The sequence below is a fragment of the Apis cerana genome, linkage group LG3, assembly GCF_029169275.1.
Source record: "Apis cerana isolate GH-2021 linkage group LG3, AcerK_1.0, whole genome shotgun sequence".
Classification (NCBI taxonomy): domain Eukaryota; kingdom Metazoa; phylum Arthropoda; class Insecta; order Hymenoptera; family Apidae; genus Apis; species Apis cerana.
This window is the reverse complement of record NC_083854.1, coordinates 229123-349615: the sequence shown is the minus strand read 5'-3', so window position 1 is coordinate 349615 and position 120493 is coordinate 229123. Positions and strand designations below refer to the sequence as shown.

General features: G+C 22.5%; 10 protein-coding genes across 25 annotated transcripts; 5 read left to right on the top strand and 5 right to left on the bottom strand.

Moving 5' to 3' along the window:
• Window positions 1-18490: 18490 nt before the first annotated feature.
• Window positions 18491-23973, bottom strand: LOC108004084 (protein-associating with the carboxyl-terminal domain of ezrin). Its single transcript, XM_017066747.3, has 5 exons — window positions 20810-23973; window positions 20224-20668; window positions 19959-20148; window positions 19737-19873; window positions 18491-19670 (listed from the first exon to the last, which is right to left on the bottom strand). Exons 1-5 carry the CDS (start codon window positions 21002-21004, stop codon window positions 18736-18738), a joined length of 1902 nt encoding a protein of 633 aa, XP_016922236.1. The 5' UTR covers window positions 21005-23973; the 3' UTR covers window positions 18491-18735.
• A 769-nt stretch (window positions 23974-24742) lies between these two features.
• On the bottom strand, window positions 24743-58054 carry LOC108002707 (protein PRRC2C-like). 5 transcript variants are annotated; one of them, XM_062073238.1, is made up of 19 exons: window positions 57912-58054; window positions 56134-56281; window positions 55231-55482; window positions 54781-54934; window positions 54071-54178; window positions 53651-53946; window positions 53024-53567; window positions 52236-52898; window positions 42110-42435; window positions 40192-41913; window positions 31199-33178; window positions 30276-30470; window positions 29750-30061; window positions 28285-28470; window positions 28021-28156; window positions 27563-27913; window positions 27366-27490; window positions 25975-26239; window positions 24743-25873 (listed from the first exon to the last, which is right to left on the bottom strand). In XM_062073238.1, exons 2-19 carry the CDS (start codon window positions 56224-56226, stop codon window positions 25725-25727), a joined length of 7857 nt encoding a protein of 2618 aa, XP_061929222.1. In that variant the 5' UTR covers window positions 56227-56281; window positions 57912-58054; the 3' UTR covers window positions 24743-25724. The 5 variants fall into 5 exon arrangements, with proteins under 5 accessions (XP_061929222.1, XP_061929224.1, XP_061929225.1 ...); XM_062073240.1 differs by having other exon boundaries at window positions 30276-30455; XM_062073241.1 differs by having other exon boundaries at window positions 53060-53567.
• A 312-nt stretch (window positions 58055-58366) lies between these two features.
• LOC108004070 (peptidyl-prolyl cis-trans isomerase-like 3) lies at window positions 58367-59635 on the top strand. Its single transcript, XM_062073243.1, has 4 exons — window positions 58367-58715; window positions 58884-58958; window positions 59024-59304; window positions 59411-59635. Exons 1-4 carry the CDS (start codon window positions 58698-58700, stop codon window positions 59535-59537), a joined length of 501 nt encoding a protein of 166 aa, XP_061929227.1. The 5' UTR covers window positions 58367-58697; the 3' UTR covers window positions 59538-59635.
• A 4761-nt stretch (window positions 59636-64396) lies between these two features.
• LOC108004082 (E3 ubiquitin-protein ligase HERC2) lies at window positions 64397-85799 on the bottom strand. 4 transcript variants are annotated; one of them, XM_017066743.3, is made up of 13 exons: window positions 85661-85799; window positions 84952-85205; window positions 84687-84887; window positions 84394-84604; window positions 83881-84138; window positions 71939-83802; window positions 71519-71842; window positions 71109-71418; window positions 70132-70853; window positions 69573-70011; window positions 65222-65445; window positions 65001-65155; window positions 64397-64926 (listed from the first exon to the last, which is right to left on the bottom strand). In XM_017066743.3, exons 2-13 carry the CDS (start codon window positions 85142-85144, stop codon window positions 64693-64695), a joined length of 15135 nt encoding a protein of 5044 aa, XP_016922232.2. In that variant the 5' UTR covers window positions 85145-85205; window positions 85661-85799; the 3' UTR covers window positions 64397-64692. The 4 variants fall into 4 exon arrangements, 3 of the variants coding, with proteins under 3 accessions (XP_016922232.2, XP_016922233.2, XP_016922235.2); XM_017066744.3 differs by having other exon boundaries at window positions 84952-85667; XR_009829297.1 differs by lacking the exons at window positions 64397-64926; window positions 65001-65155 and adding an exon at window positions 66021-66079 and having other exon boundaries at window positions 65367-65445; window positions 84952-85667.
• Window positions 85800-85906: 107 nt separating this feature from the next.
• LOC108004085 (xaa-Pro aminopeptidase 3) lies at window positions 85907-88838 on the top strand. 2 transcript variants are annotated; one of them, XM_017066748.3, is made up of 5 exons: window positions 85907-86047; window positions 86155-87096; window positions 87172-87534; window positions 87610-87810; window positions 87907-88838. In XM_017066748.3, the coding sequence occupies exons 1-4, from the start codon at window positions 85999-86001 to the stop codon at window positions 87768-87770; spliced, it is 1515 nt and encodes a 504-aa protein (XP_016922237.1). In that variant the 5' UTR covers window positions 85907-85998; the 3' UTR covers window positions 87771-87810; window positions 87907-88838. The 2 variants fall into 2 exon arrangements, with proteins under 2 accessions (XP_016922237.1, XP_028525684.1); XM_028669883.2 differs by lacking the exon at window positions 87907-88838 and having other exon boundaries at window positions 87610-87875.
• On the bottom strand, window positions 88201-92058 carry LOC108004086 (bifunctional phosphoribosylaminoimidazole carboxylase/phosphoribosylaminoimidazole succinocarboxamide synthetase). The gene is made up of 6 exons (XM_062073235.1): window positions 91903-92058; window positions 90742-91065; window positions 90247-90590; window positions 89876-90151; window positions 88626-88767; window positions 88201-88546 (listed from the first exon to the last, which is right to left on the bottom strand). The coding sequence occupies exons 1-6, from the start codon at window positions 91907-91909 to the stop codon at window positions 88380-88382; spliced, it is 1260 nt and encodes a 419-aa protein (XP_061929219.1). The 5' UTR covers window positions 91910-92058; the 3' UTR covers window positions 88201-88379.
• Window positions 92059-92685: 627 nt separating this feature from the next.
• LOC108004066 (amidophosphoribosyltransferase) lies at window positions 92686-97600 on the top strand. 5 transcript variants are annotated; one of them, XM_062073234.1, is made up of 8 exons: window positions 92686-92843; window positions 93912-94074; window positions 94316-94608; window positions 94680-94929; window positions 95149-95382; window positions 95473-95600; window positions 96932-97153; window positions 97236-97600. In XM_062073234.1, exons 2-8 carry the CDS (start codon window positions 93936-93938, stop codon window positions 97506-97508), a joined length of 1539 nt encoding a protein of 512 aa, XP_061929218.1. In that variant the 5' UTR covers window positions 92686-92843; window positions 93912-93935; the 3' UTR covers window positions 97509-97600. The 5 variants fall into 5 exon arrangements, with proteins under 5 accessions (XP_061929218.1, XP_061929214.1, XP_061929217.1 ...); XM_062073230.1 differs by having other exon boundaries at window positions 93912-94119; XM_062073233.1 differs by lacking the exon at window positions 92686-92843 and adding an exon at window positions 92887-93036 and having other exon boundaries at window positions 93912-94119.
• Window positions 97601-98473: 873 nt separating this feature from the next.
• Window positions 98474-100642, bottom strand: LOC108004088 (general transcription factor 3C polypeptide 6). Of its 3 annotated transcripts, none has more exons than XM_062073236.1 (5): window positions 99748-100642; window positions 99515-99565; window positions 99227-99423; window positions 98903-99161; window positions 98474-98789 (listed from the first exon to the last, which is right to left on the bottom strand). In XM_062073236.1, the coding sequence occupies exons 3-5, from the start codon at window positions 99389-99391 to the stop codon at window positions 98557-98559; spliced, it is 657 nt and encodes a 218-aa protein (XP_061929220.1). In that variant the 5' UTR covers window positions 99392-99423; window positions 99515-99565; window positions 99748-100642; the 3' UTR covers window positions 98474-98556. The 3 variants fall into 3 exon arrangements, with proteins under 3 accessions (XP_061929220.1, XP_061929221.1, XP_016922239.1); XM_062073237.1 differs by having other exon boundaries at window positions 99973-100642; XM_017066750.3 differs by having other exon boundaries at window positions 99515-100642.
• A 3-nt stretch (window positions 100643-100645) lies between these two features.
• LOC108004071 (protein SDA1 homolog) lies at window positions 100646-110337 on the top strand. 2 transcript variants are annotated; one of them, XM_062073229.1, is made up of 11 exons: window positions 100646-101085; window positions 101511-101605; window positions 101666-101770; window positions 103520-103618; window positions 103708-104223; window positions 104328-104562; window positions 104665-104800; window positions 104971-105292; window positions 105383-106339; window positions 107532-107755; window positions 109440-110337. In XM_062073229.1, the coding sequence occupies exons 2-10, from the start codon at window positions 101519-101521 to the stop codon at window positions 107730-107732; spliced, it is 2658 nt and encodes an 885-aa protein (XP_061929213.1). In that variant the 5' UTR covers window positions 100646-101085; window positions 101511-101518; the 3' UTR covers window positions 107733-107755; window positions 109440-110337. The 2 variants fall into 2 exon arrangements, with proteins under 2 accessions (XP_061929213.1, XP_061929212.1); XM_062073228.1 differs by lacking the exon at window positions 109440-110337 and having other exon boundaries at window positions 107532-107801.
• Window positions 101666-103315, top strand: LOC114578295 (origin recognition complex subunit 5). Its single transcript, XM_028669885.2, has 2 exons — window positions 101666-101770; window positions 101900-103315. The coding sequence occupies exon 2, from the start codon at window positions 101918-101920 to the stop codon at window positions 103274-103276; it is 1359 nt and encodes a 452-aa protein (XP_028525686.1). The 5' UTR covers window positions 101666-101770; window positions 101900-101917; the 3' UTR covers window positions 103277-103315.
• Window positions 110338-120493: the final 10156 nt, after the last annotated feature.

Sequence of the window (120493 nt, the reverse complement as noted above, 5' to 3'; positions counted from 1 at the left end):
TGTAAGTACGTGAGTGTGCGCGCAAATAATAATTTCACACAACTAGTTTATACCAAAAATATATGAAACAAAAAATTTCATGATTCAATTTTGAACAACAATAATTTTTTCATAATTGTGACATTATTCTTTTCCAATCCTCATTCTCTTTTTTTTTATACGATTAGAGAAAAAAAAGAAAGAAAAAAAATATAATATCACTAATATTAAATTTTTTATAATAATTTGTAACTATATAGTTACTTACAACTTATAATTATATAAGCAAAGAAAATAGCGGGAATAAGATTAGCAACAAATTTATAAAATAAAAATTGTAATAAAATTAATAAAATTCAAGAGAGAGAGAGAGAGAAAGAGAGAGAGAGAAATCAAGGAGAGAAAAAAAAAGAAAAAGAAAATAGAAATTAAAAAAAATAGAATTTAAAAAAATAATACATTCAAAAATAACAATGGATTAACTAATTTAAAAAATTAAAATATATATATATATATACATATATTTCAAATCAAATCTAATAGAAATGTATTGGTAAATTTTTGATAGCGAAGTTAAGTAAATATTTTGTTAATGATAAGAACTTCTGATTGCTTTTCAACACTGCATACTGAATATTACTGACGAATATTCGCTTGATTATATCTGGTTATATCCGGCTCGAAGAATCAAATGTTAAAGTTTAAAATGATTTTGAGTATTGTAAAAAAGTTGAATACTGTTTTTCAAAGGACCATGTTATATTGTTACACTGTTATAGGATTGTATAATCGTTTATATTGTGAATCTTTAATGATGATTGATTTTTAATTGTTTTCTATGATGGCTGATTGACAATTAATTGAAATTTCTAATAATGATTATGTTTTAATCAATTTTTGATTAAATTCTCTAAGGATTGACTATTCTAACTTTTGCGGCTTCTAAGATCTGATTGAATTTTTTTTAGAAATTATCACGAGCATTGATTTTTCTTCTAGTAATTATTTTCAGTAAAAATATAATTAAGAAGAAAAAAAATCAATGGTCGCATAGAAGAATAGTTTCTAAGAATGTATCTAGCGAAGTTGCATTGCAATGTATACATATAAACTGGATTTTCGTGACTCGTTTCCGGTGATCGATCGCAATAACTTAACTGTGACTTATTGATATAAGTTTTATCGAATAATTATTATTGAAAGATTAAAATAATATGAACAATCTGTATTCGCTCGTAAGAAATTAGAAACTTAAACTATTGAGATTGAAACTATTGAAAAATTATTAAAATTTAATATCATTTATTATCATTTTATTCAAATTTATTATCATGGCTATTTCAGAAGTCAGCTCTGATTTTTATTCTTAATATTATTCACAGTGGCTATTACAAAAGTCAGCTCTGACTTTTATTCTTAATACTATTTACAGTGTAATATTTAATTCTAAAATCCACAAAATTAGATGAATTATATAAGAGATTTTGAAAATTCTTAAGGAATTCAAGGAGATATTCAGGTCGAAACAAAATATTAAATGAAAATTCATCAAATTATAAATATATAAAATGAGATTTATAATATTTATAAGATCATAATAATTATTGTTAATGATCAAATTGTCGATGCGATATTAAAAAAGAAAAAGAAATAGGATATTTCGAATAGGATGTTTTGGATAATATATTAAACAACTTTAATAATAATTCGTTGAATTAGTTTTAAAATAAATAATATCATAAATATAGAAAAATTACAGCATATCAAAAAAATATTATCAATTATGATGACTTTGAGTTATCCTCAAAATATATTTATACCACTTATATAAAATATATATAAAATTCAATTTAAAAAAATCATTTTCATTTCGATAAAAACGCAAAATATAAATTAAAAAAATAATTGATTACAACACTATATATATATATATATATATATATATATATATATATAATATATATAATATATATATATATATATATAAACTTGTATATAATATACTTATAATATATATATAATATATAATAATATATTTATAAGTATTATGATATGAGAATGAGATAATTTTTTTGTGATTTTTTCATACGATGCGATATTAAAAAAGAATGTTTCGCATTGGAGTCAAATATGGATATTGGAGTCAAAGAATTACGAACTTTTTTTTATCATTTTATACATCATATTGAATGTTGGAATAACAAAGAAATAAGTTTAGAAAAGTGTCTAGCATTCAAAGCATGACAGCAATTTGAAAACTAGTAGTATCACAACTATTATGCTATTTGTATATCAGTACGTATAAGTTATTAAGTTATTATTATTATTATTAAGTTATTATTATTAAGTTATTAAACCATTGAAATTCATTCATTTTTTAGATTATATAGCTTATATTTGAAGTTGGTATTTGTTAATTTAATTATATGGTTATAGTGATGGTTTTTAACTTTTGGTTTTTCAAATTTAGTATAAATAATAATCGCTTTTTGTAATTGAGTTGATTAGAAATACACAATATATGATATTTTCATTCATGTGGTTTGATGATACTAGAATATAGAACATAGACTTTGCAATTGTATTTTTAATTGATGAAATACATCCTCCATGATGTTTCTCTTTGCAAATAATTATCACAGATTGTAACAAGATCTATTGGTTGTTTCTTATTATTATTCTATTATTCTATTATCTTATTATATATTTCGATTTCAATTTTAATAATTTTTATTTTATGATTCAGAGTATTGAATATGGATTATTTTATCAGCAATACAATAAAGCTGTATTTATTAAAAAAAAATTATTATTCAATTTTTTTATATTATCTAAATATATTGTCTATTTTGAATTTAATGCTTTTTTTCGAAAACATTTAATTAAAATAGAAACAATAATTCAAATATGAATATAAAAAATTATATACATGACATAACATAATTAATCAATTGATTTTCAATTCGATTCATTTTCGATAAATATATATTCGGTATAAAAAAATTTAATAATGATAAAATTAATAATGAATAAAGAAAATTATATTCAAAACAAAAATAAGTATCATTATTCAAATCATTTATCATTTGCATAACAATAACTATTTTTATAATAAGAGTAGCAGCATGAAATTTTGTAGAAAAAGTTTTTTTTAAGAAATCTAAAAAATTCATCATTGTATTTATATGATCTGATGAGACTAAAATAAATCGTTTCAAATCAAATTGGACATATTTTGGACTTAATTTGAACTTGACTTAATTTGAGAAAAATAAATAATTTATCTAAAATTAAACAAAAAATTTAGAGCTGAATAGATTATGTACAAAAGTTTTATATAAGGGAAATAGATTTTTTTATAAATTATTAAATTTTTTAATTTTAACGCGTCAATATCAAATCAATGGCAATAATATCTAAGTATTCTATAAGAAAATTAATATAATCTAAAAGAAAAGAAATGATATTTCAGCAGGACAAAAATAAAAAACATATATAAAAAACTATCAAATGAGTAAAAAAATTAATTTATATAATAAAAATTATATTATTAATCGTAAAAAAATCAATTGTAAAAATGAGATTAAGAAAATTCAAATACACCAAAAAGATTACAACAGATAATAAAAAAGAAAAATGAACAAAATATTATATTATATTAATTGTATGTATACTATGTATAGATGAAATCTATATTTAGATAAAAAAAATTATTATCATATAAAATTATATACATAATAAAATCTATCTATTTCTATTATTCTATATAAATGTATATATAATGTATGTAATAAATGTGTATATAATATAAAATAAAATTTGAAATAAAGTATTTGATTTTATATGAAATAGTCAATTAAAAATTTTAGTCTTTTGTATCTTATTGTTTAGTATATAATATAATAATATCCATCTAGCCTTGTGTATTTATATTTTTACTTGTCTATATATGAGTCTATATATGTTTTTTTTTTAAAATTGCTATAAATCTAATTTTGAAAAAATAAATTAAAGTTAATTTTATTATTTAGTTAGTTAGTTAGATATAGATGTCTTCTTTTATAATAATAAATGCTTAATGTTATATCTTGCAATAATACAATATCTTTATCTTTATAAATTCATCAGAAAAATATTATAAAATATTTTTTTTAAAGTGGGATAAATTTATTTGTAATAAAAAATAAATTTTTAAAAAATTAAAAAAAATTTTTCTAATCATATTAATTATTAATTATTACAAATCCGCGGAAGAGCCAGAATAAAAAACAAACATTTATTTTCATACGCATTTTTGTTTCTAGCGTACTATTTATCTATATGAGCACACATTAATTCAATTGTGAAACAGAAAAAGACAGTAAGATCTGAAATCATAAGATGTAATTTCTAAAAAAATTTCATAATTAAAAATAATTACGTTTTATTTGTATAATATTTTTATTCACAATTGTGAATATTGCAAAGAAAAATTTATTTGTACCATATATCAGGAGACTAAACGTATCATAAGAGCATCAATAATAGAAATAAACGATTCCAACTAAAAAATTCTTTTCAGCAATGAACACTATATATCGTTGAAAGAATATATTGCACTTGAAGAAGATTTGAAAGAGAAGCCCAAAATAAAGATTACAAAAAATAAAAAAGACAGATTTCTGCAAACTTATCGCAAATATAAACAAAAAAATCTGAAACAAATTTAAATTATTACAAAATAGCATCCAGTTACAAATTCAATAATAATAATGCTACGAATGCCAAAGTATAAAACATCAAAAATTAAAAAAATAAATTTTGCTAAGAATAATAATAAAATAATAAAACAATGCATATAATCATTGGAATAGATTAGGATCAAAGCTTATAATCTGTATAGAATATATAAAGAATGTCTCAAAATTCACGCAAGAAGTAATTTTGATAGAAAACATAAGGTTATAATTAAAAATTGTAAATTTTTTATTGATTTATAAATATATATACAATATAGGATTATATGTGGAATAATATAATGGCGGGTAAAAATAAAATGGTCTCCACGGCTTTGATCCGATGATATCTTCAGCCTAAAATCAGTGACACGTTGTGGATGCATTTGTTTCTCAACAATCACTCGTAGATTTTCTGAAATGCGATCAATCCATCAAAATGAAAATGAATCATCGCTGAAGATTTTGTTTGAAAAACTTTCATAATTTTTAAAATATTGATCAACAATGAAAATGTTATCTATCAAATGAATTATCGCAGAAATTTTTCTAATAATTGAGAGATAAAATCAACTGAATTATTTGAACTATATTTTTACTTCAATTTGAATATCTTCTGTGTTAGAATTTTCAATCAATGAAGAATAACAAATTCAATATATGAAATCGGCTAAATAAAATTTACAACGCTTATTGGATGACCATAAATATATTAACAATAATGTTCTACATAATTTTTTAACTGTAGAATGATTATGATTTTATTGATACTATTTTGGATCATGCTATCAAATTAAATTGATTTGATCAGATGCATCGATAAAATGAAAATAAATGCATATTCCGTATTGTTTTCTCACTAACATCATAGAAATTCAATTTTTATTGCTAATTTAATTATGATGTTCCGTTGAAAAATAAATGACATAGATAGAAACATAGATAGTATATTGATCCACGCATAATAAAAATTTACAGATAAATGTAAATTTGTCTCAGTTAATTTTTATAATTCATATTTTTTGAAACATTTTTGCGAATATAGTCAGAAAAGAGTCATAAATTTTTGCAATTTCGAAATTTAAGGTTTTTTTGTGATATATGAAGTGGAAACTATTATTTTTATTGTGTAAAGGATAGAGTTTGTTAAATTCCACAATATTTCGAAAGTTTTTAAAATAGTAGATTTAGTAAATTTACTGAGATACTACTATTGATACTTTGTATTAACAATTAACTTAAACAGAAAACTTTTAGTTTCTTATTAGACTTTCATTGCTAAATATTCAGGCTAGCTAATTTAAAAAATTGCATTAACTTTTTCTATAATGCTGTCTTTATTGAAGCTTAACATAATATTAATAATTTTTATAGAAGTTATACAGAAGAATATGGAGAAATCGGTATTTATCATTTATCAATTTGTAAAGTAACAAATTATAAAAATAAAATATTGTTAATAATAGTATTTAATATTTTAACGGTAAGTTTTTATTTATCTATTGTATTATATTATACGATTTTCCGAATAATATATTTTTATGATATAAGAATTATAAGAACATATTAATCGGAGAAAATATTAATTCGAAATCGAAGAAAAATGTACAAAAGATTTTCTTGTGTTTTTTTTGAATCTTTATAGAAAATAAATTTTCGAGATATTTTATGCAAAAAAAAAAATCAAATTATTTGTTGAAAATTATTTAATTTTGTTGTCTGACTCATATTGACTATTCCATGATAAATAATAGTTATCATGATAGAAAAATGTCGAATATGTATCCAAGATCGAAATATTCCAGCATTACTTTTTAATATTTTTGATACAGATTTTCAACTGCACTATAATTTCATTGAAATACAAATGAGTAAAATGTTGATTTGTTTAATTAATTAATTTGTTTAATTTTTCAATTATGAAATTAATTGTTGTGTTTGATAGATATTTAATAATGATACAATTTATTGTTGTTAATTTAGGCAGATGTTTATTAAATTAGTTGTTTAATAAATTAATAACAAACATATTTTTTGTTCTCTTCTTGATCGGAACCATTAGTATGATTATTGATTGAGACTTTTCGATTCGAAATGAGCTTGATCAAAGATTTTATTCTATCTTATATGATGTTATCTTATATATTAACTATATTTCTGATAATTAAAATACTATCAAGGCATTATTTGCATAATTTATAGAATAAATAAAATAAACATTAATTTTTCGATATATTATGATTACATGTACATAATTAAAAGATGAATTGCGCTTATCAAAGAATCCATCTATTCTATGAATTGTAAATTATTATATCTATTAATTTTTGAGCTCAAAAGATACAAGTTGCGTTATTATATTTTTTAATAAGTATATTTTTTTAATTATTTTTGTATTTTGTATACAACTATTAGTTTTCATAAAATCTTTTTTAATAGATTTGCTTATCGGATAATACAAACTTTAATTTTATATATTTCTTATATATTTCTTTTATTTATTAATATTTGAATTGATATATTTTTAAAATTCATGACACTATTGAAATATCTTGCTATTTTTGTTATTGAATACTCTTTTTAATATTTAATTTATTCTATTAAAAAAAATAATAAATTAGCAAGAGAATTCTACAAAAGAATACCTTAATATTTCTAATTTCTCTAAAAAGATAGATGAATAATTATCTATTAATTTCAGTATTTATAAAAATATTCTAAAATTATCCTTCGATGAGTCTAAATTGAACGATTTTGAATATTACATAAATATGATACTTGAACTAATATTATTATTCAAAGGACTATCTACTGTTGTATAGATATATATACTGTTGTATATACTATATACTGTTGTATACTGTATTATGTTATGAGTTTTGAATGAACGAATGATGAATTAATTGTTTGCGGCTAATTGATGACTGTAATGATTCTAACTGTACTTTGGTACGAATTATATCATCGCTATATTCTATTTCTATTTTAACTGATGCGATCTAAAAAATTATTATGACCTTTGGTTTTTCCTCCAATCATTATTTTTCATGAAAATGCAAAACCAATAAGAGAGAATTAGAGAGACAGTTGATAGTATAGAGAGATAATTGGAAAGCATTGGAAAGCAGTTCAGTTTCAAAGAAAACTCCTCACGAAGTTGCATCGCAACACATGAAGATCAGGATCTTTGCGCTTACTTTCCGTTGCAAGGCATGCAAGTGATTTGTAAAATGACTATTATCTTTATTTAAATTGATCTAGAAAGCGTTAGGGAATTGTACCCATAAATTATTTTTAGATTTAAAATTGAAAATATTTGAGCTATTGAAAATAAAATCCAAGCTGTCTGATTGTTTCACAAGTTTTGTCCTTAATATCCTCGTTATCTAATGCCAAAAGAAAATGAAAATCTCATTTTAATTATCTATATATTAATTAATTAAAAAAAATAAAAAAAATTAAAGAATAGAAGAAAAAATAATCCAGTACTAGTACTACTTTTTAATTTATATACTTCGAGTTTAATTATATATTTCAAGTTTTATATTAATTTAAAATAATTATTATGATATATAATATTAATTATTTTATTATTTTATTTTGATATTTATTAATACTATTAATTTATAAATAAAATATTTTTTCTTATTTTTTATTCTTTCTTTCTTTTTATTTATTTAAGAAATTATCTGGCACTAGGAAAATTTTCTTATGTACAAATCAATGTTGTTAATTTTAATCAGTGATATTATAAAAATATCTTTCTCCGAAACAAACAGACCAATGTAACTCGATTCACTTATTGATTCACTCATATTTTTGCAAAGAATATGGATAGTCCTTTATAAATAAGATATAACATGATGAGATTGTTAAAAATGCGTGGTAGAGCATTGGTTTGTGCGATGAGAAATTTTCAGTAAGATGTATAATAATCGATATTTTTGTTGATTTGATTTGTCAGATCTGTAAGTCTTTTCAAATTTTGTTGATCTGTAAATCCTTTAAAAAAATGTTATAAGAGCACAATAGTTCTCCTCTCTAAAATTTTCAAAAGATGTTCATATATTAACTTTTATTTTTCAAGATTAACTCTTATTGCTATGTCGACATCTTTAAAAGTTACAAATAATCCATGATAAAACCGATTTTCAAATTTCACAATATATGAAGATGCTAAGTATAATACTACTAAATCTCTTAAAATTTCGTCTAGTTAAATCGGTAGTATAAATAATTTGATGCAGCGGATTAATGTTAATTCAAAGTATTAGAATTTTTATACAGGAATTAAATTTTGGATTAATCATCGACGAAAATCATAATATTTATTTTTGATAAAAATGAAAATGCATTTTCGAAAGCTTAATGGCCATCATGACTGAAATGACATGGATGATACCAATAAATATCTTTAAATGTTGATTTTTTTTAAGCTTGTTAAGTTGTTGTATCTCAATGTAATGTACATTTTGTATCTCGTATCGCCATGCCTTCTAAATTTCTTGAATTCTGATTTCAAACTGAATATTATTGCTTTTAAATCTCAAATGATTGATCTATAATATTACTAAATGTTTTTGTCGTAGACAGCTAAAATTGATACCATAAAAAATAAATTAAGAATAGAAGGATTGATTAGTTGATTACAAAAATTACCAGATATATTATTTACATTATTTACATTAGAGAAAACTATTCTAATGATTTTGATCTCTTTGATTAATTTTGATATATTATTAAAGATATTCTTTCGAATAACTTTCACAAAATTTTAAAATTTTAAGACTTAAAAAATTATTGATTATTAAAATTAGAATATTTTTCAAAAATATCTTAGTATCGATTGACTGAAATAAGATTAAATTAGATTTAGATTAAATTAGGTTAGCTTATTTATGAAACAATATGATATCACTGTATATTTCAATTTTTTGTAATGTTGCATCATTTCTAATCATTGATATGATAATATCTAAATTAAAAACAATATAGTTAAGATTAAAAATAATATAAATATTAATCAAACAAACATTTTTCTTTTTCTTAATATATAAACATCTGCGTGATGTATAAGTGCTATTAAAAATTCATATGGAAAATATTCGATTAATAATTTAATAATTAATAATTTTTTAATAAATAACAAATGAAAAAGTTAAAATCTCTTAAAGATATTACTCGGAATGTCTTTGATAATGTCAAAATCATCAGAATAGCTTCTTTTAATGTAAATTATTTACTATTATCTATTATTTTGTTTTGAATAACTCACCATATGTTGAGTATTATATATAAATCTAATTCCTTGGAAGTGAGTGAAGCTTGATTTGATGCTTATTTGTGGAATAGATATGAAATGATTATGTCGATTCAATATGAGAATGTTTGTTATTCATTCTATTAAGAATAAATCTAAGATTTGTGAAGTGGTCAGACAGCTTGGATTTTATTTTCAATAGTTCGAGTATATTTAATAATCTAACAATAATTTATGAACGGGTATAATTCTCTAACACTTTTTAGATCCTCACTAGCAATCGAAACAGAAATATAATAGCAATGGTCAGTTCATAAGTTACACTTGCACATTTAATGCCTTGCAACAAACCATAATGAAAACGATCGCGATTGCATTGTGATTCTCCTACATTGCGATGCGATCTCACGAGGATCCATCCTTCCAAACCGCTTTCCAACGCGACAAATTCTCTTAGTTTGTATTTTCACGGAAAATAATAATTGGAGAAAAAGCCAAGGCCTGCAACAGTCTTTTAGATCAGATCAGTTAGATCAGATAGAATTTAGCAGTGATGCAGTTCATATCAAAAAATCATTAGAATAAGTCGTCAATCAGCCACAAACAATTAAAGTATTAAATCATCATTTATTCACTCAAATATAAATGATCCTGCAACAATAAATGGTCCTTCGAATAATTATAATAATGTCAGGCACATTTGATTAATATTTAATCATTCAATTCAGATTTTAACATATTGTTTCATTAAATATTTGAATTTCTTTATAAGTTACTGGATTTGATTGAGTAACGAAAAATCAAAAAGGTTTAAATATTTTAATGTGATTGTGGTGAGAATACTTCACATTTAATATATATAAATAGCAATTAGCTAATAGCAAATAGCAAATAATTAATTGATTTATATTGATGAATAAACTCTAATTTTAATTAATATTTCACTAATTATATATATTAAAATATACAATTATGTGTATTTGTGGATTGTGAGCATTTAAAAATATAAAATTAAATGTTTGATGACAAAAATTTGATAGAAGAATACGAAAATATTGTAAATAAATGTTTGTGTTTTAATTAATGTATTTTTCGAATTCATAGTGATTTGTGAAAAATGGACAAAAAAAACAAGTGAACAAAAATGTTTAAAAATGAGAAAAAAATTTCCAGAAAAATTGATCTTGAGCATTGCATCATGTTTTACTCATTATGAAGATAAGAAGTCTCAAAAAAATTATGGCTTGTAGATTACTTAAACAATTATTATTTAATTGCATTTTTAAAATTTCTTCACATTTTGAAGTTAAATATGGATTAACTATCATGTAAATTTTTATTTATTTTAAAATTCTAGTGTAATGAGAGCAAAAAAAACTCCCTTTTTTGTTCACTGTTTTGTTTATTATTTACAATAGTGTTGATGGTAGATTCAAACTTATTAAATGCATGTATGTGTGTATTGAATTCATTTTTGAATTTTGATTGAAATGGATTTGTATATATTGAATGCTAGTCTTTGCATCCGGTAATATATTTTCTTAACAATAAATGTTATTTATTTGTACACTATATTACAAATGTGATATATTTGTCTGTATAATATTTGAGTCTCTTACACAATATCACAATAGGTATTCGATCGGTCAGAATTATAACATGTAATTATAAAAAAGAAATTTATCTATTTGTTATATTGTTAACAATTAAAATATGATAACAAACTTTTAATTAGATCTAATTTAGATTAAATTTTTTTCTTAATTTTTGATAAATCTATGAAAATAGTTAGAAATCCCTTCCAACAAGAACATTTCTAGTGGAATACGATAGCCAATAAAATTGCGCCAATTTCCTTATTTATGTTAAATAAAAAAATTTCTCAAACAAAATCGATGATCAATATTGCACAAAGATCTGATAAATATTAATTAAAAGCTAATAGGCTTATCTAAATTTTCTTAATCAGGATGATACTCGCCATTGAATTAACCATATTTGGAATATGTCATTTTTAGACTTAGAATTATATTACATTCTTGTTAGGTTAGAATATTTAAAATATATACTTAAATATCATTTAAATATTTTCTCAAAAATAACAGTAATCTTAAGCAGTATCATTCTAACTCTTTATTTAGTTTTAGATTCAGTTGATCGCATGGAATTTTAGAGATAAAAAATTTATTTTATTTAAATTCCATAAGTTTTTAGAAAGACCTAGAAAGACCAATCAATCTCATATATATTTTTATAAAGAAAAACAGATAATTGCAACGTTCATATCTATTCATATCTATCATATCGTTCATATCTATCATAGATATATCGCACATAACATCATCCGAATACAGATAAGAAGCAAAATCTGTATCTTTAACATAAAAAGTTCAGATACTAAAAAATGATTAATGATTATGTTGTGTGTACCACAATAAATTTTTATTGCTAAATTGCAAAAAATTGATCTTTTCTTGAAAATGCTTTTCACAGATGAAAATAGCTTTTCAAATAAAAATTTTTAAAATAAATAAAATATTAGAATATTGTATTTGAAATCTTCATCCTATCATTTCTATGATACAACGCTTTAATCAAGGATGTTTCAATTCAATATATTAAGCATTTTCAAGAAAAAATTATTGTCTAATTTATTTGTTTAATATCTAACACAACAGAATATCTTCATTTTTTGCATTTACGTTTATTAAACGAATTTTAATAAATTATTTTACGAAAGAAACAACGATACATATATTTTATTCATAATGATGCATCATCATATTTCTATTAAACCATTTCAAAATCTTTTGAATTCATACTTCGGAGGATTGGCAAAAAATCTATATCACATTTATAAGATTTAATTTAAATCCATTAAATTTTTTTTTTTGGACACGATTAAAGATATGTATAAATTAGATCAATAAATAAGAAATATTAACCAAAATGATTTTATTTTTAGATGAACAAGACATAAAAGATAAAAATTTTAAATTCAAATATAAAAATATTTTGATTAAAATTTATTTAATTAATGACGAAATTTTAATATAATTTTTCAGAAGAATATAGTTTGTGATCCATAATTTTTTTGAAATTTTTTTATCTTTACAATAAAAAAAAATTTGATCTTGAAATTTAATCATGCTCAAGATCAATTTTGCGAAAACTTTTTTTATAAATCTTTACGGATTCAAGTAATGTTTGTAATAATTAAAATATAATATTTTCTCTATAAAGAAATGTAATATTTGAACATAATACATCTTAAAATCTCCAAAATTATTTTATAAATTTTAGAAACTTTTATGCATTTTTTTCATAAAATAGATTTAATTACATTTTGTAGGTCTCTTTCAATCAATTTTATTATTTTTGTTATTTACTTATATTTATATATCATTAAAAAAAGAATTTATACTATTTATAAATTAATAATTTATACACATTAATATTATTATTAATTTAATTAGATTTATTAATTAAATAATATTAAATATTAATTAGATAGAATAGAATAGATTAGAGATAATATAGATAGATTTAATTATATACATTAATATTATATTCTACAATTCATAGTCCATTTTTTTTTTGCTGCGTCCATCTCATACAAAACTATTTTTATTTAAACAAATATATAAATTTTTAAATAAAAAGAGAAAGTTATATAAAATAAAACTGTTAAATTTCATAAAAATATTTACAATATTTCAAACAATAATTATTTATTAATTATATTATATATTTATTTATTAATTATAAATATTATAATTGTAAATATTAAATTATTTCTTTTTTTTATAGTTAAAAACTTATCAAAATCGAATTTTATATCTATAAAAAATTTATTTTAAATAATTTTTTTTATTTATCATAATCAATTTTATTTTTAATTTCATTTATTCATTCTTTCAAAATGAAATATTTAAAAAATATTCAAAAAATGTGATATTTTAAAAATTTATTAATCTATTGCTGTTATTTTTTTATTATATATTTTTATATATGTATAAAATGTGAATTACAAGTCATTTAATTTATATAAATAAATTCAGTAATATTTTGTATTGGTTTGTTTTTTATTTTTGACGTAATAAATTGCTTTAATATCATTAGTAGATAAACATAAGAAGTATTGCATATCATCATATGCAGAATTCATTTTTTTGGAGTGTCAAAGAAAATTGTGAAATATCCAATAAAAAATATTAAAAATGATATTCAACATAAAAATATTGAAATACTATATATCTACTAGAAACATATTATCGAGCAAAAATGATGAAAATTTATTTTCTCTTTCATTTAACAGATATAATGACAAATTATATATAGAGATAAAAATGTTCATAGGCTCTTTTAAATCGAGTAACTTTTTTTAAAATTGAACCAAATTATTTGAATTTTTTTTATATGTTAAATAATTTACTTTATAACATGTAAAATATGTAAAAAAAAAATTTTAAATTATTAATCGGATTATGAAGAAAAACGAAAAAGTCATGATTTTTAACTCTTTTATTTGAATCTGTAATGATTTAAAATAAAATTTCATCAAAATCAATTGTTATGAGCTATAAACGATCAATAATACTTAAATTAACGATCTTTTCACGATTTTCGATTTATAATTGTAATAAATTTAAAAAATTTTATATTTTTCGATGCTTGTAATTTTTTTATGTCAATCAATTTCGATAAAACTTTGTGCATACATATATACATATATTTATTTAGATCTATAAAAAGTATCTTTTAAATCTTTATTATAAATTTAGATTTAAAAAATGCTAAAAATCATGATTTTTATTTTTTTCACAGCAATTTTTTAAAATTTTAATCAACAATTTTAAACTTTTCTTAAAATTTTTTTATCGAAAAAATTAAAATTATATTCGGTCGGCGACTTAAGAAATTCGAGTTTTTGTTAAAATCCAATTTAATGATTTTGAATATTGCACAAATAAGAAGTGAATTATGATATTATTCGAAGAACCACGTACTAATTAGAATAGAATAGAATAGAAAATTGTACGTTATAGAACTGTACAATTCGTAAATGATTTATTTTAACTGATTGAGGCTGATTAACAACTTACTGTGTTAATTCTAACTGTATTCTGATATGAATTGTTGCTGAATTCTCTTATTCTAATTGATCTGATTTAGAAGATTGTCATCACAGGCCTTGGTTTTTCTTTTAATTATTATTTTCTGTGAAAATGCAAATTAAGAGGGAGTTGGAGGAACTAATAGTCGCGTTGGAGGGTTATTATTCTAAGAATGAGTCTTCATATTTGCATAGAGGTTAATTATAATCGCTTTCATTTCAGTCTATTACAAGGCACTAAGCGCGTAAATATAATTTGTAAAATGACTATCGCAGTTATATTTCCATTTCGATTGCTAGTGAGGATCTGGAAAACGTCAGGGAATTCTATCCATAAATTATTGCTAATTACTAATACTGAAGATGGAACCGTTGAAAATAAAATTCAAATTGTCTGACCCTTTCTCAAGTGCAGTTTTATCTTTAATAAATTATATCCTAGAAAAAAATTAGAACTATCTTTGATTTTTTTTAATGAAATTAAATTTATAAAAAATTTAAGAAAGAAATATAATTATCTTTAATCTAAGAAAGAAATTTGGAATCTTAGATTTTTTAAAATTAAAACTGAATCATATTAATCATATTACTAATAATTGAAATATTTATAATATAATGTATTTGAATATAATTTTTATTATTGAATTTAAATCAAATTATACTTTTATATAGAATTATACTTTTATCCCATCTAATTATATATATAATTGAATATTATATAATTATATTATAAATATTTATCAACAATTATTAAAATTTATAAAATATAATTGTTGCATTTATTACAAAAAAGCTTAATTCAAAATCAATAGTAAAAAACATATTTTATACATTTTTTATGTATCCAAACATTTATATAATTTGGGAAAAATTTAAAGAATAGAAAATTTAGATTTATTAAATATAGTAATCAACTGAATATTGTAAAACTAATTATAAGTAATATAATTAAATCAAATTTATTAACTATTCTGTATTCAGTACATAAGAAAAATATAATTTCATGTATTTATAATATATATTATTAATTTTTTACTATTAAATGTCAAATTTATTATTGTCATTTAAATAAAAAAAATCAACTGAAAAAAGATAGCAAAACTTGATATATTTGATTATTATAAATTTTATATAATAATATATAATATAGATATATAAATTTTATATATGCATCATTATTTAATTTATTATAAAATAATTGTAATTAATTGTAATTAAAAATATTATTTGTTATAAAAATGTTGTATTTTGTTGTTTGTAGTGTGTTGTTATATATATTTGTCCTTTTAATGATGTATTCTTTCTTATAATTTTTTAATTATATTTTTCAAATTCAGTAATAAATGAAATAATTTTGTTGTTTTTTACAAAAAATAACAATTTTAATATTTTACATTATTTTTCAAATACATATTTATTTATTTATTCAATAAATATAAGATATAAGAATTAAGCTTTAAGTGCAATAAAAAAATGCAAAAAATCAAGATTTTCAGTTTATAAAAAGAGAAAAAATATTGAATTATTAATTTATAATTTATAATTTATAATTTTAATTTATATATTTAATTGATGTATTTGTTTAATTATAATGAAAATAGAAATAATAAAAGAAAAGAGATAATACATACACAACTTAATTATAGAGCCATTTATAACTTTTTACATATTATGTGGACATATGAAGCTGAAGTCAAATGAAGTTACATGATAATTGATAATATTTAATAATTAAATTCATGAAGTAAAATATGAATTGATTAGAATAGATTTTTTTCCCAGTAATATAGAATAAGTAATGATTAATATTTTGATACATTATTCTGGTTTTCATGCTGTTCAATTTTGACAAATAATTATTGCAATATATATTAATATTATTATTGTAATATTATCATAGTGTAAAATATAATCATACTTTATAAGATGTAATAAGATATAATAATATATATTAATATATAATATATTATTATTATATTATTATATTATTATGATATATTAATACATATTATATATTATATAGATCAATTAGAAAAACAAACATTTGCACAGTAAAATTTGACTTATCACTTCTAAATTTAAATCCAGATATTCATAATGATTTTTCTCATTGGAGAAAAAAAAATTGCAAATATGAATATGGTATTCTAATATATTTAAAATCATTAATTTTACATATGAATAATTTTTAAGTCAATGTATTTCTAAATTTAAAATTAATATTTTTGGACTCTACTATTAAAAAATTATTAATAATTTTTGATACTCCAAAATAATCTTAACTTAAACAATCCTTAATTTTTTTATATATTTTAAAACATTAAGTTTGTAATATATATATATATATATATATAAAAATATATAAAAATATAAAAAATATATATATATATAATTGTAAAATATTAAAATTGTAAAAATAACCATTGTCTAGATCAATAAAACTAATATATAATATATATTTATATTTGAATATTACATAATATAATATATTATAATATATTAATAATGTGTTCTTTATTTGCAGAATAAATTCATTATTGAACATAAGATTTCTAACTTCAAGATAGGTGTTATAAATATGAAGAATTTATATTTATGGTATACATAAATTACTATTTATCTTTTTACAATATTATTATTATTACAATATATTTCATTAATATTAATATATTTTACTTAATTTTTTTTTGTTTTTTATGATTTATCAATTCAGAAAAAGCAGATAAAGCAGAAAAAGTGAAATAAAATATCACTTCAAATATGCATATTCTTCCTGAATAAAATGGCTACACAAAATATTAAGGAATAAGAATAATATATAAAATACAAAAAATAATTTAAAAAAAATAAGACAACTTGTATTCAAGTCAAATTAAATCTAATTTTAATTTTTTATCTTGTATATATATATATTATAAATAATATATTATAAATATATTATAAATATTCTATACATTTCTAAAAAATATTTTTAAAATAAAATATGAAATATTAATTAAAATATTTAAAGAATTGATTTGATAATTTTGTATCTTATAATCAAATTGTCTGTTGAATATATATTATTTCTATTTACTATAATATTTATATATTATTTATATATATATAATTATCAAAAATAATATATATATTTAATTAAATCAATTTTTTTAGAAAAACAAATTAATTGTATTCTATTTTCATATTTATTTCTTATTTCATAATACCAATTGACTTCCGCTATTAACAAATACAATGTTGGCAACCATGACTTAATAATTAAAATTAGATGTGATTGCTGTGATACGATGTAATTTTGAATTAATTTTAAATTTTTATTATATAGTTTTATTTATTCCAGTGACTTATAAATTAATTATTATCAATATAATTCAATATAATTTCAAGTTCATATATTAAAAACTTTAAAAATTTAAATGATTAATTTAAACTATTTCATTTATTTATTATGAAATTTATATTACATAAATTAAAAATTATATATTTTTAAGAAAATTACAATATGCATTAATTTACTAACATTGTAATAATAAACAATATTAATGTATTTAGAAAATAAATCTTTTTAAAAATAAATTTTAAGAAAATAAATAAGTAATTTTGGCTAAATTACTTTAAAAATATAAGAAATATAATAAAAAAATAATATATATATATATATATTTTTAATTTTTTACTTCTTGAGAATCTTCAGTCTCCCAATCGCTTAAATCTTCTTCCCACCCATTATTTTCTTCAACTGTTCCTAATTCGTTTAATATTGTCACATCAAATACACTTTTTATTATTTGTGGTTGTTGTACATGCAAAATTTGTGTTTTTTTTATCACAGGCTCCATATCTGTGAAATAATTATATTCTTCTTTAATAGAGTCAATTAATTTTGAATTTTTAATATCAAGTTCTGAAATATCAGATAAAATAGACGATTTTTTTGTTAATTTTAATTCAGTAGTTTTATTTTTATTTTTATTTAATACCACATCTGTAGTAATTTTCAATGTTGAATTAGGAATTGAAATGTCATTAGATTTTGATTGGGATTGAGATATTTTCTTGGAAGGCTGTAAAATTTTAAGAATGTCTCCTGTTTCTTGTACATCCCAATCAGACCATGTATATTCTTCTTCAATAATTGAAGATGTAATATCTTTTTTATCTTCACCACCATCTGGAGATGGCCTTTCAGGTAAATCAATTTTTTGAATACTCATAGGAATAGTAAATTGAGTAATATTTATGCTATTATCAATTTCTTTGTTATCTTTTAATTTATTTGGTCTTCCATCTGTAAATAACTTTCCTCTTTTTCCGCCAATTACAGTTGCAGCACCTAGGATGGGAACTATATCGGCTAATGCTTTTAATGTTGCAGAGACAAGATGATCATTTGTATCTTTAATTCCAACAAGTAATTCAGGAAGTATTTGAGATTTTAATTCATCATCTTGAAATGTGTGAACAAATGAATTAAAATGTGATAAAAGCACTAAACGTATTGATACATCTCGTATACAAAACATCTGCAACAATTTGGGTACCAAATAGACTTTAAATGTAGAAATCGAAAATAAGTTACTACCTGTCTTGTCATTTCCATCTATAAATAAAATACATGAAATCTTTTGAATTACATTAAATATAATATATTATTATTTAGTTTTACCTTTTGGTTTTAAAATAAATGGCAAAAGCTGTTCTTGAGCTGTTATGTCTAATAAAACCATTCTTGAAAGTAATAAACGACCTAATTGTTCTGCAATAATATTTTCAGGAAATATCTTCAATTTTTTTATTAAGGTTCTGTAATATAATTAAAATTTTTAATTCAAATATAATTTTATAAAATCAATAATAATTTATTTATACTTTTATAAAAAATATTTACCTAAAAAATATTTCTTTTTCTTGGCTATTTTTTAAAGGTAATTCATCTAAAAATGCATATATTTTCATAAAATCATGGGTGAAAAATGGATGTTGAAGTACATGAGATAATTCAGTTCGTAAAGAAGGATCTGGATTTTGCAGATTTTCTTTGCAAAATTGTTTAAATTCTAAAAGACTAGGTACATCAGCTAAAATAAAATAAGATTTCCTATTTATAACTATTCTAGATAAATTACAATTTAAATTATTCGTATATCATTTACCTGGATCCTTTAATTTCAGTATATCTTCTGCTAAAACTCCAAATGCATATACATCAATTGTTCTAAAATTTTTTGAAATGAAAATTGTATCTTCATTAGAAGATATTGCTTTTTCATATCTATACTTTCTTATTCTTTGTAAATAAAAGGAAGTTAAATCTTTAAATTTACATAAACATTCTAATCCACCAAGTTTCCAACATCCTTCTAGTGTAACATAAATGGAACTTTCACAAAGATTATTGTGAGATATATATGCTTTTTCATGAAGGAAAACCAATGCACGTAAAATACTATATAGGCCCATGCATATTTGCAAAGTACTTTGATTTTCTATTGATTGAATTAAAGGTTTAACTTGTTCAGTAGCTAGAAAAAATTTACTACCTTTCGACCATGAAGAAACATACTTCAATATACAAGGATGTCTATATAACATTAAATTCTGAAACATATGTCTATTATTGTTGTAAACAATAGTTATTTATTTAATTAAAATAATATCATTTAAAAAATGAATGTATATAATATTTATATATATAAAATTCTATAATATATGCAAGGTAATTAATATATTAACGTTAACCTTTGCAGCTTTTTCTAAAGGCGATGGATTTCCAAAATTTGCATTATAATGCAAAGATGGTTCACTAATAAATACTGAAATATTTTGTATATTATAACCATTCATATAAGCCATATAATGTATCCAAAAATCTGTTATTTCCACAGGTTGTTCATCAATTTTAAGCCCATTAAGGGCACTTTTTTCATTCCCCATTAATTTTGTTGATTTCTTGAGAAAAGGAATTTATATGCACTAAACAATGATTAAAAGTAATAATTAAATAGTAAACATTTATTTTTTTTATTATAAAAAACTCTAAAAAATTTCCTTATGATCGTTTTAATTTTTAACTTTAAAATCCTTCACAGTGACGAATTATAATCAACTATTTTTGGTCTTTATGATACGATAGATGTCTCATATATGATGATTATAAGAAAATATATTTCATCGGTTTTCTCTTGCATTTTAAAAATATATACTTTTATTAAATTTATTATATTATTTATTATTATTTAATATTAAAAAATATTAAATAAAACATTTTTATTTGAAAATTATTAGGATAAATTATATTAATATAAAAATTTTTCAATTTTAAAAATATAAAAAAATTTAAATTAATTATCTTAAACATTGCTAAGTATTAAAAAATAATGGTTTATAATATTCGTTTTATTTTCATTTTTTAATTATTTATATAAATTATTATATATTAATTATTTATATAATTAAATTTTCAAATTAATTTTTCATATAAATGAATGAAAAATTATAAATACTCTATAAATTTAAAAATAGGTAACGAGAGTCCATCATGTTATATTATTATATTATATTTTTTTAATTTACATAAAGTGATTTATTGGAAGTATTTCATCAATTTTTTATAACATGCAAATATAATATTTAATAATATACATAATTTTGTTTAATAATTTAGTTTCAAATAGACTGTATAAAAATATACATGCAAATATTCAAAGTAACAAAAATTATTATTATAATCATATTTTAACATATATTGTTGTAATATTTGTATTATATAATATTGTACATTTTATATATGAACAAATGTTTATTCATCTTTTCTAATATTTCTTTCTAAAACTATAGCACTTCCACAAATTCTATTTAATTATAAATAATTATAAATATATATTAAAATACATATTTTTTTCTATTATTGAATATGATATATATTATTCGTTTATTATTATTATTTGATTATATTGTAACTGACAGACCCTTGCACCTGCATTTATTCATATAAAATCCAAAAAAAAAAAAAAACTACATTGCAAGAAATGACAAAAAAAAAAAAAATAAATAAATGACAATAGGCAAATTAAATAAATTATATGTAAATTTTTGAAATATTTCCAGATATTTGCATATAAACGATTTCTGTATAATCATTTTACTTACTTATACGTCCTTGATTTTCTTCGTTATTCTTGTGTTGTCTACTGCTAAATATTTACTTGTAAAAATATTATTTGATCATATAAAATGATAATATATATTTCATTATTAATGATTATTAATAATGTTAAAAATAAATATTAATAAAAATTATAATGATGATTGTGATTATGAAATCGCACGTTATTAATCAAGAAAATAGTGATATATCAAATTCATAATTAAGATGATAATGGATTTAATGAAAACGATTATAACAATGATGATGATTAGTGGTTTTTTCAAATAATATTAATATAAATATAAAAAATAATATAAATATGAAATATTATGAAAAATGATAAATAAAGGAAACGTACGTAATGTAACAAATAAAATATTGATATAAAATTAAATTAATAATGATATAATATGATTAACTGAAGCAATATTAATAAGAGAATATTATCATAATTAATAATACATTATAATAATATTAGCAGTAAGAGAAGTAATTAAAATAATATTATCTGTATGCTGATGTTATAAATCATTCTAATTTAATAATATTAATCTTATTAATTAATAACATAATGTTATATATCACATAATAAAAAATAGAAATATACTTATACTATTATCATTAAATTAGTATTATTGAATTATTAATTAATTTCAATGAATAATAATAATAAATTTGAAATAATAGAAAATAATATATCGTAAAATATAATTGTTTCTTTTAAATTATTTTTTTTTAAATATCTCAAACTCAATATTTAAAATTATTGAAAGAATACAAATTAAGTATATCAATTTATATAAATTTATAAATATAATATATATATAAATTTTCAAATATATGCCTTTTCACTGATAATACATTTAAATACATATCATTTAAATCGGACCATCAAATTTTGTATAAAAATATACAAATAAAGTAATTTAATTTATTAATTATTATATATTAAATATTCATAATATATTATATTTTAATTATTTAAACAATATCAATATATTTTAAAGGAAATGAAAATTTTTATTAATTTTTTATAGAGTTGTAAAAAAAAAAATAAAATGCAATAAGCATATGCTTATTATAATAGTGAAATAGATTTGGCAGTTTCGTTTTTTAGAGCTTTTTAGAGTTTCTTTAATATAATATTATATTTCAAATATTAAATATTAAATAGATTTTTAAAGAAATATCATTATTTTAAAAAAAGTAAATATTAATTTCTGTTATTTATTTAAAATACTATTATTTATTTAAAAGATTAATTTGTTTATTAGCTTTCTTTAATAATATCATTATTTTTAGGATAAAGATACCATATAATTATGATAGTCATGTCAACAAGGATAACAATGATAATGATAAAATTTAGGCAAGAGTTAATAAATGTAATACTAATGATAATGATGATAATGATGATGATGATGATGATAACGACGACGACGACGACGACGACGACGACGACGACGACGACGACGACGACGACGACGACGACGACGACGACGACGACGACGACGACGACGACGACGACGACGACGACGACGACGACGACGACGACGACGACGACGACGACATTAACAACAACAACAATGACAACAATACCACAACAATAATAATAACAATGATAACAATAATGATAATAATAATGGTAATGATAATAATGATAATCATAATGATTATAATAATGATAATAACGATAAAAATGAAATAAAATTAAAGGAAACTTCTCTGGGCATTCATATAGAATATGATAACAAAAATAATAATGTTAGTAATATTAATAATAATGATAGTGATGACAATAAGTACTACTACTACTACCACCACTACCACTACTACTACTAGTACTACTATTAATAATAATAATAATAATAATAATAATGGTATTAATAATAGAACTAGTGATGTTTAGTAGTAGTAGTAGTAGTAGTAGTAGTAGTAGTAGTAGTAGTAGCAGTAGCAGTAGCAGTAGCAGTAGCAGTAGCAGTAGCAGTAGCAGTAGCAGTAGCAGTAGTAGCAGTAGCAGTAGCAGTAGCAGTAGCAGTAGCAGTAGCAGTAGCAGTAATAGTAAAAGCAATAATTTTGAAAATAAATTTTTTACTATAATAATGATGGATTAGTGGTAATATGTGGTAATAAATAATAACAATAGCAGCGGTAATAGTAATAACGACGGCGATGGTGATGATCATATATTATATATGTTGCAGTATAGTAATACAATAGAAATAATGATGATGATAATGATGACAATAGTATTACAAATAAAATAAAATTAAAATAAAATAATAATAGTTATCATAATAGTGCTTGAACCGCAACGAAAGCAGAGAATATACAATTCTTTTTCTACATATGTACGTTGCGACAGACAGTATTGTGATCTAATGGAATTTTACTATACGCAAAAATTGGGCGCATTTCAAACTTCTGCAAGCGATACTTCTTGTAATTTCTTCATTTCTTCTAATAATTGATACTCTTTTTGAGAGTGGTTAGGTCATGACAATATATTCAGTACTACAAACGATTGTTGCACTATTTATTTTTCACAAGCTTCACCATGACCGCACAATATATCAATAAACGATTAATGTACACGAACTTTTTTAAATGTCACATTATATTATGGGCAGAATCATGCAGATCTATACGACCATCGCATGAATATCCTCTTTTTTTTTTTGTAATTTTGATATACACAACAGTCTTCTTTATCGATCTGATTTTTTTCTTGCTTTTTTCATTTTAATAATGCTCTACAAATAGTAGCAACGGTCGTGCAATATCTTTGTTGAACTATATTTCATAAAAATCTGGTTTTAATATTATCGTATACCACAGACCGCCGTCGTGTCCATACAACATAAGTCTTGTGCACGTATCTCATCTTCACAATTGATAATGTAATTAATTGGTTCGCATGATCGATTGACATCGAGTGAATATACGTTGTGCGCGTCAGTCTAATATTTAACTTTTTTAATTTATTTATTTATTTATTTTAACTGAACAACGTGTTTGTGTCCCTGATGAAAATAGTAATCCATTGGGACTTTTTTAGATGATAACTATCCTCGATGATATCGATCAAATTTTGTTTTATTCTGGATATTTATCTTAAATCCTTGACATTTGCTGTCGTTTTGCTATTTATAGTATTTTTTTCGAACAAAAACGAATGTTCGATAAAAGCGATTTGTTTGTTGAGAATTCATAAAATGTAATACATTTATGATAGTTAATTCGGAGCCTTGTATAATATTACCTATCTTTTCTTTTTCAATACATCACGATTAAATTATTTTAACTAAATATGATCAAGTTATTAATTACGAATTCTAAGCTCGCAAGCCGCTTTAAATCGACAAATATAACATCAGTTGGTATTCAATTTGCTCCACGCGTATAGTTAATCATTATCATTTACCTTTCAATCGACGTCACACCATAATGTATGATTGTAAATTGTATTTTTCAAATAGTAGATCGAATATTGTTTTTCACAATTCATTCATTTTGTTGATTTACTTCTTCCTTATTGTCATTTTCTTGTGAATTTACGTTTGGTTTAGCGCTTCCTTGTTGAGCAGAATTACCATCGTTGATTTTATCATTGTGCGAATCTGTTTTTTCATTTGTATCCATTTTGACATTTCCTAAAAAGCAAAAATAAAATATAAAAATTTGCAATTAATTTACTTTAATTTGATTATTACTTTGATTGTTTATATAATAAAACATTTTGATAAACGCGAACCTTGACCAGAATAATATTGCTGTTGCATCTTCATATTTCGTTGTTGCTGTTGTTGATGCAAATTCGATCTATGACGATTGATTTGAGATTGTTGTTGTTGTTGTTGCATGCAATTAGGTTGTTGCTGTTGTGTAGGATTATTCGGATTTGGACCCGGGGTAAATGGAACAACTGGTCTTTGAATAGGTGGTGGATATCTTTGTTGTGATGGTTGAATTCCAGCGCGAGGAGGCATACCCATACCACGTATATTTTGTTGTAAAATCTATAATAATTTTGTCAATTAGTCTTTTCTTTTCTAAATTTTTTCTTTTTTTAAAATGAATATTATATGTATATTATCTTTTTTTGATTATTTTCTGTGTAATTAATTATCTATTATTAATTTTACTAAAAATTTCTATTTTTTATGATGCTTTTTTCTTTTTAATTTATCATTATATGATGATTTATATTTGATTTATATGCATATTTATATTTGAGAAACTGATTTTATATAATAAATAAATAAAAAAAATGTCAAACATATGTATTCATATGTGATGAATTCAAAAAAGTTCTATGAAGAATATGAATCTAATTGATTGTTTCTAATAGAGCATAATATAATCATATAAATATATATGTATTTCAATATAAATACATTTATTAATAAAATATAATAGTCTCTAAGAAGATGTTATAAATTTCTCCATTGTTGCATTAAGTTAATTTTTAAGTTAATGATTTAAAAAATGCCACAATTTAATTTTTTAATTTTAACACATTAGATTTTTATTTTTTGAACCATTTAAAATATATTCAATGCAAATGAACGTGTACGATTTGTGAACAAAAAATGGATTTGAGATAAAAAAATATCTAGTACTTTTAAAACACGGAATTTAATATAATGACGTGGTCTATACATTATATAGTAATATGTATTGAAATATAATTTCAAATATTTCCTTTAAGATTTTGATTCGTGTCGAATATATAGAAATTGATATATAATTTTAATAATTACATAAAAATTATATAAAATACAATAAATTAATATAATGAATTATTTTAATATATTTTCTGATTCTCATAACAAAAAAGTCTTAATTTGAGTAAAATATTGAATAGTAAAAATAGTACACAAAATTTTTAGAGTTTAATCATTTATAATCGAAAATTAAGATATATGTATGTGTGTGTATGTTCATATTACAAATTTTATTTATTTTAAACTATATTCATCGCTTAAAGTATAGATATATATTTATGAATTATTCTGTTTTGTAACTTACTATATACTATGAAATAAAATTATTTTTCGTATAATGTAAGTATTATGAATACAAGAATAATAAATATATTTATTATTTATGATTATATTATTGATGAAAGGCACATTTTCTTACCAAAGTTGATTGATTAACACCTTGATACTGTTGATATTTATGATGTTGTGTTGGACTAGGTTGTGGTTGTTGAGATGAAGATTGTTGTTTACAATTTCTTGATTTTGGAGATGGTATTTGGGGTGCTATAAAATATTGTATATTATGTAAAATATTATTTAGAAATTGTTTGATAGAATAGATATGATTTGACTTACTAGAGCTGAAAACTGATGCAAGAACATCCTGCTGATTTCCCGATGGACTTTTCAATTGTCTAGGTTGTTCTTGTGGTTGATGTTTGCTAAGAAAAGTGGGACCTGCATTTGCTGGTCCAGGAAGTCCTCCTGTCGGATTACGAAATTGCTGAGCTGCTGCAGCTGCAGCAATTTGTAAACCTGAACTAGATAAAAAGCCTGAGCTGAAATTTTGAAGTCCAACAGGAGTAGCACTGCCAGTTGCCAAACTTTGACTGTGCTGTCCAAATCCTTGAAGTCCGTAATGAGTACCAGTTTGTTGTGTAGCACCTCCTGGCTGATAAAAACCTGTTTGTGATCCGGGAAATACATCTGAAATAAATATAATAATTATATTTATATAAGTAGCAAATGAAAATATAATAATGACAATTTATATTTAGGATTTATTAGGTAATATACTTACTACCATTACTTACCAGCTGAAGTTGCGCTATAATAACTATTAGCTGAGGCTTGTACATTTGGACCAGGTCTCTGTACCAATTGGGAATTGCCCATATAACTGCCACTCACGCCGAGTACTTGATTTGGATCATATGGTATGTACGTTAACTAAAAAAAAAGAAAAAAAAAAAGAAAAAAAATAAACATACACATCTTGCAAATAATCTAATAAATAACTTTGTGCAAAAAATTAAATAACTATTAATTATATATTATTTGATTAAAATAAAACGTACTGGGTTTGGTTGAGGAGCAGATGGTGCTTGAAAATGAGGAGCTTTAGTTCCAATAGCTCCAATTGGTTGAGAAGATGGCTTGACGCTGGCTGACATCAAGGAATTTGAAGAAGAGCTAATAAGAACTGTATTTGGATTGTTACTGAGTTGTTGACTTTGTCCAAAGGGAGGAGCAGCAGCTGCTGTCTGTAAAAAATGATTATCATTATAATCAAATATTTTAAGAAATTGTAAAATGTATTTTAAGAAATGAAAAGAGGCACCAGAACAAGCAAGTTATCAGTTCAATTGTATCTAAATATCATATTATGGTATAATTTTTTATTATACATTTGCTATAATTTGATAATACCTTATAATATCCTTATAATAACCTTATAATACCTTTTTGTATTCAGTTTAGATAGAAATAATTAATCAAACTATATTTCCTATGTATCTTTTTTCTATTTTTGAATATTATTTATATACAAGATATCTCAATATTTAATAAATATTTAACAAATTTTAAAATATCAATATATAATATTCCAGGATGAATAGTACAAGCGAATAATAATTGTAAATGCAAAAATAAATTAGAAAGAATGATATTTTAGTTTAAATTTCTTTTCTTTAAGTTTTATTTTTAAAAAAATCGAATTTAGAAACTTTTTCAAATATAAGTAAATTGATAGAAAATTATATCAATATGAAAATAATTAGAAAATAAAATTAGAATAAAAATTATTTAAGTTTTTCTTTTAATAAATAAAATCGAAATATATATATATATATATAATATTATATATAATTATATATATAAAATATATAATATAAATAATTATATTAGGCATTACAGAAATATAATATGGTTGTAACACTAATCAAGTGATAGAAAAACAAATTTCAATATTCTTAACTTAAAAGATCGAAGAGGAATTGGATGATAAATTCTAACTTTAGAACATTACGATTTTAAGAGCATGCTATATTTATAATATATTTAATAAATTTTTTTCGAAATCATGAAAACATGATTTTTTCGAAAATGATTTTTTATTAATTTTATAAAATAAGTATCTATTGATTTTATATTCATTCAGGAATATATCAAATTTATTATTAATTTATATATTTAATAAACTATAATATTTAATTAGTTATAATTAAATTAAATAAGTTATTAAATTAAACAGTTATTAAATTTCTAAATTAGATTTTTTTAAAAAAATATTATTTTTCTTTTTTATATATATTATATATTTTTGTATATATTACGACTTATTGTTCCATCTTAAAACATTTTATACACATTTTTGTTGTTAAATTAATTTCGCTATAATGATTTATTATATATAATTGTTCTTCTGTAATTTATTTATATAAATTATGATATAGAAGAATATTTTATATTCGATTTGCAATTATTAAGATAATTTCTTTAAATACAAAATAGAATACATCACATAAGATGCTTACTTACAATGCGATATTGTGAAAGATTGCTTTGATACATATCCGGAGTGGGTGCATTTGGCGCGTGCGGTGGAGGAGGTGGAGGTTGTTGCAAATAAACATTCTGTTGACTAAATGAATTTTGAAGAGATGGCGCATATGGTGGCGCATATTGTGTGAAAGGAGAACGGCTCTGATCTAATTGAAATGCTCCATAGAGACCTCCTGCTTGAGCTGGAAGTTGACCGGAACCAGTGTTAAATAATACAGCTGGCGGAGAAGGTATTGCAGACATGCTACCGTATTGTGCAGCTTGAGAGCCTGGATATTGAGGAAATTCCTGAAAAATAAAAATAAAAAATAAATAAAAAATAATATAATTAATAGAACAATGAAAACAAAAAAAAATCTAATATAACAAAACATATTAAATACATCGCTGAATAATTATCCATTTGTTTATATAATACAAAATTAATATTATATGAACTATAGATTCCCAAATATATATATATATATATACATATATATATTTCGAAAATAATTCTGATCACCTGATAATTGATATGAGAAGGTTGTCCCGTAGAATTGAATGGAGGTGGGCTCAATGGTCCTTGAAGACTAACAGGAGGATGTCCGATAGGACTTTGCCCTGCTCCGATAGAACTCGGTCCAGGAACTGTTGAACCAGACTGGCTACTACTGCTGCCCGAGGATTGTTGCTGCGGCTTCACCTGCGGGGGAACCAGCTGCGCATCAGGCAAAGAGTCAGCATCTTCCCACAGGGGACATGGTGTTTCGTTATTTTTAGTTTTCTATTTACATCACTATCAACTGCTATTTTAATCGATGCTGACAAAATAATGTGAATTTTGTGATATGATTTTCTCTTCCTTTTAAAAATTTTTTTCCGAAGTTTGGTGAAAATACTTAGGTTCATTGCTAATCGCATAAGTTTAATTAAGTAAAAAGAATCAATGATAAAAAAAATATTATTATTAATCGAGATTAATGAAAGATTATTATTTAAAATCAATGATAATATAAATAACATGGATAATCTAGGAAAGAGGAAAAAATCACAATGAAGATGATTAATGACATTGATTATGAAAATGAAATAATTGATATAAAAAATAAGTATTTGCTTGATATTTATATTCGGAAATTTACAAAAAAATATAAAAAAAAATAAGGAAAAAATGATTTTCTAGTAAATGAAACAAAATTAAAACGATGCGTGTTAGCCACTTACCTTTCTGATTTTCACCATGATAACTATTATAAGAAATATTTATTTCAAATATGAACAAAAAACATTCAAATCGATGAAAATAATAAAATGATCAAATTATAAAAAATTTTCTTAAATTTATAATAAATTTATAATTTAACATCGAGTCAATTTCTAGTGATGTAATAGTTTAAATATACATGCATGATAACATGATATAATGTTCGCGAAATGATTTCTCACCTTGCACACATTCGTCGAAGTAGTTATTTCATTTTTCATATTATTTTGATTATATTGTTGATGAGGACTGTAACTATCATCAACATCTGTACTTTCAAATGCTTGAGGAAAAGTATTAGCAGTACTAACAACATTGCCATCTTCGTGCTCAACCACGGTTGGCATAGGAGGTACATTTTCCCATACTTTTTTTACTGATGCAATTTTTAAATTAAGTTCTGCTGTAGAAGGTGAAATAGTATTTTGGCCAGTAGCCATGTGTATAGATCGAGTCATTCCTAAGCTTTTGTTTTTGTCTTCTGTTAATTGAGAAAGATCAGAATCAAAAGTGAAATCCAATTTCATATCTGCATTATCTTCATTTTTATTAAATGAAAGAGGCATTTGAATTGGCTCTTGATTTTTATCTTTTATTAAATCATTAGGTTTATTTGAAAATGCTACAGGTAAACTTTGCTGTTGTTGCTGTTGTATGGTAGTGGCAGTATTACTTTCTTCTTCCAAATCTGTACGTTTCTCAACGCGTTGCTGTTGAGTTTTCATATGATTCGGAAATTTAGTCTTTACTGCTAAATCGGAAGGACCAGCTTTGGTAGTTTTTGAATAATTTGTATTCTCAAAAATTAATGTTTGAACAGGAGGTGAAGATACGTCAGAAACTGAACTTTTTTCTAAAAGTTGATCTTTCAAACTTTTGCCAACATTTTTTTCACCACTTGGTGAATTTCGTTGACTACTATTACCAGAATTTGTTTGTTCGTTAACTTCATGACTATGAACGTGACCATGTTCATTTTGTGTTGACAAACCTGGTATCAATTGGATATCAGAAGAAACTGTTGATGGAGAATTTGATTGTAACTGACTCGTAGTAAATGGTTTATCCCAAGCATTCACAGATGGTGGAGGTGCAGGACCAGTTGATGAATCTTTACCGAAATTATTTGATGAATTGTTAATTTTGATTGTATCATTCGCATCGGATGTACACATTTGTTGTTGTTGTTGTTGTTGTTGCTGCTGCTGCTGCTGCTGCTGTTGTTGTTTAGCTAAACGCTGTTTTTGGAATCTAGGTGCAAGTTTTTGACTTCTCGAAGTTCTATCATATTGTTTTTGCAAAATATTTGTAGGTTGTGGAATGGTTTGACCAAGCAATGGCGGTATATTTTGTACTTGTTGCAAAGAAGTTTGCTGCGAGCCACCATTTGCTTTTGATTTTGAACGGTCGCGTTCTCTATCTTTTTCTTTTTCACGTTTTGCAGGTTTTGTCTCTTCTTTTGAACCATGTCTAGATTCTTTTACGTTTTTCTTTGAACGAACTTCCTGAAAGCCATCAGAATCAACTTTATCTTCAATAATGTTAGGAACATCTTCAATGCAATTATTTATTTCCATTTCACAATCGATCATTGGTTTTTTCTCTTTTCCTTGGGATCTTTTATTAATGTCATTAAGAGCTTGACTAACTAAATTAGAATCGTTTAATTTTATTTCATCTAAACGATTCACTGTAGTATCTTTTGTTATCGATTTATTTGAAATCGATAAACTATTTCCAGAAGTTTGATTTCTCGATCTTCCATTTTGTATTTGAGTGGTTTGTATCAACGGCGGAATATTGTTGGAATGATTCTTCTGATTTGCGAAACTGGAATTCTGTAGATTTCGTTTTTCTGCGCCAGGGGCTCGAGATGCTGTATTGGAAGACTTTACATTTTTTTCACGTTGTTCACGATTGTTTCCTGCCTGTTCATTTCTACGTGAATGCATATTTGACGCTACAACATTTTGATTATTACCCGTGTTTGAACGAGCAGAAAATTGTTTATTACGACTGTTACGTGATTCTTTATGATCCTCTGTATGATCTTCACTGTTCTCAGATGTAGTTTCCCAATCTTCATTTCCTAAATCTGAAGATGTTTGCTTCGATACATTACTACCACTGCCACGGTAACGTAATTCTCGATTATCTCTACCCTATAAACATAGAATAAAATCAAATATAATTCATGATTAATGAATAATATTATACAAATACAAATCAAATGTTTTAATAAAAAAAAATATTCAAATCATACGTAATCATTGATTTTGATAATATTTTTGAATAAGATAAATTTTGAAAGAATATTTAATTTTTATATTTTTTATCTGCAATCACATCTAACGCATGAAAATAGCTTTTAAAATACGACACATGCGCGCGCGCGTACACACACATGCATACACATATACTTAAAAAACTTTTTTTTAAATATAAGTTATGAATGCACTTCATTTTGTATAAACAATAGCATTCCTATAGTCTAATCTAAACAATAAAGCATTCGCTGTCACAGCGCGCGCGCGCGTGTATATAACAACAACAACAACAACAACATATTTAATATATAATCAAATAATAACTATTTCTTGGAAATTTCGAAAACTATAAGAGATCGCTAAAATTATAAAAAAAAAATATTTGGAATAACATTTTTAATATATATTAAGACCAAGATCACCGATATGGTATCGTTTTTAAAGTAATTATGTGACAAACAATTTAATATTAATTTAGACAAATGCTAAAAAATTTAGAATTTAAACATATATCTTACATATATGTAAAAAAAAAATGAAATTAAAATAACCTTCAAATGTTAAAAAAATTTAAGTTAAATTTAATTGTATTTTATTGCTAATTATTGTAAATATTTATTATCATTATTCAAATTTGTCAAAACTATTTCTCATTATTATAGCTATAAGAGTATTATTATTTTGTTTAATTAATAATAATTTATTAGAAGATAATTTATAATATAATAATATTTTTTATAATATTAGTTAGGTTAAATAAAAATAAGATTATGTTAAAACATACAATAAGAAATGTTTGCCTATAATAATTCAAAAATCGATCGTTTTTTATATATATAAAAGAAAAATTATTCAAATCAACAAATTAATCTAATTTTTTTTATCAATTCAGCTTCTTTGCATCGATGCATGAAATTGTGATGTCTATCGTGACATATTTCGGATGAAATATTTTGTAATAAAATATTTTTTATAAAATATTTATATAAAAAAAAAAAAAGAATTATTTTCTAAATCTAAAAAGAATTAGAAATGTTTTGCTTCTCTCAATTCATTTAATCTTTTCTATAATATGGATATCATTATTAATTAAATCCTATTCACATATTTCCTCATTATTATTTATTATTATTAATAATGTTGCTATTTTTATTAAATTATTATAACATAAAATTAAAATTTATGAAATTTTTGAATAATGAATTCTTTAGAATTTGAGAAAACTGTCGTAATGCGAAATTTATATGAAGAATTTTACAAGATATCTCGTTCAAAACATGTATTGACATTACATGGTCAGATATAATCCATCGATAAAATATTGAAAATAAATATTCAAGATCATCCGATTTATATTGTTTGATCTTATTTTTATTAGAAAAATCTTAAAACAATTTATTAATACACTTAGAAACCTAGAAGATGAAAGTTAAAAAATTAAATCTTGCAATTGAATTTTTCATTATAACGCAGCAATATATACAAGACAAGAAATATATAATATATATTTCTTTAAAAATGTTGGCTATTTAATATTACCGCACTTGATCGGCAACTGATCGGCAACTGATTTTAACATACATATGTATTCATAACTATTGTTCATCTCACAATACACAGCAGATTGACACAGGTATAGTAATTTTCAGATATGTTTATACATGAATAAAACATGATATGTTTTGTAATAATATGAAGTGAATAAATATTCATTGTCATCATAGGAACTAACAGACGATTGTATTTTAATCAGCAAAACATTCACGTTGCTAGAAAAGTGTAATGTCATTTCTGAATTATCATATTATTTTGAATTATTAGCATTAAGTGGATTTCTATTGAAATACATATAATTAATATATGAATATATTGATACCAATTAATTGCCGGTCATTTTGATATTTATCAAGTAAACTATTATTTTTAAAATGCGATATATCATTGCTTATCTATTATCTTTCGTATCTGTTTCTAAAATAAGAATGGAATAATTATATTTTTTTATAAACTGTTTTTATAAATTCGTTAGAACATGAAATAAATAAATTCTTATAAAAATAGTACATATATATTTTGTTTTTCAGATAAACAATTCATTGTTGTCAGAAGGTTAAATCTTAAAAAAATGATTTCACTATAATTGCAACTTAAAATTTCTTCAACATATTTCCCAAGAATAATACAGACTTCTGGCATATAGACATTTAAATGAACATTATATGTACAGAATATTCCAAAAATATTAGAAATTCCATAAGTAATTTCAAGCAACATTTTCCTTTGCAAAAACTTTCATTGTGTCTTTCTTAAATTATTGAGTTTATTGAGTTATTAACAAAAAATACTGGCTAATTATAGAATGCATAATTTAATCAAATCATGACAATAGCGTTGACTACATGCTGCTAAGCATAAGCAGTATGTATCGTAGAAAATATGTTGAATATGAGATATAACATATGAAAATATTTTATCGATTTATCGAAAATTATATCGAATTATATCACGAAAAAAGTTATAATTAAATTTTCTTTGATATGTTGTTTGGATTTGATTGTACTCGTTGCCGACATATCATGGTTCGACTTGGTTACGTGTTCTGTGATTAGTCAGTGTTTTTTGTTAATCATAAACAAAAAAGTTTTTGCAAAAAAAATTTTAAAATTAACTCAGGAATCAGTTTATGAATGTTCCAACATAGGAACTATTATTATATATTTATATATATAATATACAATATATATACTTATATATTAAGCAAATAAATACACGGTTTTAAAGAACACGATTTTTTCGCGATTTTTGATGTTGCTACAATATAATGGAATATAATGGAATAACAATATAATGGAAATAAAACTCTCTTTATTCATATAAAACAAATTTTAATTTTGTTTTTAATTTTAATTTATATACATACATATACATATATATATATATATATATATATATATATATATATATATATATATATATATATATATATATTATATATATACATATTTTTAATTATATTAATGAATTCCAGGAAAAAATTTTAAACACGTATTTTTTAAAAATTATGAAGAAATTTAATTATTTAAGAAGAATTTAATTATTCATTACCGTACCGAATATACCTGAACAAAATGTAATTCCTTCATTCTTCAAAATTATTTTCTAATTTTAAATTTAATAAATACAATGGAAGTTTATAAAAAAAAATTATAAATGATATTTTAATTCCACAATGAAATAATAAAATAATTCAATTAGTACATTAAAAAAAAATTTGTGTCTATTTCTAAAGATAAACAACGGAAGGCATGATTTCGAATTATTAGAAATGAAATGCTAAAAATATACAAATTTTAAATTTTTCGCAGTAAAAATAATTTTATTGTAAGTGTGTAAATCATAAATTTATATATCTTAAAATAAGAGATATATCTTAAATAGAGAAATATATAATCTGGAAATAAATACAATTGTCATAATATCATTATAACGATATATATGTATGATATTTCAATTATAATTGAAAGAAGACACAGAGAATTATTACCATAGTTTATTATTATCTAATTATTATTCTATAATGGAGACATTATCTTTGATCTCATATCTTTGATTATCAACTAGATTGAAAGCATATCGCAAGATCTTATGCATGTCTTATATGTAATATGCATATCTTGGTCAAACGAATTGAAATTTGAGAGAAAAGAGAAGAGAAAAAAGAAGATACAAAATTATGAATATAAAATTTTAACTTCAAATTTTTATTAGTTTTCAAGTTATTAATAAAAAAGTTTTGAAGCAATATATTGAATTTTGTCTATGTGTACATCTTTGATAATATATGTGATTAATCCGATACGACCGTTTATCTATTGTTTTCATAAACACACAGTGGCAGGCAAAGTCCAAAATATATATAAAAATGTCAAAAACTTATTTTTTTGTAATTGAAATTATAATGAATATCAATATCATTCTTGATATTTATGTGTCGCTCAGTTTTATATTTTATTTTTATATTTCATGGATCCGAAGAATTATCCTCGATATTAGGTTTAAGATATTTTAAATAATTTTAATTAATTCTCATCATAAACACATTTTAAATTATTTCTCATCATAATTCATAAAAAAATAGCTTTTTAATCGATCTATTTATTATAAATTTTAAACTGCAATATAAACTGCAATATAGAAATAATAAATAAACAATCGCAATATATTAACGTATACATTGCTAAAAAATACATGTATATATATTATATTATATTAAAACTTTTTTATTAATATCTCGGAAACTAATAAAAATCTAAAGCTAATTTTATATTGAAGATTCCTTTTTTTCTTCCTCTGTGTGTCTTTTAAAATTTTAGTTTGTTTAGTCAACAAACACATACCATTATTTATTTTTATTTTTATCATCATTTTTTAAAAATTCACTCATTCATAAAAATATTAGTAGAACAAATTTTATATTGTCTTCATTTTTGTGAACCATATTTATTTATTATTCATATTATAAATAATAAAAAACAAAACATTGTTAACTCGTTACAAAAATTCAATAATTACATAGCACATAGACGCTAGAAATGAGAACCAAAAATATTAATAAATTAATCATTTTTATAAGTAAATATTTTAATAAATATATATAATTTTTAATAAGTAAATATATATATATATATAACGAAAATATGTTTCTAATAAAAAATTTAATAAAAAAATGTTTTAAATAATTTCTTTAATTATAAAAAAAATACACATTGCATAATTTCACATAAATTGTTTAATAAATATATCTCAATTGATATTTTTGTATTTATTTTGATCTTCAAAATTGAAAATATATATTATATATAAAATATAAAATATAAATTTTTCTCAAACTACGCGAATTTCCACTTACGTGAATAATTGGCAGTTTTAATCTTTGCATTGTTAAAAATACTAATTATATTTTCGAGAACGGATTATATGTTAAAGAAAAATGTTAAAGAATAATCAAAATTTATATTTTATGAGCTTCAGCATCCATAAAATATTGATATATCAATTCTTAAAAAACTGTTATTCCGAACTCTTATATGGGAATTATTGATATTATGTATTATTATTAGTAATATTTATATTATATGATAATATTTCAAAAATAGTATTTATATTATATAATAATATTTTAAAAATAATATTTATATTACATGATAATATTAAAAAAATGAAATTGAAAGTTAATAAAACAAAAAATTGAAAAATTTTGATTTCAAATAATTATATAAACAAACGTATAAAAGACAAAAATTCAAAAATAAAAATCAATATTTACATTGCACATAATAAAAAATTTTAAAACTTAAAAATATTAATTAATATTCATAGAAGTCTTTAAATTGCTTTAATTTCATAAAAAATAATTATATATTAACATTTATGAAATTTAAAAAATTTCATTTAAAAAATTGAATCTTCTTTCATATCCTTAAGTTAAATTTCCTTGAAATTCATTTTACATTGAAAAAGTGAATAAAAAAATAAAGATGATTAAAAAAAAATTAAAAGGACTTTAAATGTTTAAAAAATATTTTACATAAATAAAACCATTATGAATTTAAAAATTGAAGCATTATCTTTATCAATTCTCTTAAAAATTGATATATGATTTTTTTTCGTTGTATTTTTTTTATTTTTCTTTAAATATTGTAAATATTTTAAATATCTTGTTGGGAACTATATTTATATATAGATGATATATTCTTATACAGTGCTTTTTATTCAAAATGAAATAATATGACAAAAAATATTATATATCAATTTTTTAAGAGATGGTTATAAAGATATAAAAGTATAATTTAATCTTTAAAATGTAAAGTTAGTACGAAAATGTAAGTTATTGTATGACTATTTTTCACAACGTTACAACAAAATTTAAAAATAAATTTTTTGATGATATTTAGAATTAACAGTAAATAAATTTCTGAATATTAATTAATATTTTTATTATCTACAATATACTTAATATTAACTTCTGTAAAATTTAATTTAAATTTTTGTTTTTCATATATTTATTATACATATATATAATTGCAGATTTACAATTCTTTACAATTTTTTATAATCTAAAAATTAATCCTTAATATTTTAAATGTTTATATCCTCGAAATTTAGATTATTTTTTAACATTCATTTTTTAACTTTTGTTATTAAATAATAATACAATTCTAATACAATGGATAGTTTCAGAGACATTGAAGGAGATGTTATTTTTCATCCTAACTTTGAGAACTATTTTCATTCTCTATATATGAGTGATTGTCAATAAAAAGAATATGAATCAATTTATATTATAATTATTCTTTTTTATCTTAAATTTATCTTAAATTTATCTTTTTTAACTTTTATAACCAGTGGGAATAAATATATCTTTAAGATCGTATTTTTATTATAATTTCGAAAGTAAATTTTTATACAATTTCACTACTTTATTATCTATTACATGTTCATTCTTAATTTAGAATGTAAAAAAATTTAATTAATTACTTTCTTTTTAAATTAAATATTAAAAAAAGAGAATCAAGCTTAGGCAATGTTTTTCTTATATAAGAAATAAAGATAAAAACTTGAAATATACATATAAAGTAATTAATATATATACAAAATTGTTAAAAAATATAATTTTTTTAAATATATTTGTATGATATATTTATAATATAATATATTTATTCTCTTATCTAATATTTTTTTGATAATAATTACAACAAAAAATATTGAATTTGAGTAATCTCTATTTATCTTTATTTTTAGTACTCTGTATTTCATTATAAAATGAAAAAGAATGAAGGAATAAAAGAAGAAAAAAAGAGAACGAAGAATAAAAAATTGAATCTTTTTTTATTATTTGAAAAACTTACCCTTCTGCTTCCACTGCGAGTTCTTTTTGAACGCGATTCATCTTTTCTTATAACTTGTATCTTTTGAGAAGAAATATTGTTGCTCGTATGATTTCCATCTTGTTTATTACAAGATTGTTGAGTTTGTTGAGATTGTTGATTCGGAGATTTTGCACGTTTTCCAGTTATTCCAGCAGTAAGTGCTTGTTGTTTCGCTATAATTTTATCATCAGTAGATTCATTTTGTGATGATATCAAAGAATTTATTTCTTTTTCTGGAGTAGGTGTTGAAGGATTTTGTCGCAATTTTTCAGAATTTTGTTTTTCATCAATATTACGTTCAGAAGAAAAAGGACTTTTACAAGATGGAGGTCCATATCCTTCCATACGATTACCAGTAGTAGTTGTGCTTCGAATTCGAAAACTGCCTCCTCGGCCACGACGAGATGGTTCACCTGAAGGTGCAAAACCTTCACGACTCACTTTATTATCATAAGTTCGTTTTTCATTACGTTGTGATTGACAATAATCAGTTCGTTTTTCATCTCGATTAGATATTATTGCTTCACGATTGCGTTCTTCTTTTTCTGTTTTTTGACTAGGTTTTGGTGATCTAACTGATTTCTTTTCTTCTTTACCAGATTCGGTCGAACCAGATATTTCATCGGCACTATTTTCTGAATCTGTATGTCCATAGGAACCACTTCTAGCAGAAGCTGGTCTAGCAGCAGTTCTAGGGCCACCTCTTCGTCCTCTTGTTTCTGGACCACGCCAACCTCGAGCATATACACTGTATGTACTTCCCCATTGACGACCACCTCGAGAATCTCGCACTCTCGAACTTGATCCGCCACTGCTAGTTCTATTTCGAATATTTTTTTCTCGTTTTTCTTCTTTCACTTGTTGTTCTATTATTACATCTTCACTCAATGTATCTTCTCTTTTATCTAAATTTAATTTATCAAAATTTTGCTTCAAATCTTCCGAGTCTTTATCGTTTTTAATAGATTCCAAAGTTTTTTCTTCTTCTTTTTCAAACGTCGGAGAAACAGCATCTGCCCATGCTTTTGGAGAATTATCACCTCTTTCTATTATTCTATTATTTTCGTTAACTCGATCAATTTTTCTATTCCAAACATCCATTTCTTTTTTTATCTCTAAAGAAGGTTCTTTAACTTGATCTTTTTTATCTTGATCAGAACTTGCTCGTTTTAATTGAGTTAAATTACGTTTCTCATTTTTTAATTCATCCGCTTCAATTCTTTCTTTAGTTACAGGCCCTAGTGGTTGCCTTCTTTCTTTTTCTCGTTCTTTTTCTCGAATATCTTCATGATACACATCACGTTTATTTTCTTCATAATCAGCAACTTCGTTTACCCAAGAAGTACAATCTCGTAATTTATGTGAATCTTCATCTCGTAAAGATGTTTTCGATTCTCGAGAAGCACGACTATCGCGAGAATCTGGTCTCTGTGGACGTTCATTGCGTTCTATTCGTTCCTCTCTCTGGGTATCTCGACGATTATCGATTATTCTGTCTTGAATGATACGTTCTTCGCGCCATTCTGAACTCTCCGATCTTTCTCTTTGATCACAATCTCGATCTCGATCTCGATCTCGATCTCGTTCACGTTCACGTTCACGTTCACGTTCGCGTTCGCGTTCACGTTCGCGTTCACGTTCGCGTTCACGTTCACGTTCACGATCACGATCACGATCACGATCACGATTATCAAAGGGATCCTATAAATAAATATAAAATATATTAAAAAAAAATTAAAACAAATATATAGACATTCATTATATTACTAATACATTGTCAAATAAACAAATGTTATAAATAACAAAATTTCGAAAATTTAATTAAATATCATTATATTTATTATATTATAATAATAAATTAACAAAATAATATAGAAAATAATAAAAAATTATATACCTTTAAATAATTATCGTAATCCTTTTTATCCTTATTATCTCTTTCTCTCACATCTCTAGAATTACGATTATCTCGAATCTCCCTGATATCTCTAGATTCTATGTTATCCTTTAACTCCCGATCCTTATTATCATCAAAGTATCTTTCGCGTTCCCAAGAATCACGAGAATGTCTATCATCATAATCGTGATCTCTACAATTGCGAGTATATTCATCATAATATCCGCCTGTTTTGCGTATGTCATAAGATCGATGTGTAGAATGACGATATCGATCATCTCGAAGTAGAGAGCCACGATAATCTCGAGATGGAGTTCGATCATCATCTATTGAAATAAAAATATTTGAATCTATTCTATTTCAATGTTATAATGCAGGATGTGATATTACCATATTGTTGTCTACAAGTTACATTGAATATAATAAAAGGAATTTTTTATATATAAATGGAAACAATGAAAAATATTATTTCAAACAATTCAAAATGAAAATATTAATTATAAATTTTTTAATCATTTCAATTTTATGAAAAGCTTAAATTTGTAAGCTTTTTTATATTTTCATAAATTTCAATATTTGGAATCTCACGTTGTGATAAGTCTTTATCATTTAATTATCAATGATTCAAAACATTTTATATTTTCATGCAAATTTTTTAGAATTTTTCTAATTACATCATATTTTCATCAAAATTTTTTGAAAGTAAAAACAACAATATGTGCTAAATTCAAATTGATTTCCGATAATGTAGACAAATTGAATTATATTATGATATAACTAATCATCTTATGATGACAGAAATTAAAATTTAACCTAATTTAAATTTTATTATGATTGAATTCGAGAATAATATCATGATAATAATTTTGCATATTTTTTATTTTTTTTTGTAAATATAAATTTATAATAATATATCTCTATTGAATAAATATTTATATAGTTTATATAATATAAATATTTATTGTTCTGTTATGTTAATAATAGATAGATTATGATTCATAAAAGTAAATTGAGAAGAGAAAAAAATTTGATTACCTAAGTTCTTGAGAAAATAGAAATTGAATATAATATATAATCAAGGAAATAATCGATAAATTTTAAAATTCTTCAAAATTTTTTCAAAAATTAATTTTTAAATGAAAAAAATTTATTTTATATTTTTTTTATATTATTCTATTTTGTAATTATTTTCAAATGTAAAATAAAATTTTATCGATAGTTCATTTATACAATTAGTCGCAAATTAGTCAAATTTTTATACTCAAAAAATTTTCAAAGATGAAAACAAAATCTTGAATGAAAAAAAATTTTTCTTTAAATTTATTTTTTCACGAAAAATCTATCTTTCATATTATGAATAATAGAGTATGTTGTATATTATAATGTTAATTTTATTATATAAATTTTTAATCAAGAATTTTTTAATTAAAAGTTAATTTGAATGATATGTTAATCCTTTAAATGTTTTAAGAATTGAAAAGTTAAATCAATTAAGAGTTCAATCAGTCATTAAAAAATTTCTAAAAATTATATATAGATTAATTTTGAATCATTGAATTTCATCAAGAGCTATTTTTGGATTGTATATGCTAAAATCTATAAATATATATAAGATTTAAAAAATTTGAATTCCTCAAATTATAATTCAACCTCTTGTAGTACAACAAATATTTGTAAATAATCCATATATTTTTCCAATGTAAGAATGTATATATATGTATAAATATATATAATATACTTATATTGAAAATTTATATATAGAATGTAAGATTTAAATATTTTGAAAATTGTTGTTAAAACTAAAAGATATAATTATTAAAAATAAGATACACCTCACTGATTTCAATGATATATGTTGTTAAGGTCAACATTTTAAACATCTTTTCCTTATATATAACTGCTGCTTGGTTTGAAGAACTTTTTTGAAATAATAGTAAGAATATTTTTAATATCATTTATAAGTAATTATATAGTTCAAGGGATCAATTCCAATGACTTTAATATATGTAGAGGCCATTCTCTCAATTAGGTTTTAGTCATCGTTCATTGTTTATTACTAAAAGATAATATTATATTTCATTAATATTATATATTTTTCTGACACTTTATAAATTAAAATATTAAATTTAAGTTAAATTATATTATAGTTTAGTTCTATAGCGAAGACAATCTCATAGTGATCACGATTTTTATCTAATTATTTTTATCTAAATACTATTTCATGGAAGATGAATCAGGACTTTCAAGACAAATTATAAGATTATCTTTTATTAAATTTTATTAAATTAAGTTTTGATTTAATTAAAATTTATAAATTTAATAGTTATACAAACATTAAAAATTTAATATATCTTAAGACTATTATAGTTAAAATATTTATATTTTTCATATATATAACAATAAATATAATAATCAATTTGTTGAAAAGTTCTGCTTCTCTCATTAATTGTAATCAAAACTTAAGCTAAATGTATCGATGTAATGTAAACCTTACTTCGCTAAATCGTAAATTGAATATTTCTCAGATTTTATAAACTCAAATTAATTTAAATTAATCCAAATCTAACTCAAATCCGAACATAAGCCCTAAAAAATATGTAATATTAAATAAATAGTGTCAAGAATACTTTTTTTCTGAAGATTCATGGGAGATTAAGAGAAAAACTGTTCAGAATATGATTTTGCCAACATATTTCAAGGTCACTGAAATCGATCAAATGCATTCTATTTCGATTAATTAATAATATTTCAAATAAAAATTTAATAATTTTAAAGAGTAATAATATAAAATATTTGTTATTATTATTAAAAATATTTAAATAAATTGATTTTAATTCACATCTTAATATACATCTTTTAATATACATCGTATACACAAGAGATATATCTTTAAAGGATCGATTCTAAACAATAAGTTGATATATAAAAATATTAAATGTTCATTTTTAAAATTATAAACAGTTTTATTTTACATACCTGTATGCAAATAACATAAATAAATCTTCAAGCAGTAAAAATTTATAATAGTAATAAAATTTTGTATTTTTTTAGACTATAATATTAGAAAAATATACTATACAAATGATAAAACTGAACTGCATATTAATGGTATAATGATATCATAATAATATAGTGTTCCATTAAATTTTTCATTAAAAAATTTCAAAAACTAATAAAATTAAAATTAATAGAATAAGAAAATTTTATTTTCGACTATTAACTCGAAAAATTCTATCTTTATCTCAACGAAATGAAAAAAAGATATAATTAAAAAAGATAAATATCAAATACTGATATTTAAAAAATGACATTTTAAAGGAAGGAAAGAAAATTACTTATTAATGAAATTATTTTAACGTTGTATTTGAATTTATTTTAATCGAAAGAATTAATGAAAGTTATAGAAATATTTTGTATCATCTTTTTTTAAAATCTTGATTGTTACTGTTGTATTCTCGCTTTTCTATTATACATATATAATCCCATTTTATTCAATAAATGAAATTATTTTTAGAATTATTCATTATAAAAAAAAATATTTCAAATAGAACTTGTGTGAAAGAAAAATAATTTAGTATAATTTGTCTATATGCAGATGCATGAAAGATATATAAAGATCATTATTATAATTTAAGAATTATAATTTTTTATGCATTAATTGATGCATCTTATTCTTTACAAAAAAATATTAACTTATTTATATCAAAAAAATATTAATTAAAAAATGTTAATTTGATATTATAATTTGAAATTTGTAAAATTTATTGTATGAAAAACAAACAAGTCAAATAATACTCTATTTAATTTTTCCTTGTTAAGAAAAAAATATTAATCTTTATATATTTTAAACATATCCATGTATAGATAAATTTACTAAATTATTTTTTGAAAACAAATAAGTTCTATTTAAAATATTTTCTTAAATAAGGAATAGCTTTAAAGTAAATAAATAAAATGGAATATTTATTATTTTACTTACAAAATCAAATCAGATAGAAAAAAACAGTAAGTATAAAAAAAAAATTTTATTAAAGTAATAAAAATATTATATCAATAATACAAATTGATATAATATATATATATTTATTTATTTATTCTTCAATTCTTTTTCAAACCTTTTTATTTATTTTTATGTGTTCGATTTGATTCTATTGTAGAAGAAATATAAAAATTGTCAAAACTTCTAAATCTTATAAAATTTAGAAATAATTAATAAGTAATTTCAAATTTTTTTCTTTTAATATTTAAATTAATCTATATTATCTTATTTTTATGATTGTATTGAAACTAGAAAACAGAAATTTAAACTTGCATTTCTCCCAAACTTCTTTTTAAAAATACGTAATTGAAATTTCTATGTATACATCAAATATAAATATATCGAGGAAATTATTCCGATATTTAGTTTTTACTACAGTTAATAATTTTTCTTAAAAAATTAAATGATATGATAGAATATTTTATGTTCTAAATAGTGATTGGATAATTTATGTATTAACCATACTTTCGTAATCAATGATCATTTTTAATTATTATTTTTAATTAATTATAACTAAAAATTGAAAATCTAAAATTTTTTGGACATAAAAATGCATACCATAGCTTGATCGAAAATATCGTTATGCTTTAAGGATAATATTTATAATCTGAATTGAAATTCATAGTTCTCGAAATAAAATTCTTGCTACTATTATATTAAATTTTATCTGTATATAAATCTATAATAAATCATATGCATCAATATATAATCGATACATTTCTATTTATATCAGTTACATCATGACAATCAGCATTCAAAATATACTAATATCACTAATATCACTATTTAGTTCTATAACAAATATCTATAGCATATTTATTCTATGAATTCTTCAAAGTCTTCAGAATCGAAATTATTTTGAATGAAGTTATGATAATAGTGATATAAATCTTGTATTTAATTTTTATTATTAACTTATTACTGTAACTTTGATTATAATTTCGATCTTTCAAAGCTTATTTTATTTGATCGTTATATTTTTATTTTATTATTGCATTTTGTGAATTTGTGCTCAAACTTATTATGGAAAATTTCATATCGTAATATAATTTGACAATATGACTTGCTCCATTAAACTTATATAATGGATATATAAGTTGATCATATATACAAATTTAATAGGATCTTTCAAACAATCACAATATTAATATATATTAATATTAGTATTTTCAATCGATCAGTTTTATATTTTATACATTCAAATAATCAATAAAATATACAACCTGTTTCTTTTTATTTCCTATTAAATGTTAGTTTTTTTTTTTAATTTTTAACATTTTAAAATAATGTAGCTTTTTAAGAATATATTAAATATTGTTTATTGAAAATTCATCAAAACAACATAAAACACAAAATATAAGATTTAAAAATTAGTTCTTAGAAATAATAATAACATATTATGATTGAAAATATTTTTTTTATTTACTTTCTGCATGATAATAAATAAGTTTTTATCAGATTTTATAGATTTTAATTTTGCATAAACAACTTTCTTTATATGCATATCATTTCAACAAAATAATAAAAAAATAATATCATTTATTTTATTCAAATTATTGCTAATTCTGGCTAATTAACTCTTTGTGGACAAGTATATTTTTAACAATTATTATTTTTATTATTTTAAATTAAATTTTCAAAAAATTTAAAATAAATATTAAAGATTTTAGTATACTATCGTTTATCTCATCAAATGTTTAAAAAATTCTATTTCATTCAGCTTTGAAAGCAATATCTAATCTTTATTTATCAGAAATAATTGTCACGCTGAAAGATATTTCATGATTAACAATCTGTTGTTTCAATAATTAAATCATGTTAAAGATTTTGATTTATCCTTATGAATATATTTTTATGAATAAACAAACTAAATGTAGTATAAAAATTTATCTACAATTTTTTATGAAGTATGGTATATTGAAGTAATTTAGTATAAAAGTATGATTAAGATATTGAATGTAATTCATTGAATTAAAAATTTTATAACTATATCAGAAAATACCGTAAATTTTTTTTTATAATAATATATATATATTATGCCTAATTTAAAAAAATCCTTTGAAAGAAATGCATTTGATTATTTTAAAACAAGTATTTTATAAAAATAATTATATATATTATTTGAGTGTCTAATATCAATAAATAAGATAACATAATGTAATCGAAGAAATAGATTACTTCTCTACAATATTATCCCAGAATGTTTGTGTTTAAACAATTTCTCAACAACATATAATTTTTTCGTTTAATTGTATAATTTTTTGCTTTTTATTAAAATATAGTTTTTATTAAAATAATCATTTCAAAAAATTTTAATTTAAGAATCTTACATAATTCTAGAATATATTATTAAATATTTTCTATCATTCTATCATTCGAATAGCTAAATCAGACATATATCTAAAAAATGTATTTAATGTAAAATTAAATTATTTAAAAAATAAATTTAAAAAATAACTTTATATAAAAATGTAATATTTTCTTTGCAAGCTAGATTTAAAAAAAAATAATAATAAGTTAAAAGTTTCATCATTATTTTTTATATGTAACGCAATGAATAGAATATATTTTTTAAATTTACAATAAAATTTAATAAAATAATAATGTTATAATTTTTTTTAAATTAATACTAATATTTCATAATATCGACTATCTTAACAGAATTCAGTGAATGATCACGACTCGTTATGTTAATTTCATGAAAATTGTTCTCAATTGATGATCAAAGTTTTCAAATATCGAAAATTCTTATAATTTATTCATTATTGAAAATTTATCAATGAATAAATTATAAAAAATCTAATATTTTTATTTTTTCCCCATTATTATATATTAAACATAATCATGATAGATTATTGAATTTAACTCGCTATATATAATCAAGTAAAAAGAAATGTATCAATCTAAAAAAATTATGATATTGTCATTTCATAATTATTATAAATTTAAAATATTTAATTTGATTATCATATTATATATAAAAAATGATAAAACTTTCGCTTTTTTTTATCTATTGCTTACAAAAAAAACCGCTGAAAACATGAACATATTGTATATCAACATTTTTATTATTTTGATGTCTAGAATTGACCCTTCAAATATGCTATATATCCTGCATATCTCCTAACATCATATAGATATAGTATTCAGATGAAATAGGTAAGAAGAGCGAATCTAAATGACATGAAAAATCAAAATGAGAAAAAAATAAAAAATATAAAAATTTCATTTAAAGTTTATATGAATAAGATAGAAATAAAAAATTATTAGCCGATTTATTTATATACTTGATTTATATGGATTTATATGGATTGATTTAAATATTATAGTATATATTTTTTATATATTATAGTATATATTTAATATATATCTGTTAAAAAAATTTTACTAAAAAAAATAAAAAATAAAAAAATTTTCTTTTTTTTTTTACAAAAGATAATGAATTACATTAAATATATATAATTTTTATTTTTTTATTAATATTTATATATGTGAATTTTCTTATATAAATATAAAAATATAAAATATAATTTATATAAAAATATAAAAATATTTCTTTTATAAAAAAATAAATCATTTTGATCCGAAATTTTATCCGAATAAATTTTAATTAATTTTCATAGATTTCGGCAAAATAGATAAATCGAATGAATTTTAATAAATTCTAATTAATAGAAAAAATAAATTCTATGATTTTAAATAAATAAATATGTAATTTTTTTTATAAACGATTGCACTATATGCTTTTATTTTTTTTTTCCTATTTATAAGATAAGCTATCGATAATCTGTTATTGAATTTGAAAATTTATTTATATAACTATAATTTCCACTATTTTTTATTTGTGTTAAAGAAATGCTAAAAAAATTTTTCACATTTAATTTTCAATAATTAAAAAATAAAATATTAAACAAAATTCTTCATTTTTGTCTCATTTTGATTTTTCAAATCATTCCTTAAATTTTCTAATTATTTCTATTAATTTTCTTTTTATTATCTAACACACTGAGTATTAATATGTTCGGATATCTTAAAAAACTCTATTTTAGAAGTTAAAACAAATACAAATGTTGATATATAATATTAAAATATTAATTAAGGCTTATTTATTAGGTTACAAGCAATTTAAATTCATAGATAAAGAACAAAATATGATGATGATATAAACATAAAGACATTCAATTTCATTCTATTTCTATTTTGCTTCATCTAATGTAAATTTCGAATGTTTATAACTTAATAAATAAAAACTAATAAATTTTAATTATATATCAACTTTTGTTTTGATTTTTAAAATTGATTTTTCAAAAAAATTTCACAAATATATTAACATTTTATATATTCGTATGCAAAATTTTCGTCGAAAAATGTTTAATATTTAAACTTTTATAACTTTGTGAAAAAAAATTGTGTAACAATTTACTTGGATTGATTTTGAAACTCTACTTTTATATTCTTGATTTTTTCAAATTCTTTTTTATTGCAAAACAGAATGCGAAACTGAAATTATTTTTTTCTTTTCTTTAAAAATTCAAATGATTCTAGATTCTCATGAAATTTATATTATTTTAAGATCATTTTATAAAAAGAAGAAAGATTTAAAAATATAATATATTAAATACATATATATGCACATTAAACAAATATATACTATACATATAAATTTTACCGTGCAATCTGATAATAAATTTCATATGCCAATAATCCACTTTTCGTTTAAATTATAAGACATAAAAAAAAAAATCATAGAAAAAAGTTAACTTTAGTTTCATTCTTCAGTTTTACAATAAAAAAAAAAATCTTTAGAAAAATTAAGTTTAGGAATGTGAAAGTAAAGATTTCACCTTTTAAAATAAACACAAATTATTTTATATTTTTTTTTTCACAAGTTATAATAGTTTAACTTAATCATATTTTAACGAAAATTTAATATTTCTTTAATTTTGCATACGAGTATATTTAACGAAATATATTTGTAATATATATGTAAAAGTACTATATAATAAAAATATATAGTAATACCTTGTTAATTGTTATAAATATTTCAATTCCAAAAATTTTTAAAATTTTAAATGAAGAAATATTATCTTTAATCCACAATCGTAATTTACTTAAGTAATAATAAGTCATAAATCAAACAAAAAAAAAATAAAATTTTTATATTTTAATGTTTAATATGTTTAAAATTTGTTCAATGAAAATAATATTAAATTCAATAATATTTGAATAAATTTGAATTATTATATGATAATATAATGATAATGTAATTAAAAAAAATAAATATCATAAGAATAACTTTTCTATTATATTTCATAGTTTCTTAATAATTCAAGAGATGAATAAAATCAAAAATTAACAGCTGATAATTCTCGAAATATTTATCTAGTATGATAATTGTTACATTTCTCTGTAATAAGGCATTAATGAGGCAGTACTAAATATGATTATGCATGCATATATTTGTATATAGTTAGTAGAAGCGATATAGTGGAATCTATAGGATGTGAATATATTTATGGAATATATTTGAAAAGTTTAGAAGTCAAAACAAATAAATGATGATATATAAAAACATCAGTTAAATCTCATTTATTAAATTATAAACAATATAAGCTAAGTAAATTAAATAAAGCGAAATAGAAATAAAGCAAGATAATAGTGTAATATTCTTATTTTATCTGTCTCGTTTCTAATGCAAACTTCAATTACGTATAACTTAATAATTTTAATCAATATTTTTATATGTTTTAATAATTTTAATCAATATAATATTTTATATATTAATAAATTTTTGTTTGTTTTGATTTTAAAATCAAAATCTTTCAAAGATGTTCCACGAATATATTAATATTTCATATAAATTAAAAAACAATATATTATTAAAAGCATTGTACATCGTATAAAAAAAAAATTGACATCTGATTTTAAACGAAGTTACCAAACATGCAAACTTTAATGTTTGATTAAATATGATTATATATATGACTTCACTATATTCATTTCACTAATTATAGCTATTTAAGTTAGTATCAAATGATTATTAAAAAAAAAAAAGAAATGAATGAGTATCATTAAAATTGCACTTACTTAAAGAACTGTGATTATGAACCCATCTACCAGGATCATACTGCTGAGAGAATGGAACGGATTGGCTAGTTGATCTTTCAGTATTAGGAGAAACTCGATTAAGACCAGCATTAATTTTTTCTGCCTGTTGTTTTTGAAATCGAGGTGGTAAATTGGTTTTATAATATCGAGAAAATGAAGCATGTAGCTCACGATCTCTGATATCCCTTTGATCGCGATCTCGCTCTCTTTCACGTTCATTACGATTACTATCTTGTCTTGTAAAATTTTGTCGATCTGTTTGTCGAAAATCAGACAGTAATTGATCACGCGAATCTCTATTGTCTTTTGGACCATCTCTACTTTCACGCAATTCACGTATATTTAAAGATTTTTCATCTTTTCCTTCAGATCGTTCTCGTTCTCTATTTTCTTTTTCTCGTTCCCATTCAGGAACTGGAATCGGTACTGGTGGAACACTTATTAAACCTTTTGATTCATTAGCTTGTTTTTCTTTTAACTTTTGTTCTAAATCTTGCAATTTTTTAGCTGCCGCTTGTCTAGTCGATTCCTGATATCGTTTTTCTTCTTCTTCTTTCCGTTGTCGAGCGCGTTCAACAGCAGATGCTACTTCAACAACTTTTAGTCTGCGTCTCTCGTTCCACGCTTCATCATCTTCTACACCTGTTTTCAAAGTGAAGACGAATGTCATGAACAAACTTATGAGATATAACACAATACATAACTGGTATGAATGAAAATGAATTCAACTCTATAGATTTGCACCTAAGTCACATAAATGTTCTGACCTCTCAAAGAATGCACCGAATGCAGTTGTGACTGACCGCTATAACTACCAGACCCGTTGGAACCACGATAATCACGGGATAAAGAACTCTGAGTCCATGAACGATGAGTTGCTTGATCTCGGGATTCCTTCAAATCTCGATTATCGTGATTATCACGATTATCACGGTTATCTCTTGTTTTTTCTTTGTCATCTGTTGAATTTTCCTCTATTTTTTCTTCCTTATTGTCCTTTTTTTCGTCTTTCTTCGAAGGTTCAGGATCAGGTTCATCGTCACTAAAGGTAAGTTTTTGATTATAATCAATATCATCATGTGCTGCCCAGCCAGCATCACGAGAAATATCGTCCATTCGAGTAAGATCTTCTTCTTTAATAATTGGTCGTGTAATAATTTCTTCTTCGGGAACGCGCTCGCGTTCTTGTTGACGAATAGATGGAGGAGGAAATCGTTCTGAGGGATAATTGAACCGAGGTCTAGGCCCACTAGAACTTGTGTTTGTCGGAAATTGAGAAGGAAATCCACCAGAAAAGTTCCCTCTGTACATCTATATGTGTATTTAATATATTTATAGTTAATTCATAAAACATAGATAATATATCACTAATAAAATATATAAGTAGAACTTACAAATGGAGGAATAAGTCCTCTGTAATGATGTAGATTTGGACCAACTTGATGAGAATTAGAATTTAAAGCATTTACACTGTTTGAAGAACTATGAGGAGGGCCTCCCTGGGCCATACCCATATTGGGAGACTGGACCAAGTTCTGTCGACCTCCTCCAGATAAGTCGGTATGTCCTCCTGGTCCAGTGATATTTAAAGGGGGGCCCTGGACCCCTGAATTCCCACTTCCAGAACCAGCAGTTCCTATTCCTGCACCACTGGTTGTACGACTTCCACCTTGTATCCAACTTCCTTCCGCTAATATAATATTTATTTTATATAATATATACTTAATCTTTTTATTATATAATATAAATGATCTTTTCATTGTATATTATAAATTGTATAATAATACAATTATATGACTTATATATAATCGTACTTTGAGGTCGTAAACTTGGACCAGGTCCATATTGTGCATTTAATTCCCGACTTGCTGTTTGTTGTTGCTGCTGTTGATGTGACTGTTGTTGACTTCCTACTGCAGTTCCTAAATATTAACACATTAAAACTCATGATCACGTGATCGTTAATTTAATATTTTATCATTTTTTAATTTAAGATTTATAACTAATAAAATTAGGAATAATAAATTTTATAAATTTTACATTTTTATCTATTATTAATTATAAATTTTATCTATTATAAAAGATTATAAATTAGTAATTCTCATTAATAATATTTAAAAAAAATAATTTTTTTTATAAATTAAATATACAATTAATTTTCTAATATATCATATATATTTATATTTTATGCTCATAATTATCACATTATATAATATTACGCTTGCAGAACATATTTTATAATGTTGGAATTTTGAAATATTTATTAGTATTCTGAATATAATATTTAAGTATTTTAAAAATTTAATTTATATTGTATATTTTATTTTTAAATTTTTAATAATGAAATAATGAAATTTTATATTTTATTTTTTTTTCTTTTTCATTTTAAGAAAATATATAAAAATGTTATTTAATATTAATAATACTAAATATAATAAACTAAAAAAGAAAATTGTATATAAATATATTATATAAACAATATAAAATATTACATATTTTTTTTTATAACATGTATTTTTCATACCATCTCCAGATCTGCTCATTATTGCACTCCATGATGATTTGTTGTTTACATCGGAAGAATATGAAGACTGTGAAGTATTTTGTTGCCCTGGGAGTAATGGATGTAACGATGTTGTGATAGTTCCTGCTACACATTGTGCTGTTGAAGAATTTGCCTGAGAATAAAATAAATAAATACATAAATAATTATATTTATATAATGTATGAATATATATATATGAATATATATATATATAATGAAAAAGTATAAGATAAACATAATATAAAAGAAAAACATAACGATTTTTTATGAATAAAAATTTATATTAAAAAAATTGCTAATATTGTATTTATCATAACAATATTATAACATAATTCTGTACATTTCTCTCATATCAATAAATAAATACTATATGTCAAAAATTATTTATCAATGCTAGAAAATTAATTTAATAAATATTTATAAAATTACAGTAGATGTATCTGATGTGGTTACAGCTGTAGTAGTTGTAGTAGTAGTGGTAGTTGTCGACTCTTTGGTAGTAGCCCAACCACTTCCTCCACTTGGTACAAGACTGACAGCCGGATCGTTGCTGCTGTGTTCACTTTTTAAACTAGGCAGATTAGCTGGAGGTCGCCGTGCCGAAGGCACTTTTCCAAGACTTTGCATTCCATGTTTACGTGGCAATGTGTTTTTTTGTTGATGTTGTTCTAAAGATTCACCCTATAAATACAAATCGGATACCAATTCCATTTTTCTTTAAATAATTATTTGATTTTTAATATTTTTAATATCAATAAAGATATATATATAATATATACAATGAAAATATAAATAATAAAAAAAATAAATACATTAAAAAAGATAAGAAATGGAGTATACATAATAACATCCTGTAATTACCTTAATTAAAATAAGAACTAAAATACAATAATTATTTGGAGAGATATTTTGAGAAACATTGACTTTTTTTTATTTCACTTATTTTATCCAATCATAGAAAGCAAAAGAAAAAAATATTTTTTATAAATGAAATAAAAAAAATGTATTTTATTTAACTTTCATTTTACAATATATTATATTTTAAATTTTTAAAGTATATATACCTCAACAACTGGAATCTCAATTTCAGGAATTATCAAGGATAATACCATAACAATTAAACAAGTAAAAATTAAATAAAAAAGATAATAAAATATTATTGTATTATATTATTGTAAAATATTTCAATAGAATTATTATATATATGTATTATATATATTATATAAAATTTAATTATTGTATAAAAGTCAAAGAAAAAAAATAAAAAGAAATGAAAAAAAAAAAATAAATTAAAAGGGAGAAAAAAAGAAAAAAAATGTTTGGCCAACTCACCCTACTCACCCGATACAAGCTATTGATGTCTAATGATTGAAACTTGGATTTTCCTTTCTCCCCCTTCGACACAAGCCCTGACAGAGTAGACATGCTGTCTGCAGGCAACCATTTAGTACCAATCAGACCCAAAGAACGAACCCTTTGTCTGAAATTATAAATAATATTTATATAGCTAATTTTGTTAATATGTTTTTATATTTTTTCCTATAACAATTTTCATTATTTCATCAAATTATATTTAATAAAATAAAAATAAAAGTTATATAAAAATATTTTAGATAAATTTTTATTAAAAAATATGTATCTAAAGAATGAATTCTTTATCTATATGAATATATCTACACTTTAAAATTTTATATAATTTTAATCTGTTTAAAATATAATAAAAAATTTATTAATATAAATTTAGTCAACAATATATTTATAACAATAATATATAAATATTATATATTTATACATGAATGATAATTTTTTTCATAAAAATTCAAAAATATTTTAAATGAAAAGATTAAAAGTTTTTTAAATGAAATTATATAATTTTTTTCATCATAAATTGAAAAATAGATTGAATAAAAAATATTACTACTATTGCTATTATTATTATAAATCTAATATTAATGTTTATAAATTTAATAACATATTTTATACTTTAATTCACTTTAATATATATATATATATATAATTGTATATGATGGAAATAAAATTATGTGATTTCGTTCAAAAAATTCAAGGTAATCTCTTGAATTCATTATGAAAACAAAATATTTTTGAAATATTTATAATTATTATAAATATATGCATTATGCATTAGAATTATAATTAATAATTTTTTTTATTATAATTGCAAAAATATGCTTAACATTTATAAACATTAATATATAAAAAAATATTTAATATAAAGAAAAGATATTAAAAATTAATAAACTTAATTTTTTTTACTTTCTATATATATTAAAATGAAAATGTTAATATATTTAAATTTTTCTCATTTTAAATTTTAATGTTTATAATCTAAATATATATATATATATATATATATATATACAATAAAAAAGTATAAAAAGTTAATTAAACTAATTAATTAAACGAGAAACAAAATCTACAAAAATATATATATATATATATATATGTATGTATGTATATATATATGTAAGAAAACAAAATTAATTGCAAATAATAATCATAAAATTAGACAAAAAAATAAGTGACAAATTGGTCTTCATAAATTATTATATTAAAAAATATATATATTAATGATATAAATACATATAAAAATACAAAATTGATTGAAATAATATCTGAATATTACAAAAGAGAAAAGATAACTCTGCGTGAAATGCAAGGTAAGATGTAAAGTAGAAAGCGGACAAGTTTCACTAACTTTTATTGAGAAGAAAAGAGATGCCCGAAATATAAATTGATAAAAAATAGAAAACAATCTACAAAGTAATGGATTTGAAATAATATAAATAAATAAAAATTATAATTAAGAATATATAGAATAATTGGAACATAAAGATTAAATTTAATTCTAAAATTGCGATGTCAAAATCATGAAAATTCAAAACAAAAAGATTCACGTCAAAGTGTATGTAAAATTTAATAAGAAAAACTTCATAAAATTAACAGTTTACTAAAATTTAAAAGATATTATATTATTGATATAAATCAAAAGAGAATTTTTGAAATTAAATGATCAAACGACAAAGTTGGGTATGTTTCTACTTAGAAAAAAAGATTTGGACGAAGAAGTAAATCAAAGAAATATGACTTGCCTTGGTCCGCTCCAAATGGGTTTCTAATTCACAAAAGGGTTAATTCCCAGTTAAATTAATTAATGTCCGGATTGTCACGGATTACAATTATTATAAGTGTACCGCGCCTGCGAGACACAGAAACTTCTTTTCCACAATTCGTTCAAGATGGCGAATGCGCGACTTTCGGCTCTTCTTCCGCGATCAATACAATTACGTCATGCAACCAAAGAGGAGCCGTTTGCACAGACGCGCCACTCGTCTAGGTTTTCTTGTCACTCTCTTTTGTAATAAATTTCACAATTAAGTTTTTTTCTCACTTATTATATAGAATATAATTTTATATTCAATTTAAATAATATTACATATGCTTTTTACAAGTTAAACCTGTGCCACAATATTCGATATCTTTTTTTACTTAACCGTTACTTGTAGCAAGAAATGAGCGGAAGATTCAGCAGAAATAAGTGGCGCTGCTACGATTCCTTACCGTTTTGAACCAAAGTCAAATTGGTTACAAATATTTGAATATCTTTTAAAAAATAATTTATATTCTTTATAAATGATTCCAATATATTTCTTTATTTTAGATATGTTTTTCAATTTTTGTTATTTTCTCTGTAATTTATTTAAATTAATATATCAATTTAAATTTAATTTCATTTATAAATATATTCATATATTTGATTTCGTTGGTAATTCTATAAATTTTCAATATGGTGGTCTTAAATTCGCATATGTACATATGTATATTTCCTTTTTTTTTATATATAAGAATGTATCTTATTTTCTAAATTAAATTAATGAATGATTACATTGAAAATGGTATGAATATTATTTTTTATTATTGATTTAAATTAGCTTTCATAATTATAATTATTATCATAATTATATTATATATATATATATATATATATATATTTATATATATATATATATATATGTATGTATGTATGTATATATGTATATGTGATAATCAATTTTTACTTGCAGAGTGTAACATTACATACTGACATTGGAGATATAAAAATTGAATTATTTTGTGAGCTGTGTCCAAAAACGTGTGAAGTAGGATTTTTTTCTTGTTTTGTAACAATTTTCTTAGAATTATTTACATTGAAATAATTTTACAGAATTTTCTTGCCTTATGCGCTAGCAATTATTATGATAATTGCTTATTTCATAGAAATATAAAAGGATTTATTGTGCAAACTGGAGATCCTACACATACTGGTAAAGGTGGAACATCAATATGGAATCGTCCATTTGAAGATGAATTTAAAGAAGAATTAAGACATAATGCGAGAGGATTTGTTTCTATGGCTAATAATGGTCCAAATACAAATGGAAGTCAATTTTTTATAACATATGGGCCTCAACCACACTTAGATTTAAAATATACTTTATTTGGAAAGTAATTATACTTATTTTTAAATTTATATTAATTTTAAAGTTATTTAAATCTATTACATTTATGTAATTTATATAATTTAGTTATTAAATTAGTTATTATTTTTTAGGATAATAGATGGTTTAGAAACTCTTGAACAATTAGAAAAATTGCCAGTAAATCCAAAAAATTACAGGCCTCTTACAGAGACTCGAATAAACAATATAACTATTCATGCCAATCCTTTAGCAGGATAAATGTAAATGTGTTAATTAAATTTTATAATTGTTAATTATATTTGTTTTAAACTTTATAAATAATTTTTCAATAGAATTAAATATATTTTAAAAATAAAGATTCATTATATATTATTTTATCATAATTTCAATCTCATAATTACTACATTAAAGATATTCTTTTATTATATTTTCCTTTTCTGAATATTTGATGTATCTAAAATTAATATTAATTATAATTTTTTAATATAATATCATTTTATTTACTTATAATATTTCTATATTCATATTCTATTTGGCATAAATAACCAATAAGACATTTATTTTTATAAATAATTTCCAATAGAATGAAACTATCATGTTGTCAATATTCTTTTATTAATAATAAGTATATAAAAATTATATTTTGGAATATACAATCTTTTATATAGATATGCAACAATCTCTCTTTATATCAATTTTTCATAATCGATTATGAAAACTACTATTTTTTTTAAATATATGACAATTCAAATTAGCTTTTTACAATATTACAATTACAATAATACATATCATTTATTCTAAAATCTAAATCCCAAAGAAAATGATCTGAAAAATATAACTATTATTAATGTTAATAATATATATTTAAATAAAATAAAATAATATTTTCTTGTTATTATATTATACATATTCTTCTATAAACATATAATTTTATTTTGAATTTTTACTATTTTTACTATTTTAATTTGTAGTTGAGTGATTTGAAAAATTCTGATATTTTATCTTTAATTAATATTTTTATTTTTTTTTTTTTTTTGCTATTAATTATATATTAATATCTAGGCTTTAATAATCTAAATATAATATATTTATTACTTATTTTTCCTTGTATGAATAAAATATCAATATATTCAGTAACATTGTATATAGATACATTAAAATCTTTTTCCATTTTATTATTTTTTTTATATAAACTTATGTATGATAAACTAATATATTATTTGAAATTAATAACAAAAGTAAAAAAATTACTATTTCATAATAGTATATCATAATTGCAATAGTGATATTACTAAATACAAAAAAATACCAATATAAAAGTTTTTTTTTTAAATATTTAATTTATAATTTTATCCAATCCAGATTTTAAAATTATCATAGTGCAATCTACTTCTATTCTTCCAGTATAATTTAATACAAGCAAGTATAAATTGTTTTATTATAGTTACAATTTGTATTTGCTTTGTGAATAATCTGCTGCTTTTTAAATATCAGGTTTATGAAGATAAAATTTTCTAAGATGAGACATGTTGAACAAAGTAACACTTTTATAATAGATTTTTCTTGAATCTAATAAAAAAATCATTTAATATTTTTTTTTCTTTTCTTGATATATTTATTTACTATTTTATTATATGAAAAATATATTGCATGATACTTATTCTGATTTTTTATTAAATCATAATATTCATCATAATTATACAATTTTTATTTTGTTGGAAAAAACTATCTCAATTTTGATATACCTCTATAATAACATCTTTTTCAATAAGTAACTGCAATAAATAGATTATATATAATAATGTATTCTTATTTATCACATATTTATATAATTTAATAAAATTAAATTACATCATAGAAAAGATCCATTCTTAAATTTCTTCCACTTAATGATTCATCATGTAAGAATATAATATTATAATTTTTTGTGAATTCATAAAATATTTTAAATATAAAATTTAAAATATTATTAATAGAATAGTATTATATATTATATATTATAATTATATATTATAAAACAAAATGATAAATTCCATTTTCTGATATCATAATTGAACATGTATTTGGTCATCCATTAATTATTCAATATGCAATTTCTCCCAACATCATTCTAACATTATTATAAATACAAAAATAAAAAAAATCCAGAACAATGAGTATCTTCATCTTTTGAATTCAATAAAATAAAAATCAAAAAATGAAAAATAAAAAATATAAAATATTGATGATAATAGATAATTTTAAATAGTTATAATTGATTTATGATCAAAATTAAAACTTTTTAATCTATATATTTTAATTTTTATTTTAATTGTTACTAATTTAGGAAATAATTAAATCATTAATTCTATATATATATTGAAGATATTTCAATTTAATTCATAAATGGGAAATGTTTACAAATCTTTTATGTAAGTAATATTAATAAATTGTCCTATATACATTATAAAAATTGTCTTTCTGATTAAATTATAATTAAGATTTATTAGATGTAAATCCATAATTAAGATTTATTATAATTATAATTAATTATTTATTGGACTTATAGATTACAATAAGATTCTATTCATAACCAGCTACAATCATTGAATTTCTTTAAATTCAAAAATATAAACTTATATCAGAATCTTTGATATTTGGAAGATTTTACAATCCTTTTATAAATTTTGTAATAATATTAAGCATGCTTAATTGATGTTAGAAGAATGTTAGTATTAATCATTTTTATTACATTTTTGAATAAAACATTTGACATTGAACATTACATTTTTGAACAAAATTAATAACAATATTAAGAACAATATTTGTTTTTAATATGTTGCCTCTACATCACAAACTTTTTATTATTCTTAATAGTCCATTTTTTTCAAAACTGGATCTTCAATAATTTAATTTTAATTATTTTATATATTTTAATTATTATATATATTTTTTATTGATTATTGTTCTTATTTAAAAGAATAAGATATATATTAAATAATTTTTATAATCTTTTTTTTTGATTTTATCAAAGCGTTTATTAATAAAGTTGAATCAATAATTACCATCTTTTGGTAAATAAATTGCTTTTTAAATATTTTTATTTAATAAAGGAAATAATTTTTTTGCTTCCTAATTAAAAATTAAATTGATTTGAATACTGAAAGCTTTAGAAATAAAATATATATGTAACTAGTCATTTAATCATTCCTATAATATATATATATATATATATATATATATATATATATATATATATATATATATATATATATATATCGAAATTACTAATAAGGAAAATATACAATTAAATAACTAATATATCAGATAAAAATCTGAATTCAAACAAATTATTTATAAAGGAAATTGAAATTTAATTCCAATGTTAATCATTCAGAAGTTTTTTTTGTGTTTTGCTGAATATATGAAGAATAATAAATAAAAAAAAGTAATAAAAATATAAAAAAAAAATAAAAATATCAATTAATTTCATGATATGTATATAGAAATTTTCCATATTTACTACATTTATTTATCCGTAAGTTAATATTTATCCATCTATTCTATATTTGTCTCATATTAATATTTAATTATTATTACAACAATAATGAAATTAAATATATATAAATACATACAGTGGCAAAAATATATTAATGTAATGTTTTTATGGAATAAAAAAGCATGAAATAAAAATAAAATAAAATCAAATGAAAATAAAATACCGGTAATTTTGAATATCTGTTATAAAAGTTATACTTATATTCAATACATAATAGTTAAAAAAAATAAAGAAAATAAAAAACTGAAATAATAAATATCATTCTAGAAATCAGTGCTTATATATATGCTCATTAATAAAAAAATTCTTAAATAGTTTCATAACTTAATGATCATAGTTAAAAATTATAGCTTGAATAATTTTATGATTATTATAATTTTATAATGATTATGAAGAAAAAAATGTAATAAGAGTAATGGATAATATATAATATAATAAATATAAAAACGAAGATTTATATTAGAAGGTGCAATATAAAGATCATTATTTTTCCTGGATTTATATTTTTCCAAAGATATATTATACATGTCTTGTAATATTTAGTAATTCTATTTCAACATCACTTGGTTCACTTTATATAAGATACAAGACTAATAGTATGTCATATAGTATAGATATTAATTTCAATTTACTAATACTATTAGTATTATATTTTCTTAGATGATAAAGAGCATTACAATCTGCATTACCTTTACCTGAAAATAATATTTAAATTATTTTCAATATTATTATATTAAATAAATTTTAATATTTAAATTATTTTCTATATTATATATTTTCTATATTAATTATTTCTATAAAATATTAAATAAATTTTATTATTTACCTATTATTACATCTGGTAATTTTATTGCAGATAATAAATTCAATCTCGTATAATTAATATGCAACTGAAAATTTAAAAGCTCAAACATAAATTAAAACACTTATTATTAGAAATACCGTGTGTTTTATTAAACAAATTTTTAATGAGAAAAAATATGAATTTATATAATATTTTTATATTTCAATATTGCACTTCGTATTATAAAAAAAAATGCTCTAATATATATTTTATCGTTTTAATGACCATGAATTTTATGAAATCGTATTATCAATTATTTATTAATCTTCTATAATAATGATTTGTTTATATTAATCTGCAATTACATAAAAAAAATTCAAGAAATATTTTTATTAAATTGATATAAAAACGCAAAATACTTTTATTAATTTATATTTTTATTTTATAATTTAAGAAGTATAATCATATCAGAAAAAAAATTATTTTATTTTTCTCATATATTATTTAATGAATACAATAAAAATTATTTATGATTAGTTTTTTATTTTGGAAAACAAAACAAAAATTAATTTTTTTAATTATCATATCAACTATGATATTAAATTTAATAAAATTTCACATATATAAAATAAAATTGTATATCTAATACATGAAAGTATACAGATAATTATGTTCAAATATAAAAACAATACACACAGTTTTCTAATTATACAGATATTAATATATAAATATAAAATAAATAATAATATTGCGTAACATGCACAAATAACATACGAATAATACACTAGAGCATTCTTTGATAATAAATAATTTTTAATAATACTTTAGAATGTCAGAATATTGTCGATAGTAAGCAATATAACTTTTATAATACAACTTGAATTATTCACACGCGTATATGTGAAAAAAGATAAAAGAGAAAATGTATACTTCTTAAACTTAACAGATTAAATATCTTATCTTATTAAATATCTGGTTTGAAACTAAATTTAACAGAAAAAAATTTTTTTTTGATAAATTATTATTTCAAAAAAATTAATAAAAAAAATTTAACATAATTGCATGAAAAAATAATTGCGGAATTAATTTTTTTAAAGCGAAATATATTCTTCGCTAGCAAGACTGTCCGTTTCTTCAGTATCTGAATTGGTTGCAGCTTGTACTCTAGCATATTCATCTGTGTCAATACTCTTACAAAAATGTATCGCATATTTTAATTTTTGTCGTAATACTGGTTTACAGGAATATCTGGGCATTTTCAAGAGAAAAAAACATGTATAACTTTCAGGAAGAAAATGATCTGGCGGATTATATTTATCCATTACCTAAATAGATAAGAAAAAATAAGAATAAATAGCAAATAATTATATAAATATGATGAAAATACTTTTATAAATACTTGTAAGACAAAATCTCTTCCTCGAAAGTCCGCAATTGTACGTGGTAAACGAGTTCTACCCCAAACAAATCGTAGAAACAAAGATCTTTCTTGATTGGAAAATTCTTCCATTACTTCCCAAAACCATTGTATTAAAGGAGCTGTTGCTTCAATCCCTAAGAAATAAATATATAATGAGAACTGAAAAATTAAATTATATTATAATATGTATTATTGCTTACCTTTATAAGTTGCAACAGATTTTAATAAAGTGAGTGGAATATCTGGACTACCACAAACCATTGTTTCCAGTTCAGGTCCACTAAATAATGCGAGAAAAGGTACAGGTATAACTTTTGACATTCCTTCGCGAACGGCAGATACTTGAGTATCAAATTCATGTAATCTATAATTTAAAGCTAATTGGACATATTCATGTTTATTTTCTGGAGTGATTTTTCGATATCTGAAAAAAATAATTAATAATAATAATATCGTTCTTACATAAGTTTAAGCAAGCAATTCTAAAATGTCATTTTTTAAATTTTTATATAAGGAAAAGAATACAAGATGTAAGAGAGTTTTGTTGAATCTATAATTATAGATTTTACACTTTTAGATAAATAAATATCTATTAAAAAATTTTATACAAAATTAATTTTGATCTCAAAATTTAAGACCAAAATTTTTTTTATTTCATATATTCTTACTTATATATTTATTTTATTTTTCAAAAGTTTATAATTCAATCATTTTTTTGAAAAATAATATTAAAATTCTATTATTTTTTAAATAAATTTTGTTTATATTTTTTATATATTTTGAATATATCACCCATAACGAAAATTTATAATTATAGTAAATTATTAACATTTTTTTTAATTATTATAATATGTATTATTATAATATATATAATTAGAATAATAGAATAATTAGAATAATAATATATATAATTAGAATAATAGAATAATTAGAATAATAATAATATATAATAAGTAAAATTTGATTTTATGCAAAAGAAATTTATGTATTAATACTTGCCCGGGACATCAATAAATATTATTTATAAATTTTTGATATATGCGTATAGAAAGTTTCATCTGAAATAGATAATAAATAGTGCATTATTGATGAAATAGCAATTATTTTTCGCATACGCGAATATATGTGTGAATCACAATAGTGATATAATAATATATAATTAATATTTATTAATATATAATTGAATCCTAGTAATATAAAATAATATAATTTAGTTATAAATAAGTATTTCGATATATTTCATATTAAGGAATATTTAATCGATAATACTCAAATAAAGAGGTTTATATAATAATCAAAATAATAGATCATAATAGTTAATATTTATGATCTATCTGGTTGCAAAATATAATTATATCATATATAATTATATAATCATTTTTGAAGAAAACAGTTGAATCATGATTTTTTTAATAAATTTGATTCTTATAATGAATAAAACACGAAATAAAAAAAAATTTTGGTCTTGAGTTTAAAATCAATTTTTCAGAAAAATTTTTTAATAGATTTCCATCAATTTGAAAATATAGAATCTATTTATGTTAGCCGACAAGACAAACTTTTTTTTATATTTTGCACATATATCCGATTTAAACATATAAAACATATAAAATATGTGATTTTTTTTTGTAAATATTAAAAATATGAAAAAATGTTTCAAATTAAAATTAGAAGGAATATTTTGTCTATCCTGTAAAGATCACATTTATATTTTTTATTGTACATTCTTGTAATTATATTTATGTTTATTAATTATTAATATTAGAAGATAATCAATAATTTTTTTTATAAAATTTTATTAACGATTCTATTTTTCAATGAGATGTATTGTTTTTTACATTTTATAAAGATTAAAATTCAAAAAATTGATTTAGATTTGTTTGAATTGAAATTTTATATCTAATTTAATTATAATTGATAAAAATTTCAGCAATTTCGCATATATTTGTATATTTTTGCATTTTAGACATTTATGAGGTATTTAACGAATTTTGTTAAGAAAGTGTTTAGAGTTTATTATATTATATTATATTATATTACAGAATATATTATTGATATTTAAGATATATACGCTATATAATAAACTCAAGAATAATGTAAAATATTTTTATTTGTAATTTTAATTCGATAATTACAAATTGGAAACATTTTTAAATAATTGTAATTTGGTAAAAAAAAGTGCTTTTTTAAGTTTCTTTTTTTTTTTTTTTTGAGAAAAATTATCATACTTTCCAATACAAGTTAAAAATAAAAAAAAAATTTTATTAAATATAAGAACAATAACTTTATAGAAAAAATGTCAATTAAAATAAAATTAATCTAACATATTAAATAATAAAAAATTTAGATTTTAATTTGTTTTTTGTCATTTCATTTTTCCAATTTCTATAAACTTATATATATCTATTATATATATCTATAGAATTTACTATTATAAAATTTGATATTTTTTAGTAATACTTTACTTCGCTCTCTCCTGTTGAGAATTTTTAGATAATATTTGATTTATCTTTTAAGCAAATAATTACATTTTTCGATATTTTTATATATAAAAATATATTATAGAAAAAATTATATTTTTATACATTTAACGAATAAGAAAATTTTGAAGTTTGATATATTTCTGTTTTTATCTTCTTGATTTCAATAAAATGGATTAAAATTAGAAAGATCAAACTTTAAAATGAGTTTTAAAAGTTTTTATAAATTTCAAATGAATTTTAGCAAAGTTATCACAGTTTAAAGATTGAGCAAATTTGAAAATAATTTTATCTGATTTTTCGATGCAAATATTATAGATTATTCAATTATTAACTATTATATTTAACTATATATTTAACTATATATAATATATTCATGTATTATGTTTAATATATATTTAACATATGATTCTTTTAATATAAATGGATTAAACATAATAAATTAGTACTATTACCTAAGAGAATCAAAATTTTCGCCATGTGATTTTTTTACTATCAAAATATTTAAAATAAATAGAATTAAAATAAAATTTCAATAACTAATTATTAATATAATTTAATTTTTAATGCTCGCATATAATACATGAAAATATACAAAAAAAGAATTCCTGAGAAGAATATAAGTATTGTATAAGTAATATAAGTATAATTTTCATATAAGAATGAAATTTTTATATAATAAATTAAAATAATATGTTCTAATATTAATCAGAATTTACATTATATTATTTTGTGAAATATACAGATTCATAATGTACAAAGTCTGAATAACATTATTATATTAACATTACTGTTAATACAATAATTAATAATTTAACAAATCCAATACAAAATATGCAATTTATGCATATGCAATTATTATAATTATTTTAAAAATACATAGATAATGTTTTGAAAATTTTGATGTTAAAAATATTTATAAAAATATACAATAAAAAATATAAAACTATATTCTATTAAAAATTTAAGTTTAATTGAATTTTATACAAAATTATAATAAAATCAAATATTATTATGATATATGTTTCTTAATATCGTATAATTATCATCTTAAATATTTTTTTATATTTTTAATATTTGAAAATATAATTAATCATCCTATTAATAATAATAATAATTCAAAAAAATGATTTTAATGTATATATATGCACACACATGCATACACAAATATAATATTTTAATTTATTTATTTAAATTGTTAATCTATTAATTTTTATTTGTAAGAATTATTTCTTATAATTGAAATAATCCTTTTTTTTCAAAATTTTTCAAATTTTTTTTCAAAACAAATATTTAGTCTTTCTTATTAAAAAATTTATTTAATATTAATTTCTATTACTATTTAAAAAATTAAAAAATTTTGTAAGAAAAATAATAGATAATACTTTAGTGTTGATTTTAAAGAATATAATGAATTTAATATATATTTAATTATTCATTAAATAATAATGAATTTAATACATTGTTTAATTTTTGTTATTACTTTCATTGTACTATCATTGTCATATATCAATATTCAGACATTATCATTTATACTTGAAAAAAAATTATTTATAGTTTTCAAACAACAATCCTTTATGTATCAAAGCTGGATATTATTTATTTAATTCTTATCTAAACTATCAATTTAATTTTGTTTTTAAAACATATAATAAATGTATATAATTAATGATTCTTTGTAACTGAATTTTTAACATTGTTTATGGGATTATCTAATAATTATATATTCAAAATGTTGATATATTTATGTAACTTTGAAAAATCGATTTGTTAAATCATAAGAATCAAAGTTTGCATTAAAAACGAAACAAGATGAAAATAAAATCAAATCAAATTATTTCTGTTACACTATTCTATTGCACTCTATTTTTCTCTCACTTCATCTAACTTAATGTGAATCTAAATTATTTATAATTTAATAACAATATTTTTATATACAAATTTTTATATTTGTTTTGATCTCTATAATAGATCCTCTAAAAGTATCCCGAAAATATATTAATATCTTATATATTTAAATCGAACATAAATGTTAGAATTGACACAAAAAATAATGTAATAATATAAAAACCTGCTAGACAAAGATACATCGTGTCCTACAGCCGATGGCGTAGAAAATGGCATTTCAAGTGTTTGAAACATTTTTTCATCAGGATCCATATCTCGAATACATAATAATCCGGGAACATAATCCCTATCAATTTCAGTTAAATCAGCAGGCGTTAACGATATACCCGCAAGTTGTTTCCACACAGGTTCTGCCAAATTTAAACTCAGTGGGCTACCAGTTCGTATAGCTATACCCATTAAAATTCCAAGAAATCGAAACATATTCATATGTAATGGTGAATCAGCTATTGGATTCAAAAGAAAACAATCTCTATTAGTGCCATTATCATCTCGACCATTTGGTGTTGGTATAAGTAATGGTAAGGAACCATTTTGTAATTCATCGCACATTTCTGCTATACTCTCGCTATATCCGCCACCGCAATCGTCTACGCTCTCTCCTGTTGAGAACGTGAGATGATTTCATTAATTTTTATCTTAAACTATTTTTAAATTTTTTTTTCTTTTCATATTTTTCTTTTTCTGTTTTATATTTAATATTAAAATTTTTATTAACCTACCGATGAATTTCACTTTCCAAATCCTATGAGGAAAAAAGAGAACATCCTGTGTTAATAAAGATATTTTTGAAACCATTTGACCGAAAACAGATTTAATACCATCTGGTCCAGCCAATCCACCTTTGCTTCTAGCTCGTTTTACTTGTATTCGATTTAATTCTATTACTGGTCCATGTTGTCGATCTCTGACCATCGTTGCTTGAACCACTTTACGGAAAGTTGCTTCTTTAATGCTGTATACTAATATAGGTGCTAATTTACTCAAACTAACTGGACCAGTAATTGGATACATCGGCAAACATGGACAAAGTAACTCAGCAAAATGATGAAGAAGCACTAATCGATTGTGCAGCACAGGAAAAGGTAAATCTTTTACTAAATCATACTCCATTGGTGTAGTGGCAGGCATTTTGCTTTGAGTAGCTTTCATTGTACTCCATGCCAAAGTGTGAGCACTACCACAAGCAACTCGAGTTATTTTTTTACCCTGCAATGCATGAACTAATCTTGGTCTCTGAAGCGCACTTGTTGTTCCATCGCCTAACTGGCCTTCATCATTGTCTCCCCAAGTAAAAACTTCTCCTTTATCGGTACATGCTACACAGTGTAATGAACCAGTTGCTATAGAAATGATTTTTTTTCCTTGAAGTGCTGCCACTTTACGTGGCCTTCGCACATGATCATCTGTTCCATGACCCAAACGATGATAATCTCCTTTACCCCTGTTTATGTACAATTATCTATGTAATTATCATAATTTAAATGAAAAAATGAAAGACGATCAAAAAAAATGAAAATTCAATTTTCTAGCTATATAAAGAATAAAATACATCCTCTGTTTTTTTTAATTCTTCTTTTTTAATTCCTACTTAAATAGATATGAAGATTTTTACAAAAGAATACAAGAAACTTAAAATCATACAAAAGAATACAAAAGAATTTAAAATCATTGAAAAATTAATCATTTGAATTTTTACCATGTGTATATTGCTCCTGATCTTGTCAATGCTACCGAGAATTGACTGCCGCATTCAACTTTAATGACACCAAGTCCTGCGAGAGATTCGATTTTCATTGGAATTTTACAACCATCACTACCTCCTCTACCTAGTTTTCCGTAATCTCCATCACCCCAACTCCAAACATTATCATCATCAGTAACACAAAGGGTTTGCGCGTCACCACTTCCACATGCTACATCAATTACTTTATAATCTTGTAAAGCTTCGATTAATTTGGGCGTCAATTGATCTTCGCTATCTCCATGTCCTAATCGTCCATATCGACCTAAATCGATAATAATAGATAATAATTATGTATATATATATTTGTTTTTATTTGTTTTCTTATTATTCGACATTATTGATTTTTACTTTTCTATCCATACCTTTTCCCCAAGTATAAAGCCAACCAGCGCTAGTGATTGCCGCGCTATGATGACCGCCACAAGCTATATCAACAATTTCGGTACCCAATAACTCTTCAATTAATTTCGGTCGATCATACGACAATCTATTTCCATGTCCTAATTTTCCGTCATCTCCTTCTCCCCAAGAATAAACGTGTCCCTCAGAACTTAAGGCAAGGCAATGTTTACCTCCTGAATTAACAGCTACTTTTTTAACGAATACGTGCTGAATGGATTCCAAAAGCGTGGGTACCATAACAGAGTCCGTTCCTCCAATTCCTAGACGTCCAACAGCGCCATATCCTATTATATGATAAACAAAAGTGTAAGATAATAAATAAAACAAAAATTGAATCAAAAAAAAAAAAAAAAAGAAAAAGAAAAGAAGGGAAAATTTACCAGTTGCATAGACTTTTCCATCAGCAGTAACTGCAAATAAAGTTTGCTCTCCACCAGTAAGCTGGACAGGTCGAAGTGCAGACAAACTTTCGCAAAGAACAGGTAGTTTCACTTTTGCTCCTTCAAGTCCACCTAATTGTCCGCGATGATTATGACCCCAACCATAAATAGCACCAGAACCATCCCATGATAACATCCAATCTTCCGGCCTACGATTTAACCATTGTAACAGTTGTTCATCATGTTCCTGTTTGAATAATTCATGATTCTCATGATCTTTGGTGTTTCCTTCTTTGTCTGTTATCATTTCGTTAATTTGTTTGGTAACTTCAAGACAGAATGGCTTTGGAAGAGACGTTCGATTTATAAGAGATTTGGCAACCCGTATGGAAAGACAGTATCTTCGAAACCAAGACCATTTATGAATTTCCGAACAACATTGCATACCATCCAATTCAAGATCGCAGGCAAGAGCTACAAGAACTTTGAAAAAATCGCTATGCATTAATTGTTTTCCACCGCGGACCAAAGGATCTTCATAAGTATATTGTTTCAGTAGTGCCTGAGGCAATGATCCGAGAAGTGATGAAAGTGCGATTTCCGGGCGTATACCTGGTCCAGAAGAATAGACGACTTGTAATTTTTTTAACGCCCACATTCGTTGTTGAGCAGATAACACGCTTAATTGACTACATTGAGCTAAAGTAGTTGTTAATCGTGTCGCGATATTTCTATCCAACGTGATCAAAGTGTTATCCAGAAGAGATTCAGCAAGTGCAATAGAAGGTTGCGATAGAACTGCTCTATCTGAGATTAGATCGTGCGGTGCGAGGCTCGCAAGCACAGGATATACTGTAAATCGCCATCCCCAACCATTTACTGATCCGTCCGAAGAAAATCTCCATCTGAGCTCATCACCTGGAATTCGAATCTCAGCAGCCCATTCACTCCATTCTCTACCAGACTTCACAGCCACCACTCGATTATTACTATCCATAATAGTGAGCGGATCGTGGCGTCTTTCAGTGGAACAACGTCGATCAAATTCAACTCTAAGAGCCTCTGCACCTGATATTTTAACATGACCAGTCAACGTTGTACCATCTATATATGGATGTGGACTTTCTTGTACTATCGGTTGTGGTACATTGCTTCTATTATTCGAATTCGCTACTGTATCCTCCAACTCTGTAATACAAATTTCTAGCACTATATTACGAATCGAATGATTTACTTTTGCTAATGCGATCAATACCGAAGATATTGTCTCTTTAGCTCCTTTGCATACTCGATTAGCAACAGCTAATTTTAATAAATCGATCAGCATTCTACCATCCTCTTCAGTCAAAGTACATGTAAAATCATCCAAATTACGATCTGAAGCGATTCCTTCGCCAACTATTTGCGCGTTAGATGTAAGAGTTGCTGCAATTACGCTCATTGCGCTGCTTGACATTTTTGAAGCACGTGAGGATAAACTAGCAGAACTGGACATTGAAGGAAAAACAGTTGCTAATGGATAATCTTCAGATTCGGGACTCGTTCGCGGGCTATTATTTACTAAATTAATGAGTTCCGCAGCATTTGCTGGTGCTTCTCCACCACCTTGTGCACTATCTCCCACATTCTGATATACATGATTATGTCCTCCACTAATGATATTCGATCCAGTAATTGTTCCATCTGGCACTATTATTTCGGTTATCGGACAACATTTATTATTGTTAATACCAATATTGCCATTACTATTAGCTAATTTTAATGTTGAATGGTTTTGTAGTGCCGTAACTACAATGATTCGAGCTTGTATTATACGAAGTGCATTTATCACATGTTGTAATGCTTGCTGTTTCGCTACATTACTTTCCAACGAGAGAATAATGCTCGAGAGAGAAGGTCTGTTGCCGGAAGAAAAAGTAGACATGTTAAGGATTACGTCACCATTATTGATATCACCACCGTTTAGTTGAGAAACGGTAGATGTTTTAAAGCAAGAAGGAATCGGATAATTGCTTAAATCAGTTGCTTCCAATCCAGTAATAGTGCTTTTAAATGTAAGCAACATTTGACCTAGCGGATCCTTTGTAGTCGGAAATGTGACTGGTTCTTGATTATTAATTGCTGGTTGATCGGTCAAAACCCAAGCAATGCTATGACTAGAACCACAAGAAACACGATTTACTCTTGCATCATCAAGTTCATGAACCAACGATGGCTTCTTGTTAACGATTGTTGTACCGTTTCCTTGTTGACCATGATCGTTGTCACCCCAAGCATATACTTGTCCGATATCTGTTACCGCTAAACAATGAAGAGCACCAACAGCGACGTGTATAATTTTTTTCCCACGAAGTCCTTCGACCAGTGTTGGTTTTCGAACATGATGATCGTTACCGTGACCGAGTCGAAAGTAATCACCTTTACCCCAAGTCCATACTTCACCGTATTTAGTTAATGCAAGGGAAAATTGAGCTCCGCACTCGATTTGCACCACTCCCAAACCATTAAGTCGATCAATCAATAATGGTGTATAACAACCATCGCTGCCTCCTCGACCTAGTTTACCGAAATCTCCATCACCCCATGAATATACCAATCCATCTGCTGTCAATGCCATCGTTTGTGCATCTCTGCTACCACATGCAATCTGTATTACACGCTGACCAACCAAAGATTGTACTAATTTTGGTTTTGATTGTGTTGCAGTATCACCATGACCCAATCGTCCATATTCGCCTAAACCCCAAGTATATAATTCTCCACTACTAGTTATAGCAGCTGAATGACCCGATCCACATGCAATATCTCGTATTCTTTTTGATTTTAAAGATTCAATTAATCTTGGTTTATCTAAAGAGAGGGAGTTTCCATGGCCTAGCTTGCCGTCTTCTCCTTCACCCCAAGAGAATACTTTACCATCTTGGGTGAGAGCTAACGCATGTTTTCCTCCTGAATGTACAGCCACTTTCTTGATTACATATTGACTCAAAAATGGGATAGACTTCGGTTCGCATACATTACTATCATCTCCAAGTCCAAGACGACCATTTGTACCTTCTCCGCATGCATATAGTTTTCCTTCTTGACTGACAACAAATAGAGTTTTACTACCACCAGCTATATGAACAGGTTTCAATTTTGAAAGAACTTCGCTGTAAACGGGTAATTTAATCTTCGATCCTTTTAATCCTCCGAGTTGATCTTTATCATTTAATCCCCAGACATAAACAGCCGAATGTTGAGGCTGTGGTTCAGATCCACGTTGAGAGTTCATTTGCTCTTGAATGATTTCCCAATCTGAGGCTAGAAATGAAATAGATGTTGCTAATTGATTCTCAAATACTTTTCTTTTGCCGATTATTTGAAGGCCGCGTATCTTACAATCTATACCACCATTTCGACATTGCTTTATTGCTATTTCGATACACGGATAATATTCTTTCATATCTTGGAGTAAAAGTACACTTGTGTCAGTATGCCGTACGCTGATTGTTGCCAATTCTACTAAACTGTTGAATGATTCGCCAACATTTATTGCAATTAGCGATGGCATATAACTGCCATCTTGTGGATTTACAATTATTTTCAATGAATGAACTAATATACCAGACAACATTTCCATACGAATCCAATGTTTTCCCTGAGGGCTCTGCCAATATAAACCAGACCCATCGAATAATCGTGTTGCCCAACTTTGTGGCGAAGAAACTCTTAATGTTCTTATACATTTAGACCAATCATCGATTAGAGATGATTCTATATAATCTTGTCTATGATACCTTCCCGGTTTACCAGCATATACTGCTGCTGAGCCTGGCTCGACGATTCGATTGAAGCCATGTCGATGACATCGTTTCGTATAAAAACAATTTTCACAGAGATTATAATTTTCGCAATACTTGCATTTAAAACGTGGACCGGATATTGGTAGCAAGTGACAAGAATTACATGAGACTGAATGATGACAAGAGGGGACTCGTTCCATTTCTATCGCACAACCAGTCCAATTATTTTGTTGCGGAAAATCAATAGCCACGTCTTTCCCATTGTTTATTATACCTGTAACTATTCCAATACTTTGATGATTCACTGAACCCCATTTGTACTTCGGCACAGTCACTGATGCTTTTACTCTTACTTTGTCACCAATTTTTAATGTGGCTGGGCCTGGAATTATTGGTGGATGACCAAGAAGTTCAATATGAATAAATCTTACCCAATAAGTTCCTCCTTTGCGCTGCCATGCAACTTGAACATTCAAATCGTGTAAACCTTCCGGGTCAATTTTTATAACTTGACCAATGTCGCCGTATTCTACTTCTTCATAGCTTTTGCAGCATCTTACTAACATACCTGGTATCAGATTATCCCTTACATAAATCGCGTATTCATCGACCGATAAGAAATCGGAACGTTTCATATAATTTGGTGGTATTATTGAAGAAGAAATAGCTTCGTGCGTCGACGGAGATTCATCAATATTTTCACTGGTTGAATCTTCAGGATCCGATAATCCATATATACTTGATAACGTTTCACTATCACTTAATGTAGCATCCGGATTTTCAAGAAGCCAAGCTACCACGCTTTCTGCTGTAATAAATCCAACAGCTGAACTCAAACTTTTAATCGCAAATTCTACACTTTTCTTTGGAAAACCCATCTCTATCAATTGGGCAACTAATGGACTCATTGGTAAAGGACTTTTCCTTCCAGTACTTTTGCAATGTTTTTTTTGACTAGATGTCAACGATATCAAAGAACAATCAGATACAGGAGACTCAGGCTCTGAAAATGGGCCTGCAGTTGTTGCTATACCTCCTATTGAGGCTGATCCTGATGCTGTGCCCGTGATTATTATGTTTGTTACTTGAATTAAAGAGTGTCTTAATTCAGAGGCCAAATATTGAGAAACTGTAAGTGCAGCCTCTTCCAATTCTTTATGTTTGAATATGGGTTTTAATGGTTGTGGTTTTGTAGCTCGCGTCAGCATTTCTTGAAATAGAGTTGTTCGTTTATTACGACAATCTTCTCTACCATCAACATTAGTTTCTTCATAATTATCCTCGCTATCTATGTCTCGATTAATAACATTACTAATTCCATGATTTTCAAATTTGTCATCATTGTTATTATTTTTGTTTTTATCATTGCTATTATTACCATTATTTCTTGTACTGTCAATTATAATTACTCTTGCATTGTCATCTTCATCGTCGTCATCATTGTCTTCATCATCCTCATTTTCTTCTTCATTTTCTTCAATATCGTTGTTATCATTGTTTTCACCGTGATCTTCGTAAGCACGATTGATTCGATTAATCTTATCCCATCGTCGACCATCAACCTCACAATTATTCTCATCATTGATATGATCACTAATGTCAATCTGACGCTGGTGATAATGGTGACGATAATAGTAATGATGAGAATAGTGATGATTCTGTTGGTTATAGTTATTATTATTGTTACTATTATTGCTGATATTTTTGTCAATTATATATTTTAATATTTTTCGTAATTTTGTTTGATAATTTAATATAATTTTTCCGGCATTTAATGCAGCAATTTGTTGTTGTTGATTACGTAAAATGGATGCATTTACTGAACCAGCTATTACTGGCATACCATTTGGTCTTTTATCCATACTTCGATGACCTAATAACAAATTAGCCCAGGTAGAGATGAAAGAATCAGGCATAGGCATTCGATCTAAACGAAACTTTTCGCTAAGTTGCCTCACTCCAAAAAATGGAATTTTCTTGCGTGTACTAGCATTGTTATCATCATGTATTTGTACAAGTATTTTTGAATGTTTAGTAAATTTGCATATAGTACCTATATGACCATCGATTTCGATCAAACCGCCGATCCTTGGTCTATCGTCAAGACCTCCAACAACGATAAGAGTTGCCATCACTGTATCCTGAATGTTTACACTGTTTTCACCTCCATTTTCATTTAATTGTATATGAAATAATGGGCCGTCACTTAACAAATCAGAAGCGAGTGATAATTTTGAGGCGAGAAAAGAATTCAAAGTTGCATTCCACTTTGAAAGAGAATGCAGATATCTAATTAATGAAATCAATTCTTCGACTATGGTAGAACTATAGGAAGCAGTTAATGAAACGCGACATTTATTCGAATAAAGTTCGAAATTAGTACCCAAATCGCAGCTAAGTGCAATATGTCCTAATATACGAAAAACTTTTTCAAGAAAAGACATTTGACTAGAACTGTCAGTTGACCAAGATGGTAGAACAGCAGTAAGTAAACGTACCGTCATTATCTGCTTTTCCAAATCTGGATTTCTTTGTTCAGCTATTATATTTAAAAGAAAATCAATCCATGCCTTGGTACTCAGAGATTTACAAAGTTCAGTAGATTTAGCAATAGCTCTTAATAAGCCGAGAGTTGCCCAGGTTTCATGATGTTCTTTTGCAAGTTGAGAATGTGTATTAAAATCGGATTTATATGCGAGAGATAAAATACCGCGTAATACAGACGCGAGTATCTTTATAGCAGAAGGAGTAACTTTATCAGCTTCGATGCCACAACAAAGTAAGATAACACGAAGTACGGTAATAGAGGCGGATTTCAGACAAGTAGTCGGATGGACATCCACAAAATCATTTCCCTTATCGATTTTAGCCAGATCCTGTGGTGAATCAATCTCGCTATCGGTTTCTGGTGGCGTCGGTGGTTCAGCTAATTTTAAATCATATTTTCCTTCTTTACCCATACGATATGAATTGGTAGTACCATTATCCCACTGTACACGAATCCAACCGTCTTCCCCAAGTTCTCCGATTACTCGGCCTTCACCCGGTGGAGGCCCATCTTGATCACCCCACTTCCAGTCAACGCCGCGTACTACTCTTGTACCTATTTTCATCAAAGCCGCCAATTCAGTACCAGTTAATTGAACAGTTTGCGGTTTATTCTTTTCAAAACTATCTTCGTATATGACATTCACCGGTATATCTTTTGGTTTTGCATCTATATTCATTTCCGTATCTACGCCTTGCTCTGTAGATATTGATGGCCCAATCTGTCTAAGCAATGTCAAAATGCTTGACACGCAACCGGAATTTATTAATAATCCAATCTCATTTGCATGCTGATAATTGCTTAACATTCCTAATATCGTTAATAAAAATCTTGCTCTGGGTAATTTTCGCAACCAAGTATATGTTCCTTGATTCAAACTACTTTTGTCGCTTATTTTTGGTTTACTCGGAATCTCTGCTTGAATAACATATGCTCGTAAAGCTTGCACTGCCCAAGAAATTATTTCCGCCTCGGCTAAAATGATCTTCGACTTTTGATATGGTGTTACTGACTGAATATTTTCAAGACAATGCATTATTCCATTAGCCAAAGATTTATTCTCGTGAGAAAAGCCAAGCCAGCCGTTTAATAATGAATATTTTACCGATGTTATCAAATAATCTTTCTGTAATAATTGTTGCATCATTACAATTCCTTGTTCACGTAACTTTGCTCGTTGCATCTGACAATACATAGCTCGACGTAAAGTTTCGACATCTCCACTGTCCTCGGTAATTACAAAATTTATAATATTTACCATTAATTCACTCGAATCAATATTCAAAGTTTTCTGTTTCATCTTTTCAGTTATTTTAGCAAATGTTTTTTTGTTACCTGATAAATTTTCTAATTTTGGTGAAATTGACGAATGTTTTCCATTCATTTCTTTCTGTATTGAATTTTGAATCGGAATCGAAATTGGAGTCAAAGTTTGCATTGGTGTTGACATTGTTAATGTAGTTGTTGGTGTCGGTGTTGGCGTTGATGTTGTTGTCGTTAATGTCATTGTCATTGTAGTCATCGTTGATATAGTTGTTGTCATTATTGATGTCATCATTGTCGAAGCTATAGTTGCCATAACTGGTGTCGATGCCATTGTTGTTGTAGTTGTTGTTGTCGTCATAATCATTGTTATAGACACATCTTCATCAGATTTATTTTTCATTTTCGCATTTTGAATCGAAGCATTCAAAATATCTTCTGGTTTACTTAATGAGTCTCTGTTTTTTCGAATATCTCTGATTATTGTTTTAACAGTTTTCCGAAATTTTGCAACAGTATATAATAATTTTAAATCATGTAATCCTTTGATTTCGTAACTTGTCGCTGATCTTACTTCGTGTAAAAGAAATCTGCATTTTTCTTGCGCTGGAGCACATACCTCTTTATAACTTCTATTTTGTTGTTGTCTAATTCTAATTAAATTCCATTTTGTTTGATGAATTGTTCTAATCATTTCAGCCAATTGTTTCGTGAGTCTTGGACTGTTTTCATTTCCTGTTTCTTGGTGATCGATCAAATTTATCACTTGATAACCCAAAGCAAGATGTTTTATTATAACTGCCATTAAAAGTCGGCTAACTTCTTCAACTGGATGATCACCGCAAAACTCAGTATGTGCTAAAAGATTGTTCGCTTTTGAATATTTATCAATAATCGTTAAAAATGACTGAACTTGAGCATCGGTTTTATGAGTTTCAGCTAAAGCATAAATAAATGCTGTAACTCGATCATCTTCTCGACGTTCGTTTTTTTGTAATTCGTTTTTTATACGCGTAGGAAGTGGAGGTTCTGTGGGTGAATTTGCAGCTGTCGAGGTATTGCTTCTCGCTTCTCCTTTCTCTTCTTCATAAGGATTCGGTGGTTGTAAAATTTGTAATCCACCTCTGAAGAAATTCGCATTTAACCAGCGACCAGCTTCCTCTTCAGCAGTTTGTAAAGGTAAACTTTGTCGCATTCTGTGAGCATGTAAGCCTAAAAGAAAGCCTAAAGCTCTTTCTGTATCAAGTAAACAAGAACACACGTCCATTACATCGATTTTAACCTCAGTGTTTTCTGGCTCAGAATGGCAATAATAACCAACAAAATAAGAATCCATCATATTTCGCGATACTTGATCATGAGAAAATGATACATTCGTTTCATCACCGGAATTAACATCCCAACTAGTGGTAGTTCTTTGAAGACCTTCCAAAGAATTTGATCTTTCGTCAAATCGAACATCTTGAATATCATATACATTATTATTCACTACTACCCAAAGACCGCCATCACGATTGTGATTTTCTAGATCAGCCCAACGAATAGTAGTAGGTTCATCTGAAATTGATATTTTATTACCATGCTGTGGAGCTATGATACCTGGCCAAGAAAGATCATCTGTTTCACTTTTCTCGATTGTTGGTATTAATTTATTGAATCGATTGAGCGCATCTAATATTGGTGCCATTACCTCCATCCAATTCATATTAAGCAATAATAATGGATAATCGTGTTGCAACAAAATAAGACATGTAATCAATTCAGGTAATAAAACACTTATAATGTCACTTCTTAAAACGGTAGTAACTAATATAAATTGTTTGATACAAGTATTGGCTAATTCAACCGCAAACGACATTATTTCGGTTACATGAATACAAATTTGTGAAAGATATTTTTTTAAAAGCAACTCTGTTCCAAGCATCTCCTGATCACGTAATTTTTTTGTTCCAACGTCATCGATACACTCATATAATTGTGCAATTAATAATCGTTGAAATTTTAAAAGGAGATTCAAGCTAGGAGAATTATCGTTTCTTTGCGATTCCTCGAAATTGCGAGCCAATTGATGAGCTATTAATAATTTTGATTGCGTAATACAGGTACCATTTTTAATCAACTGTTTCACCAGTTGTAACAATGATATACTTGTATTATTTTTTTCCGAATTCAATTCTTTTGCTTGTTTTGTATCGGTTGATTTGCTAGCATTATTATTCACAGAAAATTCTTTTTCGTCAGCAAGTTCACTTGTTTCCGCTTTTACAGCAATTTTCAACGCCAATTCCAAGCCACCATCTGCCATTAAACTAGATACTAGCAAATCTGCCATGAATTGTTGACCATTACTACCGTTTATTTGTTCAAAATTATTATAATTCGTTTTTGACAAAAAATTCGATAATGTTTTTGCACGTTCATTCGCCGTCGGTAATAAAATGCTCCAGCCAGTTTGTAAAACAGCTTGAGCTGCTTCTTGAATTGTTGCTAAAATATCGATGCTGCTTGCAAGCATAACGCATCGCTGTTTCAAAGAGTTTAATAATGGTGTATTGGCCAATCCCACTGATTTACTATCGATATTATGCGTTATCATAGTGTGCAATTGCAATCGAATTAAATTCAATGTGGCGACTGCTAAACACTCGCGATCTTGAGTAGGTGGTCGTGTGCTTGGTAATCCTTCGCATGCCTTGTTCAATAATGTATCTAATAATCGAAAAGTTTCTTCGCAAATATCTACAACAAATGCTACCCTGTTCGCTACTGACCAAGCTGATGTACACCAAGCAAAACTTTGCGTTGGTCCACAAGCTAAACCAATCACATTTTTCCCAGATAATGTTGGACATAAAGTCGGTTCGGGTACAACAGTGCCTAATGCCGGATCAATTTGACCATAATCATTTCTACCCCAGCCATATACCAATTGATCTTCCGTTAACGCTAATATATGCAAATTTCCTACACATAAGTCTTTTACTTTTTTTGTCTTCAATATATCAATTATTTTCGGATATCTAATATGATCCTCATTTCCGTGTCCCAATCTATAAGCTTCTCCCTTCCCCCAAGTATATACTTCACCATATGCGGTTAAAGCTGCTGAAAATTGTCCACCACAATAAACTTTTGCCACATTTATATCTAACAATTTATCCACTATTTTTGGTGTTTTAGATCCATCGCAACCTCCTCTACCAAGCTTCCCATAATTTCCATCACCCCAAGAAAATACTATACCAGAAGCTGTGACACATAATGTTTGAGAATCTCCGCTACCACATGCCACATATACAACCATGTGCCCATTTAGAGCAGTTACTAACGTAGGAATCATTACGTTGTCTGAATTTCCATGACCCAATCTTCCGTAATTTCCTCTTCCCCAAGTGTATAATTCACCATTTGAACTGAGAGCTGCCGAATACGTACTTCCACACGCTATAAATGTAATATTCTTTTCAACTAGAGCCTCAATTAGCTTTGGTTCGTCATACCATGCCCTATCTCCATGACCTAGTCGTCCACCGTCGCCATTTCCCCAAGAATAAACGGAATTATCCTGGGTTAATGCCAAATAATGTGTACCATCTGAATGTGAAGCAATCATTGTAATCGGTTTTTCCGAAAATCCATATACTCTTTGAGGATATTGAGTTTCTGATCCATAATACATCATATAAACATTTCCATTAACCGAAAGAATCATTAGAGCTCTTTCGGTACAACAAAGTTGTTTGATGCCAAGCTCAGCAATTGTATCATAATAAAATGGAGAGGATCCATTACCAAATTTCACACTTCCCCAAGCTATAACTTCTTGAAAAGTTTGATTATGATTTTTCTGAAATCTATTAGCAATAATAGGAGGCAAAAGAGGAGCAGCTAATCTACTCAGATTACACATTATTATAACTGCAGCTTTTCGTAAATCTACGAATGTAGAATCATCTTCAGGAAGTCTTAAATATTTAAGTAAAACTTCACAAGGACCTGGTGCAATATTTGTATCTATTCGATGTGACTTAGAAGCTGGTATCATATTTAATCGTCTTAATAACGGTACCAACGGTGCCATACTTCCAGGTGGCATTACTCGGTTATCTTGATGTTTATGTTTACCACTCAGATGAAGTAGCAAACATACAGAATCTAATAAACTTGATAATGTAGCTCTCTGTGTCACCAATTCTAATAACAAACAAAGAGCAGTGTGCTGATCAGCAATTGGAATAGGACACCATGATCTTCCACTAACTATATCTCTAAAAACAAAAACAATTTTCATGTAACAAAAATATAATAAACAAATTTGATAATTAAAATAATGAATTATAAAATACCCTGTAACAACTTGTCTCAAAAATTTTGCTGATCGTTCTACAACTTCTAACCATACTTGAGAAACATTAGTTTCATCAAAAAGCGTAGCTTCAGGTAATGATTGTAAGGCTTCCAATGATTCAGATAAAAGTTCACTGCAAAATTCTACATCTTCTCCTGATCTCCAAGCTCGTCTTAAATATGCAAATGAAAAATTTAGTGCTGCACGAGATCCTACACGTGCTAAACCTAATGTAGGCTTCTCATTTGATCTTACACTGAAATTATATATATTCTAAGAATACTCATTTATGATATATTGATAATATATATATTTTTTTAAATATAAAAAAAAATACTAATTTAAATAATATATAATTAATAGTCAATCAATTAAAATCATGCATATATACATGCGCATAAATTTTATAATTTTATAATGTATTCATGATATTTAAAATATTTTATATTTATTGTATAAATAAAAAATATTCTAATAATTTCTATTTTAATCTTAATATTGATTATTATACATTTTTTGTAACTTGATAGTAGGTTTTGATGTTGTTGAAATATCTTTAGTTTCTTGAGGTTTATGACGGGAATGAGCCATAAAATATCGTCGTGCTATTACCAAACGTTGTCTTAATCTTATAGCAGATAATGTATTATTTGCAACTTCATAACATAATTTTCTTTGCTCCTTAATTAATAATTTAATACATGTTGTTAAATCATGAATAGCTGAAAAATTGATATTATTATATATTATATATATATTAAAATAATATATATAAAAATATATATATATATTAAAATTCTTTACATGGCTGAGAACCCCAAAGCCAAGAATCCATTACATGTTCAGCTATTATATTTTTTTCTATAAATGAACTTGTTCTTGCTGCTTCTTCTTCATCTAATTTTTGACATGGTTCACAATTACATCCATGTTGTGGACCACAAATCCCATTGCAACAAGGACATGTTAATACACCCATATTGCAATAATAATGTCCACTTTCACCTACAAATATTAAAATAAAATTTAATTAACCAGCATTTAATTGATGTACTATATTTTTTTATACCTTTTCTAGCTATTATCCCTGCTGTATTGACTAGGCTGTCACTAAAAGAACCTACAATTTCTCCATCTCGTACCATTTCATTCCAAAGTTCAGCTAAACCATCTCGATAAAGTAGACGTTTCAAATCTGTTTTGAGCCATTTTGCATCTAGGCGAATTTCTGGTCTCATTGTAATATCCAATTGAATATTCATATTAATCTTTTATATATATTATTAAATTTTCAAAAATCAATGAAGTTTAATTTATAAAATTCTAAAACATACGTTTTGAGATTGAACTAAATATTTTACATTATAATACATAACTAAATATATATTATATACAATTTTTTTATTCCTTAATCAATATATAAACTCATTTATTTTCTTATAATTTTCTTATTATTTTCTTTTTTTTTCCACTTTTTCTTTGAAATAAGTTTCCAATTTACTTTTAAAATAAAATGAAATTTTATTTTTAAAAAATTCCCAGTAATTCACAAAACTATTTTTCATAGGTTAGTCAAAATATGTATTTTTGACTTTTTAAACAGGTACATTTGAAAATTTGTAATTTTGTCTTATGATAAGACAATTGATGTTTATTGGAATAGTTATCTTTGATATTTTAATAATAAACTGATTTTGCCTAACAAATTTACATATGATTTGAATTGTTTAATAATATCTTAAGTTTCAATATAATTCAATATTTGATCGTGACATTACCAAATTTAATTTTTCATAAAAGATTATATCTTTGTATTGATCGTAAAAATATAACTCAGACAAAAGATACAAAATCGTAATAACAATGAACAATATATATATATAAATATTTAGATACTATATGAAATTTATCGCCAATTTCTTTGGAAAAATAGTCACATTGTGATTGTAATAAGAGTTTAGAATGGTTGTATTGTATGTGTACAATTTATGAAAGTACTACACAAATCAACTGTGTATTTATAATGCGGTGTGACATATAGGTTTTATTTATTTTAAGGTGTATTAAATAAGTAATTTTTAACATATTTATATGTTTTATTTAAAATTATATTAAAATGTTTAATACTGTGAAGAATTCTGTTAAATATGAAATTAAAAAATATGGTGAGAAAAAAAAAATAAAAGTAATAATAAATTATAGGTTATTGTTCCAAAATTATAAATGCAAATAAAAATTGTTTATATTATTTTAATATTAATTATAATTTTAGGGCAACGGACATATATGCGACACTCATTAGATATAATTAAAAATAATTTAAATCGACAAAAAATTAAAGAATCATTAAGTATTTTTTATCGATCATGTGGCCAACCAACAGTAACTACACATCCTCATTTAATAAAAGAAGGAGAAGTAGTACCTGGTATTCAACTTTGTGAATTCAAAAAGCGACGAAACAAATTGATAGAGAATATTATTTCACATGCTTATACCACAAATCTAGCCAAATCACATATTATAATTATTCCTTCTTCATCTAAAGTATACATGTCTGGCAAAATTCCATATGTTTTTCGGCAAAATACAGATTTTCTTTATTTTACTGGTTGTCAAGAACCTAATAGTATTTTAATAATTACAATAAAAAATGAAAATTTTGTAACTACTTTATTTTTAACACAACAAGATGAACATTCTGAACTATGGGATGGACCTACAACTAAAGTTGAAATAGCACCTGAAATGTTTGGTGTAGATACAGCACTTCCAATAATAGAGTTAGAACAATTTTTTATTTCTTTTATGACTGAAAATAAAAATAGTATCATTTGGTATGATACTATTGATATAACACAAACAAGTTTACACAAAAAATTATATGAATTAGTGAAAATAACAAATTGTCAAACTCTTTCTCCAACAAATATTATGCATAAAATTAGATTAATTAAATCACAATCTGAAATAGATTTAATGAAAAAAAGTTGTAAGATTATTTCAGCAGCAATGTCTAAAACTATAAAAATATCAAAACCCAAAATGAATGAACATCATCTATTTGCAACTGTGGATTATGAATGTCGAATGAATGGAGCAGAATTTTTAGCATATCCACCAGTTGTTGCCGGAGGAAAAAATGCTAATATTATTCATTATATTACTAACAATCAAATAATTCAAGATGGAGACATGGTTTTAATGGACGCAGGTTAAAATATTTATAAATGAAGAAAATATTCTGTTTTTAATTTCTTTATTTTTTAAAATTTAAAAATTTTTTTAGGTTGTGAATATCATGGTTATTCATCTGATGTAACTAGAACATGGCCAATTAATGGAACATTTACTCAAGAACAAAAAATTTTATATGAAATAGTATTAGATATTCAAAACATTTTAATTCATAAATTAAAAGAATTACCTTCATTAGATCAATTATATCATGATATGTGCTCTTTATTAGGCAAAAGATTACAAGAATGTGGATTAATACCAAAACATTTAAACAAAAAAGAATTATTTTCTACAGTTTATTCTTATTGTCCACATCATGTGAGTCATTATTTGGGTATGGATGTGCATGATACAGGAAAAATTTCTAGGAATTTAAAACTTCAGCCAGGAATAATAATCACAATAGAACCTGGTAATATATCTTAGAAATATCAATTTATTTATAATAATTAATATTTAAAATAATTTTACTTTTTATTATTTATAGGTATATATGTTAATCCTAAAAATCAATTTGCTCCACCAGAATTTGTTGGTTTAGCTGTTCGTATTGAAGATGATATTTTAATAACAGAAAATGGTCCGATAATTCTAACAGAAGATTGTCCAAAAGAAATTTTCAAAATAGAAGCTTTAGCAAGTCAATAATTATAATAATGGCTGTATATAATTTTCAAATATAATAAATGTAACATAATTAAATGTAACATATTTAATTTCTAAATATATTAATTTAATATAACTATATAATAATTGATGTATAAATCATTCTATTTTATTTCAGATTACATAAGAATTGTACATAAGAACTAATAACATTGAAAGTTATATCTGTAATTAATAAAGAATAACTAAAAGGAATAATAATAATATAATATATATAATAATAATGTAATAATAATAATATAATGCAGACAAAAAATATTAATATGAACATTTATATAAAATTTATATAAATTCATGTAAATTCACATAAAATAATAATTCAAATACGATTAATAAAATGATTACTATAAATTTGTAGAAAACAATATAAATGATATTGAATAGAAAGAAAAATTTAATATTAAATACCAAATTAGCAATTAAATATTTATTATATATTGATACATATAAATTTGTATGAATAATATATTGTAATATGAATTATTTAATACTTATTATATTTTTAAAATGTAATGAAATTTTGAAATGTGATTCATAAAATTGAATCGTAAATTAATTAATATTAAATTAGTATTAAATAATTCAAATCTTTTACACAATAAGATTCTTTAAATTAATATCAGCTTGTTTTAAAGCAATGTAATTTTTTAACTGCTTTACTCGTAAACATGCCCAAACTAGATGATCATGCAATGCATGAATTTGAGCAGCTGCTAATGCTGCACTTTCAGGATAGATTACTGTGGTGCATCCAATTCCTAAAAATTTAAAAAATTTTATTTAATAATATATATTTTATGATTAGAAAATATAATTAAATTATAGTTGACAATTCACCTGATGGAACATTGATCGATGACCATAAATCTTGGGAAATATTTTCTTTGAAAGGTGGACAATTAATAACAGGCAGAGATGTATTTCCAGAAAGTACTAGACCTAATCCATTACTTCTTCCTGCTACAGCTATTAACACTATCTAAGAAAAAAATGTGTACAAAAAAAATTTATGATAATTTAAAAATAAATATCACACATTTATTAATATCAGTTTTATTGTTCTAATTGCTATTAGAAGTTCTATTCTATTTTTTTAATGATTAAAAATTTCAAAATATATGTATACATAATATATTTATATATATCCATAAAGATATACATGTACAGAATGTATGTTCCATTTAAATCAATCTAGGTGAATATTTACCAAATTATTTTGACAATATAATTTTTATTTGAAAAAAATATTTTAAATAAAAGTTAAATGATATGATTAGTTTTTTATAGATGAATATATATAAAAAAATTTTAATTAATATATATAAAAAATTATATATATAAAAAACTTTAATTTTTTTAATGCAATCATATAATTTTTATTCCACTAATGAAGCTTATTTTCTACAAAAAGTATTAAATTATTTATATAAAAAAATTTTTAAGAATATTAACTTTAAATTTATAAAATTATCATATAAAAAATAAATATGCAACATAATATTCTATTGTACATTATTTTTACAAATTTTAAAATAAAATATTTTTTAAACTAAAGATTTTTCAATAATAACTTAATACTTTTTTATAAAAAATAACAAATTGCATCAATTTGTACAATAAAATTATATAATTTCTTTTAAAAAATTAATCATTTATATATTCTCTAAATCATTGAATTTATATTTAAAATATTTTTTGTACTGTCAATTAATAAAGTTTATCAAATATTCAAATTTAATTTAATTGGGATACTTTGTATAATTGATTATGAATTCAAATATAATTATTGATATATATAATAAATTGATCTTTACTGTTATTGTTATAAGCATAATACATAATACATTTTAAAAAAAACTTTTTTACAAAAAAAAATATAAAATTTTTGAATTTTTTTTTAAAAAACAAAATGTAAAAATAAGTTATACTATAAAAATATATAAAAAAGTTATAATTTAAAAGATTTAATTATAAAAATTAAGATTTATTTAAAAAATAAAAAAATAATAAAAAATTATATATATGTTATACATAAAAAATACTATATATAAAAATTATAATTCATTTTTTGAACTAATAATATATACCTTTTCATAAGTACCTTCATATTCTGCAAGAATACGCAATGTTTCTTGAGTACCTTTGTGAGCGCTGCATACACGAAATTGAACTTTTAAACCTAAAGATTTTGCATGTTTAGCTATTTCTTTACAATGGCCTTCATCAGAAAGTGATCCCATTAAAATAACAACAAGACTACTAGATAAAGGAAGAAGATGATCAAGTTGGTCTTGTATCCATTTAAAATTACATTTTATAGTTGTCAAATCTTCTTCAGTAACAATATCTAAATTTCTATATACCTACAAACAAAATAATGAAACCAATAAAAACCAAGAAATAACCAAGATATATTAAAATATTATATCTTTCTTTATAGGATAACTTTATTAAATACCTGTTTATCTTTCATTAATCTTTTATCACCAGATGGCCAAAGTCTCCAAGAATCACTATCAATTATATCTGCTACCATAATTTCATTATTTACATTTACACCAAATTCTATTTTCATATCTATAAGTGCACAATCTCTACTTGCCCATGTTCTTTCTAAAATCTCAAATACAGTAAGTGCAGTATGTTGCATAATATCAAATTCATCTTTTCCTATTATGAGTTCATTCAATTTAAAATTAGCAGAAATAATTTGTTCCTCTGACCATTGAGGATCATGATTAATATCGTCTTTAAAAAATGTTTCTTGTAAAGGTGGATTAAATCTATAACCTTCAGGAACACCTAAATAATAAAAAATTAAAATGAAGCATTAAAAATAAATGCTCATAATAAAATTTTTTTTCAAGATTCTTATTATTTTATCTTATTACTTTATTCCTATTATTTTATCTTATTGTGTGTTTATATTGTCTATTTATATTATATTATATACCTTGATATCTTTTTAAAAAACTGCCAGTAGCTAGTCTTCGAGTAACCCATTCAATTGGTATCATTTGACATTTTTGGGCAACAAAAACAGTATCGTTTACTAATTCAACAAAAGCTGTTTTTATTCCAGCTTTATTTAATAATTCAAATACCTTAGCTGTAGTAGCTGTACTAATTGCAGCTTTTCCTTTTAAATTATGAAATTTTTTACCATCTTCAGCAGTAATACAATCCTTACTTTGTAAAAGACACAAAGTAGAATCATTTAAAACTTCATATACTTTTTTGGTCTTTCCTTCAATAATGAGTTTTCCATATTTATATTCTAATTAAATGGAATATGAAATATTAATATTAATAAATTGAATTTTTAATATTTTTAATTATTTTTAAATTGAATAAAAAAAATTACTATGTTTAATAGGAATTTTAAATTAAATTAGTTTGATTCTTATATAAATATCATAATAATACAACATAATATATTAATTAATATTAAATTTAAAATAATAGTAAAGAAATTATTTTATAATATAAAAATATAAAGATATTATGAATGTCAAATCATTTTGTTACATTTAAAAAAATTTTATATAATTTCATGATTAATGATATTATATTATTGATGTTATATAATATAATCAAATATGATATAAATAATTATATTCTTATTAAATATAATTATTTTTAATTAATTAAAAACGATATCAAAATAAAAGATTTACCTATTTAGTAAATATATTTAATAAATTATATTTAATAAATTTTATAATAAATTTTATAAATTTTGAATTAAATTTAATTTTATAATTATATAAAACTAAACTTCTAAAATACAAATTGTAAATATTTCAAATACAATAAAATCACGTGCAATGATTATAAAATAAAATCAATTATGTATATGAATATATTGTTTTTGAAACGAAATATTTTGAAACTTAAAATTAATATTTAAATATTTATATATTATAATATTTAAATATTAATTTTAAGTTTCAATATAATTAATATTTATAATACCAAATAAATTAAATAAAAAAAATTATTTCATTTTTTATAATCATATTTTTTCTTCTTTTTTTAAATAAAGTAAACTTAGTTGTTTTTTTAATAAATATAAAATCTATTATATCTATATGATCTATTGTATTATACTTACTATTCATGTTTCTCGTTTAGAATTTACTTTAAGATTATACAATTTCTCAATTCTCGGACAATTAAGATCTTTAACGATCCCCACTTTCAAAACTCTTCTTTCTTCGATTGGTGCTTATTCGTTGTTGCGAGTTTATTGGTAAATCATGATATCATATAAAAAATAATTATCGAAAAGATTATAAAATTAAATTACATTGAATAACTTTTCTAAGTTTTCTAAGTTTCTTAGTTTCTTAAAAAAAATTTCAAAAACTTTAATAAAACTTTATTAATGATTGTAAAAATAATTAATACTAACAAAATATTTATTTTAAATATTATTATTATAATATATTTATTTTAAATATACAATATATATTAAAATGAAAATTTCAGTTTATTTTTGAAAAGTTTATAAATAATATTATAAAAAATCATAATAAAATTAATGAAAAAAACAAATAGATTTTTACAGTTATAATATATACAAGATATTATAATATATTTTCATGTAATCTTAAATTTATGTTTATAAAAAATTTAGCTTATTTGAAAGTAATTGAAGTGAAATTCTAAATAGTTACAATATAGAAATAATTATAATGACTATTCCAAAAAAGTAAGAAACAATAATTATTAAGATAAATTAGATAGACGAAATAATAATAACAACAACAATAATAATAATATATAGTATATTTATTATTTAAACAATAGATTATTATCAATTTTTCATAAAATTTTAAAGAATTATGTCCAATACTTTATTAAATATAAATTAGTAGTTAAAGAGTTTAAAAGATAATAGCTAAATAAGTTAACCCCTCCAGTCAAAAACAGATTTTCATTGGTCTATGTATTCATTTGTATATTTAAAGTCAGTTGAGAAACATATTTCATGCGGATCTTATTCGAGTCGATAGCAAAACATCACGAACGTTTAAACCTTTGACGCACGTGGTACGTACTAACATACGTAATTTAAAATTTGTATACTTAAGAGAAAATGTTCCGATGCAATAATCGATTTTAATGATTTTATTAAAGAACTATAATAATGAAAATTTAATTAGTAAAAAAAATAATGTGAAAAAATATATCTATAATCTTTTTTCATATTAATTATAAAACCGCCAAAAATCTTATTTAACAAGTAGGTACAGTCTGTAATAAAAAGATGCTAATCATGGCATAGTCAATAACTTAAACAATTTAATTGATTGAATCTTTATTGATTGAAAATTATTATTATAATTATTTTTAAATAAAAATTATATTATTTATTGTTTTTAATTTGTATTTATTATAATTTTTTCCTATTAAATGAATTCTTAATTTAATAAAATAATAAATAAATAAATATATGTATATATATTCATAAACGCATGCGTATATCGTAAAAGAACGCAAATTTTAAGTTCTAAGAACTATATTATAAATTGAAGAAAAAAACATTTTTTTTTTTATTTTTTTGAAGATTTTTTTTTTTTTATTCAAAATGTTTATTATAATTTTCATTGAAAATAATATAAAAATAATTATTAAGATATTAATATAATTATGAAAATATTTTACTTTAATAAAATATTTTATTTTAATATTTCATTAAGAATAATAAGATTAATTTATAAATATTTTCTATATTGATATCAGTATGCGTACTGATAAATTGGAGATACAATGATGAAATCAATTGCAAAATATTGATTAAGCAAGTAAAAAGTATATATATATATATAAATTTATCTGTTTATTAGGGGTCAACAGTTCATAAAGGGTTATTACTGATAATTCAGAACAAATCTCAGGGGGGTCTACTATGTTTAATAATATAATAAAATTTTTTCCATTATTGTATACTATATAATTTTACTTTAATTTATTTTTATCTTTTTAATTCAATATATAATTAAGAATTTAATTTTAATTCAATAAAATAAATTAATTTTAATAATATTATTTAATATTTTTCATAAATTCAATTTTTTCAGAAATTTCATAATATTTAATAAATATAATATTTTTCAGATTATAATTAAAATATTTTGCAATATGCAAACAAACTCTTGTAATCAGATAATATCTCAAGAAAATAAAAGAGTTAAAGCATTCCAAAATAAAAAACAATTGAGAGATGACATAATAACTGGTCTTACACATGAATGTGGAGTTTTTGGATGTATTGCTGCAGGTGATTGGCCATCTCAAATTGATGTTGCTCAAGTAGTTTGTTTGGGTAAATTTATATTTTATTATAATTTGGATTTTTAGAGAACATTTGTATTATAGTTATTTCTTAATTTATGTGTATATATATATATATATATATATATATATATATATTATAAAAGTTAAAAAATAAAATAAATATTAATATTAATAATATATGTGATAATAAATTATATATACATATATCATTAATGTTTATTTAGGTTTAGTAGCATTACAGCATAGAGGTCAAGAAAGTGCAGGTATTGTTACGAGTGAGGGTGTATGTTCGAAATCTTTTCATGTTCATAAGGGCATGGGTATGATTAATAACATTTTTAATGATGAAAACATGAAAAAACTAAATGGAAATCTTGGAATTGGTCATACTAGATATAGTACAAGTGCAGCAAGTGAAGAAGTTAATTGTCAACCATTTGTGGTTCATACTGCGCATGGAGCATTAGCAGTTGCTCACAATGGAGAATTAGTGAATACAGAATCTTTGAGAAAAATGGTAATTAAAAAATATTTAAAAGTTTTATATTAATTTAATATTTATTTTTAAAAAAATTTTGCTGATTTTAGGTATTAGGACGTGGAGTAGGTTTATCAACATACTCAGATTCTGAATTAATAACACAAGCACTTTGTTTAAATCCTCCTGAAGGTGAAGTTAATGGTCCAGATTGGCCAGCACGAATAAAACACCTTATGCAATTAGCACCATTATCGTATTCATTAGTAATTATGCAAAGAGACAAGATATATGGTGTTAGAGATCCTTATGGAAATCGCCCATTATGCCTTGGAAAAATTGTACCTATTGGTAATTTGGGTATGTAGAATTTATATTCTTTAATTATAATATATTTTATAATATATATATATATTCTATAATTATAGAATATTCTCAATATTATTATAATTTGCAATTATAATTTGCATATATAATAAATATAAAAAATATTAGAAAATTTTATATTATATTAGATAAATTTCTTTTTATTATTAATAAAATAAAACATATTAAGTTAATAAAATTTTTTTATATCAGGAAATGAATCAGATGATGATGATGAAGCTGAAGGTTGGGTTATATCATCTGAATCATGTGGCTTTTTAAGTATTGGAGCACGATATGTGCGTGAAGTATTTCCTGGAGAGATTGTAGAATTGACACGGGAGGGTATAAAAACTATAGATATTGTTGATAGACCAGATAAAAAGCCTCAAGCATTCTGCATTTTTGAATATGTTTATTTTGCACGTAGTGATAGTATTTTTGAAGGTAATATATAAAAAGTATATCATATAGTATATTTATATTATAGTATATCATATAGCATAAATAAATAATTTACTCCATTTTACATAATAGGACAAATGGTTTATTCTGTTCGAATGCAATGTGGTCGAGAACTTGCTTTGGAATCTCCAATAGAAGCAGATATAGTTAGTTCAGTACCTGAATCTGGAACTGCAGCAGCACATGGATATGCCAGACAGGTGAATGTATTAAAATTTTTTAATTACAATAGTAAGTATCAATAATTATAAATTATTTAATTACAAATGCAAAATATAAATTTACAATAAAAAACAATCTGATAAATACAAATTATTTATTCCCACTATTAGAGAAGACTATCCATGTCATAAAAATTCTATGATTGAATAATATAACATGATTCTAATTTAAAATTTTAAAACCAATGAAATAATTAAATTTTTTTATTTTTTATTTTTCTTTTAACGAAACTTTTATCAATATGTTTGTGAATATTTTCTAATTAAAATAAAATTATATATCAAAAATAATATATAATTTGAAGGAAGTTAAGAGCAATATTTATTTTTTATTAATCGATTTTGATAAATAAAATAAAAATTTTCATAAATTTATGATATCAAAAGTGTGTATTGATACATGCATGTTTAATGTTAGTACAAATAAGACATATGAAAAATATTATTCATAATAATAATTAATAATAATAAGAATTAAATACACTATACTTGCTGATGGAACTATATATAATACAAGTTTTTGATCTTCTGTAGTTTAAATAATATAACTGCTAACTGTTTTATTAATCTTATTCTATATAATTTCTAAAGATTATTTTAATTTCATTATTTCGATATCTAAAGTAATAATCTAAATTAATATTGTATTATGTTAAAATATTATATTTATATTATTATTTATATTATTAATATTATGAATTCTTAAAATCTTAACAGATGAAAAAAATTAATATGGCTTATTAAATAATATTATGATATTGATATTAAATGATATTATTTTAATCAAAAAATTTTTACAAATATGTTGGTAAATTTATTAAAAAAAAATTTATAAAAAACAATTTTAATTGTATTAATGTTTTAATTGTATAAACAATTTTAATTGTATTAATTTGTATTATTAATATTAATTTGTATTATTTAAATATATTTTTTTTTCAACTATCTTTACTTTTACTCTTTTTCTTTTTCATTCAATGAGATATTGAAGAAAAATTCTAAATTGAGCTCAAACTCAGAGAGAAGATTTTATTTTAATAATTGCAGCTATTGAATTTATTTCATATAATATATATATATTATATACATATATATATTATATAACTTCTGAATTTTTTTATCCAATTCATATTTATCCAATATTTATTTTATATGATATAAGTAGTTCATAAAAATTGATTTAAATGCGCAATTTATTTTAACATTAAAAAATTATATTAATATATATTAATTATATTAATATATAATTTTTTTATTTATATATAAATTTTATAAGCAAACAATATCTTCAGAATAATATTAATTTGCAGTCTCAAATACCGTTTGCGGAAGTATTATGCAAGAATAGATATGTTGGTAGAACATTTATTCAACCTAGTACTCGACTCAGGCAACTTGGTGTAGCAAAAAAATTTGGAGCTTTATCAGAAAATGTAAAAGGAAAAAAATTAATTCTTATAGATGATTCAATTGTTAGAGGAAATACTATTGGACCTATTATTAAGTTACTTCGTGATGCAGGAGCAAAAGAAGTAATTTTTTTTTATAAAATTGATAAAAAAAAATTTATTAAGAAATTTATTAAATGATATTATTAAATTTTTGTCTTTACAGGTTCATATTAGGATAGCTTCTCCTCCATTAAAATATCCTTGCTATATGGGAATTAATATTCCAACTAGAGAAGAATTAATTGCTAATAAATTGGATAATGTAAAATTAGCAAAACATGTTGGAGCTGATAGCTTAACGTATCTTTCAGTAGATGGACTTGTAAAAGCTGTAAGATTCGGTATGGATAATCGTGAAAGCAGTTATATTGGTCATTGTACTGCTTGTTTAACGGGAGACTATCCTGACGAACTTCCTAGTAACTTAGATTGGTAAAAAAAAAATAAACTGTACTTATGTATTTAAATATTGTTAAATCATAAATGTTTGCATTACATAGTTTTAATATAAAAAATCGTGAAATTTAATACAATTTTATATTTTTTTATGCATATTAAATCATTAATCAATACATCTATCTACAATAATATCTAAAAGTAATTCAGTATTTAAAGATTAATTTAAATAAATGTTGTTATATTAATAAAAATTAGTTATATATAATATTACATTAAAAATTACAATAATGTATATTATAATATATATAGTATGTATAATATAATATAATATTATAGTAAAAATTTTTTAAATATCAAATAAAGGAAAGTTCTTATTTTATTATACAAAAATTTAATATCAATGAATTTGATATAAAATAAAAATAATATATAATAATATAAAATATAAAATAAAAATTTTTTAAATATCAAATAAAGGAAAGTTCTTATTTTATTATACAAAAATTTAATATCAATGAATTTGATATAAAATAATTTTTATATCATATATCATATTATATCATATGAATTTAATTTAATTTGATAAAAAATACTATTATGTTAATTTTTTTATTAAATTAAAAAAATGAAATCAAATAATATATATTAAAAATTAAATAAATGTTATCAATTCATATCATTCGATCATTATTAATCAAATTATATAATTAATCATAAAAATTAAAAATGATTATCAATTATCTATATTATTTATTACTCTATAATATACTCTATAATATGTTATTCTATAATTATTCTAAAATATAATATTATTCTAGAATTTTAATGTCTTATATTTTTATATAAACATATTTTATATTATGTACAAATCTTTAAAAAACAAATGCTAATTATTAAAAAATAAAATGTTATATTGTTTTTAGTTCTGTTTTGTATATCCCAAATTATATTAAGTTTTTTTTTCAAAATATTTTTAGAATATTTTTGACTAAAAAACAGTCATTATTTTTTAAAGTAAAAATTTATTATGTTCTTTTATGTATAGTATATATCATATCTTCTTTAAAATATTAATTTTTATTAAATTAATTATCAGAATTAATTAATTCTTTTTGTGAATCAACATGAATATGTTCTGATTTGTCTAAATTAAAAATTTCTTCTTTATGTTCATATATAGCAAATGGATTATCTTCATCAGATTCAGACTCTAGTATTATGCCTTGAGATTTTTTTTGTTGTCTGATACGTTGTTTTTCTAAATATGAATGTAATGCATTTAATCTATTACTTCGCATAGTTTTCCAAAATAAAAGAGCTATAAAATAATTTATATATCTTATTAATTATATATCTTATTATATACCTTATATACCTTATTAATTAAAATCACAATATAAACAATTATTAAATAAATTAAACTTTTAATACCTTCTGTTCGATACTGAAGTGGTATTCCTGCTTGTTTAAGTGTATATGAATTTGGAATACATTGATTATTTTCAGAATCACCAAGAACTTCTGTTCTAGATTTTATGAAAATTCTTTGCATTTTTAAAAATTTTTTAGTTTTAGCAAAATATTTAAAATTTGGAGCAATATCAAATACAGGATCACTCATTGAAGAATCATTAGTTTTTGTAAAAAACATATAAGTACCAACGACATCTTCATAAGTACCCTCATAAAACTAAAATTATCAAACAAAAAAATATTATACAAAATCAATAAAATATTAATTTATTTATTATTTACCTTTCCATTAATTTGCATTATAGGATGTTCTGTATCTATACCAATCATGTCCAATTGTAATTGTTTTTCATTAAATACATTATCATCAAGTACTTCAAATTCTACATATACGAGAATTTCTTCGCTATCTGATGTATCATTATGTTGATCATTATTGTTTTCCATTGTGATTATATGTTATATAAAATATTTGATGTCTATTATATTTAATATAAATATTTAAAAAAAAATTACATTAAAATTTCATATTTTGCAATGAAATTTGAACTTAATTGATGTATCACTTACTAGAGTCAGATGCAAAATGTTTCTTTTATATTATAAAGGAATTTATCCTATCTGAAAATTTTGATTTTATTGAAAGTTTATATAAAACGCAATTATAAATGAAATAGTTTTTTCGTCAATGAGAAATTTTTGAGAAAATAAAAACAATTTTTAAAGTTCAGCATATTTTAATTTTGAATATAATTTTATTATATTATATATAACTTTTTTATTTAATATAATTATTTAATTACTTGTTCATACACCATGTAGAAAAATAGCATAAATGAAAAAGATATATTTTTCTTTATAAATATAAATAATATATCTACAAATATATTTTACTTATATTTATTTTATACAACAAAATTCATTATTATACTATTATATATATTTACGAATTTTTTTATTACTTAAAAATATTAAAAATAAAAAAAAAATGTTACAATTTGTTAGTCTTTTAAACTTGTATACTCAACATATAAATAATGTACATCTTAGGGAATTTTTTTACTACAAAGCGAAATTTTTGTTTATTATACATGAAATTGTCATTCATTATATATGAATTATACATAAAAGACAATTGGAAATTATTCTTTTGTTTTAAATAATACTGATCTGTAACATTTAAATTATCGATTAAATAGATAGAAAAAGTAAAGAGATTTTCATTGAATTAAGAAAATTGATTATAAATCATTATGAAAATGGAAAAAATTTACAAAAAAATGAATTAAAATAAATATTATTGAAAGAAGCTAATCAGCTGATTTTAATACATCATAAAAAATATATTTATACATCATATTATATATTTATACATCATTTAATACATCATATATATTAAAAATAAAAATAAATAGAAAATAAAATCTATAAAAAATAATATTGTTAAAGATAAATAAAAAATATAACTAAAAAAATATTTTTTCATTTATATTTTCCTATTGTGTATAAATATGAATGAATAATATATAATATATAATTATATAATATTTATTATATTTAATATTTTTTACAGTAGAATAATAGAATATTAGAAACTAAACATTTAAAATTTATTTTATATTATACTATTATAAAGTTATATTAAAAAGAATGAAAAAGTATTGAAACTTTGAATGTTAATTTCATTTCCTACATATTTCCCCCACATATCCCTAGATGAAAAATGCCGAAACATTTAGTATTTAATTTTATTCTGAAAAATAATTGCTTTATATATATATATATAATAATTATATATATAACAATTCATTATGCTCTATATATATATAAATTTTCAATAAAATAAAAATGTTTGGATAGAATTGTTTATAATGTAAAACAAATACTTTGCATCTAATTGTGTTGCTATTTATATAAAAATATTATGTTATTTTATTTAATAATAAATATATATAAATATATATATGTGGAGTAATATATAACTATTATTTTCTTTTTATTTTTTATATGTATAATTTGTATATTTAAATAATTATTTACTTTATTTATATCTAATAATTAAAAAAAAACGCCATTTCCTCCATTTTCTTAAAATTCATCTTGAGATATTAAAAGAACAGTTTTATTTAGAAATTTAAATGGTAACTATAAATTGAAAATATAAATTTTTTATATTTCAATATAATTATTTTCTTTTATTCTATTTTAATTTTATAAATTAAATTTTTATACTTTAAATAAGTAAATTTGTTCGACAATGTTTAAATTGGTTATTGACTTACATTATATAAAGCACGTGTATAAAATATTTTTTTTACTATTATATGTTATTAAATTGTATTTATGAATATTAAATTATAAAATCATAATATAAATCATAACATAAAGAATTAAAAAAATAAAAAATATTTATTTTTGTTTTTTATGACTAAAGAAAATTACTTAAGAAATTATTCAATCATGTTGTCAATCATTATCATTATTATTTATCTATGTTAAATATATAATTTTCTATAATAGTAATATATTCTAAATAAATTAAATTTATTTTTATTTATTAATTTAGATGAAAAAATGGTGAGACATAATAATCGTTTACCAGAGAATCTTCCACAATTACAAAATCTTATTAAACGAGATCCTGAATCTTATAAGGAAGAAGTAAGTTTTTCAAATTAAAATATTATTTAATAAAATTCAATATATTTTATAATTTTTCAGTTTCTTCAACAGTATCAACATTATAAATCCACTTTGGAAGTTTTTTGTTTAATACCAAATAAGTTTAATAAAAATCTTGATGAATCAGTCACTTTTCTAGCACAGGTAATATTTTGAAAATTAATTCATAAATAAAGTAATTCATATAAGTCTCAAAAATTAAATATAATTTTGTTATTATTTTTTATGATTATACGAGATTTTTAAATATTAGAAAAAAATTTTTTTTTACAGGTATAATTAATAAAATATATGAAAAAATATATTTTTAGTAACATTGTATTATTTATTATTAAGAAACTTTTAAAAATAATTATGGAAAAATATTTGGAATATGTAGATGGAAAAATCATATGTCGTAAGAAAGTAATAATGCAATTATATTCATTAATTGGTTATCCTGATGAACCAATGCCTTATAGCATATTTATTTATGGTCATGTAGCTACTGGAAAATCTTTAGTAGTGCAAAATATGCTTTCTTATTTAAAATATAATGTGGCTATTATTAATTGTATAGAACATGTGAACAATAGATATATGTTTGATTATATTTTGAGTGATTTATCATGGAATTTTAATAATTTATCAACTAATAAACAAACATATCATAAATGTGATAATTTTTTGGACTTTATAATAAATCTCAAAGAAATTTTTATAAAAGATACTCGTCCAATTATAATAGTACTTGATAAGTGTGATAAATTACGAGATAATGATGTTAATTTATTATCTGCATTTTCAAAACTCAAAGAATTATCAAATGTCAATGTTTGTGTAATATTTATAAGTGATATAGTGTGGGAAAAGTTTTGTATCAAAATAAGTATTTATGAACCTATTAAAATTTATTTTTCACAATATACACGAAACGAATTTATCGAAATTTTATTTTTAAATAAATCATATGATCATGATAGTATATTTTATAAAAATTATTTAAAACTATTTCTCTCTGTATATTTTCTATTCTGTCGAGATATTAATGAATTGCGTTACATGGCCAAAATAAATTTTTCTAAATATGTAAAACCTATTGAAATTGATCAGACTAAAAGAAATGATACTGTTTTCTTATGGAGAAATATTTCTGCTACTTTTAAAGCAAATCTAGAGTTTATTTATTTACGAGTTTCTGAAAAATTTACAAAATCTGATCAATTATCTAAAGATATTGAATCAACAATGAGATTGGCATTAAGTTTTGAGTTACCATATTATGCAAAATATATGTTAATTGCATCGTATCTTGCTTCCTATAATCCTGCAGCACAAGATAAATATCTATTTATGAAACAAAAATTTAAGAAAAGAAAAATTATTAGTAAAAAAAAGATAATGTTAAATAATTTTTGTGGACCTTACAATTTTCCAATATCTAGGATGATTGCTATTTTTTGTGCCATTCTCATTGAAAAAGTTGATATAAATGCTAATTTACTCTCACAGATTCCATCTATGTGTCAACTTGGTTTGCTATCAATTGTTGGAAATTATAATTTGAATGAGCCTAAACTCAAGTGTTGTGTATCATATGATTTCATTCTTGTCATATCTAAAACTGTTGGATTTAATATACAAAACTATTTGTACAATTTTATATATTAAATTGAAAATATACTGACTTAAACATTTTGATTATATAAATTTATTTATTTTAATTTTATGTATTGATTAATTTAAAAAAAAAATAAAACATTAAAATTTATGAAATATTATTTTTTTTTATAGATACATGTAACAAAATATATATAAATGAATTTAATATATTGCATATATATATTATTATTTTATTTAATTATGAAATTTTATTATTTCTAAGTATTATATTATTTTATTGTATTAATACAGGTGGCTCATTGTTATCCATATGTGTTAGAATCATTTCCTCAAGAAATTATTGATGTACTCAAAACATATAATATGGTACTTGATAATGATATGCGACTTGTAAGTATGAAATATGTATAAAACTAATAATAGTTAATAAAGACTAAATTGACTTTCTTCTTTATAATTAAAATAAATTTTTTCTATAGACATTTTGTAAAGTTTTAATACAACTACGTAATAAATCTCTCTTAGAACCCACTGCTCTTTTGAGTTTGTTTTTTGAACTTTTAAGATGCCAAGATAAAAATTTAAGGCAATTTCTTGAAACACATATTATTACTGATATTAAAAATGTGAATTCTAAACAAAAAAATGCAAAAATTAATACAACTCTACAAAATTTTATGTTTTCAATGTTAAAAGATTCTAATGTAAAAGCTGCAAAAATGTCTGCAGATATCATGATAAAATTGTATAATAAAAATATTTGGAATGATACAAAAACGGTAAATGTGCTAGCAACAGGTTGTTTTGTTAAAGCAACCAAAGTTATGGTTGCTTGCTTAAAATTCTTTCTGGGAACAGATTCAGAAAAACAGATAAGTGAGGAAACTGACAGTGATAATGAATCAAATATTAAGGAAATTATGATGGCTAATAGAGTAAATAAAAAAACAAAAAAACGAAATAAAGAATTAACTAGAGCAAAACGATTATTAACGGTAAGTCAATTAGTAAATCATATATTATAAATAATTATTATAAATTATTACAGATAACATTGCAATATATTAATAATGAATGTTTTGAATTTTCAATATTTTAGAAATCTAAAAAAAAAGAAATGAAAGCACCGAGATTTAATTTTTCGGCATTACATTTAATTCATGATCCACAGGATTTTATAGAAAAATTATTTAAACAATTGGAAAAAAATAATGATAGATTTGAAATTAAGTTAATAACATTGGATGTAATTTCAAGACTTATTGGTTTGCATAATTTATTTCTATTAAATTTTTATCCTTATTTACAAAGATTTTTACAACCTCATCAAAGAGGTAATTTTTTTATTATTAAAAATTGTATCAATTTTTTGTGCTAAATTTGAATAATAATGAATATATAAATAAATAAGATAATTGTTTGTCTTTCTCTTTTAGAAGTAACAAAGCTTTTACAATTTATTGCTCAAGCATCTCATGAACTTATACCATCTGATATATTAGAACCAATTTTGAAAACGATAGCAAACAATTTTATTACAGAACGTAATTCAGCAGATGTCATGGCCATTGGGTATGTATATTATGTGTGCGTGTGTACGTGCACATTATGTACATGTTATGTGTATGTACATTAAGTAATATATAATATATATATACATATATATATATTTATAAGAGTTTAACGTTTTTGAAAATTATATTATTTTAATTAATATTAAATTATTTTAACATTAATTATAGATTAAATGCTATTAGAGAAATATGTATACGATGTCCTTTAGTTATGAATGCAGATTTATTACAAGATTTAGCGCGATACAAATATTATAAAGAACGAAGTGTAATGATGGCTGCACGTTCTTTGATTGCTGTATTCAGAAATTCAATACCTGAATTATTGCATAAAAAAGATAGAGGACGTCCTATAGAAGCAACTATTACTTTAAATATTCCAAAATATGGTCAAATGTATACTAATGATTTTATACCAGGAGCTGAAGTTTTATTTGACAATGAGTTTGATAAAGTTAAAGAAATTTCAAAAAATAAGATTAAAAACAATGTAAGATATTAAAAATAAAAACTACTAATAATTAATTAATTAATAATAATAATAAGACAGAAATCTTATTGAAAAAATTATGGTTTACAGATTAGAGAGAATGATTGGATAAATGTAAGTTATATCAATGATGAAAACTGTGATATCAATGATGATTATAATAAGAATGATGATGATGATGATGATGATGATGATGATGATGATGATGATGATGATGATGATGATGATGATGATGATGATGATGATGATGATGATGATGATGGTGATGGTGATGGTGATGGTGATGGTGATGGTGATGGTGATGGTGATGGTGATGGTGATGATGGTGATGGTAATGGTGATGATGATGATAGCGATGACTATAATGATAACAACAGTGATGTCGATAATGATAATGATAATGATTATGTTTTTTATGATAATGATGAATGTGACAATAATGATAATAATGAAAAAAAAGAAAAGGAAAAGAAGTTGGAAAAAAAAGAGAAAAAAAAAAAATTAAACTTATTTGTAAACAAAAATGATAATGAAATTTTAGATGTTTATAATATTAAATCTAATATGAAAAATATAAGTAATATGAATAATAAAAATGTTATTGATATGAATGAAAACAAAGATATGGAAAATAAATTATATAAAAATAATGATATATATATAAGTAATAATTTTAAAATTAATTATACAAACATAGAAATTGATAATATTATGAATCAAAATCAACAAAAACAATGTAATCTGTTAACAAAACTTGAAAAGAAACAATTAAAGACAGAAAAAAGAAAAAATGCAAAATTGAAAAAAAAAGATATCACAATAGAAAAAAGAGAGAAGGCAACTTTGATATCTAATGAACGATTATTAAGTGATGAAGATTTTAAAAAAATAGATACTGCATTAGCAAAACAACAAATAACATATGCTAGTTTAAAGAGACTTCATTCTAGTGAAAGAGAACATGGAGATTTTGTTAAATTGACCGATATAGAAAATATTTATAAAAAACGAAAACATGATAAACAAACTCGGATTGAATCTGTGAAGGTTAGTTTTAAAATCTCGAGAAAAAACAGAAAAATTTCGAGCGAAATTTCGATATTTTATTCTATCATACAGAATCCTGAATCCCATTTTAAGACTGACAATGTTTGACTTTGTATAGATTTAATAATAATTAGATACAATTTAAAATTAGACAATTATCAATTTAAAATTAAATTATTGTTTATGTTTTTGTCTCAAATTTGAATTTTAAGATTGTGAATATTGTAAGAATATTGAGATTCTATTGAAATCCCACTCGAATTTTTGCAATTTATCTCAAAATTCACAATTTAAGTTATGAAATAATTTTATTTTTAATCTGTTTTAATTTTGTTATAAACTATAAAATTAATTCATATTTTTATATTTTTTATTAATTATTATTATTACTAATATTAGGTGAGAGATTGCAGAGAAACTTTTTGATTTCGATAATTTTTAAATATATAGATGAGATTTTGAACAACTTTTTCTTATAAATACAATCAGTTTGCGACATATTTGTAAATTGATCTTTTAAAAAGATTTTTATAAATAATTAAAAGAAATTACAAATAATTAGAACAGTAGAATTTCACCTATATATATTTATTCATAATAATGTATGCCTTAGTATGTCACTACTTATTTTTCATTAATATAAATATATGATAATAATAGACAATAAATACTTTTAAAATAAACAGATCAAAAAGTTATTTTCTCATAAATTATAATGAATTTGAAATATTAACCAAGTTTGAGTATTCTACAGATTCTTTGGATCCGTGAAATACGAAAAAAAAATGATATTATTGTTGATAATATAACCATTTTATATATTTTACTTAAAACAATATAGATATAGAATAATAATAGATATTTCCTATATATTTTTAATTTCGATTTTTTCGAAAATTAAAAGTAATATAAATATTAAAATTTTATTTTATATTTTTTATTTATTTGGATATAGAATAGTGTGTTTATAATTTAATCAATAATTTACTTGTTTAATTGAAAATTATCTAAATTTGTTCTTGAAAATTTTTGAGATTTGATTTATTTGAAAATGAAATTTAAACAAGGAAATTTCAATTTTTTTTTCGATTCATTTTTGTATATAAAATTATCATTTTCCTGTATTTTTTGTTCTAAAATAGTTTTATTTTTTTGTTTATTTATATATTTAATTTATTTCTTTTTTTTCTAGAAAGGACAAGAAGGAAGAGAAAGATTCGGTTATAAAGATGGACGACAAAATCCACTTTGTAGTAAAACAAATCGCGAAAAAAAAAAAACCAAAGCTTTTCAAATGTTAAAACATAAAGTGAAAAGAAAAGTAAAACGTTCTTTTAAGGAAAAACAAATTGCTTTGAGAAATCATTTATTAAGACAACGAAAAATGAAATAATATATACTCATAAATATTATATTGTATGTATGTAGAAAAATAAATAAATAAATATATATATAATTATTATATTCTATATTTATATAATTATTATATATTAATATATTCGTGGAATTCTTTTGGGGGAACTCTAGAGATTAAAATAAATACAAAAAAAACTATGTAAAAATGTAAGATAAGATTTATTTATTAAATATATAATAATTTGCTGATTAATACAGTCTATAAATATATATTTAATATTACAATTTATTATTTGAATTTCATAATTTAAATTTATTTTGCAGAGCTGTATAAGAGTAATGTTTGATTTGACAGTAAAGAATATACTAATTTTATATATTTATTATTAATTATAATAAGTCTAAATAATTGGATTTTAAAGATGACAATTTCTATTTGTATTTAATTTTGATTGACAATATTTTAGATAAGTTAGACAATAAATTTTAAATGATAATTTAAAAAGTAAGCATAATATTTAAAGATTTTGTGAGAATCTATTGAGTGTGTAAAATCTTTATAGCGTTATAGTAATGAATATCCTAATATTTGAATTATTGATATATCATAAGAAGTTAGAATTTATTCGATCCAATATTTCAACATTATATTTGACCGATATAATGAAATCTTTTAAATTATCTTTTTGTTTCAGATTTTACATCCAAATAATGTCAATTTTTAATTTCGTAATTGCTTTAGAATTTTAAAAGATGTGTTCATTGGATGTTCATTCTTGTTCTGTTGGATATTTTTATTTCTATATTTTTTATTTTGATGATCCGAAATGAAAGAAAAGATCCCTAATAACTCGTAAACTATAAGAAATATAAAAAAAAAAAATTTCAGATAAAAGTTTTTTTTCATAACGATTATAGTTTGATAAAATATTTATTAATTATTTATACAATTTAAAAAAGTTAATTATAAATAAAAAAATTCATAATTTATTTTAAATTTTTTTTCAATGTAAAATTTTAATTAATTTAAAATAATTATGCGAGAGTATAAAAAAATAGACGAAATATTTTTTATTTTTAAGTTTTATAAAAGTTAGTTATATTACTGATTCTTGTTGCTGAAATTTTAAAAGTAGGAAAATTTATATTATATATTTCTGTTTTTTATTAAACATTGGATCAATACACTAGATAAAAATAGAAAGAGAAAAAAAATCTATATATATAACAATATATCTATACATACATATAACTATTTTAATATCTTTAAATTATTTATCGAATAAATGAATTTTGATTCTTTACTTATTCTCTTTAAATATGTTAAAGTTGCTATTTTTTTTTCTAATTTGAACAGTGTTCTGAATTTATTTAAGTATGGAATCAATAAACGATGTATGGTTCATCATTATAAGTATTTTGTTTCAAGTATTTATTTCAAGTAAAAGTATATATATATTTCAAGAATAAACTTGGGACTGCGATAAATGCTGAAAATCAGGATTTACTTGATTTTGCTAGAATAATTCCTTGTATCTTTTTATTTATATCGATAAGTATATATAGATTCTCGTTATTTCATAGATAATTTTCATTGATAATTTTCCATATCATAGTAAGAATTTTGTATTTATAATTCATTAAAATAATTCATTGATTAAATATAATCTAATATCAAATATGTTTTTAATATAATTTATTATACTTTATTAATTAAATTATTTATTTTAAATTTATTTTACAGAGATGGATAAGAATAACATTTAGTTTGGCAGTGAAGAATATATCATCTTTAAGGAGATTTTTCGAGTTTTATTTATTCTTATTTAGAAAAATACAAAATATGGAATGCAATCTTATTGTGTGATTAATGAATTTATTATGTTTCATTTCTTGTCTAATATAAATAATGCTTATAATTTTGCTATTAATAAAATTATAATTAATATTATAATTTTTTAAAATTGATCTTTTAAAAATGTCTCATAAATATATTAATATCCTAGAATCATCGTTCATTTAATGTACCAGAATGAAATTTGATTGACAAAAATACAATCATTCATTCATAACAATTCCATAATAATAATGTAATTTTCAATTTTGTGATAATATATTTCAGAGATAATAAATATAACGAAATAGAATGAATAAATATTCAATATAAATACTCATATAATTCATTCCATTTGATTATAATTGATTGATTGACAAATATTTAAATTGCTAGTACAGTTATTTTTTATACAGCGATTTGCATATTACAACTCATAATATATATCTGACCATAATCATTTGAGTTTAGCAGTATTTAATTTCGTAGACAATATTTTTGTAATTTAAATATTAAATTAGTGAAAGATTAATTTTGGAGCTTGTGAAAACTCAAGTACTTTTGTAATTCGTAAATTATTTCTATTTAAAGAAATCATCAGCGATAAACCAAGAATACACAAAATTGAAATCGCGATTCTGAATCTCATGAAAATTATTATTGAAAATATTTTTCATGAGTGTATATGTATAATCAGTACTCATCATATGTAAATTATGATTCATAAATCAATGTTTGAAAAAGAATGAACAGAATATGATGTTAATTTGATATTATATCATTAAATAAATACATTTTTATTAAAATATATATAATTGAATATATTAATGTTATTCGATAACATTTTAATGCAATATTGTTAAATGGATGACAATTTTTAATTTCTTTTATGAAATAAAATTATTTGTAAATTATTTATATATATGAGTTTACAAAATAAATTATTAATTCTTTTTTATATTACTTCCGAGATAAAATTGTAAAAAACGTCTAGAAACTTATGATTTTTTCTCCGATTTCAATTTTTAAATATATTATAGAAAAAAAACAACTTTTTCTTAAATATGAAGATTGGCTAAAAAATAATGAATTTTCATATCTCAAAAACGAAAGTTATTGAAATAAAACAAAAAAAAATGAAAGATTTTTTAATTATAAAATATATTTATTTTCCATAATATCATTTAATCGATAATCATTTATCAAGATAATCGATTTCAATATATTTTTTCCAACATCTAACAAATTTTTTTATCTTGTCAAAAATTTTACTTTTGATAAAAAAAGTTATTTTCGATCCGACTGAAAAAGAATATTTTTAAGTGTTTTTTTTGAGAGAAAATCTAAGTTATAACACGGGTGCGAAATAAAATTTCAAATTCATAAGATATAGGATTAAAAAAATAAAAATATTTTTCAATAGTTTACATAAAAAAGAAAAATTTTATACAGTTGACAATCATCGAAATTATTAATCAATAACAACAAATGACATTTTCACCAACGAGAAGCTTATCTTTCGCTCTTGAGAATCGTATAATCAATCCATATCTTTTTTTCGATTTGAGTTTTTCATTGAATTATGATTGGGAATGGGATGAATGGAAAATTCATTATCACTCATTTCTTTTAAAAGGAAATTCCCGAATATTATTTAATTCCCGATTAAACCCGAAGGGAATTCCCGAATATTAATTGATAAATTTACAGTGATTTAAACATGCATTGAACTAATGCAAATTAATTTGCGAACATTACGGATAAAAAAGCTTGTTATGTATCCTCAGCGCTTGTTATTATTTGCAAATACATTTCCAATAAAATCCGAGGCAATATAAGATTTCGGAGCCATTCCAATTAATCTTAACGATCTATTCATGGAATTTACGTTGAAGACTTGTCATATAGACGATCAATGTTCAAATCTGCAAATTTATAGCGTGATTGTAAATAATGAATTCAATTCTTAATTTGCACATAATAACACTTTAAATAGTTGTTAATGGATAAATTGGTAATGAGTAGTTGCTCATTATAAAATTTTTGTTCTAGTTATCAATGATTCATTGATTTAATGATTTCTACAGTTTAAGAGAAATTGAATCTTGCATTGATTCAATATAAAAAAAATCTGCGAAACTGCGAGAATTCCATTGTCTCATTGTCTTAAATTATGATAGGAATATTTTAATTTTGAAAATTACTATGAGATATATGTTCAATCGTACTGTTTTCAAAATGTTAATATTGGATGTGCTATCTGATGGTTTGAAATTAATCAATGTTAATAATCGAGCATATTTGATTGATTTTTCAGAATAACTTTTGATTCTGATTCGAGTCATTTTACATGTTGATATATATATATATATATATTGCAATTCATGATATTGCTTTCCTACTGATTTTTTCAAGAAATTTTATGGAGAGAAAACATCGAATAATCTATAAAATTATGTAATTTAATTATTAATTTAATATAAAATACCGCATTAATTTCATTTGTGGATACGCGAATATCTTAATAGATTCGATATTGCAGAAATAAAAATTCGCACAATGGCTTATGATAAAAATTACGCAATTTCTATCTGTATCATATCGATGGTTAAACTATGAGCCATCAAAGTTTCATTCTTGATTGTATTGAATACAATCGTTCTTGAATACGATGCTAAATATTTTAAAATAAAAAAAACTATCGATTCTTTTTTGAGAAACAAAGAAGACATACTTCACATAATATATTCAATTAAATAAATATATTTCACGAATCGAATAATTATTGCATAAACAATATTGCCTATTTATAAATAGAAGCATTGCATAAAACATTCGTAGAACTTAGGGATATGATTTATTTGATGGATTAACTATTTGCCGTTAGAATTCGAAATCGCGTATCCTTTTTTCATAGTAAAACAAAAATCTATTTATTTATTTATTTAACTACAAAGATGGTTCATCATGAATTTCACAATGATTCCATTACAAAATACTTATTATTATTATATTTGTTTTTCAGAGCGAATTTTTTTAATTTTAAGTTCTCAAGGACAGTTTTTGAATTTTTTATAAAATTCTCTGTAGTAAAATTCTGAACAGTTTTAGATATGTTGGTTGCTGCGAAAATTTTCATTTCTTAAAACAATATCGAGCTTTAAGTTACTCAATATTTTCTGTTTTTTTGTAAATTAAACTAAAGATTGTTTCAAAATAAAATAAAATAAAACTTGTTTTCTTATACATATTACTCAAAAAATATTTACTAGACTGAACTGAAATGATTGAATCTCATACGATCAAGATTGCTGCAGCTATATTAATAATTGGCTAAGAGTTTCGCCAATTACGTAAGAAAATTTAAAAAAAAAACGAGAAACATTAGATATAACACATACCATTGTGAATTCAAGGAATAAATCATTTTTATATTGAAATTTATATAAAATTATTTTCTTTATTAAGAGAAATTCTTTATTTCTTTATTATCTGCAAAATTAATAATTAATAATTGATTTTAAAAAAAATAAAAATTTAATATAAAAATAAAAATCAAATATATGAAAAAAAATCGGATACATGTTATGTACATTATCCAATTATTTTATTATGATCATTAGTAGAGTCAATACTAATTAAAATAAGTAGAAAAAACATAAACATATGCATCAAAACATAATATTCATAAAAGTATAGAGAGGAAAATAAATGCGAATATGTGAAAATATTCGAAATAATTGAAATAAATATAAAATAATATGATACAGCTTGTAAATACTCCTCTATAAGAGCAAAATTATTAAATTAGAAAACAATAGAGGATAGAAAAGAATTTCAATCTCAGTCTCTTGATATCCAGAAAATCTGATGAAAGTACACGCGAGTAAGTTAACATGCATTCTAATACATTTTTAAAAATTTGATCAGGAGAAACATCAATACATGAGTAATGTCTATATACAAATATAAACATTTGTTGGGAATAATATTTTATTTTTATCATATTTTTATCATAGCTCAATTCTGTAAAGAAATTTTTCCATATGAGAAAAATATGTGATATTACATTATTACCTAATAGTAATAGCAATAGTGATATGGCATAATGTGATATTTTTCTTATGCGGAAATTCATCGAAGGAAAAATGATTGAAGCGTATTGGCAAAGAGAAATATTAAAGTGTTATATTCTCCTGTTAGTTTTTTCTTCCTCTATTATTTCTAAAATATAAATTAATGTCAGATTTTATGCATACAAATCCCATTTCTTTGGTAATACTGTTGTCACTTTACAAATTAGTACACTTTAAAAATATTTGACTTTCATAAAATGTGTATCATAAATGGAAAGTAAAAAAGAAAAGGAAATATAATTACAACAGAAAATTCGCGAAATTAAATCTTATTTTTATCTCTTCATAGAAATGTAATTATAGATGAAATAGATTAAAGATACAATGTATTATCCCACGATTTTGAAGCTCCAAAATTCTATTGTTATTTTAATGTCATTTTAATATTATTGATTTAGCACAAAAAATTAATATTAATAAAATAAATAATAGTAGTTAAAATTAAAATTATAATAGTAATTAAAATTCAATATAAAATCTGAAATAAAATATAAAATAGATTGTTTTATAAATTTAAATGAAATATAAAATTTCATATTGAAATATATTTATTCTGTAGAAATAATTACTATAAATTACTATAAACTAATAGTTAATTTTATATAGAAAATATTATATTTTTAATTTTTTATATTTAATGCAATTGTAATATGTTACATGTATAAATGTTATAACTATAAAAACAAGTTTCTATTTTTAAAAATATCAATGAATATTATTTTATTTTTACATAGATTTAAGAAAACTTAAAAAAAAAAAATAAATATTAAAACAAAAATTATTTTTATCATAAATTATGAATATATCTTTATTTTGCAACTTTTTATATAAAATTGTTTTTAACTATTTAATCAAATATTTAAAATAATTTAAATTTATAATATATTTTTTACACATAACTATAACTATTTTACAATTTTGATCAATATGAAATGAATTAATTTTGAAAATTTTATAATATCAATTTTGTAAATTTAAAAAAGAACATGATATTTTCAATACAGTTATATAAAATAGGGTATATATAGATATTGGTCTTTATATTATATCTCTGTATCTCGTAATGATATTATTGATATTATTAATATTATTATTAATATTAATCTCACAAAATATCCTAAAAATGCTAGAGATTTCTAAAATAATTTCAAAAATAATTTCAAAAATTTTTTATATAAATTTCTATATTTTCTATAAATTTTTATTTTGAGTTATTAAATGAATTAATGAATTATTAATGAATTATTAACAAAAAACACTGACCAATCATTGAGTAGATTTATTGCACTGATAAGTTGTAATATAGTATTATTGATATATGAATATATGCCGCTAATTAAATTCGAACAAGAGTTCAAATAATATGTCGAAGTAAATATATCCAATAATTATTAAATAAAATTATATCGAATTATTTTTTATTCACGAATAGTGGATTAATTAGTTATTATTCATGTAAGAATGAATGTATTGATCGAAATGATCAAATTATTTAAAATAAATAATGCAAAATTATAGTACAAAAAAATGAGTATCGAAATTTTTTAAAATAATTTTTTAAAATAAATAATATTCGAAATAAAAAAATAAATAATAATAATTATAATCTATATTAAATTAGAAAATAGTTATTTTTAATTAGATTCAATTATAGTTTCAAAATAGATTGGATTATTAAATTAATTTGATGGATTTGCGCATAATATTAAACTGATTACAGATATAATATATATATAATATTGATAAAATATTACTTATAAAATAAAATAACATATTCAAAGACAAAGAATATGCCGTCGGATCAATGTATTTATTATTTACTATACTGCATGGTCACTAATACTAATCAATTAATCATTTGCAATTTAATAAATCTATAGAATTTTTATATAAATCTATACAAGAATAAAAATATGAGACTTTGAATAATTGGTTCTAAATATAAACGATGAAAAAATTTTATAAACACATATGTTGATAAGTTATTAATTAACTTATTATTATTATTATATTAATATTATATTATATATATATTATATTATTATTATATTAATTAACAAGCAAAAGAGCGAAAGTTCAGCTGGATGCGCGACAATATTATATATTACAATGTCGCTTGCCTAGCGGAATCTTTCAAATAAAATACATTGATATTTTTTTCATATACAAATAATTATTTCTAAATTTTAATATAATATATTAATGTATATTATACCATAATATACAACATAAATCCTTATTTAAAAAAAAATTATTTTGAATAAATTTCAATAAATTCCAGAATATTAATACTGTGTTACAATATATATATATATATAATATATATATATATATATATATATATATATAGTTTTTAAATTATTTTTATGTTAAAAAAATTAATAATCTTGAAAAGAATCGATTAAGTTTATGTAAAATAATCTTCGATTTTTGTTTAAATTTGATTTTGAATTATATTTTTATTCTAAACATTTATAATTATATGTTATGAATTTTAAGAATTATTCAAAAGTTTTTAATAATTTCAATCCGTTTATTCATTGGACAACACTGCAACAATTTAAAGAGATATGACAACACCGTGATTATATAATTAAAATTAATTCATTTGCATTTTTAAATAAATATTAAAAGCGTCGAAAACTAAATATTTTTTCAAATAAAGAATTATTAGCAATTTATATTTCAATTAAACATTTAGATATTTGATTAAATAGATTTAATAAATATAGAGATATAAATATTGTAAGCCTTTATATTTACTAGTTAGCTTTTATAATAATAGCTAACACAATCAAATCGCCATGACAAAAAAGATATTTAGATTTTATTTTTTAATTTATCATTAATATCAAATATCAATATTAGAAGAAAGAACAATGTAGTAAAAGATATGTTGTCTATTAATATAGATTTAATATGAAAACTTTAATTCAACACTTAATAAGCGTCAAAATAACTAAAAGAAAACTAAAAAAATCCTATTCTAGTAGTTCTTTTTTTGTTGAAATATCGTACAAAATTTCAAGATTATATATCTTGAAGTTGAAAATTAGAATGACAATCTTCGTCAAATACTTAATTTGTAATATTAAAATACGTAATTTTAATACTTACTTTGCTAAGGTAATACAAAATAAAATATAATATAAAATAGATAATAAATAGCAAATATTGGTTATACATAAAAACCAACATAAAAAATGATGTTAAGCTTGCTTTACTATTAGAAAAATAACAATTATAAATTACAAAGTATGATTATTCATAGAAATTCAACAAAATTTCAAATTCTCTAAGACAAGATTTAAAAATTATAGATCTGAATGATATCATCAAACGGATATACTTATCCGTTAATTGGCTATTTTTAATATAATAATTTCAAGTTATTGTCTTAAAAAACATCATAACAAAGATAGCAAATATCTTTATTAAACATCGGATCATCTGTTTCATATGTTCGAAATTAATAATCACAGACCGTAGTTAGCAAACAATTCAAATTTCAGTTATTATTATAATATATTATATATTGTATAAAATATTCTTAATCAAAAAACATAGAATGATAGAATACTATTTCAACAAATTTGAAGAACGTTTCCATTCAACTTAAAATCAAAGTACAATAAAAAGAACATTGGACTTTTTTAACCATGAAACCAATTTTGTTGGCAATCGGAAGCATCGAAAGCATCGAAGACAATATTTCAACTGCAAAAATAGTTTACAAAGAAATATCAACAAATTTAATTATCTTAATAAAACAATATGAAATATTAAATTTCATATATAAATTTAGAGAAAAGATTAATTTGAAATCTATGAAAGTATAAAAAAAATTATTTTTAATTAAATTAAGAATATGAATATATGTATTCATTTATTCATTAGAAACATAATTATAACAATCTCTATTAAGCTATAAATTTAATATAATAATAAATTCTTTATTATTATAATCAATTTTAAAAAAAAAGAAACAATGATATCCTATATTTTAATTATTTTTAAGATATATATATATATATATATATATATAATATGTAATATATTATATATAACCATATAATATATTTATATCATTTTAAAAAAAGAAATTTTTTATATTTTTAATTATACAAATTAAAAATTTATTTATTTATCTAATAATTTATTATTTAACAAAGACTTATTTTGAATAAATTATAATAAATTCCATTATACATAACATGATTTCAGTTTCATTTTCAAGTCATAAATAAATCATTGTTATTATCTATTTGCCAAATCTATAGGAACAGAATACAACTCTCATAAGATTTTGGATAGAAAAATTGCATGTTTCAAATAAAAACTTACTTTTTTAAATTATTTTCACATATACAAGAAAATTAATGAATGATGAAATATTTGAATAATGAAACAATTTAAATTTCACAGATAAATGTAGATCAATGAAACCATTGATAAATTTTTATTTTTATTTTAATTATTCTCAGTATTTTTTATTCTAATACAAGATTACTAAATCATAGAAAAATAATAGTCAAAATTGTTGAATATCTTACATTAATAATACGAATTAATATCACATGTTTATATACATTCATAAAAAATATTTTTGCAATTATTCTTTTTTATGAATATGATATGAATGAACATTGAAAATTCTTTAATTTTTTTATTTTTAATATACTTTATTTATATTTATGAATAACTTCATTTTTATTTCTGATATGGAATCAAAAAGTAAATTAAAACAAATATAAAGTAATATTGCCTTAACAATTAAAGGGATTGTTGATCTGATTTTCTAAACAGAATTAGAAAAAATTCGATTAACGAATGATGAATAAACATTGTATTCAACATAATATCCAATATTGAATAAATATTTATAACTGAATATAATATATACTTGAATAAGTAATATTGAATAAGTATCATATTGAAAAAATACATATCAAATAGTGTATAATATATTTAACATATGTAGATCATAATATTTATCTAAGAAAAATTTTGTGATTTAATTTTATATTATGAGAAACTTGATTATTGATGTCAAATGATAATGATGCAAAGTAAACTAAGTATTCTTTGATATTAGCGCTATATCTTTAATAAAAATAAAGAAAGAAAAATAAATTGCATAAAAAAAATAATATTGCAATAACAAGAAAAATATATTTTTTTTTTATTTGCTGCTATTTTAAACATTGTGTACAATTATGAATGATAATTTATTTTGATAAAATTCAATCATTGAGATTTAAATTTTAAATGAGAAAATGCTACAAATATAGCTTACTTCATCTCAAACATATTAAAATCAAAAAATGAAGTAAATCTTGTATTGAAACTTGTTAACAGTGCAATAATAGCCTATATTTCTTGTATTCTTAATAATTTTAATAAAATTATTATTAATAATACTTTTAATTTTTTCTGTATAGAACATAAAACCAATAAATAATAATATACTTTTTTTTCATTCTAGATAACATGTAAAGCTCTCATTAATGATGCTAAACATTGCATTGTTTTTGATACTATACTATATGTACAATACTATATATTATATTAAAAATTCTGTTTAAAAATTTCTTATATTAGTGTTTAATCTTAACTCTTTGTGCAGAGTTTTATTTTCATGAATTTTCTATAATGAGTTATTACAAAATTTTATTTTGTAATATCAGAATATGTTTTAATACATTTTATATAATTTTCACAATTTTAGAATTTAAAAATTGTATTTAAACATAGATGATTATTATTAATTATATAAATAACAATATATTATATTTTTTAATTGCCACAATGCAATCAATTATTATACATAAATTTAAATTTAAATATATATGAACAACATATTAAATATTATGATAAATACTGTCCAACAACTAGAATGAAGAATACATTATTCTTATTATTAATATATAATTTTTATTTCTTAAATATCTGATATGCCTAATATAAATATTATCAGTAATTTCTTCATGTTTTATCAAAATGACAAACAAAATACTTTTATAAAATTATTGACGTTGTTTATAATTATTATCATAATTTTATTAGGATTTAAATTAAATTTTAAATAAATTCAATGGAGAATATCAACAATTTTATCAAAATTGTGTACACTTTTAAATTTTCTAGATTCAAAGTTGCTAACTATCATTTAAATATAAAAGAATCAGTATAATGATAAAGAAACTTTTCCTTTTGGTAAACCATGCATCAGCTGTAATAAATATATTAATTGTTAGTTTAATTATACATCTAATATACAAATATATTTCATTTATTTGTCTTAGAGTTCCCATAGAATTATTTGTATAATAATTAGTATTCATATAATAATAATCATCCACTATATCATATACATAATAGTATTTTCATATTTTGTAATTTATAGATTTTTAAAAATATATCGAAAGTATACATCATCTATAGTTGATAAAAATATATGTTATATCTACATTGAATTGTTTTTGTAACAACTATTTCTTTATTTTTTGTTTTTTGTGGGACAACAAAAACAATATTCGAAATTTCTTTAATTCGTTACATATATATATTTATACTACATATATATATTTGCTTCATTTAATATAGTATTGTATCGTCATATTTTGGATTCAAATGCAATATAGTTAAACATTAAAGATTCTCTGATTTTTCTATGTTAAAATTAATAATTTATATAAATTACCACTTCATAAATCATCATTGATAAAAATTTCTCTGATATTAATTTAAAGAATTTATATTTAATTATTAATTTAATTTAAATTTAATATCTTATCATTTAAAATCTTCAAAGTTGTTATTAAATTG

Excerpts from the sequence above, each read along its gene's own strand:
- LOC108004084 (XM_017066747.3), bottom strand. The coding sequence starts at position 21,004 with ATGGGGAATGAAAAAAGTGCCCTTAATGGGCTTAAAATTGATGAACAA. Across the intron at positions 19,874-19,958 it reads GAAAAAGAAATATTTTTTAG|AACCTTAATAAAAAAATTGA; the intron begins GTAAATATTTTT and ends ATTATATTACAG. Across the intron at positions 19,671-19,736 it reads ATTTATTTTAAAACCAAAAG|ATGGAAATGACAAGACAGGT; the intron begins GTAAAACTAAAT and ends TTTTATTTATAG.
- LOC108002707 (XM_062073238.1), bottom strand. The coding sequence starts at position 56,226 with ATGTCTACTCTGTCAGGGCTTGTGTCGAAGGGGGAGAAAGGAAAATCC. Across the intron at positions 26,240-27,365 it reads GTGTTAATCAATCAACTTTG|ATTTTACAACAAAATATACG; the intron begins GTAAGAAAATGT and ends AAATTATTATAG. Across the intron at positions 25,874-25,974 it reads GCAATATTATTCTGGTCAAG|GAAATGTCAAAATGGATACA; the intron begins GTTCGCGTTTAT and ends TTTGCTTTTTAG.
- LOC108004070 (XM_062073243.1), top strand. Across the intron at positions 58,959-59,023 it reads TGTGTCCAAAAACGTGTGAA|AATTTTCTTGCCTTATGCGC; the intron begins GTAGGATTTTTT and ends ATAATTTTACAG. Across the intron at positions 59,305-59,410 it reads AAATATACTTTATTTGGAAA|GATAATAGATGGTTTAGAAA; the intron begins GTAATTATACTT and ends ATTATTTTTTAG.
- LOC108004082 (XM_017066743.3), bottom strand. The coding sequence starts at position 85,144 with ATGAATATTCAATTGGATATTACAATGAGACCAGAAATTCGCCTAGAT. Across the intron at positions 84,605-84,686 it reads GCTTTGGGGTTCTCAGCCAT|CTATTCATGATTTAACAACA; the intron begins GTAAAGAATTTT and ends TCAATTTTTCAG. Across the intron at positions 70,854-71,108 it reads TCAGGAGCAATATACACATG|GGGTAAAGGAGATTATCATC; the intron begins GTAAAAATTCAA and ends GTACATAAACAG.
- LOC108004085 (XM_017066748.3), top strand. The coding sequence starts at position 85,999 with ATGTTTAATACTGTGAAGAATTCTGTTAAATATGAAATTAAAAAATAT. Across the intron at positions 86,048-86,154 it reads ATATGAAATTAAAAAATATG|GGCAACGGACATATATGCGA; the intron begins GTGAGAAAAAAA and ends TTATAATTTTAG. Across the intron at positions 87,097-87,171 it reads CATGGTTTTAATGGACGCAG|GTTGTGAATATCATGGTTAT; the intron begins GTTAAAATATTT and ends AAATTTTTTTAG.
- LOC108004086 (XM_062073235.1), bottom strand. Across the intron at positions 90,591-90,741 it reads TTTTTTAAAAAGATATCAAG|GTGTTCCTGAAGGTTATAGA; the intron begins GTATATAATATA and ends TTTATTATTTAG. Across the intron at positions 90,152-90,246 it reads GATTAATGAAAGATAAACAG|GTATATAGAAATTTAGATAT; the intron begins GTATTTAATAAA and ends TTTTGTTTGTAG.
- LOC108004066 (XM_062073230.1), top strand. The coding sequence starts at position 93,936 with ATGCAAACAAACTCTTGTAATCAGATAATATCTCAAGAAAATAAAAGA. Across the intron at positions 94,609-94,679 it reads CAGAATCTTTGAGAAAAATG|GTATTAGGACGTGGAGTAGG; the intron begins GTAATTAAAAAA and ends TGCTGATTTTAG. Across the intron at positions 95,601-96,931 it reads CACATGGATATGCCAGACAG|TCTCAAATACCGTTTGCGGA; the intron begins GTGAATGTATTA and ends ATTAATTTGCAG.
- LOC108004088 (XM_017066750.3), bottom strand. The coding sequence starts at position 99,391 with ATGGAAAACAATAATGATCAACATAATGATACATCAGATAGCGAAGAA. Across the intron at positions 99,162-99,226 it reads TAATGCAAATTAATGGAAAG|TTTTATGAGGGTACTTATGA; the intron begins GTAAATAATAAA and ends TGATAATTTTAG. Across the intron at positions 98,790-98,902 it reads ACTTCAGTATCGAACAGAAG|CTCTTTTATTTTGGAAAACT; the intron begins GTATTAAAAGTT and ends ATTATTTTATAG.
- LOC108004071 (XM_062073229.1), top strand. The coding sequence starts at position 101,519 with ATGGTGAGACATAATAATCGTTTACCAGAGAATCTTCCACAATTACAA. Across the intron at positions 104,563-104,664 it reads TTTACAACCTCATCAAAGAG|AAGTAACAAAGCTTTTACAA; the intron begins GTAATTTTTTTA and ends TTTCTCTTTTAG. Across the intron at positions 105,293-105,382 it reads AAAATAAGATTAAAAACAAT|ATTAGAGAGAATGATTGGAT; the intron begins GTAAGATATTAA and ends TATGGTTTACAG.
- LOC114578295 (XM_028669885.2), top strand. The coding sequence starts at position 101,918 with ATGAAAAAATATATTTTTAGTAACATTGTATTATTTATTATTAAGAAA.